General features: G+C 32.3%; 2 protein-coding genes and 1 long non-coding RNA gene across 19 annotated transcripts; 1 reads left to right on the top strand and 2 right to left on the bottom strand.

Moving 5' to 3' along the window:
* Positions 1 to 6,492: 6,492 nt before the first annotated feature.
* Positions 6,493 to 12,664, top strand: LOC143223209 (uncharacterized). 2 transcript variants are annotated; one of them, XM_076450826.1, is made up of 2 exons: positions 6,493 to 7,564; positions 9,810 to 10,210. In XM_076450826.1, exons 1-2 carry the CDS (start codon positions 7,233 to 7,235, stop codon positions 9,823 to 9,825), a joined length of 348 nt encoding a protein of 115 aa, XP_076306941.1. In that variant the 5' UTR covers positions 6,493 to 7,232; the 3' UTR covers positions 9,826 to 10,210. The 2 variants fall into 2 exon arrangements, with proteins under 2 accessions (XP_076306941.1, XP_076306940.1); XM_076450825.1 differs by having other exon boundaries at positions 6,503 to 7,564; positions 9,802 to 12,664.
* LOC143223210 (uncharacterized) lies at positions 10,904 to 70,553 on the bottom strand. 16 transcript variants are annotated; one of them, XR_013012744.1, is made up of 4 exons: positions 19,061 to 19,127; positions 13,506 to 13,588; positions 12,083 to 12,136; positions 10,905 to 11,039 (listed from the first exon to the last, which is right to left on the bottom strand). It is a non-coding gene; the product is annotated as an uncharacterized LOC143223210 (long non-coding RNA). The 16 variants fall into 16 exon arrangements; XR_013012746.1 differs by lacking the exon at positions 19,061 to 19,127 and adding an exon at positions 18,404 to 18,472; XR_013012741.1 differs by lacking the exon at positions 19,061 to 19,127 and adding an exon at positions 16,059 to 16,188.
* LOC143224247 (dihydropyrimidinase 1-like) lies at positions 56,368 to 68,576 on the bottom strand. The gene is made up of 4 exons (XM_076452665.1): positions 68,491 to 68,576; positions 65,989 to 66,072; positions 63,275 to 63,464; positions 56,368 to 56,973 (listed from the first exon to the last, which is right to left on the bottom strand). Exons 1-3 carry the CDS (start codon positions 68,536 to 68,538, stop codon positions 63,336 to 63,338), a joined length of 261 nt encoding a protein of 86 aa, XP_076308780.1. The 5' UTR covers positions 68,539 to 68,576; the 3' UTR covers positions 56,368 to 56,973; positions 63,275 to 63,335.
* Positions 70,554 to 126,236: the final 55,683 nt, after the last annotated feature.

The raw sequence follows: 126,236 nt of genomic DNA, 5'->3' as shown, positions 1-126,236 counted from the left end.
AAATATTGGAGATAAAATGGTCTTGGAAATTTGTGCATCTAATGTCCTTTTATGAATTCTAATTTCTGTTTAACCTTTGATTCTTCAATATATTAGAAACTACATTAACAATTGGAGATGTAAATGATATTTAAGTGATATGGTTTTACTAACTGTAATCTACCGTATTGTTGCTTCTGTTGTCATGACATTTTTAACACATCTTCTGTATGTTTAAAGACACTCCTGGCACAGGAGAATGTGGTTATGCATTTAATTATCTTTCTGCTTATCTTTGGTGTTGGTCTTCTTTATTTTTGTCTCTATTAAGTATTCTGAATGTTTATTATCAAGTAGGGTTGCAGTAATTTTTGTTTACCACTTCTTACATCTTCAGTTTTATTAAACTTGTTCATTCTGATAACTAGTCAGTTTATGACACTTGTATTTTTGTTTTTGGGGTGGTTTGATTTATAGTTGAAAATTTCACCAATATTCATGAGTCTTCTGTTATGCACCTTGTTTTGGTTTCGTTTTCACACAAAGATACTCGAGAGCTATCTATGATAACCATCCCTAATTAAGCAGTGTAACACTAGTGGGAAGGCAGCTAGTCATCACTACTCACTGTCAACTCTTGGGCTACTCTTTTACCAATGAATAGTGGAAATGATCATCAAATTATAATACCCCCATGGCTGAAATGGTGAGCATATTTGGTGCAATGAGGATTCGAACCTGAGAAACTCAGATTACAAGTCGAACGTCTCAACCCACCTAGCCATACTGGGCCTATGCATCTTGGTAACAACTATCATGTCTAGGATAGGGGGTTTGTTTTCTTCTGTGAATTGTTTCTCATGATATCCATTCACTTAGTACATGAATAATCAATGTAGATATAATATTTGGAATCAACCTGTTGGACTTCATGTGGTTGTTTCGAAGGAACTGACTTTGGTTTCATTTTCATTTGGGTTCATTCCTTAATAAGTCTAACATTTTCAACAGCTTGGCAGAATATTTATAGCATGTCAGTGGTTGGTAGGTGGATAAAGAAGTTGGATAGATCAAACTCATGATTGTATCTTGTGAGGTGATCATGGATGTATTTATAATTTCTACAAAGTTTAATGAGTTTTCAACATGTGAGAATATTTTAGTTACTTGTAAAATAAAATATTGTGATATCTAACTAAGGGGATAATTTGGTGAATTTATGCAAAATTTTGTTTTGAATAATTAAATTACGGAATGAAGGATATCCACGCTTGTGAATTTTATGTTGACCACAAACATGTATGATGGTTATGTGTAGTAATTTGTTAAGTTATTTGACTGTTTCTGTTCGATGTTTCTTGAAGATTTCATTAAAATGTAAGAGAAAACTAGCTAGTAACAGTATCTAATTGTTAAAAAATACACGTTAGTAATTAAATAACAATTAGAACCAGGCGACTATACAACAATTGATATCCAATTACTACAAACTTAAGTAAATATACTTTGTTTACTCAAATATAACTTTTATTGTTTCTAAATTAATGAGACAAAGATATCTACAAAAGTCTCAACAGCATATTTCAAATTTTACACACCAACAAACAGGTACATTACCAATTTTACATCAAAGATAATCCACAAAATTTTTGGAATTTTAAACAATAAAATCATGTATAATAAAAGCATTTATTATGTGGATTCATGATAACAAGAAACTTACTTGAAATATCTCAGAATAGCTGGCAAGGGTATTAACACTTTTATTCATAAGCAGAGAACAATGTTTTGGCCTTCCTAGGTAATCTTCATTGAACCACATTTTGTAAATTATTTAACATTCTGCACTGTGTAAAATTGGATGTATGTCCGGTATAAAGCAATGGTGGTAGAGAATATAATGCTTCACAACTTATAAAATGGTAAGAGATTAGTTTTTGTTTTTGTATAATGATCCTGATTTGGAATACGGCAGTAAAAATCAATAAAACACAAATGTGGAAGGTGCACACCTCTTTTGTTTATGGAAATCCTAATGTATTGGTTTACTGTAGGTGATATGGGAAAGGTCTTACTTGGGAAGCATACTACTTGCACAGTCAACAATTACACGTTTACGTATACCAGAGCTTTAAGTGGTTTATCTACTTTCAACAACGTATATGAATGTTGTTTTCTGATTTATCAATAAAAGTGTTCATACCCATACCAGCTGTTATGAGATACAAATATTCTGTTTTGTGGTTTTCTTTGTAAATTTGAGTTCAGCCAAACCATTTACTATTAATATAATATAACAAACTAACACTTGATAGAAATGTATCTCTAAAAGCACAAAACACGATGTACGTATCTACGTGGAACTGAACGATCACTTTCTACATGGTCAGAGAATAAGTTAACAGATATCCTTCTCTTAAAATGTTTTCATATCAATTGATTCACACTGAAAAAACAAGTCCAACTGATATGAATAGTTGAGAGCAATCGTTTATCGGTAAAGAAACTTTCGAATTTATACAAAACAAACGAAGTATCTTGTCTCCATGTGTGGCCCGGCATGGCCTAGCGCGTAAGGCGTGCGACTCGTAATCCGAGGGTCGCGGGTTCGCGCCCGCGTCGCGCTAAACATGCTCGCCCTCCCAGCCGTGGGGGTGTATAATGTGACGGTCAATCCCACTATTCGTTGGTAAAAGAGTAGCCCAAGAGTTGGCGGTGGGTGGTGATGACTAGCTGCATTCCCTCTAGTCTTACACTGCTAAATTAGGGACGGCTAGCACAGATAGCCCTCGAGTAGCTTTGTGCGAAATTCCCAAACAAACAAGTCTCCATGTGTGGTGTACAAGTGAATCAGCGTGAAAAAAGAACATAAAAAACGGACTAAATAAATGTTAACATCATCATGTATCGTCGTTATTTGGTGTGTTGTTTAAAAATAACCCTAGATCCGAATCTTAGTTATTTAAAAATATTATTTTGGTAAAGTTGTATTTAAACAACAACCCTAAATGTGTAGAAAAAGATAAAACCGTTATGGCAATTATTAAAATAGTTTTAACGAGAATGCTTGTAGAATTAACAATGAATCTGTTTAATTTATAGCTTCTCAGAAAATTTCTTTTAGTTCTTGTTGTGAAATAATTCTGTTTCGAGAAGATATGTAGTAGTCTTATTTTAAACACAAGCTTGCACACTGACTTACCTCGACTACGTTAGTCTAAAGAAGATTTTTAGAAGTACAAGTCCAAAAGATTACTGTTGAGCCACCGATGGATTTCATTGGGAAAAACACGTCCTTAGTGCAGGTAACAACACTTGGATACAGTGAATTCTTCTCATAATTATGTTTACCGATATTGGATGAACGTATCGTGTCACTTATACTATTCGTAGGACTGTTATGTCAAAAGTACATGACTTTCCGTGGATACTTGCCCAAGTGTTTTCTCAATAGTGATGATTGGCTTTAAAGATTTCAAAGATAATTTTTCACTGTTGGCGCAATCTGTGTGTTCTTCTTTTGTTTTACCCAAAAAATGTCTTCCAAACCATTTTGTAAATCGAACAGACTGGAAACATTCGCGTGTGAACGAAGAAACATGTGATGATGAGTAGAAATACAGCGTTATTAAAAGTAACATACACTATTGATCGAGAGTCTTAGAAAAAGTAATAGTAAATTTAATTTTTATACACACGAAGCAATGTTAAACAATAAGAAATGTAGTAGTTTTTCAAAAAGTAAAAAACAACAATCAGTAGATTAAATCGCTCGTCCTTTTGTACTTTGAGTTCTTTGTCATAAACTATCGTTCTTTAAAATTTATCTTGGACGAATTAGCCGTTAAAAACCAGTTAGTTATGGGAGCATACTTTGATTCTTATTTTAATTGTGTAATATGCGGTGACCTTCAGTAGTTTATTAATGCAAAACATTCTCAGAATTTTTTTGAAATAAGGTGTAGTTAAGTTCACCAATGGTACAGCGTTACGCTTACAGTTTTAGAACTCTAAAAATCATGCTTCAACATGGCGCGGTAGACACAATAAATTTAAGTCCGCTGATTGACGAATGTTCCACTGGAGGGCACTAAAGAATTATTTTATATAATTTGTAATTCAGTTAAATTATTGAAAAATAACTTTCATTTATAAAAATTCTACAGGCACGAGAATAGATAAGAGAACACTTTATTATTTTGTAGGGTCGTTAGATATAAGAAAAGCTTGATCTTAATGCAGTTCAATCAAACTGGACCTTTGTTTTTAATGAAATACTTTAGGGCCATTACATTTGTTATTTACATTAATGATTTTTGACAAATAAATTTTAATCATAATAAGTCTAGGGTTGTGTCTTTGAGCTTATCGTTTTAATTTTCAGTCTCATTGTAATTTTTTTTACTCCTAGCGGTGACTTTTAAACATATCCCATTTAGTTAAAGTTTGAAGATCATTGTTGAGCATCAAAATTAATTTGGTTTGAATTTGGATAATTTTTTATTGATTTTATATCTCAAGTTAGTGAACAGTTTTTAACAATTATAACTCTTGATGCAGCTTTTAAATATAAGATGTATTAGAATAAAAAAAACTAAGTAAAAATACCAATATACAGTATACCCTCAACTATTCGCGGTTCCCCATTCGCGGCCCCGCATATTCGCGGGTTAGACTCTTAACCCTATCGCATCGTATGCCGGTATACCAGGCTAGCGTCATAACGTCATAAAAACGAATGTTCGGTAAACCGGGTTTTTGTAGGTCATAGAGACTAAAAGCGCTTTTCGAGGTTGTCTGTATTTACTCTCTCAAGCAGTTTTATCGATTGACGTCTTTATCGAACAATTATTACTGAATTGTACTGTACTGTATTATTATTACCTGAACTGTGCGTACTGTATTTATCTGTCTAAGTTTGCCTTTAAATTTGTTCCACTTTCTGTCAATTCTAATACATGTGTTGTACGCATAGAAAATGACTTTACGGTACAGTAATACAGTATGGGTAACTATACTATGTACGTTTCTTTTTGATTAAAATATTGTTGCAGTACAAAATTAAAATGTGTTTACATTATCATTACTACATTATTGAAATACATGACTGCATGCAATATTACTACATTATTACTGTATTAATGAGTAAGAGTGTCCTTAGAAAGTGTCTGGGAAGCATTTAGTACCGTATATAATCTCATACACAGAAGTTTTAAAACTGTATCCAATATTCGCGGTTTTTCGCTATTCGCGGGGGGTAAAGAACGTAACCTCCGCGAATAGCGAGGGAATACTGTATATCTATTATTACATATGGTAAAATATATATTGACTAAAGCAGGTTATCTAAATTACGTTGACCATGAAATTCTATAAAATACAGGAATAATATTAATATCAGAAAATAAAACTGATAAGAATGGACTTTTCTTCATCATGGATAGAAAGGCTTCTTTTTCAATGCGCTTTGGTTAGTGGAATTCTGGGATTCCATTTTAACGTTAAGTAAAATTAACAACTTCTTGTCAACCATAATGGTTATGGTTAATCAAGATACTACTGCTGCTAGATAAATAAAATTAAAAAAATATATCGATCGAAAGTAATGAAAGGCAATCTGTTATCGCACACACAATACTCAAAAATTACACTGTTGGAAAATTGTCGAGGAACCCATTGCCGTCTTTCCAAAGTATCTAAAGAAGAATTTATTTTCATATCTATGATTTCAAATATTGGAACTCATAATCATTTTTGAAGGTTTATTGTGCTATTGTGGACATTTAATCTATACATATATACTAATAGCCCTTAAAAATGAGCTGTTTCCCCAGTGGAGCAGTGGTATGTCTGCGAATTTATACTACTAGATGCCGGGTTTCTTAAAATACAACAGTTAGAACACTGTCAAAAGTCTCATTGGTCCTTACTTAATTTACATTATTTCCGTGGCCAAGCTTTACTAATGCTTTAGTTACTTCTGCACATCATTTCGTCCTATTTCATGAATATTTCTTATACTTAACAATATTATATTACATGTATTTTTCGCTCTTTGAAGTATTGAAAGTGTCTAAACGTGCCTCAAGATACCAAAATACTTCGGTATTATCAGTATAAGACTATAATAGAGCTTAACTGAAAAATCACGGTAACTAGTAAATACATTATGTTAAAACAAAGATAATACAGTAAGATATCTCCACTTTAAAATATAGTCTTTTAAATGAGTTTTTGTTTGTAGAAACTTTAAAAGATAAACAGAAAAACAAATAACATTAGACATGTCTTGAATGTTTACGAAGTGTTTATAATGAGAAACAAAGGAAGTTGTTCATTTTTATGGATGCAGGCATTTTTGTTTGTTTAGTTATCTGTAAAAAACAAAACAAAAAACAAAAACTTACAACATAGATTCACAACTAAGGAATTTTTAAAATAAGAATAGACTTGTATGGTACAATAGCATAATTTTGAGTACGTTTAATGCAGTACAATCCAATCTTTGTGCACAACTAATCAATGTTATTAACACTTGATCGCTTTCTCTGTGTTAGTAGAGGTAAACATCGATATAAAACGCATCGATAAAGCGCGATAATCAGTTAGGCGCGATGAGGTTTTAGGCCCCAAATTTTTTGGGGTTTCTACAGAGGCCGCCGCTTAATATTACCACTGCTTAATGTAATCAGCCGGTTAATGTGATCAAAAATCAAAAACCAAATCCACTTCAATCTTTTTGTATGGTTTTCACGCCGCATATTGTGATCAAACCCCGGCCTGCATGTAATAATTCCTGGCGCTGTCAACTGCAGTAAAGTACATAATCTGCCAGTCATAGGATAACTCTCAGTGCGTAGGCAAGAAGTATCAAAACTTTATTTTCATTAAAACCACAAGTCATCCTTGATCGACCGATGGATGACGAAGGATGAGTCATATACACTCATACACCAGTGACAGTGGCATGAAGTGCTGCAAACGATAGCGTCAATGTTGAAACCATATAACTTTCTAAGAAACAGCTCGCTCCCCAGAAGCTTTCAGACGAAATAGTTTCTTGGAAATCTGTGACGTCAGCTATTCCCTTTTATTCTAATATCGCCGAATAACTGAAAGGTCTTGTAACACCAGCTCGTAGGCAGAATTTCGTCGACCGAATCAATTTTGTCGTGATTGAATGGGATAGTGACCATCCGGTGGCGACAGACTGCGATTTTCATATTTTTTCAACATACAGCGTATTTATACCCATGGAGAAAAGAGGCACCAAAAGGAATGCTTACACAGTACAAGAGAAGATCCAGAAAGCAATAGAGAACCCAGCGGCAGCACCCACAGATTTTACCACTCCAGATGAAGAAGAAGATGATGACCCCATTCCAGAAAAACTCAGGAATTGCATCACCTCAACTCAGGCAGTACAGTACACAGAACAACTTCTATATTGGGCAGAACACCACAATCTAGGAATTTGCAAGATACTACAGATCCAGGACCTAATGAGAACTGCGAAGAGGATGCGGAACCAAGGAGGAAGACAACAGACACTTTTGGAGGCTTTTGAAAGAAAGAAGACTACTGAGTAACTATAAATTTGTGCATTTCAACTTGTTTTATGTGCTTACTATATTTTATTGTTATTAAATTTTTTGAAAAATGCGTTTTTGTTTCAGTACTGAATTCGTATTTTAAACTTTGCCATGACATTTTTTTATCTGGTAATTATTTGACTTCAGTTTGTACTCAGATTTTAATAATTAGTAAATAAATTATCAAAATTAATTACTATATGTATTAACTTTTAAAATTGAACTAATTTTAATCAGCATCTAATCGTAAAAACGATCACATGATTGCTCTGACGGAACTACTTTTAGAATATCAGCCCCCATCAAAGTAATGAATTCGATAAATTTCTTTAGAATTCTGCTTTTTACATTTAATTTCAGTCTTAAAATTGAGTTTAATAAATAAAAAAAAATAAAAAAAATGCCATATCATTGGTGTAAGTAGTTTTGTTTGTTTTTCTTTATTTCACTACAAAACGCGTAAATTTTGCATTATCGCTCACCCCGAGGGTCAAAAAAATATATAATCAAATCGGTATAAGGCGCAATCAGATACAACGCGGTTGAATTTTTCGGACCCCAACTAGCGCCTTATATCGATGTTTGACTGTATTTGGGTAATTATGTGGAATACCCTGGAGGGTCAGGTGCACTGGATTTCTTTCTCCATCCCGTACTTTGATGGCGTCTATAATTAAGATGTGGTATAACTTTGGGCCAGAGTATGACATCGTACTCGGCCCCGTTTTAGGGCAGTGTCCATGTATAGTTGTGAAAAAAGTGTTGTTTTTTTTTTTTTTTCTTCCTTTTTCTCCATATATATGAAATACTACTGCTAATAAAAATAATAGTTATTAGTTATCACCATTAGATTCCATCAAGGAACATCGGGCCGCAATCGCTTGCGGATTCTTCAACAGGTATTTAAAGGAGAAGGTTGTTAGCTCGCTGCACCGAGCCGTCCCTAATTTAGTGGTGTAAGACTAGAGGGAAAGCAGCTCGTCATCATCACCCACCGCCAACTCTTGGGCTACTCCTCTTGTACCAACGAATAGTGGGATTCACCTTCACATTATAACGCAACGGTCACGGTATTTGACTGCTCTGGCATTCCGGCATGTATGACTCGTAGCTTCTACGGCGAAGTGAAGCTTGTAGGCCCGCGTATCTTCTTATATCGTTTAGTACTGGTGTTGTAGCTGTGCTGCTGTCCTTGGGGACTTATTCTTCTAATCGACTGGTGTGTAGCACAGGGAAAGTTATAGCACTTAATGGGTACTCGATATATCGGTGAAAGGTACTAAAACACGTAGATCACGTAAAGCTTTTGAGCCTGAACAAGTACAACCTTACTCGTATCTCGACAAACGCATAATTCACCTTATTACACTTGACCTTGTTTGTTTGTTTCTTCTTAAATTTCGCGCAAAACTACACGAGGGCTATCTGCGCTAGCCATCCCTATCAAGTTTTCTAATCTGGTGAATAGTTTTAATGTTTATTCTTCATCTAAATAACTACCAAATCAAACATACTATTTTATGGAAGAAAAATATAGAATATTAACAGCAAAAACTTTCTTTCCATGGAAGAAAAAAGATGTCTAAAACAATGCCAAATAAAAGGATCAATGATTGTGCATTATTAGACTTTCTACTCTAACTTAATACTATATATTGGTTATCAGTTTAGTAAATCAAAGTTTGTAAACTCATTGATAAAATCCAAGTTCAGTCACACACACACACACACACACACACCAGCATCTCTGATTTGCACATAAGTAATGATATAACAACTGAATATTCACAGCATTCCTTAACATTTTTGATACACAATTTTTTCTGTAATAAAACTCAAACCAAATATTATTACATAAACATACACATCCTCACCTGATCTCTTTTATTAATGCAACCATAGACATATGGAGAATACACTGGTGTAGCAATAAAGCGGCCAAGTCCTTGACTAACATACAGCTGATAGGTATAAAAACATATGAGAAAACATTCAATTTCTAAATTTTTATAAAAATATTTCCTTCACAACTTCCAATAAATTTAAAAATATAGTGCAATGTTGGTGAAAAAATACGAAAAATTACTAAACAACTTCTATAAGCAATGAAATCATTTAACATCTGTAATCTTTCTTCTTTAAATGTCTAATGGTAAACATTGTGTTTAATGTTTTTTGAGTATGGTTACAAGAAGTTTATTAACAGAAAACTGATTTTTTTTTTTCTGAGTCAAACAGAGCCAACATAACTTAGAAGAGTTTTACGTGATGCTAGTTGGACTGTCTGACAAATTGCTGTGGACTTGAAATGCTTCCCAAACACTGTCAAGAACACTCTAGATTGTGAGATCAAGACAAGTGAGATAGAAAATAGGAAAGGAAGAGGAAGAACACCTAAACTCAATAATACTGATGTGAGGTATCTTTGTTTATTCAGCCTTCAGGACAGAAGATAGACTGTCACCAATCTTAAGCATGAGACAAACAACCATGTACCAAATGACAGAAAAGTATTCAGATCTGCAGTATCAAGGAAACTCTTTGAGGATAAAATATAAGACATATAGCAATTTTTTTTAACAAAAACAATTACTCTTGTGTACAAATAAATGCAGCAACAAAAGCCAAATTACCTTGAATGAGTTCAAAGTTGTTGTTTTTTAATTTGCAGTGGCAAAATAATATTGTTTTTCATAAATATAAATAACATTGAAAGTTCTTGGTGCTATTTAACATGTTATTTATGTCAACTCTTTTTGAAATTGTTTTCACACATTTAACAATACACATTTCACACACATTAGTATGAAGTCCATAAACCTGAAAAAATATATTACCCTCATTTTATATATTTTAATGCATGTGTATGATATAGTAACTTAAATAAATGAGAATCTTAAGTTAAAAACAAAATTTATACTATGAAGTAAACATAATTCACAAATGCAAAAATTTGAGTTTTCTAAAAGATTAAGAAAACAACATTTTGTTCAAATGCCTTAATATTTATTTCAAAGAATGCCAAGTAAAGGTAATATGTAAAAATTTTCTGTTTGGATGCTAACTGCGATGTAATGCTAAAAACTTTCATACACAGGTGTCTGAAAAACACGTTAGTATTTTGATATATTTTCAAGTTTATAAAAAAAACATGACAACAAAAAATTAGGGCTAAAATGATATACTACTTATGAAATAAAAAGAGTTCCTAGCAGTTTTTGAAGTAAGATGTAATGTCTTGTACAGTTGATCGATAATTTTAAAACAAGATGAAGATAAATACATTACCTCCCCTTCAACAACCACAATTCGCACTTGTGAAATTACATATACAGGTACCCTATGACATTTCATCCATTCAAAAATGTTAAAGTGAACATTATAATGGTGGGTTTTAGCCGAGATAGTGCAAGTTTGATTTCGATTCCATATGACAATATCTGCATCAGATCCAGTTTGGATTCTTTCCTAAAAAGAAATTTTTGTTAAGAAACAGAATTGAAAAATGCAATAAAATCATTATTGCTTTTGTTATTTAACTATAAACCTTTATAATTTTGAGATCACAGACCAATCAGTTTAACCCTAACATAATTGACTGATACTACAATTGTGCCTTATTATATATGTATATAATGTATCTGTATTTATAACTCATATTTCCTGTCCTTTGTTTCAATTCAATTTTTTTCAAGTTGCTTAGTTACTTGTACTACTTTTCATACAAAATTTATTTAATGGATATTCTAAACAGCAGCTATAATGGTTTTAAATAACAAAGCTTTCAAGTACTGTAACATTGAAATATCTAAACAACAGAAAATTTAATAACATTTTTTTAAACTTTGTAGTATTTTGATGAAACAACAAATTACTGAAGTGAAACAAATGAGTTACAATTTTGTTAAGATGTTCATATTTATGTATTATACCACTTAATACATTGTTAAAAGATAATTATGTGAGATTATTTCCCACTTTTAGCTTCATACACCATATCCATATGGATGTTGTAAAAGTGACGTCATTTTATCATTTGTGATATTGTGTCCTCTTCACTGTCTATATCTCCTTCATCCATGATTTTTTATAATCTACAAGTGTTCATGTTCATTCTTACAAATTTGACAAAGTTTAATGTTTTTAAGTGAAAAATAAATTAATATATAACAAAAATCTATGAAAATGCTCAATAAATCCTTTCAAAATGTTTTAGTAGCATATAACTATTCCTTCCACTCAAATTCATAAATCAGCAACTCATTTCACAGATAACACAATGACCTACACTTACCTTAGTGGCTTTATCCATAAAAAGCTATATCTCTAAGATAACTCTTTATATCACAGTAACATAATATTTGAGCTGGAAAAGACATTTCATTATCCACTAACAATATTTGTACAGCCATGAAGTACACATCATTAAAATTTGAGACGACTGCTACTTCTCTCTGGTTTCATGTGTGATTGTACAGGAGTACAGCTAACTTTTAAATACATCTACATACCATATTCATACTTCCTCCAAATATAGTCAGGTATGGGAGACAGCTCTTGGTGTTCTAAAGAAGGTTTATCAAAACTTCACTGTTATTTGGTTGAGTTCAGTTTCAAGAAATGATAAGACTACATAAAGTTTTCTACATTATACATCTTACATCTGTGGTGTAGATAATGTGGGACATTACCATGTTTCGTTCAGTGTATCACTGTTTTCATGAAACCCAAATATGTTCATATGAGGCAGAAGACTACATGGATTCATATGTCCATATAGAGTTTTGACTCCAGTTGAAATGTTTATGAAATCTACAACTTACATTCTCAGTTGCGATAAGCTGCTTCATTGGTTGCAGTACATTTATAAAGTCCAGCAGCATTGATCACTCTGAATACTTCTGATATATGTTCTTGACTGTTCATTCTTATGAAAAAGTCATGGTTAACATATATAAAGGCTTGATATGCTGTCTTGTTTTATAAGATGTTTAAAATTAAAGTTTGCATGAAGAGGTGTTAGTTTTAGATGACTGAACCAACATTTCAAATTAGCACCTCCAATGATATTTCATTAAATTTCTTTTTAAAAATCAGTGATCTTTCTACTTGTAACATCTTACTTCTAAACAGTGAAACTGTTATAGCTACTGTCTATAAGAAATCATACATAATCAGCTTATCAATACATCTACATTCAGCAGGTATTAATTCCATGCAAGTTAAGGGTTGCTCTTACACTTTTATATATTACATAGTATAATACTAAACTCAAAGTCCCAATAGCACAAATAAACTGACTTAAATCTCCTTGTTGTAATTACTCTAGAATAGTACACACAAGTCTTTAATATTTTGTATAGAATTGTGATTGAAAAACAAATAGTTAAAAAGTAAAAGAAACTGGTGATGACACAATATTAATTTTTCTTTACAAAACATTAATTTAACATAAATATGAACATGTCTGTATGCAAGACAAATTGATATTTCTATAATATTAACTCAAAATTCAATTCTTGCCTTAATACGTAAATTAAGCGATTGTATAAAAACAAAACACAGTTAGATATTCTGGTAGAAAAAAAAGAAGATCTAACACTTAATCATCTAGTATTTCTCTGATTTGTTCAAGTTCAAATCTGCACCAACAAATAACTGATGCTGAGGTCACTGCAACTATAAAAATGTTATCAATATAAGCTCAGAAGTTTATTAGTAAGTTACACTCAGGAAATATATCAGAAAGTAACAAATCTCCAAACTGTATCATAATCATAAATTTGTTATATGTTGAAATACATAAGCATCTATAAATATCATAAAAGTTGATAGAAAGATCTAAATGTTTTTGTCAAAAATAAAACTTGGATACATGAAAACTTCAATGCAATATCAAACCAGATTTAATATAAAATAATTTAATTTACTAACCTTGTGAGGATAAATATTAAAAATTCTGGCAGCATTTGTACTTGTGACAGCAATAAATATACAGGGGCCAACTTGCCTGTCACCTGAATAAAAGAGAAGTATCTGGTATTTTTAAATTTTTTATTAAAACATGACATAATTCAGTTTTTTTTTACCCATTAATAAAAAAGTTCTATTTTATCCACTGTCATGGTCAGTAACCTATATGATCATCTAAATCTAATTGTCAATCAATACAGACAAATATTTTAAACAATGTTTTCTTATATGCATATCAAATACACTTTTTAATGTGTTTATTATTAAACACTAAGCAATATCTGTACTACGCAAACAGTGGATGCCAAAAACATAATAATCTTTCAGACTTCACACTGAATCACTGGAAAACTTTGATCAACCACTAGTTACTAATTCCTAATGAGATGTTTTCCCCTCTACAGTTTGGTTATTAATCTGCTGTCATCTTTAGAGGGACCATTTTGATGCTGATTTTCCAATATTTAATGATGGTTCTTGATCAATAGAGATGTTGATACACTATCCACTTATCCAAAAGCTTTGCCACTAGGACTTAAGTAAACTAATTTTTTTGAAGGCTTTCAAGAATGGTACCAAAGCTTTGTTGACTTTAATGGCAGGTGTTAGCAGTTATGTAAAAGTTCATTTTCTTTCTATATTCATGTGTCATTCACATTTTAGTATTAATTTGATTCATCATATTGTATAGTCTTCTTTATTGGCATAATAAGTTAACTATTGGAGATAAAATGGTCTTGGAAATTTGTGCATCTAATGTCCTTTTATGAATTCTAATTTCTGTTTAACCTTTGATTCTTCAATATATTACAAACTACATTCACAAGTGAAGATGTAAATGATATTTAAGTGATATGGTTTTACTAACTGTAATCTACCATATTGTTGCTTCTGTTGTGATGACATTTTTAACATATCTTCTGTATGTTTAAAGACACCCCCTGGCACAGGAGAATGTGGTTATGCATTTAATTATCTTTCTGCTTATCTTTGGTGTTGGTTTTCTTTATTTTTGTCTCTATTAAGTGTTCTGAGTGTTTATTATCAAGTAAGGTTGCAGTAATTTTTGCTTACCACTTCTTAGATCTTCAGTTTTATTAAACTTGTTCATTCTGATAACTAGTCAGTTTATGACACTTGTATTTTTGTTTTTGGGGGGGTTTGATTTATAGTTGAAAATTTTACCAATATTCATGAGTCTTCTGTGATGCAGCTTGGTTTGGTTTCAATTTCATACAATGATACTCGAGGGCTATCTATGATAACCATCCCTAATTCAGCAGTATTAGACTAGTGGGAAGGCAGCTAGTCATCACTACCCACTGTCAACTCTTTGGCTCCTCTTTTACCAATGAATAGTGGAACTGATCATCAAATTATAATGCCCCCCATGGCTGAAAGGGTGAGCATATTTGGTGCAATGAGGATTCGAACCTGAGAACCTCAGATTTCGAGTCGAACATCTTAACCTACCTGGCCATCCTGGGCCTATGGAACTTGGTAACAATTATCATGTCTAGGATAGGGAGTTTGTTTTCTTCTGTGAATTGTATCTCATGATATCCATTCAGTTAGTACATGAATAATCAATGTAGATATTATATTTAGAATCAACCTGTTGGGCTTCATGTGGTTATTTCGAAGGAATTGACTTAAAATGTTCAAAACAGATGTAGCAAAGCCTTGTTGTTGGTAGTACATACCTTGGTGTTGGAAGTAGGTTTTCTTGATATTTAAGGATGTAAATTCTACTATAATGGAGTTATAATTTGGGTTCATTCCTTAATAAGTCTAAAATTTTCAACTGGTTGGCAGAATATTTATAGCATGTCAGTGGTTGGTAGGTGAATAAAGAAGTTGGATAGATCAAACTCGTCATTGTATCTTGTGAGGTTATCATGGATGTATTTATAATTTCTACAAAGTTTAATGAGTTTATAACATGTGAGAATATTTTAGTTACTTGTAAAATAAAATATTATGATATCTAACTAAGGGGAGAATTTGGTGAATTTATGCAAAAGTTTATTTTGAATAATTAAATTATGGAATGAAGGGTATCCATGCTTGTGAATTTTATGTTGACCACAAACATGTAGGGTGGTTATGTGTAGTAATTTGTTAAGTTATTTGACTGTTTCTGTTCGATGTTTCTTGAATATTTCATTAAAATGCAAGAGAAAACTAGCTAGTAACAGTATCTAATTTTTAAAAAATACACATTAGTAACTAAATAACAATTACAACCAGGCTACTATACAACAATTGATATCCAATTACTACAAACGTAAGTAAATATACTTTGTTTACTCAAATATAACTTTTATTGTTTCTGAATTAATGAGACAAAGATATCTACAAAAGTCTCAACAGCATATTTTATGTTTTACACACCAACAAACAGGCACACTACCAATATTACATCAAAGACAATCCACAAAATTTCACAAAATTTTTGGAATAATGTATAATAAAAACATTTATTTTGTGGATTCATGACAACAAGAAACCCACTTGAAATATCTCAGAACAGCTGGCAAGGGTATTAAGCATTCATAAGCAGAGAACAATGTTTTGGCCTTCCTAGGTCATCTTCAGGTGAAAAAGAGAGGTTGCTACTGTATGTGTGAAAGGCACATCTTAGGGAGTATAAAAGATATGGGTTTGTAGGGGGCATTGCAGTTGGATGTTAGGTTATTAATTAGTATAGGTATAAAAAGGTGTCCTTTATATTGTTAATACAGTATTACAATAGGCAATATAGTTTTATTCATTCACTAATGGTCTTCAAACTTTGCAAGATAAATTTATTACCATCAAAAGTTATCTCATATAAAATTAATATTGTTTTTCCTAATTTCTGTGCTAACTTTAAAATTAGACTACTTGAACAATCTAATAAGATACTAGGATTTTTGATTTTGGTAAAAGAACTCATTTACTATGTAAATAAAGTTGATGGTATTCATTTCCCTTGAGCAACTAAAAAGCATCCGAGTTATACTGTCTTGTTATACTTATATAACACTTAAGACCCCGACACTGTCATATATCAGAGTTGCTATATTCCACTTAATCTATTAAGTGTTTTGGAATATGTAATCATTATCATATTAATTTTTAAAAGCATTACAAGAAAGTATTATTTTTCTTTAGAAATAGCTTTTTATACATGTATAAAATATTGCATACTTCTGTAAAGTTCTTCATATATATAACAAGGTGGAATCCTCAATAATCATAGAATTTGAAATTCTTTTCTAAAATTTAAAGTCAATTAATCGACAACTTTTTTTTTTTTTCCATTAGCTGTATTTTTGTGCATCAGTGATTACCAACAAGTGGGAAGCTCATATACCTGATTTAATCTTATTTCTCATCAGGATCTTTCCCTGCCTAACTTTAAATATAAATTAACCAGTATTAGAGCTAATTAATCTATGAAACCTTGAGCATTGTCGAAGATGTTAATCTAATGGATTTGACCTTCCGATAAGACCATAATTAGATCTCAAAACAGTCAAAAAATGAGAGCTCTGAACTTGTAGATTTTACTTCAGAAATTCAGAGCTTTTTACAAGCTGCTATTCCATGGCTAAAATAGAAAATCTAATTGTATCACGAGTACCATAACAGCCTACCCTGTTTAGACAAGCAAGCATTAGTCATGTTATTACAGAAATAGTATGCCAGTGCTATAAGCACATTTCTATAATTGTTTATCTGGATCTCTCATCCTCCATGCTGGAACCAACAGGGTGCTTCATATTGATTTATACAAGTATATTATTTTTTATCATAAATTTCGTGCATGAAAATGAATCATAAATGCAATGCAACAGCACTGTTTCACATTTTGAAAGAAAAGATTTATTCACTGTTGCAACATACTTTTCCAGACTTGTAATATTTAAGGAGTTTCTAAATTTTAAGTCATTTTAAATTCACTAGTTAGTAACCTAAGTTAGTTTTAATATGTGAATAATAATGTAGCATTGTGCAAATGCATTGTCTGGTATTGAACAGTGGATCACCAGTTTTTTGGTTATATTTTATTTATTTACTTTATATTATTAAGTTATGAGTTAAAAAGGTTTCCAAAAGGATATTAACTCATGAATTGAAAATGATACGTACCACACATTTTTTCCCTCACCACAGACATTCTGTCTTCAACACCATTCATACCATATAGGATCTTGGTAAAATCATTGGCACCCATAGTATTTAATTGCATTTAAGAAAATATTAATATAGCAACATTCACGAGATGAATTTGCCAAAATTTGCTTTGAGCAAGTTCTTGAAATTATGACATCGCACCCTCAGCAAAAATGCAAAAACTCCCATAAGTTCATCAATCAGGATGACAACACAACGTATTGTTCCAAAAATCCCCATAAAAACAATGTACATTGCAAGCACTAATCACCAACAACTTACAATAAGTTTATGTTAATTAAATATATTTGTTCAAATTACAGATTTAACACAGCTTTCAAAGATAAACCTCAGACAGAGTTGTCACATCCTACCTGTACAATATTACTCTTCACTGGGAAGTCAAAACAGAACTTATTGTTTACATCTAGCAGAATACAGTAAAACAGTTCTGGTAATATTGGTTTCAAACATCGACATTTCTCATTTTTTCAAATATGAAAAAACTGAATTCATCTTTTCTGTTTATCATTTCCAACTTTGGGACAGAAAAATTCAAACTAATTAACTGAATAGTAAAATATTTTAGGAAAGATATATATTTTGTGTAAACTCAGTATCACATGTTGTTTTGAGAAAACTACTAAATACAACACCATAATAATACTGTTGGAGAAACTCTCTATACAGTGCAATACCTTATATTCACGTTGATCTCCATGACAGCCCTCTATTTAGTCTATTAGGACACGCAAGGTATGGGGCTAAATGTAAAATTCTTTGGTATCTAACTTTGTAGTTGGTGTTTTTTCATTGTCATTAATTTATTTTTGAAATGCATCTTCAACTGAGCCTAAGTGTCAATACCATGTACGACTTGCTACGAAGTAAATATATTAATAATTAAAGGTGTATACAGCTTCCTTAGTGCTAAACATTTATACAGTTGTATTTGTATATTAGTATATGAGAAGTTTGAGGTTGTAATTTGAATGTGGATATTAATTGGTCGGTAAAACGGTCACACTACAATTTTTACCTCCAATTATCGATGCTTATGAGTTCTTTTTGGAAACTAAAATACAAGAAATTTCAATCACCACCTTCCTAGTGAATCAGCGGTATGTTTGAAGGCTTTTAATGATGAAAACTGGGTTTCGATATCCTTATTAGGCACAGCACACATAGCCTATTGTGCAACTTTGTGCTTAAATGCAAATAAATCTTTAGTTTCGCTGAGACAGAATTTGTATTTGATGTGGGATTATCGAATATCCGAAACTAAAACATAGTTTCATTTCAATACATACATTAAATTTCAAAATCATAACAATCAGTAATATAATTAATTATACCTGGAACACAGTCACGCCCTTTCCGTGTTTTCGTCGTTATAATTGCTCAACATGAAACACAAATGGTGTTTGTTTTGTAATACAAGCAGCAGATTCTACATACGAGTTCGTTTTTAATTTCTTTTACCTTTTCTATCTCTTTGCATGTCTTAAAGTAGGGTGTATATTTAGAAAATAGCGTACATATACAGCACAAAAATTTGTTTTGACAACACAAAGAAAAAATATTCAAATTTTAATAAGTAAGGAATACTTTCTGTTGTGAATAACCGTGTGGTAACACCCAAATAGCGTTAGGGATATTAAGTATCTTTAGTTGTTCACCAAGAATGTCGATGTCTATCCGAAGTGATTGAAACCATCATTTAACCAACAATGTCTTGTATCCAACTTCGCACTTCTCTGTCGACAGCTGTTAGTGCCATTTGCTCATACTAGTAAATTAAGGTAGGGATAATTCACCCCATTGAACCACATGTTGTAAATTATTTAACATTCTGCACTGTGTAAAATTGGATGTATGTCCGGTATAAAGCAATGATGGTAGAGAATATAATGCTTCACAACTTATAAAATGGGAAGAGATTAGGTTTTGTTTTTGTATAATGATTACGATTTGGAATACTGCAGTAAAAATCAATAAAACACAAATGTGGAAGGTGCACACCTCTTTTGTTTATGGAAATCCTAATGTATTGGTTTACTGTAGGTGATATGGGAAAGGTATTACTTGGGAAACGTGCTACTTGCCCAGTCCACCATTACACGTTTACATATACCAGAGCTTTTAGTGGTTTATCTACTTTCAACAACGAATATGAATGTTGTTTTCTGATTTATTAATAAAAGTGTTTATACCCATACCAGCTGTTATGAGATACAAATATTCTGTTTTGTGGTTTTCTTTGTAAATTTGAGTTTAGCCAAACCATTTACAATTAATATAATATAACAAACTAAACACTTGATAGAAATGAATCTTTAAAACACAAAACACGATGTACGTATCTACGTGGAACTGAACGATCACTTTCTACATGGTCAGAGAATAAGTTAACAGATATCCTTCTCTTAAAATGTTTTCATATCAATTGATTCACACTGAAAAAACAAGTCCAACTGATATGAATAGTTGAGAGCAATCGTTTATCGGTAAAGAAACTTTCAAATTTAAACAACACAAACGAAGTATCTTGTCTCCATGTGTGGTGTACATGTGAATCAGTTTGAAAAAAAACAACATAAAACATTTGTTAACTTTTACATCAAGAAGACAGATAATACATGAGAAGAACAGTAAAATTTTCTTATTGTCGGTTTTCCTAAAGGAAATCTTGGACAGATCTTTCCTGTTTACTAACATACCAAAGGTGTGGATCAGAATTTTCGTAGCTGGTGCAGCAATGATGCTAAATTATCTCCTACCTTACATCTTTGATTGCATTAAAGCAGGTGACATCTAACCAAATCTCTTGTAAAAGCACGTACTGCTATCTGGCTGGATACGTTCTCTCATCTTGATTGTTCAAAACTAAAAGTTCCAGAGGAGAAAAGTTGTCTCTGAGACTGTCCTTTACAAGATGAGTTGAATGAAGTGCAGATCCATTCAGTATTAATTACAGATATAAATATCTTTTCTTCCTGCTAAATTTTACTTTACATAGGTGGTAGTCCTGTACTTAGTTCGTTGCTTCTTTCCATTATATTTGCACATTTTCAATTGACTGACACATTTGATAGTAGGGAATAGGTTCAGAAGCTTATCGAGTCTCCAACCTTGAACTTGCCGATTCGTTCATAATTAAAACACTTCAGGCTAAATGCGTTCCTTCACAATATTCTAACAAAGAAATACTCTCTATAACCATTTAATTTCGGTCACTCTAAGAGTTGTTTTTATTCTGGTTGGTAGACTTAAAAACATAATTGATTTGTCGCATAATATTCTGTCACATGAAATACGTTTCAACATTATTTCAACCTTTAACCTATTTTACTACCAAGATAATCATATGTCTACGCTGAAAATGTTATCAAAACATGTCAATACAACAATACTCTTAAATAAATCTCTGTGCAGGTAATAAATAAATATTGATACTAACCTTTGTAATATGTCAGATGTAAGGTTTTCAACATTCTCAGTTTTTAGTGAAAGCATTTGTTTATCATAAGCATAAAATGCTTCACTGGAATTTCTTAAACATTGTTATTAGTTTGCTATTTTTACTGCACATCTAACGGAACTGTTTACTTAAGGATTAGGTATTGATATTAATTAATAAAGAGAAAGAAGGTGACATTTCTAACAAAGTCTACTATAATCTGTAAATTTTCATATGAAAGTCAATAATATTTAACAAGTAAAACTGTTACATCAGAACTATCCTACTAAATAAAACATCTTTTACGTAATTATTTTTTGAAAATAAAACTTACTTATTGTGTTCTTTCGACAGAGCTCCTGTCTACATGTACCTTTATTGAACATTTTAATCTAAACATTACACATTCATTTCAGTACGTACATTTATGTGTTTGTTTACCAACGAATAGTAGGATTGATCGTCATAGTAGAACACCTCCAAGGCTGAAAGGGCGATCATGTTTGGTACGACAGGGATTCGACCCCGCGACTCTCAGATTATGAGTCGAACGCTTTAACCCACCTGGCCATGCCGGTCTAATATTAAACAACAGAGAGTATTTATGGATTTCTTTGTGTCACACAGTGATTTCTTTTTATTTCGCGCATAGTTACACGAGTGATAGCAGTGTGAGATTGGAGGGAAGGAAGAAAGTCATTATCACCCACCGCCAATTCTTGGGGTACTCTTTACCAACGAATAGTAAGATTGTTCACCACATTATTTATACCCCATCGGCTGAAAGTGGAGCATGTTTGGTGTGACGGGGATATGAACACGCGATTCTCAGATTACAACTGAGCGCCCTAACCACCTGACCACATAACAACACAGTTACTTTCACCATTACTTCGTATGTGTTTCGTATTCTCAACGTTTATTACGTTTGCATCAAACACATGCTTTAGTCTTATATATTATAAACCTTGGTTACGAGATATTTTATATTTATAAGATACAAACCTCACATGAGACTGGTTAGTTTTGTACTGAAACAGTAAGTCGAACATTACAGTCAGGGATCAAAAACTGATAAGAATGAACTTTTCCTATCCCTCATTATTGAGTTTGTTCTTTTCGCACAGGTACGAAATCAGAGATTTCTTTTTATAACATTAAAAACTTGTTACTACGTTTCGTCAAATTTATAAATAAGTATCTTAAAAACAATTAGATTAACTTTACAGACTATTATTTTGTGGTTTATTTATTGCTTAGTGCAACGCAACTTTTAAAATGTTCTACTATCCTTACAGTGTATTCCATATTTTGTGGCATGATTCTTTATTTTCGATAAAAACACTGGGTTTCACAACTGACTATATACATTTTTCTAATAAACAACATAAAGCCCAAACAAAAATCTGAAAACGCTGCACAAATGAAAGGGATACCCATGGTACAAGTAATATATAATGTGGAATAAAAATATACCCTAAGTTTTGGAGGTGAATGCGGAAATGCGACCCACATGGCGGTGGGGACACACCATCAATCAGTCTTAATCTCCTTTCACCAATTTAACATGACGAAATTCATACAAATAAATAATAACAATAAACTTATCAACATTGAATAATATTAAAATAAATTAAAATTCGGATAACAAAATATGGGTGCTATATTACTCTTGACTGCCTGCAGACAGATGTGGGAAGGTGACTTCTGTCCAAAGTAAAGAAGAAGAAAAAAAAGCACTAAATAAATAAATATAAATATCCTCATGTATCGTTGTTTTTCAATGAATTGTTTAAGAATAACCCTACATCCGAATCTTAGTTATTTTATAATATTATTTTGGTAAAGTTGTTTTTGTAGAAGATATGTATTTGTCTTATTTTAAACACAAGCTTGCACACTGACTTACCTGCATTACGTTAATCGAAAGAAGTGAAGTCCGATTTGTACAAGTATAAGCCCTAAAGTGTACTGCTGAGCCACCAATATAATGCACAGGACAAAAGAAAAACGTCCTTAGTGCAAGTAACAATACTGGGATACAGTGAATTCTTCTCGCAACTATTTTTCACGATATTGGTTGAATGTATCGTGTTACTTATACTATTCATAAGGCTGTATGGGAGCATATTTTGATTCTTATTTAAATTAATATGCAGAGACTTTCAGAGGTTTATTGATACAAAATTTTGTCAGAATTTTGAAATAGTGTGTAGTTGAGTTCACCAATGGTACAGAATTACGCTTACTGTTTTAGAACTCTAAAAATCATGCTTCAACTTGGCGCGGTGGACACAATAAATTTGAGTCCGCTGATTGACGAATGTTCCACTGGAGGGCACTAAAGAATGATTTTATATAATTTGTAATTTAGTTAAATTATTGAAAAATAATTTTCATTTATAATAATTCTACAGGCACAGGAAAAGAGAAGAGAACACTTTATTATTTTGTAGGGTTGTTAGACGTACGAAAAGCTTGATCTTAATGGAGTTCAATCAAATTGGACCTTTGTAACTAATGAAATAATTTAGGGCCATTGCATTTTGTTATTCACATTAATGATTTTTGGCAAATAAATTTTAATTATAATTAGTCTAGGATTGTGTATTTGAGCTTATCGTTTCAATTTTTTGTCTCAGATTTTTTTACTTCTAGTGGTGATTTTAAACATATCTCGTTAAGCTAAAGTTTGAATATTCTTTCAACATTTCCATCAATATTTATAGTTAAGCGTAAAAATGAATTTGGTTTAAATTTGGATATTTTTTATTGATTTTAGATCTCACGTTAGTGCACAGTTTTTAACAATTATAACTCTTGTTCCAGCTTTTAAATGTAAGGTGTATTATAATAAAAAAACTAAGTAAAAATATCAATATATCTATTATTAAATGTGGTAAAATATATATTGAATGAAAAAGTATCTGTAAATGAAGTTGACCATGAAATTCTATAAAAACAGGATCAATATTGATATCAGAAAATAAAACTGATACGAATGGACCTTTCTTCATCAGGGACAGAAAGGCTTCTTTCTCAACGCGCTTTGGTTACTGGAATTATGGGATTCCATTTTAACGCTAAGTAAAATTAATAATATCTTGTCAACCATAATTTTTATGGTTAATCAAGATACTACTGATGCTAGATAAATAAAATTAAAAAAATATATCGATTGAAATTAAAGAAAGGCAATCTGTTATTCCAGACACGAAACTCAAAAATTACACTATTATATTGGACTTATAATCATCCTTTTGAAGGTTTATTGTGCTATTTTGGACATATATACTAATAGTCTTTAAAAATAAGCTATTCCCCCAGTGGCGCAGTAGTGTGTAAACGGACTTATTGTACTAGATGCCAGGTTCCGTACAATACAATTGTTAGAAGACTGTCAAAGGTCTCATTGGTTCTTACTTAACTTACATTCTTTCCGTGACCAAGCTTTACTAATGCTTTAGTTACTTCTGCACATCATTTCGTCCTATTTCATGAATGTTTCCTGTACGTAACGATATTTTATTACATGCATTTCTCGCTCCTTGAAGTATTGAATTTAATTAAACGTGCCTGAAGATACCATGATACTTCAATATTATCAGTATAGGTCTATAATAGAGATTGACAGAAAAATCATGGTAAATAGTAATTACATTATGTTAAAACATAGATAATACTGTAAGATATCTCTACTTTAAAATACAGTGTTTTAAATGGGTATTTGTTAGTAGAAACTTTAAAAGATAAACTGAAAACCAAATAACAGTTGATTTGTCTTGAATGTTTACGAAGTGTTTATAATAAGAAATAAAGAAATTTGACATTTATATGGATGCAGGCATTTTTGTTTGTCTAATTATTTGTAAAAAACATAAAAACTTGCCCCACCTTTTATAGACGTACAGACTTGGGTATTACTGGATTACAACATAGATTCAGAGCTAAGGACTCCTAAAAATAAGAACAGACTTGTATGGTACACTAACATAATTTTGAGTACGTTTAACGTAGTACAATCCATTCTTTGTACACAGCTATTCAATTTTATTACACTTGACCTTGTTTGTTTGTTTCTTTTCTAATTTCGCGCAAAACTACACGAGGGCTATCGAATTAATAACTTGTTTTGATGCTTGGTTTTTGGGTGAAGATGGACAATGAACTATTGGACAGATGTCCAATAGAAAAAACCGAACCCCGAATTTTAGTGTTGTTAGTTTGAAAATTTACTTCTGACACACTAAGATACCTGAAGGCTTATAACGCCAAAAACTGGGTTTTGATACTCGTGGTGGGCAGAGCACATATAGCCCTTTGTGTAGCTTACTAAAAAAAACTGCTGAATACAAAAAACTGTGAAGTTCGTTTTTATTCTGCGAAATATGAAAAACGATATAAGAAAGTAACTGCTTATTTAATATTTTAGTATTTCAAATATTGTAGTCGCTGATCGGAAACGACAAATTAAGAACACCGAAAACAGTATATTTTAGTGTATAAGATTTGCGTATTATTTTTTGTGCTAATATCAGGCTGTTATTTGATGTTTTATTGGAATAAGTAGTCTCATAAAGTGTCATATTTTTAACTATATGCTGCGTACTTAGCTTTACATGGATAATTAAGTGCCATAGTGTACGTAGGATTCGTTACGCTCAAGAATAATGTTAAAAACAAAACCTCTGTGTTATATTTAATCATGTTTATAAACTCTTCTCATCCAATTTTTTAGTTTGTGTCTAATAATTCTATAGACAGTTTTATTTGTTACAAATGTTTGTGTCGTCTTGTCATTCTTCTTCATTGTAATTTCAACACTTACAAATTTTTAATTTTAGCATTAGTGTTGTGTTTGAGAAACTATCTATTAATTACCAGACCTATATGGTATAACTTATTACATTGTTTTAGTTCCGTAGGGAGAACTTAAGTGTGATTATTAGGTTTGGGTGTTTTCAATTTCGAGCAAAACAACTCGAGGACTATCTGTGCTAGCCGTCCTTAATTTAGCAGTGTTAGACTAGAGGAAAGGCACCTAATCATCACCACCAACAAGACTTGGGCAACTCTTTTACCAACGAATAGTAGGATTGACCAAGACGTTTTAACGCCACCACGGTTAAAAGGGCAAGCATGTTTGGTGTGATGGGAATTCGAACCCGAACCCCTGAATTACGAGTTGAATGCCTTAACCACCTGGCCATGCCGGGCTTATGTGATTTTTAGGACTAATAGATATGGCTAAATTTCTTTGTACACACTTTTGTCTTCCTTTCCAAGAGGACGATGTGTTATAAAATGGGCATTACGATTATAGCTGCTTGGAAGACAAGCTCTTCTTTTTTATTATTTTATCACTGTGCAAGCCGAAGAAATTGTCAAAGACAATTCTATAATAATATTATACCTTGTAAAATACTTATTAAGAATCAACAATGATTTTTAAAGTTTATTATTTTCATGAGAACAATATCAAAGAACAAAATAGAAAATACTTTTATTAGCTTATACATTAGCAATCCCCAGTTTATAAGTGATAAATTATAAGTAAGACACTTTTTCACTACCATCCACCATCATTCCTTGGACTTCTCTTTACCAATCAATAGTGAGATTGTTGGTCACATTACAACGCTACCATGAATTAAAGAGCATGAAAGCTTGGTAAAGAGATTCAAACTCGCGACCAGGAACCTACATTTCAAGAGCTTTATGCACCAGGACGGAAAGAAAAGGAGGCTAGAAATTAATGATGTATTATGAACTATTAATATTATACATCTAACATTCAAGAGATAATTTCATTAATGTATCGACATTGTATATAATAGGTAAACAGAATATGACGTGTTTGTTGACTACTTTGAAAAGCTCATGATGAGTCTCACATATTAATAAACCTTTTGAAAGATATTTCCTATATTTTTCATTGTACCATCACTGATAGATTTACAAGTTTTTACCTAACGTTTACACATTACCTTGGAAGCGTAATGTATTTATTTATAATTTTAACCAAATTTGTTTTTTACTTGATTGGTATTTTATGCATGCAATGAGCTAAACGACCAGACAAAGACCTGTAAGGCTCAAGGTTCAAGTGTGATAATCAGAACACTGATATTTAACAAGTAGCTATGATATTTGCAATACAGGTTCTACAACAAGTTCTGGAAGTTTCATACACAGTATTTAAATGAATACGGGTAAAAAAAAACAAGAAATAAGACAAGTCAACAAATTAAACAATATATTTACAAGAGTGCTAATGTCTTTATTATCGGTTGGGTTTTTTCCCGATCATAAAAAAAATAAAACGTTCGCGCAGTTTAAGGGTAGAATTACAAAATAATGTACTACTGTGTCTGACGTTAGTCCATGGGGTAATGATGACGTATCTCACCATCTTTTTGTTACTTACGTCAACAAGTAACCCAAATAATACACACCAAGGAGGAAGCTCTCGACTTGTACCAACTTGTATAAGTGTTTCTGTCACCCCTTCAGACCGGATTATGTTGCTCAGAGAGCAGACACATACTCACAGGGTCAAACTGGTGTAATCTTGTAGGGAATAGCAATAGTCCTATATAAACTTCACGTAAGTAATAAGATTAATGCATGTTTACGAAACTTTGCGATCCGGATAACAGGGATATCGGTATTTATGCTCAAAACAGCTCCATAAAACTATAGAATATTTGTCTGAATATAGCTACAGATATACCGTATATTAATTATTGAAAATGAAATTATTCGTCACTAATTTAAACTGCTTTCCAAAGGTAAGGAAACTATTCACTGATGTTTTTGCATAAGGTGGGGTTGATTATCATTCTCTCAATACATCCCTATTTCACTTGCAAAGCATATTTAGCATCATCCTATCTCTAGCATGAATCATTCGAATCATCAGTCTGATGCTTAAACCAGAAGGCAATGCCGGAACCTTATAACAAGAAGTAAAGACAATTTATTTATTACCATGTTTATTATTCAATATGATATAACTCTCATTTACCTAGATAACACGTTTGATCAAAGTAAATAACATAGCTTTGTGGTAAACTTCAATAACTGACATACTAGCCAAAGATACCCAGGTCACTTCCCGTCAGTTGCTTATCAAACAAATTATTCAGTCTTCTAGATTGCTTTATTTCGACACCGTACTCCAAAGAGTAATCATTAATGTTCAGATCTTTTAAGTTCATTTACTTATAATAATAAAACAACCAAGTACGCCTAGGTCCATTAACTTCTTTAATTTGAAAGAGTAGTTATAAACATCTAAGTTCCCTTGCCTATTTACTTTCATAAAATGTCAAATAGACTTAAGTCCTTTAACGTAGTTACTTTGATAAAGCAGCCAATGACGCCGAGGCTGTTAAACTTATTTACACTAATAGAGCAGTCAGATATGCTTAGATCTCTTAATCTTTCACAGAATACTTAGAGAAACAGAGGTCTCTTAGATTATTTACTTTGGTAAAGAAATCAAAGATATTTAAATCTTTTAGCCTCTTTATTTAGATAGAAAAGTCATTGTCACTTCGATTTGTTAACCTATTTACTTATATGTTAACCAATTATAAAACTGCCAAAGAAGATGAGGTGCCTCAATATATGTACTTTGGTAGAGCAGCCAGAGACACCTAGATCCCATAAAACCACTTCATAATAATTATTAAAAATTGTGCACGTTGGGAGCTTTGTAAATGTAGAAATGTGGGTTGTTTATTTCTGCATTGAAGTTATTTTTATACCTAAATATGAAGGGTACTTGTCTTTCCAAACTGCATGCAGATAGCGAGAAGCGGTTGGAGATGAAAAGTTGTAGGTTCAAACCCTCAACCCCAAACCTTAACTAATTCTCGCAGCTACTGGCTAGTCTGACATTTGCATTCGGGGCCTTATTTGATAAACGGGTTAATACAACGCATTTTGAAGCTATGACAACAGACATTGTGATTACGAAGTCTGTTAAAGAAAACAATTTTTGGTTTTTAGTCTTATTATGAAAGTCTTTATTTCTTTAACTTCATTATTGTTATATAGAGTTAATTAAATTGTTTAATTGCAACTGATATATTTTATAGTTATAAAATTATCGATTAATTTATATATATATATATTGTTACTCTGATACTTTACGTGGAGTAGAAAGATACACTAATTGTAAGTCTTATTCACTGAGGCCACTTCTCTCAACTAATATCCCATTCTAATATTCTGTGGCAGCTCATAAGAAATCAAACATGTCTCTTCAAAGGCTTTTAAGAAATAAATGATTTTTTGTTGTATTGATATCAATCATTTGTTTATTTTAAGCAAAAAATTCTAGAAAACTATCAAGTATTTTTAAAAAAGGTAAAGATACTTTGATCACTCATCGACTTGTGATTTTATAGCGTGTACTACAGAGAACCTGGGCCTCTTGACTATTTTTAACTGTATATTTTCTAAGTGCTTGGGACAGAAAAAGCTAAAAAACCTTTCCATTAAGTTGAAAAATATTTTGAGGCTGCTTGCACAGTTATTGGGCTCAGTTGAATCCTAATGCTGAAAGAATTGTAGGAAATTTTGTGATTATTTTGTGTCTATCTGGATATGAAGAATTAAAGAGTAAGTTCTGTTAACTGAGTAAAGTAAGATTATTTTTATTTATTTGGACGTTATTTCAGAGTTTACTTACTTTGAACAATAGGCTTTCCTGCCACGACAGTTGTTACTAAAGTTTTGACAGCTGTAAATCTTGCAAGACCAATGACTTACATTCATGTATAAACAAACTAAGGCACCTAATATAACTTTCTCTTTTAGTGTACTCTGTTTTTAGGGTTCTCACAGAGTAACAAGTTTCCCTTGTGAATGTTAAACCAAGAAATATTTAAATTTATTTGCTCGCTGGTAATATAGTTTTTTATTATTTGTCAATTCCACCAACAATACGTCTATCCTTAGTAGTATTGCACGGATTGATAAACGTACATTCGTTCTCAATCAAGTTCCGCCACCGTTCATTTTTGTCCTTGTACGTAATATGATGTTTTTATAAAGTGCAAATATATCGTATTTATCGTTGTACGTTTATTTTAATAGCTAGGTGTGTTTCAGTTTGGTACATGTGTCCAATATTGTTGGATGTGTATTGTGTAAGTCCTGCCCATTCTCTAAATTTGTGGAACATTCTTGAAAGTAAGAATAAAAAATATTTACGTTATTCAAGGTTCTAGAATCTTGCGTGATTCGTATTACAGCAGCTAGCTGAAAGACAGAATAGAATATTGTTGGTGAACTACAGCTATTAAACTACAAGCCTAGGAGGCTATAACTGTGATTAACGCTTGTTAATCAAAAAAACAACAGCAATTTGAATAGAAACAATTATTAATTTCAGACATTAGTATTTCTACAAGGAAATTAAAAGCCTTTATCAGTAAAAGTCAGCGTCGTGAGGCCAGCCAAGCGAACATTAACGAGATGAGGAAATGAATCGTCGATAAAATATTCAGTTCTATACCCGATATAAAACTCACTATTGTTATTAAGTTTGTAAAACTCGTGTATATAATTCTATATTCGTAATAACTATTTCTAATAACCGTTATTATAAATTGTATATTGTTGTTTGTTTTTTTTAGTTTGTGCATTAAAATAGTTTTGTGTTAAAAAAGAAAACTGTGTATATCAATCTTGTTTACAAATACATACTAACATACATTTAATAATACTAGCATTTAATTCACTTCTAAATTTAAATAAAATTTCCTGTTATTTGAAATAGTAATATGTAGCATTAATAACATAATAAATCGGAGACTCGTACGAAATAAATTATAATGTGTGACATTATCAACCTGCTCTCTTTATTATTTGTATGAACCTTGCAAGTATAAAATTTTCATAGAAATGTGCAGCTGGGAAATAAGTACAAGATTTCATCTATCTGAAAATACATTACAATAAGAAAGTTACATTCTTTTTACCTGTGTCAAATGTATGTTATAAAACTCGTCACGAGGAAATTCAAACTGTAAACCTTATACATATATTACTTAGCCTATGCAATCGTAAAGTGTAGAAGGAGCTTGTATGTCTTAAAATGACTCAGAGAGACAATACAGGCATACTTTACTACGACATTACTTGAGATATTTATCACTGTAATATTCCACGCATGCTCCAAGTTTCTATATTATCAGGTATCTCGATCGTAGTAGTATACAAACCTGACATGAGACTGGTTAGTGTTGCACAGAAAAAGTAAGTCACACATTGGACATTACATTTTATCTCCATAAAACTGATGAGAATTAATTATATCTACCCTTAGTTGTTGAGTTACAGCGTTTTATAACATTAAATACTTATCACAAAGTTTTCTCAAGATTCCACATAACTTTTAGAAGACTTATAGTAACGTTTAGAGTTACCGTTGTTTGGCTTATTTATTGTTTAGTATTATACAAGTTTTTTTATTATCTAATTCGGACTTTACAGTGTATTACAAGTCTGTGTTTGATATTTTATTTTAGAAAAAAATACTGTTATTTTTCAGAGATTGGCTATATATAATATATCTAATGAAAAACATCTTAGGTTTAAAACAAATGTGTGTGGCCAAATAATGTGTGAGCGTACATTTTAAAGGAATAACATCAAAATCCGTGCCCAAACTACTAACTGAACTTACAGCATCGATAATAATTTTATATCAACTATTTACTCATCAGTTAACCAGGACGCATCTTTTGTTCAACTTGGGGCATGATCGCAAGTAAAACAAAACGCGTGGCTCAGGTAAATAAAGATGTAGGCTTTATCAGAATATCTTTTTATGAGGTTTCCAGAAAGGTGCTGATATCCATGCTGATAAATGAGAGAGTAGTCAACATTATTAACGTTACATATTTCACACCAGAAAGGTTTGTTAGGACGCTGAATAGTATCAGTTTTATTGGTGTTCTCAGAACAAATGAGTAACAAGTAAAATAAACTAATGACACAAAGAAGTCAGTGTTACATAACCACACAGATCAGTACCTTCATTGAAATTACGTACAGTAACTACGAATAAGCAGACTTACTAAAGTTCTGTAGAAGTGCACCAAATGCTCGTTATTATTACATTTTTTGTGTTATCTTTTTTTCAAGAAAACAACCAGATAGCCTTTGAGTGTGGTTTCAGATACATTACTCTTCTAAGCTCCTCTCAGATATGTTACTTTCCTCTAATTCAACATTTGGTGATTTTCACTTTACTTCACTTAAAAATCACACCATTTCACGTATTTCAGCAGCTACAAACCGTCTTTGTCTGTAATCAAAGTATGTGATTACATACTTATATCGTGATATAAGTACGTACCTGCTGGCTAAAATCTTAAGTTAAATCTTAACCAATACGCATTTTTCGTTGTTAGACTCAACCAGTTAGTTGAGTAGAGCTTATAAAGATGAAAATGAGAAAAGGGAAAATAAAAATAAAAACCTTTTAGCATTTAAAAGGGAAAATGCGAACACTATTAAATTAGCCTAAATACTAGCTGGTCAAAACTTTGAGACCGCGCCAAAAATAAGTTTTAAAAAGGGTAAGAAATACCCAACAAGAGGTTTCAGTGGTGAGTTGCACAGCCGTCAATGCGAGTAACTGCAAACATTCGCTTTGGTATGGTCGATATAAGCGTTTGCAGAAGGCTGGCTGGAATGTTATTTCAAGTGGTGAAGATGGCTTCACAAATATTATGCACTGTTTGGAATTGACGTCCATTTCACGTCCAATTGACGTTCTATAGACTTCCCTTGCCATCCACACAAACATTTCCAATAGGGTTCAGTTCGGGAGAACACGCTGGATGGTCCAAAAGAATCACATCATTCGTCATGAAAAAGTCCTTTGTCCTTCGGGCATTGTAGATTGCAGCGTTGTCCTGCTGACAGATCCACCCATTTCCACACAAGCGAAGGCCTTCAGTCAATCAGAATGCGTCTCCAATATGCCAATGTAGCCCGCTGCTATTTTACGCCCCTGTATAACCTGAAGCTGCATTGTTGCATGGAAGGACAAAGCACCACAGATCATGATGCAACATCCCCCACTGTGTCGTGTAGAAAATGTGTGTGGCAAGATATTCTTATCGTGCCAGTAATGTTGGAAGCCATCTGGATCATCCAGATTAAATTTTTTCTCATCAGAGAACAAAACCTTCTTCCACTTTTCTTCGTCCCATGTTTGGTGCTTATCAGCAAATATTAACCGAGTTTTTTACGTGGTGTGGAAGAAGGCGTGGCCTTGAAGACGTTTACGGTTTTTAAAGCCTTTCTCCCATAGATGCCGTCTTATTGTTCTTAAGCTGCATTCTGCGTCCGTAAGGGCCTTAATCTGGTTCGACGATCGGCTGGTGTCTTGTCGGACAACACGTCGAATCATTCTACTTAACGCCGATGAATTTTTATTTGTCCGACCACTTGAAATTCTCTTTTTGTATCCCTCAGAGTCTTTAAAGATATTTGCAACAGCAGTTTTACTGTGCCCAATCTCACCAGCGATGGCACATTGAGAGAGACCTTGCTTTTGCAACTCGACCATTCTGCCACGTTTAAACTCTGTTAGCCTTTTCCATGTTTTAACCCAATGTAACACAGGAGATGTCAGTATGAGATGTTGGCAACGCTAATGCTTAAACTCAAATGACTAAGTTTCATTACCTGTTTACCGATTAACGCTTCGTTTCAGTGTGGTCTAAATCTTTGACCAGATAGTATTTAGTCTAATTTTATAGTGTTCACATTATACCTATTAAATGCAACAAAAAGTTTTATTTTTATTTTCCTTTTTGTTATTGTTATCTGTCCAAGCTCTACTCGTATGAGCGGTTGAGTCTAACAACGCAAAACGCATATTTTTTTTCTTTATGTCCATTAGCCTTAGGATTTGGCCAGCAGTGTATGTGCTATATGTCTTCATGGACAGAGTTTTTCTGATCTATGAATACTCCTAAACGCATTTGCAAATGTAAATTGTTTTTATATGTTTAATTAATCCTCTATACCTTCTTATTACACGACAGTGTAATGTTACTAGGGATTCAGAGAAATTTTATTTCTTGTTACAAATTTATGACTCAATAACGTGTTGTTTTACGACATGTTTTGTTTACATTTCAGTTGCAATTCTAAGAAGATGTCGTATAAGAATAAACTAGGATACATCCACGTGTTCTTAGCAGCTGTAGCGGAAGGTGTATTTGGTTTATTCATTCAACTCCTTGAAGGACTTGAACCAGAAGATATTATTGGACTAAACAATGTCTTACGAATTCTTCTTTTAATACCTTTAGTCATCTACTGTAGAACCCCACTACTGTTTGACATGAAGACTATGTTGGTGCTTGTTTTACGCATTATATTTGCTGCCGGAACTGTATCTCTACTTATTTATTCCTACAAAACTTTACCTATTGGTGACGCTCCTTCTATCTTCAACTGTAACCCACTATTTACCATGCTTCTCAGTATGTGTTTTCTTAGAACCAGATGTCATGTCTTTCAGATACTCGCGGTATTTTGCTGTTTACTAGGTGAATTGTTGATTTGTACCCCGACATTTATCTTTCAGAACCAAACACACTATGCAAACTCTAAAACCTCCTCGAGAAATTTGGGTCTTGTAGTTGCACTGTGTTCCGCTGTTAGTGAATCGTTTGCTTTGTGTCTTTCTCAGTTTATTTCCCAGCTTCATATCTGTGTAGCTCCCCTGTACATTACGATCCTTATAGTACCTACTTGGGTAATAATAGTTTTCTGTAGAGGATATGTACCCAACTTATGGGAGTGTTCGGACAACAACATCTATTTAGCTGTAATAGCCGTATTAGGAGTATCCATCTACTTAAACCTAAACCGAGGTCTTCAAGTTTTACAACCTGGATCAGTAAGTGTTATTTTTTCTGCATTCATTCCAATTAGCTACTTGACACAAGTTTTCATTGTGGGAGACCCAGAAGAATTGAAGTCGTATTTTGGTTCTACACTTGTGTTTTTGTCAATAGTCATGATTAGCTTTAAAGATTTCGAAGATAGTTTTTCACTTCTCGTACAGTCTTTGTGTTCTTGTTTTGTTTTACCCAAAAGAATTCTTCCAAACAACTTGGTAAATCGACCAGACTGGAAATATTCGCGTGTGAACGAAAAAATATGATGCTGAGCAAAAAGACAGTGTTATTAAAATTAATATACAATATGATTGATAATTTAAAAATGAAATAACAGTAAATTTAATGTTTAAATAGATGAAGTAATGATAAACAATAACAAATGTTGTAACAGAGGTTTTAATTTTAAAAGTATGTTTGTTTGTTTTTGAATTTCGCACAAAGCATATATGCTATATGTGCTAGCCGTCCCTAATTTAGTAGTGTAAGACTAGAGGGAAGGCAGCTAGTCATCACCACTCACCGCCAACTCTTGGGCTACTCTTTGACCAACGAAAAGTGGTATTGACCGTCACATTATAACGCCCCCACTGCTGGGAGGTTTAAAAAGTAAATGAGAAAAAGCAACTACTAGATTAACTAGTTGATCTTCTCCATACTTTAAGTTCACTGTCGTAAAGTACCATACTACATATTATCTTTTGAAAGAACTACACCCTTGTGCAAATTAATTGAAACAAATGGTCATTTTACAGTATTTTCAGCATGGCAGCCGGTGCAGGCTCGCTGGACCTGCCGATTTCTTTTAATTGTCATTTTTTTACACAGATGGCGTAATTAGCTGTGTTTTGCAGTACGGTAGATCTATTTTTTCGGATATATCACGACATTTTGAGAATTATTACGTCATTAGAAATTGCGTTAGAAGAGCAAGGAGACCAGTAAAAAAAAACTTCTTACAAACTCAATGAAGAAAAAACGATATCAATGGGGTCTGAAATACAAGAACTGGACGCAATAACAATGGAGGAAAGTGTTATTCAATGACGAGAATCATTTCTTCGTACAAGGTGAAAGAAGTCTGCATGTTAGCAGATCTCCAGGTGAGAAACTCCGAGAATCTCATATCAATCAGTTCGTAAAATATCCCTTGAAGAAGATGTTTTAGGTCTTTTTCAGCTACTATGGCGTAGGAGGCTTACATATCGTAGAAGGTATGATGCGAGGACCACAGTACATCAAAGTTTTGCAGTGAAGAGTCGTTTCAGAATTGAATGAGAGATTTTTAAATTGATTTGGCATTTTTCAGCAAGATCTGGCTCCGTGCCATACATCGAAACTTGTGAAGAATTTTATGACTACAACGCGAATAAAGATGCTGGACTGGCCTGGAATCTCTCCGGATTTAAATCCTATTGAAAATCTTTGGGCGATTTGTAAAAAAAGAGTTCGAGGAAAAGACTGTACTACGAAAGATAAGCTAATTGAGGCCATATTTGAGGAGTGGTACCGTTACCAAAGAATTAGTAAAGATTGCAGTCAACTCGTGCACACGATGCCAAAGCAGATTAATGATCTTCTGAAAAATAAAGGCGGTCATATCATGAATTAATTTGCGAGTAATTTTTGGATTCTCAGAAATAAAATGCAAAAAATTGAAATAAATCGTAATTTTCCGTTTTGTTTCAATTAATTTGCATAAGGGTGTAAATTAAACAAACACTTACTTATGAAAGCATGCTTTGATTACTATTTTGGGTATGTATTAGCTAGAGATCTTGAGTGATTTTATTAATAGGAAGATGTTTTGTAATACTCTGAAGTATTCGATCTTTTTTCTGTAGTTGGGTTCCTTAAAGATTTGTTTGATTGTTTGAAAGTAAGCTCACAGCTACATAACAGCTATGCCTATTTTGAGTATTGAAACCCAGTTTCTACCGATGTAAATCCACAAACATACTGCTGTGCCACAGAGGGGCATTTCCTTATGATACAGTCGTAACTTTATAGACGTATAACACTGAGATGTAAACTGTACACATTAGTTAGCGCAGTGTGGCATTGCACTGAAAGAAACAAAAAACTGTCTCTCAGCGGCACGTCTGAGAGCCTATAACTTTACAAATCGGGATTTAATACCTGCGGTTGGCGCAGCACAGATACCGTATTATGTAGTTTTGCGCTTAACAACAAAAAAGAAATATGTATTTGAATTTTCTTTTATGTAACCATTTTAATGTTTTGTTTTTTATTTACCATCCCATTCTATATGGAAAACTACTTCATTCATTATATTGATGACAGGTATTATTATTTTTTGTTGTATGAATTACGTGATAATTATTGATGTCTTTAGTAAATAAAGTAGTTCAGCATTATAAAAACGAGGCTTTTTGTTGTTATTTGTTTTTAATAAACCATTGGATTTATATATTCAAGCTTTAGGAGAAGGGTTATCATGCGAGTCAATATATTTATTTAAAGTTGAGAAAATTTAAATTACTCCGTTAACAGCCTTCAGAGTACTGTTACACTATGAGGTAATCACACTTTACAAGAACAATTCTGAGTTTATTGGAACTGGCTTCTACAGTTTGAGGATAAAAGTGATGTGGACTTCTTAAACTTATGTTTTTAAAACGCTTTTGACACGATTCCACACAGAAAATGAGATAAGAAAGTCACATCCTAAGAGAATAAGAAAAGATAAAACGTCACTATATTACTGTAGGATAGTTAGATTAAAGAAAAGTTTCTTCTTAATGACGTTCAGTCAAATTGGACCTTTCTTCCTAATGGAGTGGTTTAAGAGTTACTGTTTGAGCCTTTGCTTTTGGTTATTTACGTTAAAGTTATTGACATTGACACAACGATTAAAATATTCAATTTTATTAAATATTTGTCAAATAACATTTAATTATAATATTCTATGGTCGTGTAACTGGTTTAGTTTGTTTTGAATTTAGAAGAATGCTACACAAGGGCTATCTGCGCTAGCCGACTCTAATTTAGCAATGTAAGATTAGAGGGAAGTCATTTAGTCATCACCACCCACCACCAACTCTTGGGCTACTCTTTTACCAACGAATAGTAGATTTGATTGACATATTATAACGCCCCCACTGTTGAAAGAGCGAACATGTTTAGTGTGACGAGGATTCGAATACGCAACCCTCAGATTATGAGTCGAGTGCCTCAACCACCTGGCCATATACGTGTATGTTTAATGTTTGTATTCAAGAATCCCCCGCTAGTACAGCGGTAAGTCTACAGATTTACCTAAGTTTTCAAATTATGTGTCATCGTATCGATATATACTCTTTATATCTTAAAAAACATTAAAAAACTTTGCATCCTATTTCATGCCACTCCATTGTCACAGGCGTAAGTTTACTCACTTGCAATGTTAAATCTGGAGTTCACTTTCCCACGGTGAACACAACAAATATCCTAATGGAACTTTATAATACAAATGAATCCCACTTCGTGGTATCTCCGAATTCAACTAGGATTCATATTTAAGCCCAGATATCGTCTGTAAGATTTCTTCATTTAAATGTAGTTTATCAATTTACTTGTACCTATTTTAAGCATGATTACATCAGTTGCACTATATATTGTACGCGTTAACACGAGTGAAAGAACATGTAAATATAAAAACGTCGATATATTTGAATTGCAACCGTTGTCAGTTTAAAAAAATTCTTTTCAAAAATGGTTTATTCATTCATTTTGGTCTACTTGTAGTGGAGCAACACAGTATGATATAAAAACTCACAGAAGTATCGAAACCTGGGTTTTAGCATTATAAGTATGTACACATACCGCTGAGCCACTGAAAGGTTACTCATTTGTTCAGTTAAGATGGCAATTATCTAAAACAGTGATTGGTTTACGGAATGGGTTATATATACCAGTAGTGGAGACTGACACTTTACAAAATCTTGAAAATCAATGATGTCGAGAAAACCCACTTGCAGAGAAATATATATGCAAAAACGGCTCGTTTAGGTGGAGAAAATATTTTACATAGAAGGTCGAAACGTTGTTCGATCTTCTAGGTAAAATATTTTCTCAACCCAAACGAGCCGTTTTTGCATATATAAAATATTGAAATGTATTTGGTTGTTTCCAGTAAATTAAACTGTGGTTAGTTTCAGTGAGTGTGCAAGGATGGTCTTGAAAGTAAAACGAACTTATCCCTTGTTATCCAGTATTTTATGTATATTTTTGGGATATATTTTAATTTATATCTAAAAACAGTTCAAAGACTTTATTAGAATACTATTACTTCATATACTAATTTGTGTCAAGCTTAGTGGCACAGCGGCATTTCTGCGGACTTACAATAATACAAACCGGATTTTAATAAAGGATACACTAATGAATCTAAACGCCAATCTTAATATGATACAGTTTTAGTTTTAGCAGAAGAATATGCAGTGTTACAAGTGCATGCATATGAAACCACATGCATGTCAGCTGGAAAGGCGGTCGCTGGTAAAAAAAAAAAAATAAACAACATGACTAAACTTGTGGTAAATGCGAAATTGCGATCATACAATAATGAAATGGGTGTGTCCCCGCTGGTACAGCGATATGTCTTCGGATTTACAACGCAAAATCAGCGGTTCGATTCCCCTCGGTGGGCTCAGCAGATAGCCCGATGTGGCTTTGCGATAAGAAAACACACAAACATATGAAATGGGTAATTCTTCAGCTAATTCTTAAAAATGGGTGATTCTTAAGTTAGCACAGCAGTACCTGCATAAAACCTAGTACATTATGATTTCCATATACACAACGCCCTTTCTCATATGCTTTATTGGTTTTACTTGGCATATAAAAATTCTATTGTGCCTTGCTGGTGTTGTCAGTTACTCTGCTCTTTATATCAAATAATTATAATATCTCAAATACATCATCATAACGAAAAGAGAAGATTTTGCACATATTATAAGGTCATATGCACTATAATCCCCACATAGCTTTAAATCTGTCATTTAACTTTACGTTATGAAGAATGTTAATTAATTTACAAAGAAACTTCGTAAACGATGTCAGCGTGCTCACAGATGAATGTGAATAGTATAGCACGTTGTTAGGTTCAGCATGTTTTTGGTTAAAATACCTGTATCCTGTTACATAACTGTAACTTACAAACCCCGACATTCTTAGTGAATAACTGAACAAAGTAAATATCTTTAATACCGCCTGAGTGCTAATACGTAATTTTTCACAACAACAAAAACTATACTTTTATTTTTGCGATTGGTATATATATTTTTGTGTTGTCAGTACACGATCTTGTCATTAGTAAATGATGTGTACATATATATTATGTTCTGACGTTACTATACCTTAACGTACAAGATGTAGAAAGAAAAATAAAAGAAAGAGAGAAAAGGAGAACATGATTAAAACTCAAACTTTGTTTAAAAGCTTTTGCTTGTAACAAAGAGAAACCACCACTTGTGGGTAATGTTGAGCAACTCCAACAAACATATCAGGGTATGAACATGACTGCGTTTCCTATATAATTACCTAACTGGCTGAATTTGCAACTTATGTACAGGTATAGTAACGAATGTATGTGACTTGTTTAGAATGCTGGATAGATCAACATGAGACACAATCTTTGTCCAAAGAAAACTTCGAAAGAGTTTCGGATTTGTAAAAATAAAACCGTATTTATTGATGATATAAAAAAAGACTTGTAAATATAGCCGTTTTAGTTACACAGTAAATTTCACGTTAAGTAATAATAAGAAACCAGAAAAATGCTAATATAGAAATATAGCTTTAGCAGTCACTTACAATAAACGAAACTACATTGCTCTTCCCTTATAAAAATTGAATCTTAATTTCAAATTTATTGTGATGATGTTTAAACTTTTTGAAAGATACGATGAAGAAACAAACCAATAAAAATTTTAAATTCCAAGTTTTACATATCGACAGCCTGTGAGATTCAAGAAAGCTTTAACTCGTTTTCCCAGATTGTTGAATAAGACCAGAAAATAAACAATTCGATATCAAACTTGTCGTCAAGTCGCACAAAATACAGTTCTGTCCTATTTGAATTTTTTCTCCAATTAGTCGTTTCTCTTTCGACCAATGATCAGACGCCAATGATCATTGGTCGACCAATGATCCTCTAGCTTGTATGTTTCATTAAGAAGTCATTCTTCTTAACTCCGTTTCAAAACAGCGAGCACATGTGACGTAATGCATTAACAGAGACAGTTGATTTAGTTGCGTTCATTGAAAGCTATCGAGAAAAAGACTGCCTGTGGAAGACCGATGATTCGGCTTACAGCGATAAGAACAGATCAGGACTGATTGTGAGAAAGTGGTTGAAGTTAACGAATAGCTCAAACAACGCCATTTCTTTTTATTTTAATACGATGGCGTTTCTATCTAGCACTCTTCATTAGATCATGCAACTTGGAACAAAGACGCATTCGCATAATTTCTGTGCAAGATTACATCCCATACATAAATATTACAAGTTATAAAAAGATAAAGCAGATTGAAATTAAAAGTGAAACAAAACATGGAAAAAATATAGAGAAAGGAAAATCATTCAGTTATACCAGATAGTTTTAGGGTCCCAAAACTGTAAATTAATCTCCTTTCCAGTCGATCTCTTTAGTGAATACATATTACCCCACCACTATGTCCCAGAATCGAAAAGTCCTAGACTGTATAGTGGTTGATGATGAAGTGTTTTGCCTGTCAGTGTATCTTGATTGTCCAGTTTAATGTGGTTTAGATATTTTCGTGCTGGATCACCGAATCGACGGCCTGTCTGTCCATTATATAAACTATTGCATTTTTTTAACGAATTATACACCAAATTGTGCATTCAATGGTACATGTATAGTAGTGTTATGTTGAGAGCTGCTTTTTCCTCATATTTTAAAATAATAATATTTAAAAACTTGGCGACTGTTTTCAAACTCTTAACTCTTAAACGTTTTGTTTAATCATTTAAAATGGCGAGAGAACATGAAACTAATCGCTAAGTGAGAACACAAAACCGAAATAAAAATTCGTTAACGAAAAGCAAAATCGAATCGCACAAAAAATCATTATTGTGTTACGATGGTAAAGACAGATACAACGATTCGGAATGTGAAATAATTTTCTCTAAAACATTATTATAACGAATCTATATTATTAAAGTTAACGACTCTTGAGACAGGAGAAAAACCATATTTTTATACATAATGTTTCAATGTTATTTTTTGTTAATGTCACAACTTCTGAGCTCTCTCGCAGCTCAGTATCGTGTAATTACAAAAATATCTAAAATTCTCCATTTCCATCTACAACTTTAACAATAGAACATGTTAATGTGAGTTTTCAGCTGAAGATTTACAAAATTTTCTTTAGTTTTTAGTCATTTAAACTTTTTTGTATTTAATTAATGATTAACTATTGCAGTAACTGAGGATTATTTTTAAACTGCCATAAGATGGTATGAAGATGAACAATAAATGCATTAAAATGTTATGATGTAACAAGACATTTAATGATTATTATTTTTAAAAACATAACATTTTGTGAAACTTACAGTGTAACCCATACTAATATTTACAGTATAGAGATTATTCTTCCGTACAAATAACAGAAATCCGACGTTCAACTTAAACACCTGCTGAAAACGATTACACTTTGACTGGTATTACTATCACAAACGTTACTAATGTTTTATAATTAAGTGGGTAATTTAGGAAAATTAAAAATGCTGGTTTAAGTTAGTTTATATTGTTTGTTTGGGAATTTCGCACAAAGCTACTCGAGGGCTATCTGTGCTAGCCGTCCCTAATGTAGCAGTGTAAGACTAGAGGGAAGGCAGCTAGTCATCACCACCCACCGCCCACTCTTAGGCTACTCTTTTACCAACGAATAGTGGGATTGACTTTATAACGCCCCCACGGCTCGGAGGGCGCGCATGTTTTGCGCGACTCGGGCGCGAACCCGCGACCCTCAGATTACGAAGCGCACGCCTTAACGCGCTAGGCCATGCCAGGCCCCAAGTTAGTTTATATTAAAAATGTTTGTAATTTGTATTTATATTGTTAACTCTGTATTGCAAAATCACCGCCTACTCATTAAAGTAACAGAAAGTGTTCGAGTGCAAGAATCAACAATAAATGGGTTTACGTAAACGCTAGTATATCATCTGTATCAGGGGTTTCCAAAGTGTTTAGACCTGCGGAGCTTCACATCAGAAAGAAAAACACACATTCTGGAGCCTAAATATCAAAAATACACTGAAATAGAAAAAATCGGTCACTATTTATGATTGTTACCTGTAAGCGCAAATCATCTTTAATATTTAGCTCGTTTCTATATTTCATCTTTGTAAACGTGTACAGTATGAATGTTCGCTCACAAAGATACGTTTCTTATTTCAGGGTATTTCATGACCATTTGAATCCAAAATTGTGTAATTTCTTCCTGCTGAAATTTTGTTTTTAGAGTGTAATCAGTTGAAATTTCTACAAACTGTTCTTTCTCTTTTAAAGGCAAATCGTTTTTATTTGCAGAGTCAATAAAGGGATTTTGAATCCCCAGTAATTTTTATAAATGAGGAGGGACGTTCTCACAGTAGTTGTACACAAATCAGATATGTGCCGCAAGACTGAAACTTTTGCATCCTGAATTAAGGATATTTCATTCTCAAGTAAAAAAACAAAAACAATGAAATTTTCGAAGGACTAAAGTTCTTACATAAGTATACATTGACCCAAACTTTTAGCTTACGTTGAAGCGCTTTCATTAAACTCTGATCTTTGATGTACGCCACCCTGCATTGTAGCATTCAATTCATATAGATAGGCAAAAACGTTCGTAAGGTAAGCCACTTTCTGTATCTAGCATTTGTCCCTTAATTTGACTGCAAGTTCAAAATGGCATTCAGATAAAAAAAAACCTATTTCACGTAGTTCGTAAAACCGAGCAAGCACTTTTTTCACTAGAAAGCCACCAGACTTCAGTATTAAGCAGTGAATTATTATGTAAGTTTCCCACAACATCACAGAGTAAATTGAATATCCTCGCATTGAGTGGTCTTGATTTTATAAAATTAATTATTTTTTTGACATTACGCAATACGTCTTTTTAAATCTTCTGACATTCCTTTCATTGCAAGTGCATGACGATGAAGACAGCAGTGGATATTCTCGAGGTCCGGGTGTTTCTTTTCTATTCATGCTTCTGCGCCTGAAAATTTTCACATCATAGCTGCAGTTCTATCAGCGCAAATACTTGAGCAAAGCTGCTGTTGGACTTCATGTTCTTCTGTAAATAAATCGATCAGTTTAAATATTTCTTCGCTTGTTGTTTCAGTAAGCAAAGGTTTGCAAATTAACATGTATTCTTCAAAACTAACTTCGTGAATATTGGCGTCAAACACAAGCAACATCGCATAAACTGTTACATTTGTTGATTTATCAATCTCAAGCACAAAAGTTCGACTCGCCTCATTAACTCTGTTAAGCAATTTGCTCACATATCCTTGATTCATCGAGAACCGAGTTGTCAGAAACGACCATAGAGTTAATGTTTTTAAGAAATTTTTCATCAATCATGCACTCTACTAAATATATTGTGCATGGTTTTATTAAATTTTCTGCAATTGTATGAGCTTCGCTTGCTTTTGCAATAGGTTAACTAACATGATATGATGCAATAAGAGCACCTTTGTTGTCCTGACGAACAAACAAACAAAATGTAATTTTCTTTGCATTTAATTGCAAACACTTTCTAGTAAAATACTCGAAAGTTGGATTTTTAATTGGGAGTGTTTAGTTTCTAGATGCCGTTTTTACTTTGCTGGATGCAAACTACTGTAATCAACGCTGTTACACATTCAACACACAATCTCTTTCGGAACTTCTTACATCATCCTGCGCTGAAGTACTTGCACACTCCGATAACGCCAATGAATTCGTATTAGACCTAGGCTAAGGAGTATCTTTACTCGTATCAAATTTATTACTGATATTAATCCATTTATCAATTATAAGGGTGACAATTAATTATTAATTTGTCTGAAAACGTATTCTTATATCTTTGGCACTTCAAAAGTATTTTTACAAAATAGCTTCTTAATGAGTACTCGTTCAAGCATTTGAGTTTTGTCATCATACAATAACATACTGACCTCAGATAAGTGTTGTCTTAAAAAAGTCAGAAATAAAAATTTGTGGAAAAAAGACTAAGCCGCTATTATAATATATTTTCTAAAGGAAAAGGACAACCTATTATTTTTACATCTTTGAACAGAAAATTTTAAGCTAAATAACAAAATATTAATCCAAATCTGACATGTGTCTAAATCGTGAACAAAATGAAACATGGCGTCCTAGAGCTCATTGGTACCAAGTTTCCCAAATTGAACTACAAGGAATCAGTCCTAACCTAACAATTACAAATTATAATTATAATTATAAACATAATTATACTTCACATAAGTATGCTCTGAAATTGAAACAATTGATACTGCATCTTATTGCATCACAATGTTTCAAATTTTGACAAGTTTCAGCTATGACGTCATGATTCATTTTGTTTGAGATTTAGCTGCTAATCCATATCTGGCTGTTAAAAGACTGTTGGCATCACTACTCAGAGTTTTACGGCTGTTACTATCACATATTTCACTTTAGAGCCGAACCTTCAACTCGTGGTCAAACAGAGTGCCCACACAACACAGACAATTGACAGACAAATTTCAACAAAAACTACAGAAATACCGCCGAGTCTAGAACCAGTCAGAAAGAATACGAATGTAGATTCAGGCAACTAAACTCCGAAGATGGCAACTCCCACTGTTAACAACACGTCAAGACTTAACAATCCAAGAAGACAAGTGATAGTTACTGCCAGACCTCAGTTCCAGTTTGACGGAATACGACCAGACTCAGACCATTCACATGACAACTATCGACGCGTCAGTTCAAACAAAGAAACAGACCACAATCACTTAGAAGACACAAATGAAAATTACAAGAAGAAACAAAGCTCCCTGGACTGATGAACAACAATTCACTGAAGAAAACAGCCAGTTGATTCACCACCAAACTAACGTTTTTCTCCATCACCACTGGGTAACAGATGTGAGCACAAGTTCAACCTGTAGTTCCTACATGTTCTTCAAGACTGCAGCTAACGGTTTTCCTGGTTACCAGACAACCAGCCACATGTATACCATTGCTACAATCCTTCAGTTTTCTTTTTATTCCAAAATGTTACAAAAGCTATGATTTTCTTCCCAGTTACTTGCGGGCACGGTCTGGGTAGATTTTTCGGCGCCCAGGCTATGAAAGTGGGATTCCTCGGGATACACCCGTTTCCCTCCCACAGTTAAATTTCTGGCATTGCATCTGTAGATCCCAAACAAGGCAAAATTCTTGTCTAGTCTTGAAAAGAGCCGTTTAAGTGTATCTTAAGGCAATGTCTAATAATCACCAGCTGTCAGGTTATTCTGACAACGAGCCCTGGTATGGCTCACTTCCGTTATGCTGCCCTCGTCCAGGTTTCCCTCCAATCGCGTTACTTTCATTTCCCCCACCTCACTTTTGCACCTGAAACAGGTTAAAATAAAACAACGAAAACTTCCATGTAAAGTTCAATAATCTTTCACGAGAGGGGACAAAGAGGAACCACAACGTTCCTGACCACCCCTGTTGGAGAGAGAATTCTTCAGACCTCTCTTTCTCTAAACCAGTGGTTCTTACTCTTGTTGGAAAACTCCGGATGTTTTGTACTTGCATTAACTGAATCATTCGTAATTGGAAAAATAAAATATGATTTTTTCAAATTCAAAACATAAGTAAATATTTTATTAGTGTACAAAATGAATCATACATCAGTTGCATCACTGTGTTCAAAGAACAAAAGCAACAAAACATGAATTTCACACAAAAACAAAAATATAAAAGATACGTTGTAAGAAACGGTATAAATATCTCAAGGGCTTTCTTAGGAATAAGAGGGTACGATAGAATTTGGTTACACCAAAACGTTGACAGCATTGTTGTTCTGAAAATTTGCTGTTGATCCTGGCTCTGTTGAAGTTCGATGATTTCATCGAGGTATTCATTATTAACATCTGCTATCGCAACACTAAACGTGAACAGCTGTCTCACTGTGCTGGATATGACTCTCTGGTGGGGAAGTATACGTCGAGAGACTTTGCGAGCTCATCTAAGTGCATGGAAATTTCTTGCTTCAGTTACCCGGGTACAGAAATGTCTCCAATTTCAGACACATCTTCCATCTTACTTACACAATTGTCCAGCAGGGGAAAGTTTGCGAAGTTATCATTCTCTGTTCGTCGTTTCAATAACGGTAGCTTTTTTGAAAAGCTTTCAGGTTTTCTTCTGCTTCGATGATGCTGACTCCACCGCCCTGTATCTGTTGACTGAGATGACTGAGAGCATTGAAGATATCGGACATGTACGCCAAAATGAGAATGAACTCAGATTTTTCGAAGCAATCTGCATGACAATGTTGTTGCTCTCGCAAAAACAACGCTAATTCCACACTCATGGCAAAAATACGATTCAGCAAATTTCCCCTGGATAACCACCGAACGTTAGAATGGTACAGAAGTACCTCAAATTCAGAGCCAATTTCATTACAGAGCTCTTTGAAGATGCGGAGCTTCAGGGCACTATTTCGCATAATGTTCACACATTCCACTACAATTTTTAATACTTCTGCCAATTTTGAAGGCAAGGTTTTTGTTGCCAACGCATGCCTGTGCAGAACACAGTGCGTTACAATGATGTGTGGTGCACCGGCGTTCACCAGCGCACGAAAACCAGAGTTTCGTCCCAGCATGACTGAAGCTCTATCCGAACAAACTGCAGAAACCATATTCCACGAAAGAACGTTGTCTCTGAAGAAGTCATCAAAAAGTTTCTTCACATCGGCTGTCTTAGTTATTGTTGTAAGAAGCTTACAAAATAAAAAATCGTCTTTTTTATCGTTCTTCACATTGCGCACGAATACAACAAGCTTGCTTAGATAGGAAATGCCAGCGGTCTCGTCGAGTTCAAGGCTGAATTTTGCTGGGCTTGAAATCAGATCTGCAACTACTTGAGCCAAGATGTCATCTATTCTGCTGCTGATAATGCCATTTGAAAGAGGAATTTGGGATAACTTTTTTCAGCAGCTTTTCCCAGCATGATATTCCCCATTTTCAACGTAGCTGGTTTTACGAATGCTCCACCAATGGTGTGTGGTTTGCTCTACTTTGTGATCAAGTACGCAACTTTGTATGAAGCTGTAAGGATCGGTTTGTCGATGGGTACAAAGCTGAGAACAGGCAAAGTAGCCTTTTCATCGAATCTGGCTCTCTTTACCTTGAATTCAGCAAGTGTTGTGTTCTTGTATTTACCATCTCCATGCAGCTTTAGGGAGTGTTCTCTTAGTTTTGCCAGTGCTAGACTAGAATTTCTCAACTTGGCATTGCAAATCATGCATTGAGGACGCTGACTCCATTCATGTTCTTTTATACACGTGAATCCATATTGTACGTAATCGTTCGACCACTTTCTGTTTTTGCTCAACATTGTTAGTATGAAGGGAGTGAAAGATTAGGGAAAAAATCACAAATGATGCACGATTACTACAGTCACAAGTCGACAGCTAAGCGCACATAGTTCCCTGCACCACAGATATTAAAGCCAAGTGATGTGACGTGATCAGCCGCAGCCAATGATGGTCAAGCGAAGTATGACGTCACGAATCATACGAGTGGGATGAACGGAATGGACACACGGAGTGTGTGTGTCTTGACCTCCGTGAAATCCCTGAAACTGACTCACCGAGCCCCTGGGGTTCGATTGAACACACGTTAAGAATCACTGCACTAAACTAAACCCCTACCAAATTCGTTTGCATTTACCCAGAATTGACTCATATTTCATACGTAAATTACTAGGCTATCTTGCATCTCCAGTGACGCATGCCATCTCGAGAAGATGCCACTGTCAAAGTTTGTTTGCTTGTTTGTTTTTTGGAATTTCGCACAAAGCTACTCGAGGACTATCTGTGCTAGCCGTCCCTAATTTCGCACAGTCATCACCACCCACCGCCAACTCTTGGGCTACTCTTTTACCAACGAATAGTGGGATTGACCGTCGCATTATACGCCCCCACGGCTGGGAGGGCGAGCATGTTTAGCGCGACGCGGACGCGAACCCGCGACCCTCGGATTACGAGTCGCACGCCTTACGCGCTTGGCCATCTGACAAAGTTAATTGAGATTATATTAATACTGTCACAGAAATACTTCCCCTTAGCTAAATAAAATCGTCTGGCGTTAGACAGAATGCAATATTAAAAGGCCCAGTACGTGATAAACGGTTATATTAAAGATTTATTTTACTTTTTGTACAGCATATTCTGACTGAATTTCATAGTTTTAGGAAGAATTATTAACGTTCTAAAATTTCGTCATTGAGCTCTTGGGGTCCGCAGAGCATAATTTGAGTAACCATGGTCTATATTGGTATGAAAACTGAAATTCCTTTAAAATATCCTCACGCCTATAAACAGAACTAACACGACGTGCCAAGAGACAGTATATATTTTTCGTTTGCTAAAGTTGGTATACTATAAACCTTCGAAGCTATAATTGCGATTAACGTGTATTAATCAGTAACTTCAGATATTTCACCAGGAACATTTATAAACTTCGAACATTACAAACGGTTTAACTTCAGTGGTGAAAACTCAACGTGTGATCAACAAAAAAAGCAGAATGAGCTAGATCTCTATTAAGTGAACTGTATCTATATTAACTCAAAAGTAGTTGCTCATTATGAACCCTCCATAAGACATTGGGGAAGTTCCAGACCAAGTAAAAGACTCAGTATAAGTTTGTAAATCTATTATTATTCGTAATAACCGTTATTATAATCTGTTTTAATGTTTGTATAATGAAATATATTTGTATTAAAAAAGAAAACTGTGCATCTTTCATGTTAGCAAGTATCATAAAGTAAATAGATATCTACCCTTACTTAACTACTAAATTTGAATTACAATTTAAATTAATTTCAGCGTGTTTGAAGTTTTAATACACTACATAATCAACTGAAGGATTGTCCAGGATAAACTGCAACACGTAAGATAACCCAGTATAGTCCTCACTGAGAAAGGTTATTGCTATTAAGCGACATCAGTCGCTCCAGGTACATAGATAAAATTATTTTACTAAATTATCTAGGTTTCTAGACGGCCTTACAAATCTATCAGCCAGATCACTAAAGAATTAAAAAAAAAAAGATCTCTTCCACGAAACGCAAAGCTAACTACTCGAATATAGATATATATCACCATCAGTCATTATACATTTACTTTTTTTCAATAAAACATAAACTTTCACATTTGACGTTACAAAATTTCAATTTCAAAAATACAAAGATTCTACACAAATTATTTTACAATATTTACTATTTTCAGTGAAGATTCTAGGGATAGAGCTCGTAAGCCAATTATCATTATTCATAATCGAGGTTTCACATGAACGAAATTTAAACTCAAAATTTATACAATTCAAGGAAAAATTCAACTATTCTTACTTAAGAATATCAGTTTAGAAGGTTCACAGTGTCACAACAATTTTAAACTTTGATTTCTCGGTACAGCGTTGAGGATAATTATAGACAGCTGAAGTTACTGTTTTACCAATCGTTAGTTCAGGTTTATAGGACTTTTGTATTTCGAGAACTTTAATCAATTTTCTTTTCAGTTTTTAAATAAATTAGTTTTGCAGCCGCCTCTAAATGTTTTTGAGGTTGGTCAAGATGGATTATTAATAAAAAAAATTTTAAACTGCATACCCAATTTAACTTTTTTTTTTCATGCTGCAGAAAACAGTTATGTTTTAACGGTAGTGTCACGTATTATCTTTTTTACTGTTTGTATTTTCATAACATTCTTTCTTTGCCTTATGTCATATGAAAGTTGATGTTACGCCAACTTTTCGGTTTAAACCGCAATATATGGCAAAGTTTGTTAATGACGTTTATATGAGAGGGTTCCGTAATGAGTTTTCTTTGGTAATGTGAAGTGTTAGAAATATTTGTTTGTTTGTTTGTTTTTGAAATTCGCACAAAGCTACTCGAGGGCTATCTGTGCTAGCCGTCCATAATTTAGCAGTGTAAGACTAGAGGGAAGGCAGCTAGTCATCGCCACCCACCGCCAACTTTTAGTCTACACTTTTACCAACGAATAGTGGGATTAACCGTAACATTATAACGCCCACAAGGCTGAAATGGTGAGCATGTTTATAGTGACAATATATTTCTAATAAAAACTTGTGTGTGTTCCTATAGCAAAGCTACATTGTGCTATCTGAACTGTTCACAGACTTGAATCAAATCTCTGACTTAGCATTGTAAACCTGTAGTCTGTCCATGCAGGGGACAGGTACTTATATCCTCCCACATAAATAGTTACTCTAATTCAGAAGAAACTTCTATATGAAAACAAATTTTCAAACATACATAAGCTTTCTATCTCTCATTCATTGGTAATGATTGATTTCAATGCTTCTCTTAGGTAAATCATCATGCATCAGTCATCCACCAATAAGAGTGCATCACACACTCCTGATGCATGTGACCACCTCTTTTCAAATGGAACTAAAACGCTGGGGCCATGCCTGATCAAAAGCTTTCAGTTTATGACAGGTTTCAAGTTTTTAGTTCATGTAGCAAACCTACATCGACCTATCTGCTAGACCCACCAAGGGGAATCGAATCCGCTGATTTCAGCATTGTAAATCCGTAGACTTGCCGCTGTACTAGCGATGGGCAAAAGTGTTGGTAGTGGGATTCCAACTCACTCGTCCATTTAGATACCAGAATACACAATCCAAGTTACATTATCATAAGATTTTCGTACCTTGAGTCTGGCGCCTAAGACCACTCATCCATCCTGATATTGTTACAGAGATTAAGAGATTGAAAATTGAAAGTAAAGTTACATTAGGCTATATTTTGTGTCCACCATTGGGAATCGAACCCTTGATTTAAACGTTAACTTGTTGCTGTCCTGCTGGAGGATAAATACAATTATTTCAATATAAAGTATGGAGAAACCTGCTAGGCTAAAAATAAAAAAACAATTTTAAATAATAGCTATGTAATAAGAACAACTACATCTCTTAAAATATCTTATATTACCAGTGGTGTTGGGCTTAATTTTATAGATCCGGGACCCTGCTAAAATTTCTCATATCTGTGACGATTCCTTCCAAGTCGAGATCTCACATTAAAAAACATGGTACATCCCTATTTATTATTAAATTCATAACAAAATTAGTTTTAATAACTTTGTTGGTCCAATATTACCCCACGTTTATTATTGGGTCACTCCACTTTTTTAAGAAAAATACATAACAAATAAAACATTCTGTTCAGTGCAACAATAATATATTTCTCTTTGAGCTAAAACACCACTGAATCAGAACATCTGGAACCAACATGCAATTGTTTTTGTTTTTTTTATCTGTTCACTCAAATATGATACCTTGTAAACATGTTGCACAACAAAAATGATGTGTGCGACTCCAATTATCCTGATAGAATCTGGCATTTACAACGACAAATTTCTGAAAAATAGTATTATTCTTGTATATCATTAACTAAAAGCATATTCATTAAATAAAATAGTTTTGCTTTATTTCACAAGATCAAATCGGGTGTATTTGGCACAAGAGTAAACTTCACACTCAACTGTTAGATAACACCAGCTCTGCTGACTATCTAATACTGTTGTCTGCAAAACATTCAGTCAGTATAGATGAAGTGAAAGTTTAAAATACTGATACAGGGTTGTTGTTGTTTTTTTTTAAGGGTTTATGTGGCAGTTTTTTGTCATCAAATATGCTATATCATTTTTACTTCTACATGTTTTGCTGTAACATCTTGACAATAAAAATGAACTCTTTATTAATCTCCAATTGGTTGTTTTCTATCATTTCACATGTTTTATTGTCCTTGTTTATTGCTTTCGTTTTTTAAATGACGAGGTCTTGCTGTAGATGGTAACATTTTATTTACATAGATAATTTGTATGAACTATCAAACACTTACATTTTCACATGCAAAAAGAAGGCTGGCAGTTGAAAACTGCTTAGATCCTTTTGGTAACAGTTAATGAACAGGCTGAATATTTTTTGATTGGATGTTTTATATATGGACTGCTTTCTCTTCATTCTTGGAAAAGTATTATATTGACAAACAAGTAGAAACAATCATGAAATATCCCAGTACATTGTGTAACAAAATGGTGCCATATTGAATGTGGAATTCCTGTAACCAAGAAACCGTGTAAAGAAGTTACAAGTCAAATTCCATTTCTACATTCACAAGTGAACAAGGAATAAATGTTTGTCATCTGAATGAAACATCTACAAACGTATTTGATTATTGCAATTTACTGGTTGATAAGTTTTATTTAAATATTGATTAGATAATTAAGGTAATTGAAAAGAATGTCACAAAAAACATTAATATACAGGAATACAAAACTAAAAGTAGAAAAGAATGAAATTTTTATGATTATTAAGGCAATTAAAAAGAATGTTACAAGAAACATTTATGTACTCTTATCTATATTTTAATATATAATGTTATATTTATTTCTTCAATTGTTCTAGTGTAAATGACTTATAGCTGCATATTTATTTTCCAGTGTATTTCACTGTGTGCAAATTCTGGTTTTTATTATTCTTATTTGTTTATATGAATTATCATTTATTTCTGAAGTTAGATGTATGCATTATATATTATACTGTTTGCACAGCTTATATCACACAAAGTCTTCCACAACACCCGTAAATTATTGTAACTGACCTGTGCAATAATATGAAATTGCCAGTTGAGCAGTGCCCTGCTCATCAACATCCAACAATATGGATTATGATGTTATTTTATTCAGATCGGATAAAATTGCTGCCAAAACAGACCACAGCATATTCAAATCAGTGCTATGTTCTGCAGGATTACCAAAAGCCATCTTGTCACTCATTAACACAAAGTGTTGAAGACAACTTTCTGCCACACTTTGAGATTGTTTAATCAATTAATTACTGTGATTTGACTAGTGCTAGAGAAAATTCTCATCTTTCTGTGGCTCTCAATCAAAACTCACTCAGTTATGTTTCATAACAGTATTAGAACTGTTATTTAAATATAAACACTACCAAAAACTAGAATTAGCACCAGCCATTGAAAATATTTGCTTTATGCTTGAAGAAGCCTGTCTAGACATATGGCTTCTCATCTGCCTTTATGATCCAAGTGCTGTTGGGCATACCAAGCATGAAGATAATGGCTTTACACCCTCTGCTTTAACTACATGGTGACTTAATGTTTGACTTGTACAACTGATCATTTTCTATGCTGGATGCTAATCTCAAAGACACTGCCACAAAAACTTGAGCACTGACAATGATAATGATGCAGCAATATGCCAATCAAATAAATTCAACTTTAAGTGCCATTCACACTTTGTGCACCAGATATTTGCAAAACAATTTCAATGACTATTTGAAAAGCGAAAAATTGGTCTAAAATAACCAGAACATGAAAAATTTAACAACAATAATTTCTGGCACATGTGAACCAGTTAATACTGATGATTTGGTAATATTCATGAAATTAGCTCAGATCTTGCAGAAGTATAGAGGAATAACAAGAAATGTTTACTAAATTTATAAATAGTCACAGACTTTAATCCAAAGAAACAGTATCTTTTGCAAATGCAAAAATCACAATACCCAAGAAACCCTCAACAAGAAAGAAACCTCAGCAGACAAAATGACAATAACAATAGAAATGAATATGTAAAATGTTTCATGTCATTAATTTATTATTTTATCCAACTGATTTGATCTTTGATTGTTATCTTCCCTCAGTGGGACAGCAGTAAATCTTCAGATTTACAATGTTAAGAGGTTCGATTCCCTGATGTGGCTTTACCATAAGAAAATGCATTGATTAAAAACATTTATTCCAAATAATATTTTTTTCACTTAGTTTTCTTTTTTCCACAAGAACAACTGGAATAACACACATCACTTTTGTTTTGCCACAAGTACAGATGTTCGTATATGAACAAAGAAATACATTCTTTTGTCAAAAACAACTGTATGTTTCTCTGATTCAGTGTTTTTATGCACCCATCTCTCAGTTCATATCCCCTATTATTATGACATGTATGATTTGAATTTCACACAACTTTAATCTTTATAAATTTAATATTCAGGAACACAAAACTAAAAGTAGAAAAGAAGGAAATTAGTAATTTCTATATTATTATTATTATTATTATTATTATTATTATTACTTATACCACTGAAAACATAGGTCTATTGGAGTTTCAGTTGTTTTTATAGTTATGATGGAATAAAAATTAAATTTTATGATATTTTATTGTTGTCTGGAATTTCAACTGCTCCATGACTAGCTATTATGATTATGCCTTAAAAGAAGATAAACCCTGACACATTATCATGTAGTGTATAAAATTAAAAAAGGTTTATTTTATGAAATTGAACAGTATAATACAACTTTACGAAACAGAAAGAAGTCGTTAAGAAACAATATAACATTTCAAAATCAGCTGAGAATTGAGAAATCACTTCACAAATCACAATTTTCTAAATCTACACAAATTTAGTTTGATTAAGATATGTGTAATACACAGATAATAAAATATTGTTATGGATACTTGTTTGTTTTTTAATTTTGCACAAACCTACAAAAGGGCTATCTGTATTAGATGTCCCTAATTAAGCAGTGCAAGACTAGAAGGAAGCCAGCTAGTCATCACCACTCACCACCAATTCTTGGGCTACTCTTTTACCAACAGTCGAGAAGACAAGTATATTTTGTTGTGACAGGAATTTGAACCCACAACCCTCAGATTACAAGTCAAATGCCCTAATCAAATGGTCATACATTTATGGTTACATGCACATATACTGAAATCCCAAGTTTATCAAAACATTTGTATTTTAACTCGAACCAGAATAATGCAATATCAAGTTTAAATTTCTGAAAAAAACAAAACAAAAACTAAAGACTGGGTTATAAACTGAACAAAATTTGATACTCAAAAATAATTTATAAAAGATTATTAAACTAAACAGAAGATTTATAACAGTTACATTTTCAGAGGTCAAAACAGGAATCACAACTCAACACTTGAAAGCAATCTTAAAACTAACCTTTATGTGATATTTTTCTAAAAAGTTGTAATTTATATATATCAACATTTGACTTCAAGGCAAGTCACCAAATATCAAACCTTATATTGCAGAGTAAAAATTAGTTTTATATAATTCTATATAACATTCGTATCACTTTAGTTTATTCCATGGTGTAAAGTTATGAAATCATTTGAAATGGATGAAGAACCACAACACTTTTTGACTGCAAAAGACATGTCCACATTTCACACCTTCCATGTCATTTATTTAATGGCTTTGGTTAATTATACAGCAAATCTATAAAATTGTAAACATACAAGTCTGCTTCAGTTAGAAGGATTATGACTATTGAAGTAAAGCTTAACAATGCTCATCTCCTCGTCAAGCAACAAGATATTTTTCCTGAAATTATTTAATGAAAATATCCATAAGGCATATGTGCTTTGCATGAAGGACATATTAAAAATGGTTTAAGAAAAGTAACTGGGGATTAGATACACAACTTAAGATGTGATAAAACAGTGAATTTACCACAGCTCAGTGAACGTACCCCTGGAGGATTTGGGATTCTGATGCCTGAGCGAGGATTTTCATCATCATCTATCTGAGCTCCTGAAATAGAATATCCTTTCTTATAAACATTTTCAAAGAATTAAATTATCAGTATAAACCTACTAAAAACACAAAAAACCCTATCATCCAAACATAAAAATAATATTTTACATACCACTATTCATCTATTAAAACTAAACACTGTAGCATTGTTTTAGACAAGCAGTTTGGGTCTGATAATGTTAACATATAATTTTGTATGTACACATACATACATATACATATATACAAGATGTACTCTGCCAGCGTCCCTAAAAAGGTGTTCCATTTCAAGAGCAAATAAAACCCAAAAGTAAAAAAAATATTTTTATTTCTTCCTTTTCAAGTTGCTTTGTTATGCTGTGTTATAGTGTACAAAAGGCACAATTCTTCTTATGATTCACACCATCTGCATGTTTTACTGATGTCATGACAGTAAAAATTGTAATGCTGAGGATTCTTCACGTGACAACATTTTAGAGTCTGCTAACTGACTAACACGACTGTACAATGGTGCAAGTAGGTAAAACATGTGACCTCTCCAGTTACCCTTTGGCTTGCTTTGAAGAAAATATCTTTAAAGAAATATCACATATATAAATACAATCTTCTAAGGAAAATACTGACCAAGACCTAGTATGAATAAAAATATCACTCAAATAAATCTCACCAATACCATGCTCACAAAAAATTCAAATACTACTTGAATAAAAATTCCACAAGTATAACATTATAGCCTTTTAATTCACTGTACACATACTCTATAAATTACATTATTAAATGCTAAACAATGAACATTTATCACTTGCCAAATTTTTTTCTTTTCACATAAGTGCATTCATACTTAGTCATATATAACCTGCATACTGCTGCAACTTTAGTTCACCACTAAAAAAAATTAAGAGTTTAAGGTGTGCATTTTTAAATTAGTTTATTTTTGCTGTATTTGCACATGAAAAGATCACTTTAAAAGTGTTTATCTATTTGTAGACAAACGAAAGCATGACAAGACCTCTTTGCTTTGGCTTGCATATTTTTCAAACATGACCCATCATACATTCTATGAAGGTAAACTTACTCAGATCATAAAAAAATATTTAGCTGCAGCACAACAGCTCAAAAATTGGATTCAACGTTTTACAAACTTTTAGCTCAGGAGGACAAACACTTCTGAGTGATGAATTTGACCATGCCCAAGGTTTCAAATATTAATTTACTGTAATTTTGCCTTTATAAATTTCAATTTAAGATTAGGCTGGTAGAGGTCCTTGTAAGCAGTAAAACTGAATTTGGTAAGTACCCATCCCATACTTGTCATTGTTGGTACACAGAAATATAGCTAATGATAAGGGGAAAAAGGGTCATATATTGATTTAGACTAATTTTGTCTGTAGGAATTTCAAGTGCTACAGCTATTGAGGATTTACTCATTTCTATTATTAGGTATAAAAAGAGAGTGACAAAACTTTGTCCCTAACATTTTAAAACATTAATATATCAGTTGTAAACTTTGATTCTTTTAGCACTAATTTTCAACAATGAATTTGCCAGTTTCTGTCATAATTAACACCACACTATTATTCTAGGAATATCTTATTAAAAGACATCATGGCTGAGGCATATCGAACCCATATACCTAATACTTTATTACAATATTACAGTACCATGATATATAAAAGTGTAATATCCTATAGCCAAGAGCTTATTAAGGATGAACCTTTCTTCTTCATGTGCAAATATGGGTTACAGAGATCTTATTTTTGTGTTAAATTGATTTCTTGAGCCAAGACGTTTTTATAACATCATAATACATAACAATTTATACAAAATATCATGGCATTGATATGAAGTACAATGATCTATTAAATCATTACAACTGGTTTCATTATACATAAGCAAAAACTATTTAATAAATTTTGAACATAAAACACTAAAACCTTGTGTGATGTGCACTTAAGGATACCCATGGTGATAGGAATAATTTAAATTTCATAAGTTTTCATTCTTTAATGAATATTTAACTTGTAATTATTCATTGTCTACCATCTGAATAATGAACCTCATAATTATTCATTTGTCTCTCAATCTCAGCTGAGAACTTTGTTGTAACTTTTTCTAAAATTGTGGTCCTTATATTAAATAAAATGATCATTTGTGTTATATTATGAACCATATGTTCGTCCTTCACATAGCCTTGAAATAAATAAATTTCTTTACAATCATAATTGCTTATAAAACAATCAACGCTAAGTCCTATTTCATTGCATGGATATCAATAACCCAGTGCCAAACAGTAAGACAGGCTTATGCAGTTTCTAGCAATTTAAATATGTGCCCTGGCTTTATTTATGACAGCCAATATTTTAAATTGATAATAAGCACATTTTTCTGGACTACTTTTTGTATGTTACAACTATCTGACTGGGTTGGTAAAACTTGTTAAAAAGGATATCAATAGCAAAATGAATAAAAAGAGTGATCTACTTTATGTAATCAAAGCAATACTATTCACATCTATCTAAAGTTTCTACTAAATATTGATTGATGACCGTGCCTGAAATGCTAAAAGTTGAAACCTAAAGGTCACGAGCTCCACTACAAGTTGGAGGACGAGAACGGAATTCTGGTTATTGTCTTAAAACACAGCAAGTGTCTTTCTGAACTCTTGTTCAATATAATCTCTTACCTAGTTGTTAGTGGATTCTTTATATGGTTCTCATTGAACTTTTTGTGATTGTCTAACCTATATAAAGCAGAAGGAAATATCCAATATGAACATATAGAATCTGCTCAAAATGTATAAGTTCAAAAGATGCCATGATAAAAATATAACGTTCTTATAAATTATTAAATCAACTCATGATACACACACTTAATCCAACCATCTATTAGTTTCATAACAATATGTAAAAATTCATGATCTTCTTTGAAAAACTTGTTCAAAATACAAGAGTCTATAAACTAGCTCTTGAGTCAATCACTCCTTGTTAACTATTGTCATTTTCATGAGTTAAAATGTTTTCCATTTCACAATGCTGGATAACAACCATACTAAAACTTATGACACAGAACAAAATGCTGCTAAGTTTGTTCAAATTACTTGAAAATAAGAGTAAAATATTCTAAAGCCCAAATAAAAAGGTTTAACTGTTTTATAATATGTTATTGTCTCTAGTGTTAGGTACATGGATTACCTCAATCCTTCATTAGTACTATTAATGAATTACCAGCACCTCTATAACCTCACTCTTATTCTAGAACAGTTAATTTATTACTAGTACCTGAATAACCTCTTTCCTTCTTTATTTAAATTCATGTACAGGGTGTTTAAAAATTAATATATCAAAATGAAACTTGAATAACGTTGTTATTATTCGAGATAATTTATCTTTTGATTGTTTTTTGAATTTTGTCCAAAGCTACATGAAGGGTATCTGCAACAGCCATCCCTAATTAAGTAGTTTAAGACTAGAGGGAAGGTAGCTACTCACCACCACCAACTCTTAAGCTACTCTTTCACCAATATATACAGTGATTGACCATCACATTATAATGCCCCCATGGCTAAAAAGGCGAGCATGTTTGATATAACACTGATTCGAACCCGCAATCCTCAGATTACAAGTTGAGTGCCTCAACCACCTGGCTATGCAGGTCCAATATTATTTATGAATGTGTTTTAGTTCAGATTTCAGAACAGACCCTGTTTTTGAAAGATAAATTCTGAAGAGTTCTCATGCACATTGGGATAACATGCATTACCAGCAACTGGACACAATAAGTCCCTTTTTATATGCAAAAACGGCTCGTTTGGGCTGAGAAAACACTTTACATAGAAGAGCGAACAACGTTTCGACCTTCTATGTAAAGTGTTTTCTCAGCCCAAACGAGCCGTTTTTGCATATAAATTTCTCAACAAGTGGGTTTCTCGTCATCACTGAATAAGTCCCTTTGTTGGTTTTTACTGTTAAGCATATAGTCACTTGCATTGTATCCATCATGGGGAAAAAAAATCATTTATTTTAGTATCATGAGACTGAAGCTTACTGCTGAACAATGACGAATATTTTCCTTATGTTTTATCTTTCTTTTAGGTAAACGAAAAAAGCAACACACTTAATTTCAAACTATAGGTGTTCTTCCTTTGTTTATAAAGTTCAGTTTAACAATATTGAATAAGCTTAGGTATATTTACTTTTTTAATTAGATTGTTATTTTCAGATAGTCTTTCCATTTCCTTTACTGGTTTACAAGTTCAAAATTGTCAAAGAATCAAGTTTTCATCTGAATAGAGAAATCATCCTTACAGTTGCATACAAGCAGAGAATAAAAAAACTATACTTATGTTTAGCTCACTTCTCATTGACTACTAAGTAATGCTAATTCAAATATTTTCCTTAAGTCGCGAAGTAAATATTTTGGCCTTGAGCTTATATTAAGCTTTAGTTTGGCATTAATACAAATATATACATATATATTGCAACTATGCAAAAAATATCATTGAAAAGTCAGTAAATAAAACTTGAGTGATTGCAGCTGACTTGCAGTGTACTGCAACTTTCTTTTGTTAGCTCTTCAGTATTTTCATTTAGTGTGTGTGTGGAGAGGTAAGGAAAAGCTTCCTTATCTGCCGAGTCCATCAAGAGGAATCGAACACCTAATTTTATTGCTGTAAATCCATAGACTTACCACTGTACCAGCAGAGGACTTTCATTTAGTAACTTCAGTTTCTATTGTACCATACAGTAAACACAGACAACACTCAAACATAATTTCAACATGATAACATTGGATAATTTTAGCATTAAAATCTGTTTTGCTGTTGTATAGAACTTTAAAATTAAAATAAATAAAATGTAATATAAGTTTTGTTTCAATTGAATTGTATTTTAATTATATCTAAATTTATTTTTTTCATTGTTCTATTCAAGCAGAAAGAAAAGTTCAAAGACATGTGGAAGTGCATACATTTTAAAAAATGTTTTTTTTTAAACAAAGAGTACAGTATTTGCACTGTCACTCCATAAAAAGGATATCATTTCAAAAACATGATATACCAACCAGGATGAAACACTGTTTCACAAAGTCATTTTATATTTTAACATTTATAAAATTAAAAATTTTACCACCTTACACTGAACTGACAAATTTTAAAATACTATCAATTTTTTTATCTGGTGAATAATTTTAATATTCATTCTTCATCTAAATAACTACGAAATCAAGCAGACTATTTTATGGAAGAAAAATATAGAATATTAACAGCAAAAACTTTCTTTCCACAGAAGAAAAAAGATGTGTAAAACAATGCCAACTGAAAGGATCAATGATTGTGAATTATTAGACTTTCTACTCTAACTTTATACTATACATTGGTTATCAGTTTAGTAAATCAAAGTTTGTAATCCCATTGATAAAATCCAAGTTCAGTCACACACACACACCAGCATCTCTGATTTGCACATAAGTAATGATATAACAACTGAATATTCACAACATTCCTTAACATTATTGATAAACAATTTTTTTCTGTAATATAACTCAAACCAAATATTATTACATAAACATACACATCTTCACCTGATCTCTTTTGTTACTGCAACCACAGACATTAAGAAGAATACACTGGTGTAGCAAGAAAGCGACCAACTCCTTGACTAACATGCAGCTGATGGGTATAAAAATGTGAAAACATAAATATAAATCAGACTAAAAATTCTTGGTGTTACTTAACTTTTTATTTATATGCCAACTCTCTTTGAAATAGTTTTCACACATTTATCAATACACATTTCACACCTATTAGTATGAAGTCCATAAACCTGAAAAATATATTACCCTCACTTTATATATTTTTTATCTATGTGTATGATATGACTGATGATTTAAGAAGTGTTAGATCTTGAATCATATAGTAACTGAGATAAATGAAAATCTTAAGTTAAAAAATATTTATACTATGAAATAAACATAATTCAGAAATGCAATAATTTGAGTTTTCTAAAAGATTAAGAAAACAATATTTCTTCAAATGTATTAATATTTATTTCAAAGAATGCCAAGTAAAAGTAATATGTAAAAAATTTCTGTTTGGATGCTAACTGCCATGTAATGCTAAAAACTTTCATACACTTGTGTCTGGAAAACAAGTTAGTATTTTGATATAGTTTCAAGTGTATAAAAAGAAACATGACAACCAAAAATTAGAGCTAAAATGATACACTACTTATAAAATAAAAAGAGTTCCTAGAAGTTTTGGAAGACTTAATATCCTGTACAGTTGATCCCTAATTTTAAAACAAGACGAAAATAAATACATTACCTCCCCTTCATCAACTACAATTCGCCCTTGTGAAATTACATACACAGGTACCCATGACATTTCATTCATTCAAAAATTTTATGATGGTGTCAACATAATGATGGTGGGTTTTAGCCGAGATAGTCATAGTGCAAGTTTGATTTGGATTCCATATGACAATATCTGCATCAGAACCAACTTGGATTCTTCCCTAAAAAGAAATTTTTGTTAAGAAACAGAATTGAAAAATGTGATAAACTCATTATTGCTTTTGTTGTTTAGCTATAAACCTTTTTAATTTTGAGATCACAGACCAATCAGTTTAACCCTAACATAATTGACTGATACTACAATTGTGCCTTATTATATATGTGTATAATGAATCTGTATTTATAACTCATATTTCCTGTCCTTTATTTCTATTCGATTTTTTTTAATTTCCTCAGTTACCTCTACTACTTTTCATACAAAATTTATTTATTGAATAGTCTAAATAGCAGCCATAATGGTTTTAAATAACAAAGCTTTCAAGTACTGCAACATTGAAAAATCTAAACAACAGAAAATTTAATAACATTTTTTTGAAACTTTGTAGTATTTTGATAAAACAACAAATTACTGAAGTGAAACAAATGAGTTACAATTTTGTTAACATATTCATATTTATGTATTATACCACTTAATACATTGTTAAAAAAGAATTATGTGAGATTATTTCCTACTTTTAGCTTCATACACCATATCCATATGGATGATGTAAAAGTGACGTAATTTTATTATTTGTGATATTGTGTCCACTTCACTGCATTTTTCGTCTATATCTCCTTCATCCATGACTGTTTTTTTAATCTACAAGTGTTCAGGTTCATTCTTACAAATTTCACAAAGTTTAATTTTTATATCTGAAAATTGTATTAATATATAACAAACACCTGTGAAAATACTGATACTCAATAAATCCTTTCAAACTCAATGTTCAGCAGCATATAACTATTTCTTCCACTAAAATTCAGAAATCAGCATGTTAATTCACAGATAACACAATGACCCACACTTACCTTAGTGGCTTTATCCATAAAAAACTAGATCTCTAAGATAACTCTTTATATCACAGTAACATAATATTTGAGCTGGAAAAGACATCTCATTCTCCACTAACAATGTTTATACAGGCACGTATTTCACATCATTAAAATTACAGATGACTGCTTTTTCTCTCTGGTTTCATATGTGATGGTACAGGAGTACAACTAACTTTTAAACACATCTACATATCATATTCATACTTCCTCCAAAAATAGTCAGGTAGGGGAGACTGCCCTTGGTGTTCTAAAGAAGGTTTATCAAAACTTCCCTGTATTTGGTTGAGTTCAGTTTAAAGAAATGATCAGATTACATAAAGTTTTCTGCATTATACATCTTACATCTGTGGTGTAGATAATGTGGGACATTACCATGTTTCGTTCAGTGTGTCACTGTTTTCATGAAACCCAAATATGTTCATATGAGGCAGAAGACTACATGGATTCATATATCCATATATAGTTTTGACTCCAGTTGAAATGTTTATGGAATCTTCAACTTACGTTCTCAGTTGTGATTAGCAGCATCATTGGTTGCAGTCAATTTTTAAAATCAGCTGCATGAATCTCTCTGAATACTTCAGATATATGTCCTGTACTGCCAAATCTCATGAAAAAGTTATGGGTGATATACATAAAAGCTTGATATGTTGTCTTGTTTTATAAAGTATTTTAAATTAAAGTTTTCATGAACTAAAGAGTTGTTAGATTTAGATGGCTGAACCAATATTTCAACTTAGCACCTCCAATGATATTTCATTAAATTTCTTTTTAAAAATCAGTGATCGTTCTTCTTGTAACATCTTACTTCTAAACAGTGAAAATGTTATGGCTACTGTCTATAAGAAATCATACATAATCAGATTATCAATATATCTACCTTCAGCAGGTATTAATTCCATACAAGTTAATGCTTGCTCTCACACTTTTATATATTACATAGTATAATACTAAACTCAAGTCCCAACAGCACCAATAAACTGACTTAAAACCCCACAGTTGTAATTAGTCTAGAATAGTACATACATGTCTTTAACATTTTGTATAGAATTGTCATTAAAAAACATAATTTAATCAGTAAAAAAAAGTGGTGATCACAGAATATTTTTTTTTCTTTACAAAACACTGATTTAACATCAATATGAACATTTCTTTGTCTGCAAGACAAATTGATATTTCTATCATATTAACTCAAAATTCAATTCTTGTCTTCATACATAAATTAAGCTATTGTATGAAAACAAAATACAGTCAGATGTTCTTGTTGGTAAAAAAAAGTTCTAACAATGGATCACCTAGTATTTCTCTGTTTTGTTCAAGTTCAAATTTGCACCAACAAAGAACTTTGCTGAGGCCACTGCAACTATAAAAATGTTATCAATATAAACTCAGAAGTTTATTACCAAGTTACAGTCAGGAAATATATCAGAAAGTAACAAATCTTCAAATTGTATCATAATAATAAATTTATCATATGTTAAAATAGATAAGCATCTATTAATATAATAAAAGTTGATAAAAAGATCTAAATGTTTCACTTTTCTTCAACAGTTTAAAGAAAATCATTTTTTGTCAAAAATGAAACTTGGATACAAGAAAACTGCATTGCAATATCAAACTAAATATCATATAAAATACATTTAATTTACCAACCTTTTGAGGATAAATATTAAAAATTTTGACAGCATTTCTACTTGTGACAGCAACAAATATACAGGGGTCTAACTTGCCTATCACCTGAAGAAAAGAGGAGTATCTGGTATTTATAAATTTTTTTATTAAAACATGATATAATTCAGTTTTTTTTTGCCCACTGATAAAAAAGTTCTATTTTATCCACTGTCATGGTCAGTAACCTACATGATTAACTAAATCTAATTATCAATTGATACAGACAAATATTATAACCAATGTTCTCTTATATGCACATCAAATACACTTTTTAATGTGTTTATTATTAAACATTAAGCAATATCTGTACTATGCCAACAGTGGATGCCAAAAACATAATAATCTTTCAGACTTCTCACTGAGTCACTGGGAAACTTTGATCAACCACTAGTTACTAATTCCTAAGATGTTTTCCACTCTACATTTTGGTTACTTATCTGCTGTCATCTTTAGAGGGACCATTTTGATGATGATACTCCAGAATTTAATAATGGTTCTTGATCAATAGAGATGTTGATGCACTATCCACTTATCCAAAAGTTTTGCCACTAGGACTTAAGTAAACTAATTTCCTTGAATGCTTTCAAGAATGACACTCAAGATTTGTTGACTTTAATGGCAGGTGTTAGCAGTTACGCAAAAGTTCATTTTCTTTCTTTTTTTTCACGTGTCATTCACATTTCAGTATTAATTTGATTCATCATATTGTATGGTCTTCTTTATTGGCATAATGAGTTACCTACTGGAGATAGGACAGTATTGGAATTTTGTGCATCTAATGTCTTTTTATGAATTCTAATTTCTGTTTAACCTTTGATTCTTCAATATATTACAAACTACATTCACAAGGGAAGATGTAACTGATATTTAAGTGATGTGGTTTTACTAACTGTAATCTACCATATTGTTGCTTCTGTTGTGACAACATTTTTAACCTCTCTTCTGTACGTTTTCAGACACCTCTGGCATAGGAGAATGTGGTTATGCATTTAATTCTCTTTCTGCTTATCTTTGGTGTTTATCTTCTTTATTTTTTGTTTCTTTGAAGTATTCCGAGTGTTTATTATCAAGTAGGGTTGCAGTGACTTTTTGTTACCACTTCTTAGATCATTAGTATTATTAAACTTGTTCATTCTGATAACTAGTCAGTTTATGACATCTGTCTTTATGTTTTTGGGGTGGTTTGATTTATAGTTGAAAATTTTACTCATATTAATGAGTGTTCTGTAATTGGTTTCCATTTTGTGCAAAGGTACTCGACGGCTATCTCCGATAGCCATCCCTAATTTAGCAGTGTAAAACTAGAGGGAAGGCAGCGAGTTATCACTACCCACTGTCAATTCTTGGGCTACTCTTTATCAATGAACAGTGGGCATTCTAATTCCCCATGACTGAAAGGGCAAGCATCTTTGGCGCAACAAGGATTCGAACCTGAGACCCTGAGATTACGAGTCAAATGTCTTAACACTCCTACGAAAAGACGTTTCTAGTCCTGAGTTCTTCAAGCCCGTTCCCCTGGCTGTGGTTTCGCTAGATAGTAGATAGGGACAGTGGGAATCCCGTTAATCCATTCATTAATGGATTTAAATGGCAATTTCATTTAAATACAAAATTATTACCCTAATATTAATAACCTTTCAAGTTGCTCTGGGCCTATTAGGCCCCACTTTTCGTAGGAGTGTTAACCCACCTGGCCATACTGGGCCTATACATCTTGGTAACAACAATCATGTCTGGAATAGGGAATTTGTTTTCTTATGTGAATTGTATTTCATGATATCCATTCACTCAGTACATGAGTCATAAATGTAAATATTATATTTGGAATCAACCTGTCAGACGTCTTGTGGTTGTTTTGAAGGAATTGACTTAAAAATGTTCAAAACAGATGTTACAAAGCCTTGTTGTTGGTTGTACATACCTTGGTGTTGGAAGTAGGTTTTGTTGATATATAAGGATGTAAATTCTACAATAATTTTGTTTTGAAAAATTAAATTACGGAATAAAAGGTATCCATGTTTCTGAATTTTATTTTGACCACAAACAGGTAGAGTGGTTTGTGTAGTATATTTGTTAAGTTATTTGACTCTTTCTGTTCGACGTTTCTTAAAGAGTTCAATTAAAATGTGAAATAAAACTAGCTGGTAATAGTATCTAATTGTTAAAAAATACGCGTTGGTAACTACATAATAATTAGAACCAGGCTACTAAAGAACAATTGATATCTGATTACTACAAACTTAAGTAAATATACTTTGTTTACTCAAGTATAACTTTCATTGTTCCTTAATTAATGAGACAAAGATATTTACAAAAATCTCAACAGCATATTTTATATGTTTTACACACCAACAAACAAACACGTTACCAATGTTACATCAAAGATAATCTACAAAATTTCACAAAATGTTTGGAATTTTAATCAATAAAATCATGTATAATAAAAATATTTCTTTTGTGGATTCATGATAACAAGAAACCCACTTGAAATATCTCAGAACATCTGATAAAGGTATTCACACTTTTACTCATAAGCTGAGAACAATGTTTCAACCTTCCTAAATCATCTTCAGGTGAAAAAGAGAGTTTGTCACTGAATGTTTGAAAGGCACATCTTAGGGGCGAGAGTAAAATAGATACGGATTTTTAAGGGGCAATGCATTTGGAAGTTAGGTTATTAATTAGTATAGTTATAGAAAGCTGTTCCTTTATATTGTTAATACAGTATTACAATAGACAATATAGATTTATTATTATTCATTCACTAATGGTCTTGAATTTTTGCAAGTTAAATTTATTACCATCAGAAGTTTTCTCTTATAAAATGAATATTGTTTTTCCTAATTTTTGTGCTAACTATAAAATTAGACTACTTGAATAATATAAAAAGATACTAGGTTTTTTGATTTTCACAGAAAACTCATTTTCAATATAAATAAAGTTGGTGGTATTCATTTCCCTTTAGCAACTAAAAATCATCCAGGTTATACTGTCTAGTTATAAATACATAACGCTTAAGACCCCGACACTGTCATATATCAGAGATGCTAGATTCCACTAAATGTATTAAATGTTTTGAAATACGTAATAATTATATTAACTTTCAAACACATCGAGAAAAGATTATTTTTTTTTACAAACAGCTTTTTATATATGTATAAAATATTGCATACTGCTGTAAGTTCATCATATGTACAACAAGAAAGAATCTTCAATTGTCATAAAATTTGAAATTCTTTTATAAAGAATTAAAGTCAATTAATTTACAAGACTTTTTTCCATTAGCTGTATTTTTGTACACCAGTGATTACCAACAGATGTGAAGCTCGTGTACCTGATTCAATCTTATTTCTCATCAGGATCTTTCACTGCCTACCTTTAAATATAAATTATCATAGGCAATATTAGAATCAATTAATCTGCGAAACCTTGGGCATGGTCAAAGATATTAATCTAAGGGGTTTGACCTCCCAATTCTAAGACCGTAATTAGATCTCACTTCCGACTGATTTAGTCGGAAGATGATAGCTCTGAACTGAAAGATTTTACATTAAAAATTCAGAGCCTTTTACAAGCTGCTATTCCATGGCTAAAACAGAAAAAAATAATTGTATCCTGGGTACAATAAGAGCCTACTCTGGTTGTATAAGCAAGTATTGCTCTTATTACTACAAAAATAGTATGCTAGTACCATAAGCACATTTCCATAATTATTTATTTGGATCTCTCATCCTCCATTCTAGATCCAACAGGGTGCTTCATTTTGATTTACATAATTATATTATTTTTTATCCCAAATTTTGTACACGAAAATGCATCATAAATGCAATGCAACAGCACTGTTTCACATTTTGAAAGAAAATACTTATTTAGTGTTGCAACAATACTGTGCATACTTTTTTAGACTTGTAATATTTAAGATGGCCTGGCATGGCCAAGCGCGTAACACGTGCGACTCGTAATCCGATGGTCGCGGGTTCGAGCCCGCGTCGCGCCAAACATGCTCGCCCTCCCAGTCGTGTAGGCGTTATAATGTACGACCAATCCCACTATTCTTTGGCAAAAGAGTAGCCCAAGAGTTGGCGGTGGGTCGGTGATGACTAACTGCCTTCCCTCTAGTCTTACACTGCTAAATTAGGGACGGCTCGGTGCAGTGGGCTAACAACCTCCTCACTTAAATACTTGTTGAAGAATCCGCAAGCGATTGCGGCTCTATGTTCCTTGATGGAATCTAATGGTGATAACTAACTAATTAATATTTAAGGAGTTTTTAAATTCACTATTTAGTAACCTAAGTTAGTTTCAATATGTGAATAATAATGTGGCATTGTGCAAATGCATTGTTTGGTATTGTACAGTGGATCACCAGTTTTTTGGTTATATTTTATGTATTTACTTTACATTATTAAACTATGAGTTAAAAAGAATTCCAAAAGGATATTAACTCATGAATTGAAAATGATACATACCACTCCTTTTTCCCACACGACAGACATTCTGTCTTCAACACCATTCATACCATATGGGATTTTGGTTAAATCATTGGCACCCATGGCTTTTTGATTGGCATTAAACGTACAGTTGTCTGAACCTGTCAGCTGTAATTCACGAGTTCAGAGAAAAGAAAAATAATGTTATGCTACATCTTTTTATATACATTAACCTATGATAAAAAGTTGCTTTTTGAAAATTTAGTAAGTAAATCTTTCCTTCCAATTGACAATGCTATTAGTGTTCAACAGTGTCTGCGAATCATAACTAAAAATAGAGCTATTATACACAAGTATTATAACTGTACTCTATATTTAAAACCAACTACAAAAAGTGTGATTTTCAAGGAAAGTGCTATATGCACCTTAGAAAAGTATATTAATGTAAATACTGGTAAGTCTACAGTAAAGAAGAAGTTTTTGCTGGTACTAAACCATTTTATACCTCGAAAAGGTCTGATGTTTGAGCTTCTCCCAAAGTCAAACCTGAAATATCAAATCTATAACATGATAGGAAAAATTATACTTGCTTTCAGATTTTCTGCCTCGTCATTCTATTCAAGTATAAAATAAATATATTCAGAGCTAGTGAATGTAACTTAATATGGTTACATAAAATATAAGTTGCATACTGAATTACTAAATGGCTGAGTATATAGAAATTAAAACCCTTAAGTAAGATTATTTTATGTGCAAATTAATTGAAACAAGACGGAAAAATATGATTTTTTCAATTGTTTGCGTTTTATTTCTGAGAATCCAAAAATTACTCACAAAGCAATACATAATATGACCAACTTTATTTTTCAGAAGATCATTAATCCGTTTTGGATCGAGTCCACGAATTGACTGCAAACTTCACTAATTCTTGGATCGCGGTAACACACCTCAATTATGGCCTCAATCAGCTTATCTTTCGTAGTACAGTCTTTTCCCCGAAGTTTTTCTTTACAAATCGTCCAAAGATTTTCAATAAGATTTAAGTCCGGAGAGTTTCCAGGCCAGTCCAGCACCTTTATTCGCGTTGTAATCATACATTTCTTCACAAGTTTCGATGTGTAGCATGGAGCAAGATCTTGCTGAAAAATGCCAGATCCATCTGGAAATCTCTTTTATCAATTTTGGAACGACTCTTCACTGCAAAAGTTCGATGTACTGTGGTCCTCCCATCATATCTTCTACGATATGTAAGCCTCCGACGCCATAGTAGCTGAAAAAGCCCCAAAACATTTTCTTCAAGGGATGTTTTACAAACTGATTGATGTGAGATTCTCGAAGTTTCTCACCTGAAGATCTACGAATATGCAGACTTCCTAGACCCTATACGAGGAAATGAGCTTCGTCACTGAATAATACCTTCCTTTATTGTTCCTGCGCCCAGTTCTTGTACTTCAGACCCCATTGATATCGTTTTTTTTTCATTGAGTTGGTAAGAAGTCTCTTGCCCTTCTAACGCAATTTCAAATGACGTAATATTCATCAAAATGTCGTCATATATCCCAAAAATAGATCGACCGTACTGCAAGACACAGCTGATGACGCCGTCTGTGTGAGAAAATGACTATTAAAGGAAATCAGTGGGTCCAGCGAGCCTACACCGGCCGCCATGTTGAAAATATTGTAAAATGACGATTTGTTTCAATTAATTTGTACAAGGGTGTAGAAATTAAAACCCTTAAGTAAGATTCTTTTATGCACTTTTTCTGAACTCTGCAAACAAACAATGAACCACAAGTATAAGCTCAAGACATTCTGTCATGATTATATTTATAATTGAAGGATAACTTCAACTGTATTAATTTTATGAATACTTTTCCATAAGTATCAAGTCTTAGATAACTTAATATTTTTGAAGCAATACAAGTAATATACTCATAAACTGCACTTTGAGAAATATCTAGTTAATTAAAAATAGTGCTTAATTGCACTTGAGACAAATATTAATATAGCAACATTCACGTATTTGCAAAAATTTGCTTTGAGCAAGTTCTTGAAATTATGACATAGCACCCTCAGCAAAAAAAAAACCAAAAAAACCTCCCATAAGTGCATTAATCAGAATGAAACACAACGTATTGGTCCAAAAATCCCCATAAAAACATACGTAATACACAAACAATGTACATTACAAGCACTAAACCAACAACTTAAAATAGGTTTTTGTTAATTAAATATTTTTGTTCAAATTACAGAATTAACACAGCTTTCAGAGATAAACCTCAAACAGATTTTTCACATCCTACTTATACAAAATAACTTTTCCCTGGGAAGTCAAAACAGAAAAAACTTATTGTTTACATCTAACAAAATATACTAGAACAGGTCTAGCAATATTGGTTTAAAACATCGATATTTCTCATTTTTTCAAATAACAAAAAAACTGAATTCATCTTTCCTGTTTATTGCTGCTAACTTTGGGACAGAAAAATTTAAACTAATTAACTGAATAGTAAAATAATTTAGGAAAGATATATATTTTGTGTAAACTCAGTATCATAAGTTGTTTAGTGAAAACAGTATTAAATATGACACCATAACAATGCTGTTGGAGGAGCTATCTGTACAGTGTAATACGATATATTCACGCTAATCTCCACGACAGTCCTCTATAAAAACACGCATGGTAGTTATAAACAATGTATTATTAGTTCTTTAGTCCTCTTTTTTTTTGGGGGAGTTAAATGTAAAATTCTCTAGTATCTAACTTTGTAGTTATTCTTATTTAACTGTCATTAATTTATTTTTGAAAGACATCTTGTACTGAGCATAAGTGTCAATACTATGTACTATGTGCTACGAAGTAATTATATTAATAATTAAAGGTGTATACAGCTTCGTTTATGCTAACATTTATACAGTTGTATTTGTATATTGATATATGAGAAATTTGAGGTTCTCATTTGTGTGTGGATATTACTTGGTCGGTAGAACGGTCACACTGCAAGTCTTTTCTCGAATTATCGATACTTATGAGTTGTTTTTTGAAACGAAAATACAAGAAATTTCAATCCCCACCTTCCTAGTGAATCAGCGATAAGTTTGAAGGCTTATAATGATGAAAACTGGATTTCGATAACCTCATTAGGCACAGCACACATAGCTTTGTGCTTAATTCCCAATGAACCTTTAGAGCAGTGATTCCCAAACATTTTTTATGCCCCTTACCCCTAAAAAAATTTAATATGTTCTCGCACCCCTCACAGTAATTATTTATTTAAGAATAAAGGTAATGGTGGTCAAAACAAATGTTATCTCGCATTCTCTGGAACGCTATCTCTCACCCCCAAGGAGTGAGAGCACCCCTGGTTGGGAACCACTGCTTTAGAGTTTCGCTCAGACAGAATTTGTATTTGATGTGGGATAATTAAACATCCGAAACTAAATCATAGTTTCGTTTCAATACGTACATTAAATTTCAAAATCATAACAATAAATAATATAATTAATTATACCTGGAATACAGTACCGTCCTTCCCGTGTTTTCGTCGTTGTAATTGCTCGACATGGAACACAAGGGGTGTTTGTTTTATAATAAATGATGCTGCAGATTCTACATACGAGTCGTTTTTAATTTATTTTACCTTTTCTATTACGGAACAAAATATCGTGTTTTGACAACACAAAGAAAAAATTATTCAAATTTTAATAAGAAATGGAACACTTTCTGTTGTGAATAACAATGTGGTAACACCCAAATAGCGTTAGGGATATTAAGTGTCTTTAGTTGTTTAACAAGAAAGTCGATGTTTATCCGAGGTGCTTGAAACCATCATTTAACCAAGGTCTTGTATCCAACTTCGCACTTCGCTGTCGACAGCTATCAATGCCATTTGCTAATACCAGTAAAGAAAGGTAGGGATAATTCACCTCATTGAACCACATTTTGTATATGATTTAACATTCTGTACTGTGTAAAATTGGATGTATGTCTGGTATAAAGCAATGATGGTAGAGAATATAATGCTTCACAACTTATAAGATGGGAAGAGATTAGTTTTGTTTTTGTATAATGATCCTGATTTGGAATACTGCAGTAAAAATCAATAAAACACAAATGTGGAAGGTGCACACCTCTTTTGTTTATGGAAACCATAATGTATTGGTTTACTATAGGTGATATGGGAAAGGTCTTACTTGGGAAACGTGCTACTTGCACAGTCCACGATTACACGTTTACATATACCAGAGCTTTTAGTGGTTTATCTACTTTCAACAACGAATATGAATGTTGCTTTCTGATTTATCAATAAAAGTGTTCATACCCATACCAGCTGTTATGAGATACAAATATTCTGTTTTGTGGTTTTCCTTGTAAATTTGAGTTTAGCCAAACCATTTACTATTAATATAATATAACAAACTAAACACTAGATAGAAATGTATCTCTAAAAGCACAAAACACGATATACGTATCTACGTGAAACTGAACGATCACTTTCTACATGGTCAGAGAATAAGTTAACAGATATCCTTCTCTTAAAATGTTTTCATATCAATTGATTTATATTGAAAAAAACAAGTCCAACTGATATGAATAGTTGAGAGCAATCGTTTAACGGTAGAGAAACATTCAAATTTAAACAACACAAACGAAGTATCTTGTATCCATGTGTGGTGTACATGTGAATCAGTTTGAAAAAAAAAACAACATAAAACATTTGTTAACTTTTACATCAAGAAGTCATATAATACATGAGAAGAACAGTAAATTTTTCTTATTGTCGGTTTTCCTAAAGGAAATCTTGGACAGATCTTTCCTGTTTACTAACATACCAAAGGTGTGGATCAGAATTTTCGTAGCTGGTGCAGCAATGATGCTAAATTATCTCCTACCTTACATCTTTGATTGCATTAAAGTAGGTGACATCTAACCAAATCTCTTGTAAAAGCACGTACTGCTATCTGGCTGGATACGTTTTCTCATCTTGATTGTTCAAAACTAAAAGTTCCAGAGGAGAAAAGTTGTCTCTGAGACTGTCCTTTACAAGATGAGTTGAATGACGTTCAGATCCATTCAGTATTAATTACAGATATAAATATATTTTCTTCTCGTTAAATTTTACTTTTAACATAGGTGGTAGTCCTGTACTTAGTTCGTTGCTTCTTTCCATTATATTTGCACATTTTCAATTGACACATTTGATAGTAGGGAAAGAGTTCAGAGGCATATCGAGTCCCCAGTCTTGAACTTGCCGATTCGTAACTTTTCACGATAAGCACCGGACAACACACAGCCCTCGTTATACTGTTGTTTCTGAATGCCCTACATATCATTTTTTGTTCACAATTAAAACACTTTAGGCTGAACGCGTACCTTCACAATATTCTAACAAAAATATTCTCTATAACTATTTAATTTCGGTCACTCTAAGAGTTGTTGTTTTTGTTCTTGTTGGTAGAAGTAAAAACATAATTGATTTGTCGCATAATTTTCTGTTACATGAAATACGTTTGAACATTATTTCAACCTATAACCTATTTTACTATCCAGATAATCATATGTCTACGCTGAAAATGTTATCAGAATATGTCATTACAACAATATTCTTAAATAATTTTTCGTGCAGGTAATAAATAAATTTTGATACTAACCTTTGTAATATGTCAGATGTAAGTTTATTAGATATTCTCAGTTTTATAGTGAAAGCATTCGTTTATCTTAAACATAAAATGTTTCATTGAAATTTCTTAAACATTATTATTAGTTTGCTATTTTTACTTCACATCCAATGAGTCTGGGCTCCAACACATGCAACTGTTTACTTAAGGATTAGGCAATGGTATTAATTAATAAAGAGAAAGAAGGTGACATTTCTAACACAGTCTACTATAATCTGTAAATTATCATATCAAATTCAGCAATATTTAATAAATAAAACTGTTACATCAGAACTATCCCACTCAATCAAACACGTTTACGTAATTATTTTTGAAAATAAAACTTCCTTACTGTATTCTTAAGACAGAGCTCGTGTCTACATGTACGTTTATTGAACATTTTAATCCAAACATTCAATGTTCATTTCAGTACGAATATTTATTTGTTTTGAATTTCGCGCAAATGTACTCGAGGGTTATCTGGGATGCGTGTGTTTTTTTCGTATAACAAAATCAGAAAGGACTATCTGCTCAACCCACCGAGGGGAATTGAACCCCTGATTTTAGTGTTTTAAATCCGAAGACATACCGCTGTACTAGCGGGGCATTTGGAATGCGAGACTAGATAATTTGTTTATGCAAAAACGGCTCGTTTGGATTCTCAAAAACGAGCCGTTTTTGCATATATATTTCTCAACAAGTGGGCTTTCTCGACATCACTGGGAACACTTGTCATAAAATTAACTCACATTTTACTTTATATTTTAATATAACAATCATTCAGAAAAATGTATATCTAACTCATTCTTAAAAAAAACTTTTTGGTGTAGTTTTGAAAACTGAAGTATACTCTACTTGTCATAGCGTTATTACACTGTTAGTGACAAAATATTCCTTTGTGGAATCTCAAAAAGATAAATCTCAACCATAAAAAAACAGTTACACATCATTAGGCTAAACACCATTATGAGACCAATCACTGTGAAACAGATCTCTGCAGAAATCTTCTAGAAAGAGGAGAATTGTTTATTGTTGTTTTTGGATTTCACCTAAAGCTATACGAGGGCTGTCTGCGCTAGCCGTCCCTAATTTAGTAATGTAAGACTAACGAAAAATTAGCTATTCATCACCAACTGTCACCAACTCTTAGGCTACACTTTAACCAATGAATAGTGGGATTGATCGTCACATTATAACGCCCCAAAGGCTGAAAGGGCAAGCATGTTTAACGAGGATTCGAACCCATGGCCCTCAAATGTCCTGTCAATCTCTCTAACCACCTGGCCATTCCAGGCAAAACTAGGGGTGAAACAACTGGTCATCATCACCCACCGTTAACTTTGGAGCTACTATTTTACCAACGAATAATGGGACTGACCGTCATATTATGACTCTCCAACGGCCGTAAAGGCAACCATATTTGGTGTGATGGGGATTCGAAACCACTACCCTCAGATTACCACTCAATTGCCCCAAACCATGCCGATCTTTTCAGTACAGACAGGTAAACTTCAAATTTATATGTTCAAATGTATGCAAGATAATTCTATACGAAACGCAATCATACTATTTTCTTGTTTCTTGCTTAACAGTTATGAGTCAAAAGTGACGTTTGCTTTTTAATACAAACTTCTTTACCATAATGACTCGCTTTCGGTTGCAATCTTTCTCTAAATCAATTTAGGGATTAAAATAAGCTTCATCATTACATAACATTATTATATTTTTAATAACGATAAACGTTCCATCTACGCGTTTACTACTTTTCGTTAGTTCAGAATGTCCTCACCAGGACCTTTAACTTATTTAACATATGAAAGACAGTCAACAACTTTTTTTTTAATGTAGAATTTATTATCACGGGTGACATTATGTTATAGTTTCCCTAGGTTCTTAGGCACTATGATTTTATAAATTAGAAATTATAACGAGGGAAAATGACTTCTATTTACATGACCAGTTGTTATTATTTAAGTGTATTTATTAGATTACCGAGTTACTTGTATTTATTTTAAATTATTCTGAAACCAGAACTAAAAATGAATAAAAAAGTGTCGACAAGGTTCTCATTTCTGTTATAGTACATAACATATTGTTCTCATAAAGTGCGATTATCTCCTTTTATTTATTTACTGCAGAAGAATCCCACCAGTATAAAATGATTCTGTTCTTAAAGAAATGTGTATCTAGAAAATAAGTATACATTTTTATATTTTTAAAAATAAAATACTTCAACAGAAACACATTCTTTTTTACATGCATCATATGTATGCCACAAAAATAGTCATCACGAAAATTAAACTATAAACCTTTTTCGCAAACTAGCCTATACATCATCGAAATATCTAACAGCGTTTGTTTGTTTTGAATTTAGCGTAAAGCTACTCAAAAGCTATCTGCTCTAGCCGTTCCTAATGTAGCAGTATAAGACTCGAGGGAAGGCAGCTAGTCATCACCACCCATCACGCCAAATCTTAGGCTACTCTTTTATCAACGAATAGTGGGATTGACCATCACATTGTAATGCCTCTAAAGCTAAAAGAGTGAGCATGTTTGGTGCGACGGGGATTTGAACCCGCTCCCCTCAGATTACGAGTCGAACGCCTTAACCCACTTGGACATGTCGGTCCGATATCTAACAAAAGAGAGTATTTATGGGTTTCCTTGTGTCACACAGTGATTATTTTTTTATTTCGCGCATAGCTACATGAGAGATAGCAGTGTGAGACTAGAGGGAAGGCAGCTAGTCATCATCACCCACCATCAGTTCTTGGGCTACTCTTTACCAACGAATAGTGTGTGTGTTTTCTTATAGCAAAGCCACATTGGGCTATCTGCTGAGCTCACCGAGGGGAATCGTACCCCTGATTTTAGCGCTGTAAATCTGAACACATACTGCTGTACTAGTGGGGGGGTCCCAACGAATAGTAAGATTCACCAACACATTATAATGCTACATCAGCTGAAAGGAGAGCATGTTTTGTGTGACGGGGATTTGAACACGCGTTTCTCAGATTACGACTGAGCGCCCTAACCACCTGACCACGTAAAAACACAGTTATTTTCACCACTACTTCGTATGTGTTTCGTATTCTCAACGTTTATTGTGTTAGCGTCAAGCACATGCTCCAGACTTGTATATTATGAAGCTTGGTTTCTAGATATTTTATATGTATAAGATACAAACCTGACATGATACTGGTTAGTTTTGTACTGAAACAGTAAATCGTACATTTAACATTGCAATCAGACATCAAAAACTCATATGAATGAACTTTGCCAGTCTCTTATTATTGAGTTTGTTCTTTTCACACAGGTACCAAATCACAGATTTATTTTATAACATTAAAAAGTTGTTATTAAATTTTCTCAAATTTATATATGACTGCTTAAACAATTGGATTAACTTTTCGAGTTTAAATATAAACACTGGATTTCACAACTGACTGTATACATTTTTATAATGAACATAAACAAGCCCCAAAAAGTGTAAAAACGCTGCACAAATCAAAGGGATTCCTATGGTACAGGTTATAATGTGGAATATAAAATGTACCCTAAGTTTTGGAGGAGAATGCGGAAATTCGACCCACATAGCGGTAGGGATACACCGTCAATCAGTCTTAATCTTCTTTCACCAATCTTACATGACGAAATTCATACAAATAAATAATAATAATAGTTCTATAATAATCAAGATTGAATAATAGTAAAATAAATAAAAATTAGAATACCGAAATGTGGGTGCTCAAGCACACAATGTCCCGCATCTACATCACCCTTCACTGTCTGCAGACAGTTGTGGAAAGGTGTCTTCTGTCCTGTCCAAAGTGAAGAAGAAAAGAAAAGGGACTAAATAAATGTAAATGTAAGCATCCTCATATATCGTGGTTTTTCAGCGAATCTTAGTTATTTTATAACATTATTTTGGTAAAGTTGTTTTTACAAAACAACCCTAAATACGTAGAAAAAGATGAAACCGTCTTAGCAATTTTTATAATAGCTTTAACAAGAATGCTTGTAGAATTAACGATGAAGCGATTAAATTTATAGCTTCTCAGAGAATCAAAAAATCTTTCGAGAAGATATGTATTTGTCTTATTTTGAAACACAAGTTTGCACTCTGACTTACCTGCACTACGTTAATCTAAGCCAACAATGGATTGCATAGGAAAATAACGTCCTTAGTGCAGGTAGCAATACTGGGTTACAGTGAATTCTTCTCATAACTATTTTTACCGATATTGGTTGAACGTATCGTGTCACTTATACTATTCATAGGACTGTTATGTCAAAAGTACATGACTTTCCGTGGATACTTGCCCAAGTGTTTTCTCAATGGTGATGATTGGCTTTAAAGATTTCAAAGATAGTTTTTCACTGTTGGTAGAGTGTGTGTGTTCTGATTTTGTTTTACCCAAAAATGTCTTCAAAACAATTTTGTAAATCGACCAGACTTGAAACATTCGTGTGTGAACGAAGAAACATGTGATCATGAGTAGAAATACAGCGTTATTAAAAGTAACATACACTATTGATCGAGCGTCTTAGAATAAACGTAAGTAAATAAACGTAGATAGTAAATTTAATGTTTATACACACGAATCAGTGTTCAACAATAAGAAATGTAATAGTTTTTCAGGAAGTAAAACAACAACAATAATCAGTAGATTAAATATATCTTCCTTTTGTACTTTAAGTTTTTTGTCATAAACTATCGTTCTTTAAAATCTATCTTGTTAGAATTGTCCGTTTAAAACCAATTATTTATGGGAGGTACAGCATTACGCTTACACTTTCACAACTCTAAAATTCAGGCTTCAAATTGGCGCGGTGGACACAATAAATTTAAGTCCGCTGATTGACGGATGTTCCACTGGAGGGCACTAAAGAATGATTTTAAATAATTGTTAATTTAGTTAAATTATTAAAATAACTTTCATTTATAATAATTCTACAGGAACGAGAAAAGAGAAGAGAACACTATTATTTTTAGAGTGATTGGATGTAAGAAAAGTTTGATCTTAATGGAGTTCAGTCAAACTGGACCTTTGTTACTAATGGAATACTTTAGGGCTGTTGCATTTTGTTATTTACATTAATGATTTTTGGCAAATAAATTTTAATTATAATAAGTCTATGGTTGTGTATTTAAGCGTATCGTGTTAATTTTCAATCTCAATTTTTTTTGTTTTACTACCACTTGTAAAAATGTTTCCATACAAATCTCTTTTACATTGACTGATTTCATAATGGTATTTCAGCTTATGGTGTGTGGTTAAGAACACTTTGTATTTAAAATGTATCATCTTTTTTGAGATTTTCAAAGAACGATTTTATCACTAACAGTGTTATAACATTATATTAAATCTATAAGTGTAATATTTAAATGTATAGTTAAAGGTTTAAATCTTATAATTGGTATTCCCCTATTATAGTTTTGAGCAATATTGTTGAAAAGTAAATTGTTGAATATTAACATTAAACAACATTATTTTCTTTATATCTTTAGTCATTAGTCTTCACAGGGTTTGTTTTATTAAGACAAGTTAATAGCCTAGATCTTAAATATCATAAAATATTATAGAAATACAAAATAACATTTTATCCTCGTCGCACTAAATGTGCTCGCCATTTCAGCCATGAGGGTGTTATAAAGTAATTGTCAATACCTCTATTTATAGATAAAAGAGTACAGGCGGTGAGTGGTCATGACAAGCTTCCTTTCATCTAGTCTTTCACTGCTAAATTCGGAATACCAATAGAGATAGCGCTCGTGTAGTTTTTCACGAATTTCAAAAGAAACCAAACCAAAATATGAGTTTTGTACAATATACGAAAAAAAAAATGATTAAATTAGCTAATTTCTCAAAACACCCGCTTAAAGACTCATTTGTAGAATAACTGAAAGCCGTACTTAAATGATGACTTTTAAACATATCCCGTTAAGTTAAAGTTTGAAGATTATTTTACATTTCCATCAATATTTATAGTTAAGCGGAAAAATGAATTTGGTTTAAATTTGGATATTTTTTATTTATTTTTAATCTCAAGTTAATGAACATTTTTAACAATTATAACTCTTGGTCCAGCTTTTAAGTGTAAGGTGTATTAGAATAAAAAAATACTAATATACCTATTATTAAATGTGGTAAATATATATTGAATAAAACAAAATATCTAAATTAAGTTGACCATGAAATTTTATAAAATACAGAATTAATATTAATATCAGAAAATAAAACTGATAAGAATGGACTTTTCTTCATCAGGAATAGAAAGGCTTCTTTCTCAACGCGATTTGATTACTAGAATTCTAGGATTCCATTTTAACGTTAAGTAAAATTAATAACATCTTGTAAACCATAATTCTTATGGTTAATCAAGATACTTTTGACGCTAGATTAATAAATTAAAAAAATATATATATCGAAATTGAAGAAAGGTAATCTGTTATTCCAGACACAATACCCAGAAAGTACACTATAGGAAAATTACCGAGGAATTTTTTACGGTCTTTCCAAAGTACCTGAAGAAGAATTTATTTTTATATCTATGATTTCAAATATTGGAACTCATAATCATCATTTTGAAGGTTTATTGTGCTATTTCAGACATTTAATATATATATATATACTTTGAAAATTAGCTATTACCCCATTGGTGTGTCTGCGGACTTATTCCACAATCAATATGAAATTGAATGGGAGGCTCCAAACATCCACCTTAAGACTTTCATTATATCATCATGTATTACGCTTTAAAGTTGGGTACTTATTGAATCATGTATGTAACAGATATAAATAGGTATTGACATTTATTTTTATTGATTTTATACAACATTTGATTAGTACGAAAAACTGAGGTCAAGTTCAGTGGCTAAGGCGCCCGATTCGTAATCTGAAAGTCGCAATTTCGAATCCACGTCACATCAAACATGCTCGCCCTTTCAGCCGTTGGGGCGTTATAATGTTACGGTCAATCCCACAATTCGTTGGTAAAAGAGTGGCCCAAGAGTTGTCGGTGGGTGGTGATGACTAGCTGTCTTCCCTCTTGTCTTACACTGCTAAATTAGGGACGGCTGTCAGAGATAGCCTTCGTGTAGCTTTGTGCAAAATTCAAAAACACACAAACAATTACTCTTTTAGTTTAATATACATTTATCTACATTTATTTCTCAGTTTTCATAAATTATTCACATTTGTTATCCTTATTATACTGATTTTTCCTTATACTGATCTGTTTGTCTTTCTCCTTAAATATTTATTGATTTACCCATATTCTCCTCCATTCCTTCTTTATCTTTGTTTTTGTCTTAACTATCTCTCCGTCTTTGGTTGAAAATCTGTTCGTCTTACTGCATACATTTTTATACCTGTCTATAAATACTTTTTTATATTTAACTGTTCATATATATTTATATTTGCTTTTATCTCTTTCAAGATGTTCCCCTAATTCAGCAGGATGTCCAATTAATAACTTGTTCTGATGCTTGGTGTTAGAGTAAAGATGTACAATGAATTATTGGTCTTCCGTTGACGAAACCGAACCTCGAACTTTAGTGTTGTTAGTCTGAAAATTTGCTTCCGTCACACCAGGATACCTGAGGGCTTATAACGCCAAAAATTGGGTTTTTATACGCGTGGCGGGCAGAGTACATATAGCCCTTTGTGTAGCTCAATAAAATAAAAATTACTTAATAAGAAACAAGTGTGAAGTTCGTTTTTATTCTGTGAAATATAAGAAACTATATAAGAAAGTCATTATTTATTTAATATTTTACTATTTCAAATATTGTAGTCTCTGATCGGTAGCGACAAATTAGGAACTCCGAAAACAGAAAACAGTATAAAAAATTAACATATTATTCTCTTGTGCTAATATTAGGCGGTTATTTGATGTTTTATAGGAATAAGTAGTTTCATAAAGTGACACATTTTTAACCATATGCTGCGTACGTTACTTTACATCGATAATTAACTGTGCACATGAGATTCGTTACGCTCACGAATTATGTTTAAAATAAAACCTCTGTGTTATATTTAATCATCTTTATAAACTGTTGTTATCCATTTTATTAGTTTATTAGTTTTATTCTGTCGAAAGTTTTGTTTGTTACAAATGTTTGTGTCGTCTTGTCATTTTTTTTCAATGTAATTTCAACATTTGTCAACACTTGCAAATTTTAAATTTTAGAATTGATGTTGTGATTGAGAACGTATCTGCTAATTACCAGAACTATATGGTATAACTTATCACACTGATTTAGTTTCGTAGTGGGAAGTTAAGTGTGATTATTAGGTTTGGGTGTTTTAAATTTCGCGCAAAATCTACTTGAGAGGTATCTGTGCTGTCCGTCCCTAATTTAGCAGTATAAAACAAGAGGGAAGGCACCTAGTCATCACCACCCACCGACAACTTTTGGACTACTCTTTTTCCAACGAATAGTGGGATTGACCACGACGTTTAAACGCCCTTATGCTAAAAGGGAAGACATGTTTGGTGTGATAGGAATTCGAACCTGCGACCCTCGAATTACGATTTTAATGCCTTAACCACCTGGCCATGCTGGGCCTATGTGATTTTTAGGACCAATAGAGTATTGCTAACTTTCTTTGTACACACTTTTGTTTTCCTTTCCAAGAGGACGATGGGTTATAGAATGGGCATTACGATTATAGCTGCTTGGAAGACAAGCTCTTCTTTTTTATTCTGAAGAACCATTGTCAAACACGATTCAATAATAATGTTATATCTTGCAAAATACTTATTGAGAAACAGCAATGATATTTCAAGTTTATTATTCAAGAAAACAATAAAAAAGAACAAAATAAAAAAATGTTTATTTGCTTATACATTAGCCATCCCCAGATTAGAAGTGATAAATTAGAAGGAAGACACTTTTTCACTACCATCCACCACCCTTAAACTTCTCTTTATCAATTAATAGTGAGATTGTCGGTCACATTATAACGCTGCCATGAATTAAAGAGTATGCAAGCTTGGTGAAGAGATTCGAACTCGCGACCAGTAACTTTCAATTCGAGCACTTTATGCACCAGGCAGGAAAGAAGAGGTGGCAAGAAAGTAATGATATATTATGAATTATTAATTTTATGCATCTAACAAGAAAATTTCTACAACTTGTTAACACAAGATGGCTATCACTTGGGGTGTGCCTCAACAGAATATTGGACATGTAGAAGCCATTGAAGAAGTATTTTCACTGTGAAAAGGAAAAACTCGATTCAAAAGAATCTAAACGTGCAGTTCAGTCAGGCAGCAAGACTTTAACAGTCAAGATATCCTCTCAGCCACACTGGGACACAAGACAACAGTCTCCAAAAGCAGACAAAAAACATTTGATATAACTCAATATATATTTAGGCAATCTGACCTTGAACTAAAGAAAAGACAATCAATGAAAAAAGAGAAGAAAACGAAGCTAGCAAGGAAGTAACCAAGAGAAGTTATACGCAGAGCAAGTTAGATAAGTTAACAGCTTTCTTAGACAACAAAATGAACTTGTTATTTTGTCTTTTTTCTTCAGTCTACAATTCGTCTATTTGAGCAAGCCAATTTGATATTGCAAAGAGAAGAACCTTAACTACACATTATGCGTAGAACTCTGATTATACAAGTTAAAAATATACTTGTTAGATACATCAAGCCAGAATATCTTGAAGGCAACATCACTGAACTTGACTACAACAATGAATCCTTACACAAATCTGATGAGGCAGTTTCTATTGGAAATGCTGCCGAGAAATACATTGTTAAATATCAAAGGACCTGGACCTCAGCTTCTACACCAGTGTCAAGAAATACTATATGGCAGCTACAAATTACATAAAACAACATTTCCCTCTAAATGATAAACTTCTAATTCACGCAGAGGTCGCTGATCCAAAACTGAAAGTCAGTAAAGAATTCTCTTGTCTACGCTTTTTCACAGACAGGTATTATGTCCTTGTCAATATACATTAACACGACACTATTAACAAGTTGGAAGGGCAATATTTCAACTATCACATTGACACTTCGTCAGAAACTGTCCTACAGTTGAATGTTGGCAAGTCTTGGGTTCAGCTGTCTACAGTTAAGGATGGAAATGGCAACCAGAAGCATGACATTCTGTGTAGGGTTATGCTTGGAATTCTTACAATTTTCCATTCTAATGCTGACAGTGAAATAATATTTAGTTTAGCGACTAAAAACAAAAGCAACTTCAGACCAAACTTGAGAACCTCAGTTTTGAGCAGTATTATAACACACAAGATGTGTATGCAGTCAAATTGACAATGTTGTTATAACTCCCAACCATCCAAAGACATTCTCATGAAAGCAAAGGCTGTAACAGCTGCAAAACTATTACAATCAGTTTCATAAACATGATATAAACTTGCCCTTACACAAAAGCTTTTTCTGCTTCCTGTTTGTGCATGTCAAATGTTGTTTTACCAGTATCTTTGTTACTCTGAACTAAATAAAAGACATAATTTCAAAAGAATTTTTAAATTTATTTATTAAATACACAAAACACAGTCATAAATGACCAATCTATAGCAGTAATGAATAATAATAATAATATAATAATAAACAGCTTAGAGACATTGGTAGGAACTAGTAGCCGCAAATGATAAAGGCTCTGTCTACAATCATTACGCTCAGTTATTTGAAATAATTTACATCTCTGATAGTACCATCAGTAATACATTTACAACTTTTCACATAATATTTACACATTATTATCATGCGCTCGTGGTAGCGTAATGTAGTCTTACACTGCAAAATTATTCTTTGTGCGAAAATTCAAAACAAACAAACAAACATTATCTTGGTAGCGTAATGTATTTATTTCTTATTTTAACCAAATTTGATTTTCACTTGCATGGTATTTTATGCATACAATGAACTAAATGACCAGACAAAGACCTGTGAGGCTCAAGGTACAAATGTGATAATCAGTACACTGATATTTAACAAGAAGGTATGATATTTGCGATACAGGTTCTAAAACAAGTTCTGGAAGTTTTATACATAGTATTTAAATGAATATGGATAGAAAACAACAACAAATAACACAAGTCAACAAATAAAACAATATATTTACAATTGTGCTTATGTCTTTAGTATTGGTTGGATTTTTTCCCTATCAAAAAGAAATAGAACGTTCGCGCAGTTCAAGGGTAGAATTAGGAAATAATGTCCTACTGTGTTTCACTTTAAACCAAGAGGTACTAATTAGGTATCTCACAATCTTTTAGTTACTTACGTCAACAACTAACCCAAATAATACACACAAAGTAGAGAGCTCTCGACTTGTACCGACATGTATAACTGTCGTATTTTACGTAGGAAATGAGATTAATGCATGTTTACGACATTTTGATATCCAGATAACACGGATATCGTTTACTATGTTTAGAAAAGCTACACAAAACTATAGAACATTTGTCTGAATAAGGTCTGCACGTAGACCTTAAATTAATTATGGAAAATGAAATTATACGTCTCTTATTTAAACTGCATTCCAAAGGTAAGGAAACTATTCACTAATGTTTTTGCCCAATGTGTGGTTGATTATCATTCTTGTAATACATACCTATTTCACATGCAAAGCATATTTAGCAACAATATATCTCTAGCATGAATCATTCGAACCAACAGTCCGATCCTTAAACCACTGGACAACGCCAGAATCTTGAAATAAGGAGTAAAGAAAATTTATTTATTACTATGTTTATTATTCAATATGATGTAACTCTCATTTACCTAGATAACAAGTTTGATCAAAGTAAATAACATATTTTTGTAGTAAACTTCAATAACTGATATACAAGACAAAGATACCCGGGTCACTTCCCGTCAGTAGCTTATCAAACAAACTATTCAGTCTTCTGGATTGCTTTATTTCGATACCTTACTCCAAAGAGTAAATACTGATGTTCAGATCTTTTAAATTCAACTACTTATAATGATAAAACAACTAAGTACGCCTAGGTCCCTTAACTTATTTATTTTGATAGAGTAGTTAAAGACACCTAATTCCCCTAACCATATTTACTTTCATAAAACGTCAAATAGACTTAAATCATTTAACGTAATTACTTTGATAAAGCAGCCAATGACGCCTTGGCTCTTAAACTTATTTACACTGATAGAGCAGTCAGATATGCTTAGATCTCTTAATATTTGATAGAATACTTGGAGACACAGAAGTCGCTTAGATTATTTACTTTTGTAAAGAAATCAAAGACACCTAAATCTTTTAGCCTTTTTATTTAGATAGAAAAGTCATTGACACCTCGATTTGTTAACCTATTTACTTTTTCAAAACAGCCACAGAAGTTTAGGTTCCTCAATTTATGTACCTTGGAAGAGCAGGCAAAGACACCTAGATCCCATAAAAATCACTTTATAATAATTATTAAAAATAGTGCAGGTTGGGAGTAGTGTAAATGTATAAATGTGAGTGGTTTATTTCTACATTAAAGTTACTTTTATATCTAAATATATTCTCAAACTGCCTACAGACAACGAGAAGCAGTTGGAGATGAAACGATGTGGGTTCAAACACTCAACCCCAATATCTTCTCGCAGCAACTGGCTATTCTGACATTTGCATTGGGGTTTTATTTGATAAACGGGTTAATACAAAGTATTTTGAAGCTATGACCAGAGACATTGTCTATTATGCGTTAATAGTGATTACGAAGTCTGTTAATGGAAACAATTCTTGGTTTTTGGTCTCATTATGAAGTCTTTATTTCTTTAACTTCATTATTGTTATATAGAGTTGATTAAATTGTTTAATTGCAATTCATATATTTTATAGTTATAAAATTATCGATTAATTTATATATATATATATTGTTACTCTTATAATTTATATTGAGTAGAAAGATACATTAATTCAATGTCTTATTCACAGAGGCTACTCGTCTCAACCAATATCCCATTCTGATAACCTGTGGTAGCTCATAAGAAATCAAACATGTCTCTTCAAAGGTTTTTAACAAAAAAAAAGGTTTTTCGTTGTATTGATATCAATCATTTTTCTATTTTGAGCATAAAATTATAGAAAAAGATTAAGTATTGAGGTTTTTGATCACTCATCGACTTGTGCTTTTATAGCGTGTACTACAGAGAACCTGGGCCTCTTGACTATTTTTTAACTGTTTATTTTCTAAGTGCTTGTGACAGAAAAAGCTGAAAGGAACTGAACCTTTCCATTAAGTTTAAAAATATATCTTGAGACTGGTTGCACAGTTATTGGGCTCAATGGAAACCTTGTGCTAAAAAAATTGCAGGGAATTTTGTGATTATTCAGTGTTTATCTAGATACAAGCAGTTAAAAAGTAAGTTCTGTTAACTGAGTTAAGCAAGATTATTTCTATTTATTTGGACGTTATTTCAGAGTTTATTTGCTTCAAACAATAGGATTTCCTGCCACAACACTTGTTACTAAAGTTTTGAAAGCTATGAATGTTGCAAAACCAATGACTTACACTGATGTATAAGTAAACTGAGACACCTAATGTAAATTTCTCTTTTACTGTACCCTGTTTTTAGGGTTTTCACAGAGTAACAAGTTTCCCTTGTGAATATTAAAACAAGAAATATTTAAATTTATTTGCTTGCTCGTAATACAGTTTTTATTATTTGTCATTACCTTCAACAAAATGTCTATCCATAGTAGTATTGTCCGGTTCAATAAACGTAAATTCGCTCTCAATCTAGTGCCGCCACCGTTCGCATTTTTGTCCTAGTATATAACATATTGTTTTTTAAATTGCAATTATAACATATTTATCGGTTTAAGTTTATTTTAATACCTAGGTGTGTTTGAGTTTGATGCATATGTCGTATATTGTTGGATGTGTATTGTGCATGTCCTGCCTATTCTCTAGATTTGTGGAACATTCTTGAGAGAAAGAATCAACAATATTTGTTTTACGTATACGCTAGCCTGTTCGAACATTATTGGACATTCTAGAATGTTGTGTAATTCGTATTACAGCAGCTAGGTGGAAGAAAGAATAGAATATTGTTAGTCAACTACAGCTATTAAACTATAAGCCTAGGAGGTTATAATTGTGATTAACGCTTGTAAATCAAAAAACTAGAGCTATTTGAATAGAAACACTCATTGATTTCGAAAATTACAAACGGTTCAACTCCAATGAATTAACTTCGGTCGTTAGAATTTCTACAAGGAAATTAAAAGCCTTTATCAGTAAAAGACAGCGATGTGAGGCCTGCCAAGCTAGCTTAAACAAGGTGAAGAAATATCATCTCAGAATTAATTTCCTCGTCGTGGAGATGAATCGTCGATAAAATATTTAGCTCTATACCTCATATAAGACTCACTATTGTTAGTAAGTTTGTAAAACTCTTGTACATAATTCTGTATTTGTAATAACTATTTCTAATAACCCTTATTATAAATTGTATATTGTTGTTTTTTTAAATTGTGTATTAAAATACATTTGTGTTAAAAAAGAAATTTGTGTGTATCAATCTTGTTGACAAATAACATAAATTTAATACATATTACTATTTAATTAACTACTAAATTAAAATTAAACTTTCCTGTTATTTGAAATAGTAATACGTAACATAAATAACATAATAAGTCTGAGACTCATCCAATATAAATTATATGTGACATAATCAATATGCTCTCTTTATTATTTGTACGAAACCTGCTAATATAAAATTTTTATAGAAATGTGCAGCTGGAAAATAAGTACAATATTTTCATTTATCTTTAAATACATTACGAGAAGAAAGTTCCTTTCTTTTTGCCTACGTTAAATGTATGTCATAAAACTCGTTACGATGAAATTCAAACTGTAAACCTTATACATATATTACTTAGCGTATGCAAGCGTATAGTATAGGACTTTGTATGTCTTAAAATGCTTCACAGAGACAATACAGGCATACATGACTACTACATTACTTCAAATATATATCACTGTGATATTCCACGCATGCTCCAGGCTTGTATATTATCAGGCATCTGGATCGTGGTGGTATACAAACCTGACATGAGACTGGTTAGTGTTGAACAGAAACAGTAAGTCATACATTGAACATTACAGTTTATAACCATAAAACTGATGAGAATTAATTTTGCCTATCCCTAGTTGTTGAATTACAGCGTTTTATACCATTAAATACTTATCACAAAGTTTTGTCAAGTTTCCACATAACTTTTAAAAGAGATAGAGTAACGTTTAGGGTTACTGTTATTTGGCTCATTTATTATTTAGTATCATACAAGTTTTTTTGATTATCTAATTCGGATTTCACAGTGTATTACAAGTCTGTGTTTCATATTTTATTTTAGAAAAAAAATCTTATTTTTCATAGATCGGCCGTATATAATACATCTAATAAAAAACAACTTATGTGTAAAACAAATGTGTGGCCAAATAGGGAGTGAGCGTACATTTTAAAGGAATAACATCACAATCCGTGCTCAAACTGCTAACAGAACTAACAGCATCGATAATAATTGTTACCAACTATTTACTCATTAGTTAACCAGGACGCATCTTTTGTTCATCTTGGTGCGTTTCGTCCGAACAAGTCAGTAACAAGTAAAATAAACTAATGACACAAAGAAGTCAGTCTTACACAACCACACAGATCGGAACCTTCATTGAAATTACGTACAGTAACTACGAATAAGCAGACTTGCTAAAGCCCTGTAGAAGTGTACCAATTGCTTGTTATTATTACAGTTTTTGTGCTATCATTTTTCAAGAAAACAACCAGGTAGGCTTCGAGTATGGTTTCAGATACGTTACTCTCCCAAGCACTTTGCCGTGCAAGCTTTCTAGTTTTTGTTAAGAATATAAAAGGTACTCTAATTCAACATTAATGATATTCAGTTTACTTCACATAAAAATCACACCATTTAAACTGTAACCCACTATATGGAAATTGGGCACGTATTTCACCAGCCACAAACCGTCTTTGTCAGTAATATATGACTATATATAAATATATGACTTAATAACGTGTGGTTTTACTACATGTTTTGTCTACATTTCAGTTGAAATTTTAAGACGATGTCGTATAAGAATAAACTAGGATACATCCACGTATTCTTGGCAGCTGTAGCGGAAGGTGTATTTGGTTTATTCATTCAACTCATTGAAGGACTTGAACCAGAAGATATTATTCGACTAAACAGTGTCTTACGATTTCTTCTTTTAATACCTTTAATACCGTCATCTACAGTAGAACTCCAATACTGTTTGATATGAAGACTTTGTTGGTGCTTGTTTTACGCATTATATTTGCCGCCGGAGCTGTGTCTCCACTTACTTATTCCTACAAACTTTTACCTATTGGTGACGCTGCTTCTATCTTCTACTGTAACCCACTATTTACCATGCTTCTCAGTATGTGTTTTCTTAGAATCAGATGTCATGTCTTTGAGATACTTGCGGTATTTTGTTGTTTACTAGGTGAATAGTTGATTTGTACCCCGACATTTATCTTTCAGGACCAAACAAATTATACAAACTCTAAAACTTCCTCGAGAAATTTGGGTCTTGTAGTTGCACTGAGTTCCGCTGTTAGTGAATCGTCTGCTTTGTGTCTTTCTCTGTTTATTTCCCAGCTTTATTTCTGCGTAGCTCCCCTGTACATGACGATTCTTATAGTACCTACCTGGGTAATAATAGTTTTTCGTAGAGGATATGTACCCAACTTATGGGAGTGTTCGAACAACAACGTCTATTTAGATGTAATAGCCGTGTTAGGAGTATCCATTTTCTTAAACTCAAACCTAGGATTTCAGGTTTTACAACCTGGATCAGTAAGTGTTATTTTTTCTGCATTCATTCCAATTAGCTATTTCATACAATTTTTCATTATGGTTCTACACTTATGTATTTGTCAATAGTCATGATTGGCTTTAAAGATTTCAAAGACAGTTTTTCATTGCTCATACAGTTTGTGTGTTCTTGTTTTGTTTTACCCCAAAGATGTCTTCCAAACCACTTTGTAAATCGACCAGACTGGAAATATTCGCGTGTGAAAGAAGAAATGTGATGCTGAGCAGAAAAACAGAGTTATTAAATGTAATATATAATATGATTGATAGTCTTAGAATAAAAAAACAGTAAATTTAATGTTTAAATAGATGAATTAATGTTAAACAATAACAAATGTTGTAAGAGAATTTTTAATTTAAAAAGTTAATGAGATAAAGCAACTACTAGATTAACTAATTGATCTTCTCATACTTTAAGTTCACTGTCGTAGAGTACCATACTCCAAATTCTATGTTGGAAGAACTAAATTAAACAAACAGTTATGAAAGCATTGATTACTATTTCGGGTATGTATTATCTAGATATCATGGGAAGTTTTATTAATAGGAAGATGTTTTATAATATTCTGAAACATTCTATATTTTTTTTCCGTAGTTGAGTTTCCTAAAGATTTGTTTGGTTGTTTGGAAGTAAGCCCAGAGCTCCACAACTGCTATGCCCAATTTGAGTATTGAAACCCCATTTCTAGCGGTGTGAATCCACAGATGTACTTCTGTGCCAAAGAGGGACATTTCCTGATGATACAGTCGTAACTTTATAGACGTATAACACTAAAATGTAAACTGTACACATTAGTTAGCGCAGTGCGGCTTTGGAAACAAACAAAAAAACTGTCTCTCAGAGGCACCTCCGAGAGCTTATAACCTTACAAATCGGGTTTTAATACCCGTGGTTCGCGCAGCACGTATACCGAATTATGTAGTCTTTCGCTTAACAACAGAAAAAGAAATATGTATTTGAATTTTCTTTTACGTAACCATTTTAATGTTTTGTTTTTCATTTACCATCTCATTATATATGGAAAACTACTTCGTTCTTTATATTCATGACAGGTATTATTATTTTTTGTTGCATGAATTACGTGATAATTATTGATGTCTTTAGTAAATAAAGTAGTTCAGCAAAATAAAAACGAGCTTTTTTGTTATTATTTGTTTTTAATAAACCATTGTATTTATATATTCAAGCTTCAGGAGAAGGGTGTGAGTCAATATATTTATTTAAAGTTGAGAAAATTTAAATTACTCCGTTAACAGCCTTCAGAGTACTGTTGCACTATGAGGTAGTCTCACTTTACAAAAACAATTTTGAGTTTATTGGAACCAGCCTCTAAAGTTTGAGGATATTTTAAAAACGCTTTTGACATGATTCCACACAGAAAATGAGATAAAAAAGTGACATCCTAAGAGTACAGGAAAAGAGACAACGCCACTTTATTACTGTAGGACAGATAGATTGAAGAAAAGTTTGTTCTTAATGAAGTTCAGTCAAATTTCTTGCTAATCGAGTGGTTTAAGAGTTACTGCTTGAGCCTTTGCTTTTGGTTATTTACATTAGCGTTATTGACATTGACACAAAGATTAAAATATTCATTTTTGTTAAATATTTGGCAAATAACATTTAATTTTAATATTTTATGGTTGTGTAATTGGTTTGGTTTGTTTTGAATTTCGCGCAAATCTACATAAGGGCTTTCTGCGCTAGCCGTTTCTAATTTAGCAGTGTAAGATTAGAGGGAAGGCAGCTAGTTATCATCACCCACCGCCAACTCTTGGGCTACTCTTTTACCAACGAATAGTGAGATTGACCGTTACATTATAAGGCCCCCACGGTTGAAAGGGCGAGCATGTTTGGAGCGACGGGAATGCGAGTAGCTTTGTGCGAAATTTCAAAAAACAAAACAAACAAAACCAATTGTTAGTTCAGGTTCTTGCTACACGCGATTAATATTAGCTAAATGTGCTTTTGCAATATTAGTTTAGCATGATTAATTTTGAATTTACTTTCTTTGTCATACTAAGCCTCGAGTACTTTCGCATACAACGTATCCTTTTTATAGAACTTTTGTATTTCTAGAGCTTTAAACTTTTTCTTTTCAGTTTTTAAATAAATTGGTTTTGCAGGCGCCATTAAATGTTTTTTTAAGGATTGTCAAGATGGAAAATAAAATTTTCTTTAAACTGCATACCCAGTTTAACTTTTTTTTTCATACTGCATATAACACTTATGTTTTAACGGTAGTGTCACGTATTATCACGTATCAAAGTTCATGTTACGCCAACTATTCGGTTTAAACCGCAATATATGGCAAAATTTATTAATCACGTTTGTATGAAAGAGTTCCATAATGAGTTTTCTTTGGTAAAGTGAAGTGTTAGAAAGATTAAGAGATTGAAAATTGAAAGTAAAGTCACATTAGGCAATATTTTGTGTCCACCACAGGGGTTCCAACCCTGGATTTAAACGTAAACTTGTCGCTGTTCTGCTGGGTTATAAATCCAATTATTTCAATATAAACTATGGATAAATCTGCTAGGCTAAAAAAAAAAAAAACAATTTTAGGTAATAGCGATGTAATAAATTCAACTACATCTCTGAAATTATCTTACATTACCAGTGGTGTTGGCCACTTAATTTTATAGATCCGGGACCCTGCTAAAATTTGTCATATCTGTGACGATTCTTTTAATGTAGATATCTCACATTAAAAACATGGTACATCCGTATTTATCATTAAATTCATAACAAATTTTAATTTCAAATACTTTGTTGGTCCAATATTATTTCACGTTCATTGTTGGGTCTAGGCCAGGCATGGCCTAGCGTGTTAAAGCATGTGACTCGTAATCTGAGAGTCACGAATTCGAATCCCAGTCACCCCAAACATGATCGCCCTTTCAGCCGTGGGGGCGTTATAAGGTGACGATCAATCCCACTATTCGTTGGTAAAAGAGTAGCCCAAAGGTTTGTGGTGGGTGGTGATGACAAGCTGCTTTCCCTCTAGTCTTACACTGCTAAATTAGAGACGGCTAGCACAGATAGCCCTCGAGTAGCTTTTTGCTAAATTGAAAACAAAATAAAATCATTATTGGGTCACACCACTTTCTTCAGCCACTGCATTCAGTTTCCGTGGTTTGACTAAATTTAACAATTACACTATGTAACAAAATTTTGTAAAAACTGTTATACCCCAAATGCTTATGCCTAAAGTAAATGAAAAAAACAACAAACTATTTTTCTCTTCACTCTTTGCTTTTGTGACCTGGGAAATGAAATTTTCAAATTTACCCATTCTCCAGAACATTCCAGGTAGATTCAATGCTGAGTAGCTGAAAGAGAATTTTTTCGAACTCACAAGTTTTCAAGAACTTTTTAGAATACTGTAGAACTTAGGAGAACTTCCAAGAACTGTCCTTAGTAATATATATATATATATACAGGGGGTCACCACTTCAGTTTAGTGTTAGCTGCCTAAGTGAACACCTATTTGACTTTACCAGAGATGGCATCAAGAAGCTGCAAACATTTTCCAGATGCATTCTGCTATGTATGTGTCCAATTTATCAAGACAAGAGAAAAAAACTACTCTGTGACAGCATCTGCTAAAATGTGTGAAACCTACAAGGCATATTTTGGCGTGTCTGTTAGAAATCAAAACAAATCCTGGGCACCTCATTTTACCTGCGATCACCGCAAAAAAACTCTTGAAGGTAAGACAAACAGTTTTTACTTGCTTAAGTAGTAAGATTTTATACTATACAAATTTTAAGACCTTCTAAAATTTAAATATTTTAATTTATTTTTTCTATTTCCAATAGTATAGAAAAAATATAACATAGAAAATATTTTACATCAACCTCTTACACATTTGTTGTGGATGAAATAAATTTACTCTTCATAATAAGGCATGGCTAAGCGCGTAAGGCGTGCGACTCGTAATCCGAGGGTCGCGGGTTCGCGCCCGCGTCTCGCCAAACATGCTCGCCCTCCCAGCCGTGGGGGCGTTATAAAGTGACGGTCAATCCCATTATTCGTTACACTAGTCCCACTAGTCTTACACTGCAAAATTATGGACGGCTAGCACAGATAGCCCTCGAGTAGCTTTGTGCGAAATTCCAAAAACCAAACCAAACCAATCCTATACAAACTTCTCCCGAGAAAAATCAGCCATCCTCAGAAGAGAGCAGAAATCAGAAGAGCGGGTAGACGTTAAAGATCGAGATTATACTTTCAGCGGTGCAGCTTATGAGAGAAACCATACTATCCCAACAAAAGAGTCCACAATGATTTAGATCTTGGTCTAACAAGCTCGAATACTGAGACGATATCTGGGAACTGATATGTAAAAGTGATTTACATCACAGTCGCAAATCTCGAAAACTATTCATTTCTAAACTTTTGTTCCTTTTTGTATAACTTCAGTATAAATACATGTAAATCTTGATTCATACATTATTTCATTCAGACTGAATGTAAATGAAAATGAGCAAATTTGCCAGTTTTAACATAGAAAATTAGTTAATTTCTAAATTTCATAATTAAGGTCACAAAAGAAAAGTTTAAAGGAAATAAAGGTCGTTTTCTGCACTTTTACAACAGAAGCAATTAAGATATAACACATTCTATCCAGGAACAAAATTTGTAACAGTGTTATATAAAGTCTAGTGTTCCACAAATACTTCTTGGCCTGACGTGGTGCACTTGTTAAACACAAGAACTACAAGTTTAGTATAATAAACACACATTAATTTATTTCGGTTCTACATTTTTCCGGTTTTATTGTAATACAAAACAACTGTAATAATAATCCAGTACATTTTTTCTTCCTTTAGTACATGTATTTTTCACGGGCAAATAAAAGTAAGTAAGCCTGAGGACGTATACATAATGTTTAACAACAGTGTATCGACGTACGTAAATATGGAACACCATTAAAATAAGAACGAAACAATACACAAAAGTACAAAACGTTTTTCGACAAGCAATGATTTTCCTACAACTATTATTTTAAAATTTTCACAATGGGTTTATTGATGAGCTTTGGTAGATACATAAAAATTGACTACAATTAAATAGACAAACTGTAGTTACTGTTCACACTTCATTAGCATTCATAATTGCCTCATTTCCTGTGTCAAGAGTAACACGATCTTCAGCCGATAGAAGTTCAAAGATATATTCTATTTAAAAATGTTAATACGAGAAAATGTGTTCTTAGTTTGGTTTCTGAATAATGTTTAATCTTATGCATCCTTGGAACTGACTTTCTGCAAAGCATCTGGATTGAACAAAGTTATGGCCCTTAAAAGTTATGAAGCATTCAGTCAAGGATAACATAAGATCAGCGTGGATAGAAACGACTTTTAGTTTGGCTTGGAAATTGACTGCTATTCACTTTCTGCATGATGCAAACTAAATACAAAATTATTCTTTATATTAATTGTTTCATGATCTGGTGTTTCTCACAAATGTCTATGGGCTTATGTTTCTCAGTTCCGAAATTGCATTTTCGGAATATTAAAATAATGTAGCCTTGAAGACATTTTAGTTAAAAATTTTATTTTATTTATCTATTTTAACAGCTACGTAACATTTTACATTTCAGAACCTGTTCCACAGACTATGGATAAATATTTTAATTTAACAAGCTACATTGTTCCTTATGAAATGTAACTTGAAGTTTAAAGAAAAATACATAACAAATAAAACATTCTGTTCAGTGCAACAGTAATATATTTCTCTTTGAGCTAAAACACCACTAAATCAGAAAATCTGGAACCAACATACAATTGTTTTTGTTTTTATTATCTGTTCACTCAAATATGCTACCCTGTAAACATGTTGCACAACAAAAGTGATGTGTGCAACTCCAATTATCCTGATAGAACCTGGGCATTTACGACGACAAATTTCTGAAAAATAGTATTATTCTTGTATATGATAAACTAAAAGCATATTCATTAAGTAAAATATTTTTGCTTTATTTCACAAGATCAAATCGGGTGTATTTGGCACAAGAGTAAACTACACACTCAACTGTTAGATTACACCAGCTCTGCTGACTATCTAATACTGTTGTCTGTAAAACATTCAGTCAGTATAGATGAAGTGCAAGTTTATAATACTGATACATGGTTGGTTTTTAATTTTTTTAAGGTGTTATGAAATATTTTTTCCTGTCATCAAATATACTCTATCATTTTTACTTCTGCATGTTTGGTTTAACATCTTGACAATAAAAATAACCCTTTATTCGTTTCCAATTGATTGTTTTCTAGTATATCACATGTCTTATTGTTCTTGTTTATTGCTTTCCTTTTTAAATGACGAGTTGCTGTTGTAGACGATAACATCTTATTTACATACATAATTTGTATGAACCATTAAACACCTACACTGTCACATGTGAAAGGAAGGCTGGTACTTGAGAAAAGCTTAGATCCTTTTGGTAACAGTGAATGAACAGGCTGAATATTCTTTGATTGGATGTTTTATATATGGACTGCTTTCTATTCATTCTTGCAAAAGTATTATATTGATAAACAAGTAGAAACAATAATGGAATATCACAGTACATTGTGTAACAAAATGGTGTCATATAAAAGTGGGAATCCAATAACAAAGAAACGGTGTGAAGAAGTCACAAGTCAAATTCTACTTCTACATTCACAAGTGAACAAGGAATAAATGTTTCATGTGAATGAAACATCTACAAACGTATTTGATTACTGAAATTTTTGGTTAATAAGTTTTACCTAAATATTGATTAGATTATTAAGGTAATTAAAAAGAATATTACAAGAAACATTTATGTAATTTATCTATATTTTAATATACAACGTTATATTTATTTCTTCAATTATTCCAGTGCAAATGACTTACATGTGCATATTTATTTTCAAGTGTATGGTAGTATTTCACTGTGTCTAAATTCTGGTTTTTGTTATTCTTACTTCTTTATATGAATTATCATTTATATCTGTGTACTTATGACTATTTATTTTTTAAAGTTAGATGTATGCATTATATATTGTACTGGTTACACAGCTTATATAAAAAAAAAATCTTCCAGAACACCTGAAAATTGTTTTGCAATAATATACAATTGCCAGATGAGCAGTGCCCATTTATTGATCCATGCTCCCCATCAACATCGAACAATAAGGATTATATGGTTATTTTATTCAGATCAGATGAAATAGCTGCCGAAACAGACCACAGCACCTCCACATCAGTGCCAAGTTCTGCAGGATTACCAAAAATCATCTTGTCACTCCTTAACACAAAATGTTGAAGACAACTTGTTGCCACACTTTGAGATTGTTCAATCAATGAATGACAATGAGTTGACTAGTGCTAAAAAAATTCTAATCTTGCGTGGACTGCTAAAGTGATAACGTACCACTTGCTGTCACTGCTGAGATCAAATATCTCTTCAATGTTCTATCTGTATGACTGTGGCTCTGAATCAAAACCTACTCAGTTATGATTTATAACAGTATTATAATTATTAATTAATATAAACACTACCAAAACCTAGAATTAACACCAGCCATTGAATATGTTTGCCTTACACTTAAAGAAGCCTGTCTAGACATAGTCTAGATATGGTTTCTTATCTGAATTTATGATCCAAGTGCTGTTGAACATATATCAAGCATGAAGATACTGGCCTTCCACCCTATGTTTTAACCACATGGTGCCTGAATGTTTGACTTATACAACTGATCCTTTTCTATGCTGGCAGCCAATCTCCAAGACACTGGCACTAAAAACTTGTGCACTGGCAATGATGATGATGCAGCAATATGCCAGTCAATTAAATTCAACTTTAAGTGCCATTCACACTTTGTGCACCAGATATTTGCAAAACATTTTCAATGACTGTTTGAAAAGCAAACATTTGGACTAAAATAACCAGAATATGAAACATTTATCAACAAAATTTTGGGCACATGTAGACCAGTTACTACTGATGATTTGGTAATATTCATGGAAATAGCTCAGATCTTGCAGAAGGATAGAAGAATAACAAGGAATGTTTACTAAATTTATGAATAGTCACAGAATGTAATCCAAAGAAACAGTAACTTTTGCAAATGGAAAAATCACGAAACCCAAAACACCCTAAAAGAAAAAAACCTCAGCAGACAAAGTGACAATAACAATAGAACTGAATATATAAAATGTTTCATGTTATTAATTTATGATTTTAATCAACTGATTTCATCTTTGATTGTTATCTTCCCTCAGTGGGGCAGCAGTTAATCTTCAGATTTACAATATTAAATTCGGAGGTTCGATTACCTTTGACGGGCACAAGAAATAGCCTGATGTGGCTTTACTATAAGCAAATGCATTGATTAAAAACATTTTTCTCACATAGTTTTCTTTTTTCCACAAGAACAACTGGAATAACACACATCACTTTTGTTTTCCCACATGTATAAATGTTCATATATGAACAAACAAATACATTCTTCTATCAAAAACAACTGTATGTTGCTCTGATTTAATGTTTTTATGCACCTGTCTTTCAGTTCATATCCACTATTATTATAACATGTTTGATTTGAATTTTGCACAACTTTAATCTTTATAAATTTAATATTTTTTTCTAAAAGTAGAAAACAAGGAAAGAGTAATTTCTATATTATTATTATTATTATTACTTGTATGACTTCGAACTTAGGTCTATAAGAGTTTCAATTGTTTTTATAGTTATGATGAAATAAAAATTAAATTTTATGATATTTTATTGTTCTCTAATATTTACTGCTTTGAAAGTGTTAACTTCCTTCAGTTCACTTGTTGCTGGCTCATTAGATTTTATATTTTTCAGTATCAGTAACAGTATCAAAAACAAATCAAAAAAACAACCATCTAAGTCACTTCAAGTTAAACAAAAAATATTTCCAATAAAGCTGAACGTATTAGACAGATTTAAAACTGGAATTTCAACTGCTCCATGACAAGTTATGATTATGACTTAAAAGAAGATAATCCCTGATACAATGTCATGTATTGTATAAAATTAAAAAGGTTTATTTTATGAAATCTGACAGTGTAATACAAATTTGCAAAACAGAAACAAGGAGTCAAGAAAGAGTATAATATTTCAAAATCAGCTGACAATTGAGAAATCACTTCACAAATCACAATTACCCAAATCTACACAAATTTAGTTTGATTAAGATATGTGGAATATGCACAGAATAAAATATAGTTATGGTTACTTGCTTGTTTATGAATTTTGCACAAACCTAAAAATAGCAGCTATCTGTATTAGCTTTCCCTAATTTAGCAGTGCAAGATAAGAAGGAAGCCAGCCAGTCATCACCACCCACCACAAATTCTTGGGCTACTCTTTTACCAACAGTTGAGGGGACAAACATGTTTTCTTGTGATAGGAATTTGAACCCATGACCCTCAGATTACAAGTCAAATGCCCTAACTAAATGGTCATACATTTATGGTTACATGCACATATACTGAAATCCCAAGTGTATCAAAACATTTGCATTTTAACTCGAACTTGAATAATGCAATATCAAGTTTAAACTTCTGAGAAAATAATAACAACTAAAGACTAGGTTATAAATTGAAAAATATTTGAAACTCAAAAATAATTCATAAAAGATTATTAAACTAAACAGAAATTTAAAAACAGTTACATTTTTATATAAGGAATGTCCACATTTAACAACTTACATGTCATTTACTTGATGGCTTTGATTAATTATACAGCAAATCTACAACATCATTGTGAATTGTACACATACAAATCTGTTTCAGTTAGAAGGATTACTGACTATTGAAGTGAAGATTAACATTGCTCATCTCCTTGAAAAGCAACAAGATATTTTTCCTGAAATTATTTACTGAAAATATCTATAAGGCATATGTGCTTTGCATGAAGAACATATTAAAAATGGTTTGAGAAAAGTAACTGGTGATTAGATACACAACTTAAGATGTGATAAAACAGTGAATTTACCACAGCACAGCAGAACATCCCCCTGGAGAATTCTGGATTCTAATGACAGAGCAAGGATTTTCATCATCATTTATCTGAGCTCCTGAAATAGAACATCCTTTTTTATAAATATTTTCAAGTAATTAAATTACCAGTATAAACCTACTAGAAACACAAAAAATCCTATCATCCTAACATCAAAATAATATTTTACATATCACTATTTATCTATTAAAACTAAAGAGTGTAGCATTGTTTTAGACAAGCAGTATGGATCTGATAATATTAACATATAATTATGTATGTACACCTATACACGTATACAAGATGTACTTTAGCAGAGTCCCTAAAAAAGTGTTCCATTTCAAGAGTATATAAAAACCAAAAGTAAAAAAAATATATTTTTATTTCTTCCTTTAGAAGTTATGTCATGCAGTGTTATAGCGTACAAAGGGCACAATTCTTCTTATGATTCACACCATCTGCATGTTTTACTGATGTCATGACAGTAAAAATTGTAATGCTAAGAATTCTTCATGTGGCAACATTTTAGAGTTTACTGACTGAATAACACTACTGTTTAATGGTACAAGTAGGTAAAACAGGTGACCTCTCCAAATAGTCTTTTGCTTCCTTTTAGGGAAATAATATCTCAAAGTAAATATCACATATATAAATGCAAGCTTCTAAGGAAAATACTGACCAAGAACTATAATCAACAAAAATATCACTCAAATAAATCTCACTTGTACCATTCTCACAAAAAACTCAAATACTACTTGAATAAAAATTTCACAAGCATAACATTATTGCCTTTTAATTCACTGTACACATGATCTATAATTTACTTTCTTACATGCTGAACAATGAACATTAATCACTTACCACATTTTTTTTTGCATAAGTGCATTTGTACTTAATCATATATAACTTGCATACTGCTGCAACTTTAGTTCACTATTAAAAACAAAAAAAGCAATAAGAGTTTAATCTATGAATCTTTAAATTACTTTATTTCGCTGTATTTGCACATGAAAGGATCACTTTAAAAGTGTTTATCTATTTGTAGACAAATGAAAGCACCAAAAGCCCTCTTTACTTTGGCTTGCATGTTTTTCAAACATAACGCATCTATGAAGGTAAACTTACTCAGATCATAAAAAATATTTAGCTGCAGCATAACAGCTCATAAATTGGCTTCATGTTTTTCAAGTACAAACTTTTAGCTCAGGAGGACAAACCCTTCTGAGTGATGAATTTGACCATGCCCAAGGTTTCAAATAATAATTTACTGTAATTTTGCCTTTATAAATTTCAATTTAAGATTAAGCTAATAGAGGTCCTGAAAAGTAATAAAACTGAATTTTGTAAGTACATATTCCATACTTGTCAGTGTTTGGACACAGAAGTGTAGCTAATGATAAGGGAAAAAAGGGTCTCATATTAATTTTGTCTAAAGGAATTTCAAGTGCTACAGCTATTGAGGATTCCCTCATTTCTATTATTTGGTATGAGAAAGAGTGACAAAACTTTGTCCCTAACATTTTAAAACATTAATATATCAGTTGTAAACTTTGATTCTTTTAGCACTAATTTTGAACTGTTAATTTGGCAGTTTCTGTCATAATTAACAACACACTCTTATTCTAGGAATATCTGCTTAAAAGACACCATGGCTAAGGCATATTGAAACCATATACCTCATACTTTATCACAATATTACAGTACCACGATATATAAAAGTGTAATATCCTATAGCCAAGAGCTTATAAAGGATGGACCTTTCTTCTTCATGTGAAAATTTGGGTTACAAAGATCATATTTTTGTGTTAAATTGATTTCTTGAACTTAGGCGTTTTTAAACATCACGATACATTACAATTCATACAAAACATCATGGTATTGACATGAAGTACAATAATCTATTAAATCATTACAACTGGTTTCATTATACGTTTTTCAAAATAATAATATAGTAAAATACTAATAAAGGGTAATGAATGTATACATACGATAAAATTATCAAATTAAAACAATATGGACCACTAATATCATAATATACTGCACCAAACCAGAGAGTAAATATTTTACACTGAAATTGTTCCTAAATCAAATGAATAATTAAAAGTAAATATAGTGAAGAGTAAGTTTATGGAGCACCACTTATTCACTGATGATGGTTAATAAATCAGTTTCATTGCAATTAGTGGTAAATTGTTAATAAACCATACATAGGCTTAAATTCATTGGGAATATTGTATATCATTCCTTTGTCGATAAACACCAATTTCTTTAACTTCTAGGATTTGGTAAAGTCATCTAATAAATTCCAAAATTTGCTTCATGAAAATTACATCATGACTTCTTCTTAGCTAATCCAAGAGTTCTATTTTCCTGTTCTTTGTAGTCAAACACAGACCTCAGGCAAATAAGTGTTTAATCTTACACAGTTTTGTCCAAAATGTATACATGTAGTTTTCAGGTAATTTCTCTTACTTTATTGCCAATAATTTGAGCTGTTCATTGTCTCTCTTCTTTCCACATTTTCAAGAATATAAGATCCAAAACTGATGCAATCACCAAAATAACACACAGTCAACTCTGAAGATGAGATGTGGATAGTCTTCTAAGTGTAGGTAGCACATCAAAAACAGTCATTTATTCTCAAAAACCGAATGAAACATTCACACAATAAATAAATCAATTTTCAAATTTTGTTAAAAATGTATTTTACAGGATGTAATAAATATTTGCCCAAATAATTTTTTACTTTAGTAATTTTACAACCACATCACTGAGAATTTCTTACGAGATTAAACTTGGTTAGTGAGGTATTATGGATTCACAAAATGTAAAATAAGAAACTGTGTTTTGTTATACCAAAGTCACATCAGACTATTTGTTGTGTCCATTAAAAGGAATCAAACTATTTTAGCACTGTAAATACCAATGCTTACTGCTGTTCCAACAGGGTAAAAAAATGATAATAAAAAAGTTTGAAGCACAACTTCGTAACCAGGTAACAGCTATATAAAGTACTTGCTGTTTTGATATTTCTAACAACATTGTGAAGCTATGATAAACAATTTCAAATATGATAGTTCTATCATAGCTTCACAAATGTTGTTAAACAAATTCAAACTCAAATTTACCTTCATTTCAGTAACCTAAATGAAGTGTATAGTATTTTAATGAATTCAATAATTACACTGTAACAAATTTTGTTCCTGCATAGTATGTGTTATTTCTTAATTGCTTATGTTTTAAAAGTACAGAAAATGGCCATTATTCCCTTCAAATTTTCTTTTTGTGGCCTGGATAATGAAATTTAGAAATTAACCTATTTTCTATGTAAAAACGGGCAAATTTGCATATTTTCATTTACATAAAGTCTGAATAAAACAACGTATAAATCAAAATTTACATGTATTTATACTAAAGTTGTACAAAACTGTTTAGAAATGAGTAGTTTTGAGATTTGCGACTAATGTAAATAGTCTTCCATCATGTTTTCTTCATATGCTCCATGGTAGCTGCGTTCAATAATCAGTATATCTTGGTGTCAGCTCTAGGCTTCCTCCTCTCAGGAGCTCATGTTCTCCTTGAATTTCTCAAGATGAGCATCAAAGATATGGCCTTTCAGGGACATCCTGCAGCCCATTTTGCCATAGTTCTTCACCAGAGCCTCAACCTGTTCCACACAATTTTCAGCATTCTGATTGCTCAAGAAGGCCTGAACCACTGCAACAAAGCTGCCCCAAGTTTTTCTTCCTTCCTACTAAGCTTCATGGGGAATTCTGTGAACTCCAGGATTTTCTTTATTTGTGGTCCAACAAAGACACCAGCTTTGATCTTTGCCTCAGACAGCTTAGGGAAGAGGTCTCGAGGGTATTTGAAGACTGTAGACTCCTTATCAAAAGCTGTGACAAATTATTTCATCAGACTCAATTTTATGTGCAATGGTGGGAACAATACCTTCTGGAGGTCCACTAGTGGCTCACACTTCAAACTGTGCCTTCCCACAGAGAACTCAGTCCATTGTGGCCAGTGCTTCCTGTTGTAGTGTGCTTAGTGTCCCTACTTTCTCAAAGACAAAAGTAACATGGAAACTCGGTAAAGCGTCCTTGGAGACCCATCAGCAATACCACCATTTTGAAGTCTCCAGTAACCTCCCAGTCATACTCATCATATGCCAAGGCTTCTAGCAAGGTCTTGATACTGTTGTATTCCTCTTTGAGGTGCACCAAATGAGAGAAATACTTATTCCCGTAATGGAGCAGCACAGCTTTGAGGCTTCTGAATGAGCTATCAATGAAGAGGTACCACTCCTTTGGGTTACAGGGAATTCCAATTGCCTCGCAGAGACCAGATAGACTGTGGCAGAAGCAGAACCCGTCTTCAAAGTGAAGAAGCAGGAAAAACATGGGTGACACTTCCTTTAACCTGCAAATTCGACACTTTCATTTAAGGAATCCCACTTCTTGACCTTGTATGTCAAAAGCTTGGCATTCGAATTTGTTAGACCAAGCTCTCTGATCAAGTCATTGAGGTCGCTTTGGTTGGGGTAGTATGGTTTCTCTTACCAGCTGTGCATCTGAAATTATAATCTGGATCTTCAATGTCTACCTCCTCTTCTGATTTGGTGCTCTCTTCTGAGGATGGCTGCTTCCTCTCTAGCAGAGTAGGTACAAGGAGATCAGGGCAGAGTGATTCTGGGGCAATGGATGATGGAAGATCCAGATACATGATAGCAGATACATTCTTACCTTACCAGCCAGAAGTTTGGAAGGGTCCACTATACACAAGTAGCAATTGCATGAGTGGTCAGTTGGTTCACACCAAATTCTTGGAATAGCAAACTTCATGCCTATTGGAAAAGAGAAAAATAAAATTGTTGTTCTGAAGAATAAATTTATTTCATCCATAACTAGTTTGTAAGAGGTTCATGCAATATATTTTATATGTGATAGTTTTTCTGTACAATTGGAAATTAAAAAATATAAATTAAAATATTTAAATGTAGAATTTGCCACCTAACGATCATAATATATTCGTATTTTAATCTTTTCTGATATTTGTTTTGCTTTCACCATGGTTTCATTACTATGAATGACATCAATGTTTCCTATGGTGTCTGCCAGGAGTATAGTGTGTTAACTCTCTCTTAACAGAGGTTTGATCAATTAGACTAACCACATGGTATCTTTGAACTTCTCAAAGTCTTCATAGGTTTAGTACTTCTAACTTTCATTATAGTGTGTAAATCTTCACAAAATTTGGCAGTCTTTCAATTAATGTCACAAGTCATTCACATACAAGGAATCATACATTTTTAGTGAAATATTTTTAATAAACTAAAGATTTGTCCAAGAATGTATTGAGTATTTGTTTTGAATAGACTGTGTACAAAGTGATTTTCATACGAAGAATAAAAATACTTTTCCCTAACCTCAGAAATAAAAAAAAATTCTTTTGTGTAATCCCTAAAATTTTCTACATACATTTCAAACATTTGTGTTTAATACATCTTCATATAATAAAAAATAAATCAATTTGACTCACCCTGTAACCACCAAAACAGGATTGAAATAAATCAAAATTACCCTTGTCTTCCTCCAAGAATGACTTCAAATTGTAACACGAAACTATTTTCTTTTATCCCAGGTAGCTTTACGCTTGTAAAAAACAACAACTTTTATAATTAAAGGTTATTGGTCATTGGACTATGCCTAATTATTATTTGCACCATAATAAGTTGTAAAAATACCTATTCTCACATTATAGTAACTTTTATAATAACGATTTATTAGAAAAACAAGAACTACTTACACAATCTTCTTTTTTCTTTCTGAGGCTTGTCAATGCCACTTAACCCGACATTTTTTTACACTGATGTCAGTGACACACAAACTAATTTTTATTTAATAAAATGTTAGATAAAATACACAATAATGAAATGCACAAAAGTAAATAATTCTTCCCCAACTCTTAAACAAGACTCATTAGAAATTCTTCCAAGCTAGTCATTAACTTTCTCATTGGAATGAAGCTTGCATTTTGACTGAAACTGATGATATTATCCTTTCAGAACATAACATTGTAAACCATTTGATAGGTGAAAACACTGGCTTCCTATTGGTTACAGGTAATATATAATTAAACATAAGAGAGAACTACTAACAAATCCTAAAAGAAAGTATGACAGGAGGGTCTCACTTTCTATTCAATAACTCTGTAATAAAACAAAGTATATGGCTATAACAATTATGCTTTGTCTGAGTAGTAACAATTTTGTAGTTAGTAATTTACATTTAATTTCGTACTTTTTTGAGGGGTAGTGGGCAAAACAGAAGAAAAAGTTTAGAGAAAATGTAATATTTTAAATATAGTCTTTTTAGATTTAAAACTTTAAAACTTAGATACTATTGAAATATGTATTATTAACTAAAATTATATGCTATACTAATTTGTACAACATAAGGAAAAACTATTTAAAAATTTTGAAATAAGACACTGAAACCTTATGTCATATGTACTTAAAAATACTCATGGTGATAGAACTAATTTAAATTTCATAAGTTTTCATTCTTTAATGAAACAATTTTGATATATTATCAAATGTATAAAAAGATTGTTTGTTTGTTTGTTTTTTGGAATTTCGCACAAAGCTACTCGAGGGCTATCTGTGCTAGCCGTCCCTAATTTTGCAGTGTAAGACTAGAGGGAAGGCAGCTAGTCATCACCACCCACCGCCAACTCTTGGGCTACTCTTTTACCAACGAATAGTGGGATTGACCGTCACATTATACACCCCCACGGCTGCGAGGGCGAGCATGTTTAGCGCGACGCGGGCGCGAACCCATGACCCTCGGATTACGAGTCTCACGCCTTACGCGCTCGGCCATGCCAGGCCATATAAAAAAGAAACATGACAACAAAAAATTAGGGCTAAAATGATATACTACTTATGAAATAAAAAGAGTTCCCAGTAATTTTAGAAGTAAGACTTAATATCTTTTACAGTTAATCTCTAATTTTAAAACAAGATGATGATAAATACATTACCTCCCCTTCATCGTCATAGTGCAAGTTTGATTTGGATTCCATATGACAACATCAGATCCAACTTGGATTCTTCCCTAAAAAAAAAAATTGTTAAGAAAAAGAATTGAAAAATGCAATAAGCTCATTATTGCTTTTGTTGTTTAAGTATAAACCTTTTTAATTTTAAGATCACAGACCAATCAGTTTAACTGTAATATAATTGACTGATACTACAATTGTGCCTTATTATATATGTGTATAATGTATCTGTATTTATAACTCACATTTCCTGTCCTTTGTTTCTATTCAATTTTTTTTCAAGTAGCTTAGTTACTTGTACTACTTTTCATACAAAATTTATTTATTGGATAGTCTAAACAGCAGTTATAATGGTTTTAAATAACAAAGCTTTCAAGTACTGCAACATTTGAAAAATCTAAACAAAGAAAAATTTAATAACATTTATAAAACTTTGTAGTATTTTGATGAAACAACAAATTACTTAAGTGAAACTAACGAGTTTTGTTAACACATTCATATTTATGTATTATACCACTTCATACATTGTTAAAAGATAATTATGTGAGATTATTTCCCACTTTTTCCATATTCACATGGATGCTGTAAAAGTGACATCATTTTATCATTTGTAATATTGTATCTTCTTCACCGTCTATCTATCCTTCATCCATGACTTTTTTAATCTACAAGTGTTCATGTTCATTCTTACAAATTTCGCAAAGTTTAATGTTTCTTAACTGAAAATTAAATTGATATATAACAAACACCTATGAAAATACTGATGCTCCATAAATCCTTTCAAACTCATGTTCAGGAGAATATAACTATTCCTTCCACTTAAATTCAAAAATCAGCACATTAATTCACATATAAAACAATGACCCACACTTTACTCAATGGCTTTATCCATAAAAAGATAGACCTCTAAGATAACTCTTTATATCACAGTAACATAATATTTGAGCTGGAAAAGACATTTCATTATCCACCAACAATGTTTGTACAGCCATGAATTACACATCATTAAAATTAGGAAGACTGCTATTTCTCTCTGGTTTCATATGTGATGGTACAGGAGTACAGCTAACTTTTAAATACATCTACATACCATATTCATAATTTCTCCAAAAACAGTCAGGTATGGGGGAGAGCCCTTGGTGTTCTAAAGAAGGTTTATCAAAACTTCCTTGTTATTTGGTTTAGTTCAGTTTGAAGGAATGATGAGACTACATAAAGGTTTCTACATTATACATCTTACATGTCTGGTGTAGATAATGTTGGAGATTATCATGTTTGGTTCAGTGTTTCACTGTTTTCATGAAACCCAAATATGTTCATATGAGTCAGAAGACTACATAGATTCATATATCCATATAGAGTTTTGATTCCAGTTGAAATGTTTATGGAATCTACAACTTACATTCTCAGTTGTGAATAGCAACTTCATTGGTTGCAGTCCACTTATAAAGTCCAGCAGCATGGATCTCTCTGAATACTTCAGATATATGTCACGTACTGATAATCTCATGAAAAAGTCATGGGTGATATACATGTTGTTAGTTTTAGATGGCCAAACCAATATTTCAAATTAGCACCTCCAATGATATTTCATTAAATTTCTTTTTAAAAATGAGTGATCTTTCTTCTTGTAACATCTTACTTCTATACAGTGAAAATGTTATAGCTACTGTCTATAAGAAATCATACATAATCAGCTTATCAGTACATCTACATTCAGCAGGTATTAATTCCATACAAGTGAAAGGTTGCTTTTACACTTTTATATGTTACATAGTATAACACTAAACTCAAAGTCCTAATAGCACTAATAAACTGACCTTCATCTCCTTGTTGTAATGGTACATACATGTCTTTAATACTTTGTAGAGAATTGTCATTAAAAAACAAAGGTTAATCAGTGAAAGAAATTGGTGATCACAGAATATTAATTTTTCTTTAGAAAACATTAACTTAACATGAATATGAACATGTTTTTGTATGCAAGACAAATTGATATTTCTATCATATTAACTCAAAATTCAATTCTTGTCTTAATACGTAAATTAAGTGATTGTATAAGAACAAAACACAGTCAGATGTTCTTGTAGGAAAAAATAGTTCTAACACTGAATCACCTAGTATTTCTTTGTTTTGTTCAAGTTCAAATCTGCACCAACAAATAACTGATGCTGAGGTCACTGCAACTATAAAAATGTTATCAATATAAGCTCAGAAGTTTATTACCAAGTTACAGACAGGAAACATATCAGAAAATAACAAATCTCCAAATTGTATCATAATCATCAATTTGTTATACGTTAAAATACATAAGCATCTAAAAATATCATAAAAGGTGATAAAAAGATCTAAATGTTTCACTTTTCTTCTACAGTTCAAAGAAAATCATTCTTTGTCAAAAACAAAAACTTGGATACAAGGAACCTTCATTGCAATATCAAACTAGATGTAATATAAAATACATTTAATTTACTAACTTTTGAGCATAAATATTAAAAGTTTTGGCAGCATTTCTACTTGTGACAGCAACAAATATACAGGGGTCTAACTTTCCTGTCACCTGAATAAAAGAGAAGTATCTGGTATTTATAAATTTTTTATTAAAACATGATTTAATTTAGTTTTTTTTTGTCCACTGATAAAAATGTTCTATTTTATCAACTGTCATGGTCAGTAACCTATATGATCAACTAAATCTAATTATCAATTGATACAGACAAATATTATTACCAATGTTTTTTTATATGCACATCAAATACACTTTTTAATGTGTTTATTATCTATTTTAATAATTTATTAATATTAATTTATTTTAATGTGTTTATTATGAGTCTTCTGTTATGCATCTTGGTTTGGTTTCAATTTCGCACAAAGCTACTCAAGCTCTATCCGTGATAGCCATCATTAATTTAGAAGTGTAAGACTAGAGGGAAGGCAGCTAGTCATCACTACCTACTGGCAACTCTTGGGCTACTCTTTTAGCAATGAATAGTGGGACTGACCATGAAATTATAATGCACCCATGGTTGAAAGAGAGAGCATATTTGGTGCAATGAGGATTCGAACCTGAGTACCTCAGATTAAGAGTCCAACGTCTCAACCCACCTAGCCATGCTTGGCCTATGTATTTTGGTAACACCTATCATGTCTATGATAGGGAGTTTGTTTTCTTCTGTGAATTGTTTCTCTGATATCCATTCACTTAGTACATGAATAATCAATATAGATATAATATTTGAAATCAACGTGTTGGGCTTCATGTGGTTATTTCGAAGGAATTGACTTAAAATGTTCAAAACAGATGTTACAAAGCCTTGTTGTTGGTAGTACATACCTTGGTGTTGGAAGTAGGTTTTGTTGATATATAAGGATATAAATTCTACAATAATGAAGTTTATCATTTGGGTTCATTCCTTAAGAAGTCTACCACTTTCAACTGGTTGGCAGAATATTTATAGCATGTCAGTGGTTGGTAGGTGTATAAAGAAGTTGGATAGGTCAAACTCATCATTGTATCTTGTGAGGTTATCATGGATGTATTTATAATTTCTACAAAGTTTAATGAGTTTTTAACATGTGAGAATATTTTAGTTACTTGTAAAATAAAATATTATGATATCTAACTAAGGGGTGAATTTGGTGCACAATTTTCTTTGAAAAATTAAATTATGGAATGAATGGTATCCATGCTTGTGAATTTTATGTTGACCACAAACATGTAGGGTGGTTATGTGTAGTATATTTGTTAAGTTATTTGACTGTTTCTGTTTGACGATTCTTGACGATTTCAATTAAAATATAAGAGAAAACTAGCTAGTAACAGTATCTAATTTTTAAAAAATATACATTAGTAACTAAATAACAATTACAACCAGGCTACTATACAACAATTGATATCCAATTACGACAAACTTAAGTAAATATACTTTGTTTACTCAAATATAACTTTTATTATTTCTGAATTATTGAGACAAAGATATCTACAAAAGTCTCAACAGCATATTTTATGTTTTACACATCAACAAACAAGCACATTACCAATATTATATGAAAGATAATCTAAAAATTTCACAAAGTTTTTGGAATTTTAAACAATGAAATAATGTATAATAAAATCATTTATCTTGCAGATTCATGATAACAAGAAACACACTGGAAATATCTCAAAACTGCTGGTAAGGGTATTAGCACTGTTACTCATTAACAGAGAACAATGTTTTGACCTTCCTAGGTCATCTTCAGGTGAAAAAGAGAGTTTGCAACTGCATGTGTGAAAGGCACATCTTAGGGACAAGAGTATAAAAGATATGGGTTTGTAGGAACCATTGCAGTTGGATGTTAGGTTATTAATTAGTATAGGTATAAAAAGGTGTCCTTTATATTGTTAATACAGTATTACAATAGGCAATATAGTTTTATTATTATTCATTCACTAATGGTCTTCAAACTTTGCAAGATAAATTTATTACCATCAAAAGTTATCTCTTATAAAATGAATATTGTTTTTCCTAATTTCTGTGCTGACTTTAAAATTAGACCACTTGAATAATATAAAAAGATACTAGGTTTTTCATTTTGGTAAAAGAACTCATTTACTATGTAAATAAAGTTGATGGTATTCATTTTCTTTGAGCAACTAAAGATCATCCAAGTTACACTGTCTAGTTATACACATATAACACTTAAGACCCCGACACCATCATATATCACAGTTGCTAGATACCATTTAATGTATTAAATGTTTTGAAATATATAATCATTATCATATTAACTTTTAAAAACATTAAGAAACTATTATTTTTCTTTACAAATAGCTTTTTATACATGTATAAAATATTGCATAATACTGTAAGTTCTTCATATATACAACAAGATGGAATCCTCAATTATCATAGAATTTAAAATTCTTTTATGAAGAATTAAAGCCCATTAATCTAAAAGACTTTTTCTCCATTACCTCTATTTTTGTGCACCAGTGATTACCAACAGCTCGTATACCTGATTCAATCTTACTTCTCATCAGGATCTTTCCCTGCCTACCTTTAAATATAAATTATCTTAGGCAGTATTAGAGTCAATTAATCTATGAGACCTTGGGCATGGTCAAAGACATTAATCTAAGGTGTTTGACCTCCCAGTCCAAGACCGTAATTAGATCTCAAAATCAGTTGAAAGGTGAGAGCTCTGAACAAAAAGATTTTACTTTAAAAATTCAGAGCCTTTTACAAGATGCTATTCCATGGCTAAAACAGAAAAAATAATTGTATCATGGGTACCATAACAGCCTCACCTGTTTAGATAAGCAAGCATTAGTCATTTTATTGCAGAAATAGTATGCTAGTGCAATGAGCACATTTCCACAATTGTTTATCTGGATCTCTCATCCCCCATGCTAGATCCAACAGTGTGCTTCGTTTTGATTTATATAATTATATAATTTTTTATCCTAAATTTTGTACATAAAAATGCATCATAAATGCAATGCAACTGCACTGTTTCACATTTTGAAAAAAAAATATTTATTCACTGTAACAACAATACTGTGTATACTTTTCCAGACTTGTAATATTTAAGGAGTTTTTAAATTTTGGGTCATTTTAAATTCATGATTTAGTAACCTATGTTAGTTTCAATATGTGAATAATAATGTGGCATTGTGCAAATGCATTGTTTGGTATTGTACAGTGGATCACCAGTTTTTTGGTTATATTTTATGTATTTACTTTACATTATTAAACTATGAGTTAAAAAGAATTCCAAAGGATATTAACTCATGAATTGAAAATGATACTTACCACACATTTTTTCCCTCACCACAGACATTCTGTCTTCAACACCATTCATACCATATGGGATCCTGGTAAAACCACTGGCACCCATGGCTTTTTCACTGGCATTAAACATACAGTTGTGTGAAGCTGTCAGCTGTAATTCACTTGTACAAAGAAAAGAAAAATAATGTTTTGCTACATTTTTTTATATGCATCAACCAATGATAAAAAGTTACTTTTTGAAAATTTAGTAAGTAAATCTTTTCTTTCCATTGAGAATGCTATTAGTGTTCAACAGTGTCTGCAAATCATAATTAAAAACAGAGCTATTATACACAATTATTATAAATGTACGCTACATTAATAACCAACTATAAAAAGTATGATTTTCAAGGAAACTGCTGCACGCACCTTAGAAAAAAATATTAATGTAAATACTGGTAAGTTTACAGTACAGAAGAAGTTCTTGCTTTTACTAAGGGGCCTGGAATGGCCTAGCGCGTTAAGGCGTGCGCTTCGTAATCTGAGGGTCGCGATTTCGCGTCCGAGTCGCGCCAAACATGCTCGCCCTCCCAGCCGTGGGGGTGTTATAATGTGACGGTCAATCCCACTTTTCGTTGGTAAAAGAGTAGCCCAAGAGTTGGCGGTGGGTGGTGATGACTAGCTGCCTTCCCTCTAGTCTTAACCTGCTAAATTAGGGACGGCTAACACAGATAGCCCTCGAGTAGCTTTGTGCGAAATTCCAAAACAAACAAACAAACAAACAAGTCTTATGTTTGAGCTTCTCCGAAACTAAAACCTGAAATATTAAATCTAAAAACGATAGGAAAAATGATACTTGGTTTCAAATTTTCTGCCCCATCGTTCTATTCAAGTATAGAACTATTCCTCTCAATCAAACATGTTTACGTAATTACTTTTGAAAATAAAACTTCTTTACTGTATTCTTTCGACAGAGCTAGTGTCTACATGTACGTTTATTGAATATTTTAATCTAAACATTACACATTCATTTCAGTACGTACATTTATTTGTTTGTTTTGAATTTCGCGCAAATCTATACGAGGTTTATCTGAGGTGTAAGACATGAGAATTTGTTTTTGGATTTCGCGTAAAGCAAAACGAGGGCTGTCTGCGCTCGCCGTCCCTAATTTAGTAATGTAAGACAAACGAAAAATCAGCTATTCATCACCATCCAGCGCCAACTCTAAGGCTACTCTTTTACCAACGAATAGTGGGATTGATCGTAATAGTATAACACCCCCAAGGCTGAAAGGGCGAGCATGTTTGGTACGACAGGGACTCGACCCGCGACCCTGAGATTACAAGTCGAATGCGTTAACCCACCTGGCAATGTCGGTCTAATATCAAACAAAAGAGAGTATTTATCGGTTTTTTGTGTCACACCTGATTCTTTTTTAAATTTCGCGCATAGCTACACAAGAGAAAGCAGTGTGAGACTAGAGGGAAGGCAGCTAGTCATCATCACCCACCGCCAATTCTTGGGGTACTCTTTACCAACGAATATTAAGATTGTTCACCACATTATAATGCCCCATCGGCTGAAAAAGGAGCATGTTTTGTGTGACGGGAATATGAACACGCGTTTCTCAGATTACGACTGAGCGCCCTAACCACCTGACCCTGTAACAACACAGTTATTTTCACCACTACTTCGTATGTGTTTCGTATTCTCAACTTTTGTTACGTTAGAATCAAACACATGCTTCAGTCTTATATATTATGAACCTTGGTTACTAGATATTTTATATTTATAAGATACAAATATCACATGAGACTGGTTAGTTTTGTACTGAAACAGTAAGTCGCACATTGAGCATTGCAGTCAGGGATCACAAACTGATAAGAATGAACTTTGCTTATCCCTCATTATTGAGTTTGTTCTTTTCGCACAGGTACGAAATCAGATATTTCTTTTTATAACATTAAAAACTTGTTACTAAGTTTTGTCAAATTTATATATAAGTATTTTAAAAACAATTAGATTTACTTTTCGAGCTATTATTTTGTGGTTTATTTATTGCTTAGTGCGACGCAAGTTTTAAAATGTTCTACTATCCTTACAGTGTATTCCATATCTTTGAGAATGATTCTTTATTTTCGATATAAATACTTTGTTTCACAAATGACTATATACATTTTTTAATAAACAAAAACAAGCCCAAACAAAAATCTAAAAACGCTGCACAAATGAAAGGGATCCCCATGGTACAGGTTATATATAATATAGAATATAAGTGGTTTCCTAAGTTTTGGAGGTGAATAAGGAAATTCGACCCACATGATGGTAGGGATACACCGTCAATCAGTCTTAATCTCCTTTCACCAATCTTACGAAATTCATACAAATAAATAATATTAATAAAATGCTCAAGATTGAATAATATTAAAATAAATTGTGGGTGCTCAAGCCCACAATGTCCCGCATCTACATCACCCTTCACTTCGTGCAGTCAGTTGTGAGAAGGTGACTTCTGTCCGAAGTGAAGATGAAGAAAATAAGGCACTAAATAAATGTAAATATAAACATCCTTATATATTGTTGTTCTTCGGTGATTTGTTTAAGAATAACCCTGGATCCAATTCTCAGTTATTTTATTATATTATTTTGGTGAAGTTATTTTTAAACAACAACCCTAAATATGGCAATTATTATAATAGCTTTAACGAGGATGCTTGTAGAATTAACAATGAAGCTATTAAATTTATAGCTTCTCAGATATTTTCTTTTAGTTCTTGTTGTGAAATACTTCTGTTTCGAGAATGTATGTATTTGTCTTTTTTAAAAACAAGCTTCACTTACCTGCACTACGTTAATATGAAGAAGAGAAGTCCGATTTTCACAAGTATAAGCCCAAATGTTTACTGCTAAGCCAACAATGGATTGCATAGGAAAATAACGTCCTTAGTGCAGGTAGCAATACTGGGATACAGTGAATTCTTCTCATAACTATTTCTACCGATATTGGTTGAACGTATCGTGTCACTCATACTATTCACAAACTGTTATGTCAAAAGTACTCGACTTTTACCAGATACTTAGCCAAGTGTTCTTGTCAATAGTGATGATTGGCTTTAAAGATTTCAAAGATAATTTTTCACTGTTGGTACAGTCTGTGTATTCTTCTTTTGTTTTACCCAAAAAATGTCTTCCAAACCATTTTGTAAATCGACCAGACTGGAAACATTTGCGTATGAACTAAGAGACATGTGATGATGAGAAGAAAAACAGCGTTATTAAAAGTAACATACACTGTTGATCGAGCGTCTTAGAATAAAGTAATTGTAAATTTAATGTTTATACACACGAAGCAATGTTAAACAATAAGAAATGTAGTAGTTTTTCCAAAAGTAAAAAAAACAAAACAATCAGTAGATTAAATCGCTCGTCCTTTTGTACTTTAAGTTCTTTGTCGTAAACTATCGTTGTTTAAAATTTATCTTGGAAGAATTAACCGTTAAAAACCAATTAGTTATGGGAGCATACTTTAATTCTTATTTTAATTGTGTAATATGCGGTGACCTTCAGTAGTTTATTAACACAAAACTTTGTCAGAATGTTTGAAATTATGTGCAGATAAATTCACCAATGGTACAGTATTACGCTTACAGTTTTAGAACTCTAAAAATCATGCTTCAATTGGTGCGGTGGACACAATAAATTTAAGTCCGCGGATTGACGAATGTTCCACTGAAGGGCACTAAAGAATGATTTTATATTATTTATAATTTAGTTAAATTTTTGAAAAATAAATTTCATGTGTAATAATTCTTCAGGCACGAAAAAAAAAAAAAAAGAACACTTTATTATTTTGTCGGGTGGTTAGATGTAAGAAAAGCTTGATCTTAATGGAGTTCAATCAAATTGGACCTTTGTAACTAATGAAATAATTTTGGGCCATTGCATTTTGTTATTCACATAAATGAATTTTGGCAAATAACTTTTAATTATAATTAGTCTACGGTTGTGTATTTGAGCTAATCCTGTTAATTTTCAGTCTCAGATTCTTTTTTACTCCTAGTCGTGACTTTTAAACATATCTCGTTAAGTTAAAGTTTCAATATTCTTTCAACATTTCCATCAATATTTATAGTTAAGCGTAAAAATGAATTTGGTTTAAATTTGGATAATTTTTATTGATTTTACATCTCAAGTTAGTGCACAGTTTTTAACAATTTTTAAGAACTATAACTCTTCTTCCAGGTTTTAAATGTAAGGTGTGTTAGAATAAAAAAACTAAGTAAAAATACCAATATATCTATTATTAAATGTGGTAAAATATATATTGAATAAAACAGAATATCTAAATTAAACTGACCCTGAACTTCTATAAAATACAGGATTGATATTAATATCAGAAAATAAAACTGATAAGAATGGACTTTTCTTCATCAGGGATAGAAAGATTTCTTTCTTAACGCGCTTTGGTTACTGGAATTCAGGGATTCCATTTTAACGTTAAGTAAAATTAATAACATCTTGTCAACCATAATGTTAATGGTTAATCAAGATACTACTGATGCAAGATAAATAAAATTAAAAAAAGGCAATCTGTTATTCCAGACACAATACTCAAAAATTACACTATTGGAAATTAATCGACAAACCTATTACGGTCTTTCCAAAGTACCTAAAGAAGAATTTTTGTTAATACATATATACTAATATTTCTTTAAAATGACCTATTTCGCCAGTGGCGCAGTAGTATCTCTGCGGATTTGCACTATCAGATACTGGGTTCCATAAAATACAATAGTTACAAGACTGAAAAAAGTCTCATTGGTCCTTATTTAATTTACATTCTTTTCGTGGCCAAGCTTTACCAATGCTTTAGTTATTTCTGCACATCATTTAATCCTATATCATGAATATTTCCTGTACGTAACAATATTTTATTACATGTATTTCTCGCTCCTTGAAATAATGTGAATAACTAAACGTGCCTCAAGATACCACAATACTTCAGTATTACTAGTATAAGTCTATAATAGAGCTTAACTGAAAATTCATGGTAACTAGTAACTACATTGTATTAAAACATAGATAATACAGTAAGATATCTCTACTTTAAAATACAGTGTTTTAAATGGGTTTTGTTAGTAGAAACTTTAAAAGATAAACAGAAAAACAAATAACAGTAGACATGTCTTGAATGTTTACGAAATGTTTATAATAAGAAACAAAGGAAGTTGTTCATTTTATGGATGCAGGCATTTTTGTTTGTTTAGTTATCTGTAAAAAAAACAAAAAAACTTGCCCCACCTTTTGTAGACCTACAGACCTGGATATTACTAGATTTCAACATAGATTCAGAGCTAAGGAATTCTAAAATAAGAGAGACTTGTACGGTACAGTAACATAATTTTGAGAACGTATGACGTATAACTATCCATTCTTTGTGCACAGCTCTCCAGTGTTATTACACTTGACCTTGTTTCTTTGTTTCTTTTTTAATTTCGCGCAAAACTACACGAGGGTTATCTAATTAATAATTTGTTCTTAACAACCGAACTCCAAATTTTATCATTGTTAGTTTGAAAATTTACTTCTGACACACTAGGATACCTGAAGGCTTATAACGCCAAAACAGAGTTTTGATACTCGTGGTGAGCAGAGCACATATAGCCCTTTGTGTAGCTTACTAAAAAACTGCTCAATAACAAATAACTGTGAAGTTCGTTTTATACTGCGAAATATGAAAAACGATATAAAAGTAATTACTTATTTAATATTTTACTATTTCAAATATTGTAGTCTCTGATCGGAAACGACAAATTAGGAACTCCGAAAACAGTATATTTTAGAATATTAAATCAGCGTTTTATTCTTTTGGGCTAATATTAGGCGGTTGTTTATATGCAAAAACGGCTCGTTTGGGTTGAGAAACTATTTTACGTAGAAGAGCGAACAACGTTTCGACCTTCTTCGGTCATCGTCAGGTTCACAAAGAAAGAGGTAACTGACCGGAAGGTGACCTCTGTTTGAAAGGGGTTGTGTAACTGAATGTCGGAATGTAGAGGGCGGTGTTAGATGTTTGAATATATAATTTTATTTATTTTATTATATTTATATAGGTATGAAGGTGTTCCTTTATATTGGTTTATTTTGGGTTTAAGTTGTTGTATAAGTAAGGCTTCTTTAATTTTGCGTTTGTTTATGTTTGTTTCTTTATTTAGTATTTGAGTGTTTTCTATGGTTATGTTGTGTTTATTTGACTTGCAGTGTTCGAAAACGTGTGAAGGTGACTTTTTATGTTCTTTGAATCTGGTTTCCATTTTTCTACTTGTTTCTCCAATATAGAAGTCGTGGCAGTTATCACATTCTATTTTGTAAATAATGTTGGTGTGGTGTTTGTCAGTGTAGTTTTTACATAGTATAGACCTCAGTTTTGTGCCTGGTTTTTGAATAAATTTGGTATTAACTGGAATGTAATATTTTGTTACTAGTTTTTGCCAAATGTTGGTTATTTGTCTGCTGATGTCGGGAATATATGGTATGCAGCAGTATATGGTTTTGTGATTTTTTGTTTCGTGAGATATATTTACTTTGGTTGGTTGATTTTGCTTTCTGTCTAGGTGTGTGCGTATAATGTTTTCTACGGTTTGTGGGGGAACTTATTGATGTTGATGAAGTATTGTTTTATTTTGTGTAATTCATCGTTAATTTTATCTGGTGAGCATAGTTTTACGGCTGTGTTTATTTGGTTTCTTAGTATGTTGAGTTTTTGTTTTGTTTCATGTGCTGAGTCTCAAGGAATGTATAGTCCAGCATGGGTGATTTTTCGGTGGATTTCTGTTTTGAATTGTGTGTCGGTTCTTGTAATTGTGAGGTTAAGAAATGATATTTTATTGCTTTCTTCCTGTTCACATGTGAAGTTAATGTTGGGATTGTTTGCGGTTTGTATTGCGGTTGGGATTGTAGCGGTTGTTTGATGTTTTGTTGGAATAAGTAGTTTAATAAAGTGTCATATTTTTAACCATATGCTGCGTACGTTACTTTACATAAATAATTAAGTGTCATAGTGTACATAGGATTCGTTACGCTCAAGAATTATGTTAAAAACAAACCCTCTGTGTTATATTTAATCATGTTTATAAACTGTTTTCATCCATTTCATTAGTTTGTATCTAATAATTCTATCGACAGTTTTATTTGTTACAAATGTTTGTGTCGTCTTGTCATTCTTCTGCAATGTAATTTCAACTTTTTTCAAAACTTGGAAATTTTCAATTTTAGCACCGGTGTTGTGATTGAGAAAGTATCTGCTAATTATCAATAATTATTACACTGATTTAGTTCCGTAGTGAGAACTTAAGTGTGATTATTAGGTTTATTATTTTTGTTTTGAATTTCGCGCAAAACAACTCGAGGGCTATCTGTGCTAGCCGTGCCTAATTTAGCAGTGTAAGACTAGAGGGAACCTAGACATCACCACCCACAACTCTTGGTCTACTCTTTTACCAACGAATAGTGGGATTGACCAAGCCGTTTTAACGCCCTCACGGTGAAAGGGCAAGCATGTTTGGTGTGACGGAAATTTGAACCCGCGACCCTCGAATTACGAGTTGAATGCCTCAACCACCTGATCTGTGTGATTATTAGGACTAATAGATATGGCTAAATTTCTTTGTACACACTTTTGTCTTTCTTTCCAAGAGGACGATGTGTTATTAAATGGGCATTGCGATAATAGCCGCTTGGAAGACAAGCTCTTCTTTTTTATTATTTTATCTCTGTGCAAGCCGAAGAAATTCTCAAAGAGAATTCTAAAATAATGTTATACCTTGTAAAATACTTGTTAAGAATCAGCAATGATTTTTCAAGTTTATTATTTTAACGAAAACAATATATAAAAGAAAAAAATCGGAAAAAAATGTTTATTAGTTTATACATTAGCCATCACTAGATTAGAAGTGATAAATTAGAAGGAAGATACTTTTTCACTACTACCCACCACAATCCCTTTGACTTCTCTTTACCAGTTAATAGTGAAATTGTTGGTCACATTATAATGCTACCATGAATCAAAGGGCATGAAAGCTTGGTGAAGAAATTTGAACTCTCGTCCAGCAACTTAATTCGAGCGCTTTATGTACCAAGCCTGAAAGGAAAGAAGATTAGAAAGTAATGATGAATTATCAACTATTAATGTTGTGCATCTAAAATTCCAGGGATAATTTCATGAGTCTTACATATTCAAAAAGAAACCTTTTAAGAGTTATTTCCTATATTTTTCATTGTACCAACACTAATAGATTTACAAGTTTTCACATAAAGTTTACACATTATCTTGGTAGCTTAATATATTTAATTCTAAATTTAACCAAATTTGTTTTTCACTTACATGGTATTTTATGCATGTAATGAGCTAAACGACCAGACAAAAACCTGTGAGGCTCAAGGTTCAAGTGTGATAATCAGTACACTGATATTTGACAAGAAGCTATGATATTTGCAATACAGGTTTTACAACAAGTTCTGGAAGTTTTATACACAGTATTTAAATGAATACGGATAGAAAAAAACAACAACAAATAAGACATGTCAACAAATTAAACAATATATTTACAATAGTACTTATGTCTTTAGTATTGGTTGGGTTTTTTTCCCGATCATAAAGAAATAAAATGTTCGCGCATTCCAGGGTCGAATTACAAAATAATGTCCTACTGTGTCTCTCGTTAGTCCAAGGGGTACTGATGACGTATCTCACCATTTTTTAGTTATTTACGTCAAAACTAACCCAAATAATACACACAAAAGACGGAGATTTCGACTTATACCAACTTGTATAAGTGTTTAGGTCACCCCTTCAGACCGGATTATGTTACTCAAAGAACAGATACATGCTCACAGGTTAAAAACTTGTGTTATCTTGTAGGGAATAGCAATTGTCCTATATAAACTTTATGTAAGTAATAAGATTAATGACATTTTGCAATCCAGATAACACGGATATCGTTAACTATGTTCAAAACAGCTACATAAAACTATAGAACATTTGTCTGAATATAGCTACAGATATATCTTAAATTAATTATGGAAAATGAAATTATGCGTCACTACTTTAAACTGCATTTCAAAGGTAAGGGAACTATTCACTGGTGTGTTTGCCCAATGTGTGGTTGATTATCATTCTCCCAATACATCCCTATTTCACATGCAAAGCGTATTTAGCAGCATTCTATCTCTGGTATGAATCTTTCGAATCATCAATCCGATGCTTAAACAACTAAGCAACGCCAGAACCTTGTAATAAAGAGTAAAGAAAATTTATTTATTACCATGTTTATTATTCAATATGATGTAACTCTCATTTACATAGATAACAAGTTTGATCAAAGCAAATAACATAGTCTTGTAGTAAATTCAATAAATGATATACCAGACAAAGATACGCAGGTCACTTCCCGTCCGTTGCTTATCAAATAAATTATTCAGTCTTCTGGATTGTTTTATTTCGATACCTTACTCCAAAGAGTAATCCTTGATGTTCAGATCTTTTCAGTTCAACTACTTATAATGATAAATCAACCAAGTGCGCTTAGGTCCCATAACTTCTTTAATTTGAGAGAGTAGTTAAAGACACCTATTAAAGTCCCCTAGCCTATTCACTTTCATAAAACGTCAGATAGACTTAAGTCCTTTAACGTAGCTACTTTGATAAAGCAGCTGACTACGCCTAGGCTCTTAAACTTATTTACACTGATAGAGCAGTCAGATACGCTTAGATCTCTTAATCTTTAATAGAATACTTAGAGACACACAGGTCCCTCAGATTATTTACTTTGGTAAAGAAATCAAAGATACCTGAATCTTTTAGCCTCTTTATTTAGATAGAAACGTCATTGTGACTTCGAGTTGTTAACCTATTTACTTTTAAAAAATTGCCAAAGAAGATGCAAACCTTAACTAATTATCGCAGCTGTTGGCTAATCTTACACTTGCATTTGGGTCATATTTGATAAACAGGTTAATACAACGCATTTTGAAGCTATGACCACAGTCATTGTCTATTATGTGTTAATAGTGATTACGAAGTCTGTTTATGGAAACAATTCTTGGTTTTGGTCTCATTATGAAAGTTTTTATTTCTTTAACTTCATTATTCTTATATAGAATTGATTTAATTGTTTAATTGCAACTGATATATTTTATAGTTATAAAATTATCGATTAATTTATATATATTGTTTCTCTGATAATTTACATGGAGTAGAAAGATACACTAATTCAAGTCTTATTTACTGGGGCCACTCGTCTCAACCAATATCCCATTCTAGTATAATGTGGCAACTCATAAGAAATCAAATGTGCATCTTCAAAGATTTTTAAAAAATAAATGATTTTTCGTTGTATTAATATCAATCATTTGTTTATTTTAAGCGAAAAATTCCAGAAAACTATCAAGGACTTTTAAAAAAAGGTAAAG

The sequence above is a fragment of the Tachypleus tridentatus genome, chromosome 8, assembly GCF_004210375.1.
Source record: "Tachypleus tridentatus isolate NWPU-2018 chromosome 8, ASM421037v1, whole genome shotgun sequence".
NCBI lineage: Eukaryota > Metazoa > Arthropoda > Merostomata > Xiphosura > Limulidae > Tachypleus > Tachypleus tridentatus.
Note: the sequence above shows the minus strand (reverse complement) of the source record. Positions and strands in the feature narration are given on the sequence as shown.

Bases quoted from the DNA above. Each gene is read 5' to 3' on its own strand.
- LOC143224247 (XM_076452665.1), bottom strand. From the start codon at position 68,538: ATGAGTAAAAGTGTGAATACCTTTATCAGATGTTCTGAGATATTTCAA. The intron at 66,073-68,490 runs GTGGGTTTCTTG...TCTTTTCTTCAG, and splicing joins GATGTTCTGAGATATTTCAA to GTGATAGGCAAGTTAGACCC. The intron at 63,465-65,988 runs GTTGGTAAATTA...ATTTCTTTTTAG, and splicing joins TTAATATTTATCCTCAAAAG to GGAAGAATCCAAGTTGGTTC.
- LOC143223209 (XM_076450825.1), top strand. From the start codon at position 7,233: ATGGAGAAAAGAGGCACCAAAAGGAATGCTTACACAGTACAAGAGAAG.